Consider the following 142579-nt stretch of genomic DNA (forward strand, 5'->3'; position numbering starts at 1 on the left):
ATTTTATACCACCCTATGAGATATAATGCCTGATACACATTAAGCACTTAATAAATACTAATTGACTGAGATATGTTACTACAACCTGTATTTTACAGATGAAAAAGCTGGGTCAGAGAGAAGAAGTGACTTGACCAGAGTTACACAAACCAGGTTTTCCTGATTTCAAATCCAACACTATTCCCTAGGTCACCAAGCTATCAGATTTACATTTTCAATGGAAAAGTTAAATGATATTCAAGTCCTAACTCCAAACATAGAATTCTTCTCAGTATAACATATAATTCCCAGAGTGAGGGGTGGAAGGTGGAAATCTCTGTCAAGTGATAAGGGGGCCCTTGGGAAAGGCAATACTCAAAGGCAGTTACGTTGGGGAGATCAGAAGGCTCCAGGGGACTCAGAGGTTGGTGCTGTAGTTCACTCTTGGACCTCCTTCCTTTTTTTCTTGCCTTTAGTCTCATTCCCACCTTAGGGACCTCCCCAGGAGGATCGCTTACCTCTCAAATCTGAGGCTGTCCAGGAAGAAATCAGTTCACTGACTACGCTCTTGCAATTGTCCACGTTCATTAAACCCAAGGCACCTTCAGAGACAAGAATTGGTTTTGACTGGGGGTGGGGAATAAAGGAAAATGGCCATACCTCAGGAGAGACCCTTACCCTTGCCCTTCCTACCCTCAAGTGCTCCATACCCCAAATTTCCAGGACAAAAATGAGCCTCAAAAGATAGAACAGCTTCATGTTGGGGCCGATAACTGAAAGGATGACTTGTACTCCCTCATTTGAAGCCTCTGTCTGTTAGCTGGTGTTTGCCATACCCACAAGGTTGCCAGGCTGCATTGCCTGGGAGCTGGGGGTGGGCAGGACTCCTAGCGAGTCCCTGATCTGAGTCACCACCCTCCCCTGCCTCACCCTGCTCCACCCCTGCTTTAGGTTCAGAAAAATCCCTGGGTATAATCACCTGTCCTTCGTTCCCTAGTTTGTGAACTTCATTCTCTTCTCACCTCCTGGGGCTCAGAAGGACAGGTATGAGTGTCTCCATGTCATAGATGTAAAGACTAAGACTCAGGTAAGGAAGATAACCATCTCCTCAGTAAAAGTGTTGGGATGAGATTATCACTTGGAGGTCCCACTGGTCCCTCAAACTCAACCTGTTCTTCCTTCTCACTTCACTTTCTGTCTATTGAATCATCATTCCCCTTCCTTCACTTCTCTGTCCCTTTAGAGAACATGACCAAGAGGAACCCAGTTAAAATTAACAAGGTCAAAGGATATAACTTAAGCCCTGGTATTGAAAATATCTCTCTACAGGACAAGGATACTTAACCTGGGTCCCCTGAACAAAGAGTCCATGAATAAATTTGAAGGGGTTCATGAACTTGAATGGGAAAAATTATATCTTTATTTTTACTAGCTTATAAATGAAATTTATATTTCCTTCAATTATTTTTTAAAAGCATGAGACAGTTTGTTACTCTTTTATTTATTTATTTTTTTGGTTACAAATTCTCTTCCTCCCATACTCCCTTTCATAATAATAAGCAGACAAGAAAAGCAAAAGTTATTACAAATACAAAAACAAAAACATTTCTGCGTGGGCCATGTCCCATCTCCCTTCCTTCCTCCCCAAAGAAAGAGGAAAAAATGCTTCAATCTGTATTCTCAGTCCATCAGTTCTCTCTGGAGGTGGATATCATGTTTCATTATGAGTCCTTTCTAGCTATGTTAGGTCATTGTGTTGTCCATTACTACATATTTTCACAATTGATAATCTTTTCAATGTTGTTATTACTATTTAGATTGTTCCCTTGGTTCTGCTCACTTTACATTCATCAATCAGTTCATACAAATCTTCCCAAGTTTGTAGTAAACCATCTTGTTTCTTACAGTACAAGTATATATATCATCACATATATTTGTGTGTATGTGCATGTACATCATAACTTGTTCAGTTATTCTTCAATTTATGGACTCAGTTTCTGATTTTTTGGCACCGCAGAATTGCTATAAATATTTTTTAATATATGAGTCCTTTTCCTTTTTCTTTAATCTCCTTGGAGGCCAGACTTGGTAGTGGAATTGCTGCGTCAAAGGACATGTAGAGTTCAATAGCCTTTTGGGAAGAATCCAAAGTATCTCCAGAGTGGTTGGACTAGTTAATAATGACACTAACAGTGTACTTATTTTCCCACATTGCTTTCAGCATGTAACATTTTCCATTTTTGTTATCTTAGTCAATCTAATGGCCATGAGGTGGTATCTCAAAGTTTTAAAATTTATTTTTCTCTAATTATTAGTGATTTTGAACGTTTTTCCTATATGATTACTGATAGCTTTGAGATTTTCCTCTGAAAATTGCTTATTCATATCATTTGACCATTTATCATTTGGGGAATGGTTCTTATTCTTATAAATTTGACTCAGTTCCCTATAAATTCCTGACCTTTCACTCCTCTAGGTCATAGTTTCCTAAACTTTTCCCATTAGCAACCCCTTTTCACCCAAGAAATATTTATGGGATGCTAGGTATATAGATATATAAAATAATTATTCATTTACTGATTTAATTATAATTTACTGACTTACTGAAAATAAATAAAAATTTTGTGACTCTCACATTCAGTTATGAGACTCCATATGGGGTCGCATACCACAGTTCAAGAAACTGGGTTTTAGATAAATTTTGTTATTCTTTTTTCTAGGTCAATAAAACAATTCTCTGACAGCTTTGTATGGCACTGAATAAGTGAATTAATTTAGGTAATATTGTCATTTTTAAAATATTGTCTTGGTCTATTCATGAGCGATTAATATTTGTCCAATTATTTAGAAGTCTTTGTGTGAAGAATGATTTGCAATTGTGTTCAAATATCTTGACTCCCAAGTTGGAGCCAGAGTTAGACGCATTTAGGGTTAGAATCAAAGCTAGTTGGGATAGCAATTTTAAATGTAATATCTCTTTTTATCTCTTCCTACTGAGATTTTGCATATATAGAAATATGGAAAATTTGTGTGGGTTTACTTCACATCCTGTAACTGTGCTAAAGTTGTTAAATGTTTCAACTAGTTTTTTAGTTGATGCTCTAAAGTAAACCATCATATCTGCAAAAAGTGATAGTTTTGTTTCTTTGTTGCCTGTTGCTTATTCCAGCAATTTATTTTTTTAATCACTATAGCTAATATTTCTAGCACGATATTGAATAAAAGTGATAATAATGGTCATCTTGCATACCTCTCATCTTTTTATTGGAAAAGCTTATCCCCATTACAATAATGCTCTTTCTTTATCTTAGCCACCACTTTACATTTTGGAATCAGCTTGGTGATGCAGTAGATAAAGCGACAGGTGTAGAATCAGGAAATCTTTAATTAAAATATGACCTCAGATACTTACTAGTTTTGTGACCCTGGACAAGTCACTTAATTCCATTTGCCTCAGTTTCCTCTTCTGTAAAATAAGCCAGAGAAGGAAATATGAGTCATGTTGGGAGAGAAAAATAAAAACAACATGGAAAAATCACTAGAAACAACAACAACAACAAAAAGATGATAATAGATTGTATTTAGTTTCCATAATTCTCTCTCTGGATGTGGATAGCATTTTCTTTCTTTTTTTGTGATTTATTCTTTTTGTTTCTAATAAATTTATTTTATATTTAATATACAGTGCTTTATGAATCATGCTGGGAAAGAAAAATTAGAGCAAAAGGGAAAAATCATGGAAGAGATTTTTAAAAATAGAAAAAAGAAGTGGATATAACATGTGTTGATTTACATTCAGTCTCAGTTCTTTTTCTGGATACAGATGGTATTTTTTTGTTCAAAGTCTATGGGAATTGCTTTGGATTGCTGGATCGCTTAATCGCTGAAGAAAAATCAAATCTGTCATAGTTAATCACACAATCTTGCTGTCACTGTGTACAGTGTATTCCTGGTTCTGCTTGTTTCACTTAGCGTTAGTTTGTATAAATCTTTCCAAGCCTTTCTAAAAAAGGTTTATTCATATTTTTTATAGAACTATAATATTTCATTACCTTCATATATCACAATTTGTTCAGCCATTCCCCAATTGACCTCCTGGATGTGGATGGCATTTTCCATCCGAAGTTTTCATTTACTTTTTCTAAGATAGTGTTGTAGAATATCAAATTGCTTGCCTTCTCAATGAGGGAGGAACAGAAGGAGAAAGGGGAAAAATCTGGAACTCAAAAAATTTTTTTAAATAATTATTATTTACCAGATATATGCATGGGTAATTTTACAACATTGACAATTGCCAAACCTTTTGTTCTAATTTTTCCCCTCCTTCCCCCCCCCCAGATGGCAGATTGACAAATACATGTTCAATATGTTAAAGTATAAGTTAAATACAATATATATATACATGTCCAAACAGTTATTTTGCTGTACAAAAAGAATCAGACTTTGAAACAGTGTACAATTAGCCTGTGAAGGAAATGAAAAATTCAGGCGGACAAAAATAGAGGGATTGGGAATTCTATGTAGTGGTTCATAGTCATCGCCCAGAGTTCTTTCACTGGGTGTAGCTGGTTCAGTTCATTACTGCTCTATTGGAACTGATTTGGTTCATCTCATTGTTGAAGATGGCCGTGTCCATCAAAATTGATCATCATATAGTATTGTTGTTGCCCTGCACAATGATCTCCTGGTCCTACTCATTTCACTCAGCATCAGTTCATGTAAGTCTCTCCAGGCCTTTCTGAAATCATCCTGCTGGTCATTTCTTACAGAACAATAATATTCCATAACATTCATACACCACAATTTATTCAGCCATTCTCCAATTGATGGGCATCCACTTAGTTTCCAGTTTCTGGCCACTACAAAGAGGGCTGCCACACTATTTTCTTATACTTAACCTCCTTTATATCCTCTCCATTCTCAAGAATCTATTTTACTACAATATTTCTGGGAGTTTTCATTTGGGAATTTCTTTCAGAAAATAATTAGTGAATTCTTTTGATTTATATTTTGTCTTTGGATTCTAAGACATATGGGGAGTTTTCCTTTATAGTTCCTTGAAATATGGTGTCAAAGCATTTTTTTTGGTGGTGGTTGTTCATAGTTTTCAGGCAGTCCAGTGATTCTTAAATTATGTCTCCTTGATCAATTTTCTAGATCAATTGTTTTTCCTATGAGATATTTCAAAATTTCTTTTTTTTCCCAATCTTTTGACTTAGTTTCATGATATCTTTTTCTTTTTTGGTGTGTGTGTGTGTGTGTGTGCAAAGCTCTTAGTATTATCTCATTTTATTCTCAAAATACCTAGGAGGTAAATATTAGTTTTGTTCCTGTTCTAATTGGATTACTATTGTCCTTCATTCTTTTTAAAAATAGCTTTTAATTTACAAAACATATGCATGGGTGCATGAGTAATTTTTCTGTTCCAACTTTTCCCTTCCTTCCCCCCCATCCCCTCCCCTAGATGGCAGGCAGTCCAATACATGTTAAATATGTTTTATTATTTTTTAATGTCTCATTGAGTCATTAATTTCCATTTGAATAATTTTAATTTTTATGTAGTTATTTTATTTAGTAATATTTTACACCTCTTTTGCAATTCTATTAATTCTCCCTTCACAACTTTCTTGCATAATTCATTCCTTTTCCCATTTTTAAAAACAGTTTTTATTTGTTTTTTTTTTTCCTTATTTTGAAATCTCTTTAACTCTTCTGAGAATTCTTGTCAAGCTTCTATCCAATCTGCATTTTTCTTTGAGGCTTTGCTTCTAGGTGTTTTCAAATAATTTTTTTCTGTGTTTGTGTCTTCCTTCTCTCTCTCTTTCTTGATTGCTTTCTTTCTCTTTCTCTCATTCTCTTTCCTTCTTCCTTTCTTTCTCTCTTTCTCCCTCTCTGTCCCTCCATCTCTCTCTTCCTCCCTCTTCCCTCCCTCCTTCTCTCCTTCCCTCTTCCCACTCTCTCCTTCCCTCTTCCCCCTCTCTCTCTCTCTCTTTCTTTCTTTCTTTCTTTCTTTCTTTCTTTCTTTCTTTCTTTCTTTCTTTCTTTCTTTCTTTCTTTCTTTCTTTCTTTCTTTCTTCCTTCCTTCCTTCCTTCCTTCCTTCCTTCCTTCCTTCCTTCCTTCCTTTCTTTCTTCCTTCCTTCCTTCCTTCCTTCCTTCCTTTCTTTCTTCCTTCCTTCCTTCCTTCCTTCCTTCCTTCCTTCCTTCCTTCCTTCCTTCCTTCCTTCCTTCCTTCCTTCCTTCCTTCCTTCCTTCCTTCCTTCCTTCCTTCCTTCCTTCCTTCCTTCCTTCTTTTCTTTCTTTCTTTCCTTCCCTAGGCCTGTACCTAGGCCTTTATTGTCAGATTCTTTTTTTTTTTTTAGCTAATTTTCCCAGTCTACTTGATTTTGAACTTCATGTCAGTATTGGGATCTGCTCACTTATAAGAGAAATGTCTGACTAGCTTTTGCCTTTTTATGATTCTACTGTTTTGAAAGACCAGTCTGGGGGCGTGAAGTTTTCAGTGCTTCCAAAGTGGTGCAATGTGGAAAGATGTTTGTTCACTGTTCTTCTGGTTTGAGCTCTTCAAATTTCTGCACCAGATTTGGATCTCTTGGCTTGTATGTGTTTTAAGTTTCTGTAAACTGCTGCTGGAATCTTTGACTTTTAGTTTGCTGGGAGATTTTGCAAGTTTAGTGATTGAACTGTTTTACTCCCTTTTGGTGTTGGTTGTTTGCCTTTGCTATTACATTATATATTTATATGAAGGGCTAAAGGTTAGAACTTTGTTTTTGAACTCAGTCACACATTTAAAGTTCTGAATTGTGTTCCTTCTCTTGTACACAGCAAGGACCTCTCTTATTCAAAACTGTAACCACTCCTCTCCACCCTGAAATTGGGTAATGGATGACAGAAGGGCCAGATGGTACTTATTTGTGTTCTTAGCACTAGTTTAGGCATTCCTTGGGATCTCTTTCTGGCCCAGTGCTTCTAGCCTTGGTATTTGATCTTAGACCTCTTATCATCCTTAGGTGCTAGAATGTTACTACTGCTGCCATTGTACTGAGATCCTGGCCAGTCCCTATCCCAGTGTCCACAGATCTCTCTATCTTTCCTGTCCAATCCATGCCCAATGCTCATCTTTTGGTCTTCCTGATTTCTACACTCTGTCCCCTAGTCCTGCCTCCCTGCCAGCTGCTTGTTAAATGACTGTGTTGGATTAAATTGGTTCAGATCTGTTTTGCATCATAGTTCCCTTTGGCAGCCTGGTCAAGTCTAATACTATTGTGCTTTGTTGAGTCCATTCAAATGGAAGAAATGATGGATTAAAATTAGTGGAAATAAAGATATATATATATATATACATATATATATATACATTTCTTCTACGCAAGGGCCCCCTGAAATCTTCCCAACCCCTGAAGCGGACAGATTCTGAAGTTTAATGAAAGAATGTAACTGAATTTGGGGGGATGGAGGTGCAGTATTTGGGGTGGGAAGGAGGGAAGGAATTCCTGAGCTCAGATATTTTCCCACCAGGGGGCGCAGCTGCCCTACTCAGCTTAGGGCTGTACCTAGAAAAAGGCTAGGGAAGGGGCTGGAGTTGGGCTTAAGGGATTGGACCTTTGAGGTTACAGGAGTTCTGGTGCAGGGCACAGGAGACTTGCAGTTAGCTCTGGAAGCTCTCATTTGGCCAGAGGCTACCCTGACAGCCCGTGTGTGTGTGTGTGTGTGTGTGTGTGTGTGTGTGTGTGTGCTCATATTGCACCCCACCCCACCCCTGCAGACCCTCCAGCCCTCTGAGTTGGCCAACAGTCCCCTTCCCTTGCTCCCTACTCCCTGGGAAAGGGCATATTCCTCCCAGCCTCCAGTTAACCGTGTGATAATAACAGCAGTCAGCCTTTATGGGGCATTTCAAAGTTTGCAAAACACTTTACAGATGTTATTTTATTTTCACAATCCTGGGAGGCGAATGTTTTTAAGATTTTCATTTTAGAGACGAGGAAACTGAGTCAGGCAGTGGTCATACAGCTAGTAAGTGACTAAGGCTAGATGTGGACTCCATAATCTAATACTCTGCTCAATGTGACAAGCAAATGCCTTGATGTGGGGGATGGAAACATCAGATCTTGATGCCATATGTGAGCCAGAAGAGACCCTAGTCCATTTAGTGTAATCTCGTTATTTTACAAAGGAAAAAAAAAGTTAAACTTTTCCCTCTCAATTGTTCTTTCCCTTCCATTTCCCCTCCCCCAATTAGAAAAAGAAAACGGAAATTCTTTTTTAACAAATATGCACAGTCAAGCAAAACAAATCTCCTAAATTGGCCACTACTAAAAATCTGAATCATTTACAAAAATGAAAAGTGAGGCCCAGGGAAGTGAAGGCATGTGGGTAGTCAGATGTTCTAGAACAGGAGTTCCTACCATGGGGTCTATGGATGGATTTCAGGGAATCCTAGACCTTGGAGGGGGAAAATATTACACCTTAGGTTTTTACTAATATGTAACTGAATTTGGGATCTCTTTCAATTATTTCAAAACATGATTCTCAAAAGACTTCATCAGACTGCCAAGAGGAACCTTGATGCAAAAAGGGGTTAAGGAAGTTTCTCTGTAGAAGCTATTTCTTATGTCCAAACTTCCCTGTGGTTTTGAATTCCTTCCTTCCTTTCTCTTTCTTTTTTTCTTCTTCCGTCCTTCCTTTCCTTTTCTTTTTCTTTTTACCTTCTTTCCTTCTTCCTTCCTTTTTCTTTCTTTCTCCCTCTCATTCTTTTTCTTTCCTTCTTTTCTTTCTCTCTCTTTTTTTTCTTCCCTCCCTCTTTCTTTTACCCTCTCTCATTCTTTCTTTCTCTCTCTCTTTTTCCCTCTCTCCCTGTATTTCTTTCTTCTCTTCCTTCCTTCCTTTCTTCTTTCTTTCTTTCTTCTTCTTTCTTCTTTCTTTCTTTCTTTCTTTCTTTCTTTCTTTCTTTCTCTTCTTTCTTTCTTTCTTTCTTTCTTCCTTCCTTCCTTCCTTCCTTCCTTCCTTCCTTCCTTCCTTTCTTTCTTTTCTTTCTTTCTTCTTTCTTTCTTTCTTTCTTTCTTTCTTTCTTTCTTTCTTTCTTTCTTTCTTTCTTTCTTTCTTTCTTTCTTCTTTCTTCCTTCCTTCCTTCCTTCCTTCCTTCCTTCCTTCCTTTCTTTCTTTCTTTCTTTTTCTTTCTTTCCTTTCTTTCTTTCTTTCTTTCTTTCTTTCTTTCTTTCTTTCTTTCTTTCTTTCTTTCTTTCTTCCTTCCTTCCTTCCTTCCCTTCCTTCCTTCCTTCCTTTCTTTCTTTCTTCTTTCTTTCTTTCTTTCTTTCTTTCTTTCTTCTTTCTTTCTTTCTTTCTTTCTTTCTTTCTTTCTTTCTTTCTTTCTTCCTTCCTTCCTTCCTTCCTTCCTTCCTTCCTTTCTTTTTCTTTCTTTCTTTCTTTCTTTCTTTCTTTCTTTCTTTCTTTCTTTCTTTCTTTCTTTCTTTCTTTCTTTCTTTCTTTCTTTCTTTCTTTCTTTCTTTCTTTCTTTCTTTCTTTCTTTCTTTCTTCTTTCCTTTCTTTCTCCTCCATGTCTTCTGATCTCTTTCTCCCTCTTCCTCCCACCCTCCTTTTCTTTCCTTTCTCTCTTTCCCTCCGTCCCCCTCCCCTTTTTTCTTTTCTTCTCCCCTCCCACCCTTTTCCTGGCATTGTGGGAAGAACTATGGGCTTGAGTGAGAGTTAGGAAACTTTATTCTATGTGTGATCCTTCGTTCCCTCCCCTCTCTGAACCTCAGTTTCCTACTCTATACAATGAAGGTAGTGGAGTAACTCTAATCCCTAGGGTCCCTTGTGGTTTACATATCTCAATCTGGTGAACACTGATATACGGTCTTGTGTGCTACAAAGACAAAAACAAAAGTTCCTGTACCTCAGATGATAGGCTACAGATGGTAGGCTATTAAGTACAGAGCAAGATAGGGAAGTTATAGCAAAGACAAGGAACCAGGGGAAATGTCTAAGAATATCTGAGACAGGACAGAATACTTCCAGCCGGGGTGAAGCAGAAACCTCAGGGAGCAATTGGTCTGCAAGTATTTCTTAGGCATGTACTCTGGGTACCAGGCTGGTACTGGGCATGAACACAGAGAAGAACCCAGTACTCTCTCGCTAGAAGATTTCCCTGTGATGAGGGAAGTCAGCTTGAGTCCTATGTAACAGCCTTGAGGGAAGAGAGATTTTGACAGGAGATGAGGAGGGGAGTACATGGCGTGAAGGGCAGCAAGGCCGATATTCTATGTTCTATGTAATGAGATCTGACTCTGACAGGGTGCTCTATGTTTTAAATTCGGGCTTTCAAGTAAATCTCACCAGCCCAATCACTGTTCCAAACACCCATCCACACCCCCAGGAGCCTCTCCCACACATGCCCTGTTCCCCAGAAAGCTCAGGAAAGAGAAGGGATGCCAAAGAGCATTAGAGTGGTCTAGGGAGGGGACAATGGTGCGTGCGTATGGGGGGGTCACCACGCTGCCCCCCAAGGCTAAGTCTCCCGATCCTTGCCTCCGGCTGGAGGCGGGGGCTCCAGTTACAGCCCCCCTCTTCTCCACCCTCCCCACACTTCCCTGCCTCATTGGCTGACTGTGGGAGGGGCGCGGCCTGGGCTGCGGCCAGATGTTGGAAGCGGCAGTAGGGAGGGAGAAGAGAGCCGGCCGTCCTCCCAACTCCACTCCAGCGATCCCTGCCCAAGCCCCAGACCGCCAGTAGCAGCGGCTGCCGGAGTGGAGAGGGCCTGGGGGGGAGGTGCTGGCCCCACTTGGGGCCCTTCTCCCTCGTCGGGAATGCGGAGCTCCCGGCTGGACAGTTTCCTGGGGCAGTTCCGTCTGGAGTTGGTGAGCTTTCTGCCCTGAGTCTTGGAGAGGGGACGCAGTGGGGAAACTGTGGGGGGACCCTAGAGGGTTTAGGGAGGAGCTGACGCCTTTCCGCCAGGCATTGAGGTGGGCTCTTAGTGTGTATGGGGGAGTTCTGGGGAGGCAGAGGCCTGCCTACTAAGAAAAGAACCTAGAATGGTCTCTGGGGCACCCCGAGGACCTGAAGTTCTCATTGTCCCCCTCCCAAAGCACGCCCCCAGCACAAGGCAGGAAGTAGCTGTCCCCACCCCCACTCCTCAGCCAACCCACCCCTCCATAGCTGGATTCAAGGAGGGTAGTACCTTGGACTTGGCATCTCCATAGTCGGGAGTGTTTAAGGATGGGGACTTTTGCAGACACGATTGTGGAGGCCCCATGTTAGGTCTGTGCTTGCCCACACGTGTGGGGCTGGGGGAGGGGCACCCCAGCTGGCTGGAGCTGCCCTGGCAGATGGCTGGGGTTGGGTTTCGGACGGTTGGGGAACTTTGGGGGCTGTCCCGGGCATCAGGTAACAACATCCTGGCCAGACGTGCCTGGCAGAGGGCCTCCCTCCCCCTACCTCCTACATCCAGGAAAGAAAAGCAAAGCTTCGGAGCAAAGGGAGAAACTGAGGCAGCCACCTAAGCTCACCGGCACCCCTGGTAGCCAGAAAGAACTTACACTTCCAGAAGCTCGATCTCAACAGCTGGGCTTTTTGTAGCTGAGTGGGGGTGGGGGGAGCGAGCAGGGCTCTCTGCTGCCTGTTGTGGGCCTGCGGCTAAAAGGGGAGGGGGCCTCGGGTAGCTTCAGTGTGACAAGGAGAGGAGAGGAGACTTTCTAATGCGCGGGGGCCACTTCCCCCTCACTCTTGAGCCGCGATAGAGCCAGAATCGGACTGGGGGCTGAGACTGTAACCTTCACCCTTGAGCCGTGAGAGAGCTAGGCTTGGGATGGGAGCTGAGACGGTGGGTCCCCCTCCCCCGGCCGGGGTACGGGCGGCCTCGCCCCCACCTCCCCGCCCCCCTTCCTAGTTCCTTTCCTGCTCCCCGGCTCACTCGGCCCATCCCGACCCATCCTAGCCCGACTTCTCCACACCCGCTCTCCGCCACCCCCGGGCCGCCCGCAGCGGGTGCTGACTTGCCTGCTGGGGAACATGCTGCAGCCTGCCAGCCTGAAGAAAGCAGGGAGCCAGAAGATTGGGGGGCCAGGCACGTGGCAGCTGCCGCCGGCCGGGCAGGGTTGCGCGTGCCAGGGGGCCAGGCAGGTTTTTGGTAGTTGTCCCACCTGTTTCTGGTATGCACTGTATCAGGATATGTGCTCCCCCATAATGGAAATAATAGGGCAGTGCCCCAAATTAGACATAGCATTTGGGGATCAGCTCCCACTCTCTAGAACATTTTTCCCACCAGCAGGAAGATGCTCTTGTCCCTGCAAATCTGGACTCCTTCTGGGCTAATGGAAAAGTGGGGGTCCGGGAGTGTACCGGCATAAGGCACGAGCACAGTCTGTAGAGGCAGAAGTTCTTGTCTCTCGCCTCCTATTTAGCAGCTGTGGGACCTTAGGCAAGTCATTTTACTTCCATTTTCTCATCCGCAAAATGAGGGTGCTTGAAAGAATAGAAATGTTACTAAACTTGATTCTGGTCCCGACTCTGCTATTTAATTCGGTGTTTGGGCTAGCCATTTCCCTGCTCAGTGCCTCAGTTTCCCTAGTTTTAATAGCGGGATGGAACACCGGCTCTCACGACCGCCGGTACTACTCCCTGAGTGCCTGCCGTAAGCGCCCGCGGGCGCAACCCCCCCCCCCCAGTCAGTTCCCCCTCTCTAAAACAGGAATGGTAATACGCTCGGCTTTGACCTCTGCCTTCTCCTCTCCCTCAGCTGTGCGGGAGGGAAGAGTCAAGCTCCCCCCGGATGCAGGCTCCCTCCCAGCCAACCCCGCCGGAGCCAGCCGGCGGCCCCCGGCCCTGCCTCCCCCCGCGAGCGTCGGACGCCTCGGAAGCGGACTCGGCCTGCTGCCTGGAAGAGGACGACGAGGAAGGAGCTGCGCTGTCTCCCTGTGAACGCACCCTGGACTGGGACTCCGGCTACTCGGAGGTGTCGGGGAGCACCTGGCGGGACGAGGACCGGCCGGTGCTCCGGAGGGTGGGGCGCCTTCGGGGCCGGGCCAGCCCCCCGGCCGGACGCCGGCCCCGCCCCAAATCTACTTCGGACGTCTGTCTGGAGCAGTGGCGGGGGCTGGATGCGGAGGACTGGACCGCATCTCTGCTGTCGCGGAGCCGCAGCCGCCAGCCCCTGGTGCTAGGGGATAACTGCTTCGCAGACCTGGTGGAGAACTGGATGGAGCTGCCGGAGGCGGCGGGGGAAGGGTGCCCGCCGGGGCCCCCCCGCTGGTTGGGGAGGCCCCACCACTTCTTGCTCAACCTCTCGGACCAGCTCAGGCGCCGACTCGGTGGGGGTGGGGGCGGGGGCCGGAGCCGGGGCTCTTCGGGAGCTGGGGCGGCCCCCCAGCGGAGCAGTCCGGCAGCCAGGGCCGCCAAGCGCCTGTCCTGCCCCCCTGCACCCGGGTGCCCCCTCCCCTCGCCGGACCTCGCCACAGACTTTACTCACTTTGCGGCTCTCATGAGGAGCCGCAGTCGCCAGCCCATCATTTGCAATGATGTCATTGGCTACATCTGACACCTCTTCTCTCCACCCCCATCCCCAACACGGACAATAAAGGGTTTTCTATTAGACCCCGATTTCGCCCTTCCTTGGCTGGGAGCAGAAAGGGGGTGGGGGAGGAGCCCTGCCCCAAAGGCGGCCCGGCAGGGTCTCCCGCAGGCGCCACGGGGACGCCCCCTCCCCCTCTAGCCGCCAGCAATGCTCTCCCGGTACCGGCTAAGACCCAGAGGGATACGGGGTTTGCCCAGCGTCACCCAGCTAGGATCTGGGGGAGCAAGGATTCAGACCCGACTCCGAAAAGGCCACATTGCACGCTTGGGTCTGCAGACTGTTCCCGGGGTGCAGGAGCAACCAGAAGGCGGTGGGTTCCCCACAAATTTGTCTTGGTCAATTATCTTCCCTTCCTGGGTCTCAGTTTCCTCCTCTGAGGATTGAACCGGTTGACTTCTAACGTCTCTCTCTAGCTCAAAATGGGTGGGCAATGATGCAGTAGGGTCCCCGTGTCTCCAACGGAGTGGGGGAAAGTGGGAGGAGGAAAGGAAAAGAGGGGTTCAGCAGAGCGGCCCCTTCCCTGGGCTATCAGAGAGTCTGATTGGCTGGCAACATTTCAAGCGATTTTTTTCCTCCCGGTTTCCAATTGGCCACCATCACTTGGACCCAGTTAAGGCTTCATCAACAGTTTTATTAATGATTTGGCGGGCCCGAGCACAGGCTGTAATGCACCGGGGGGAAGGTAGTGTCCTCCTCCTCGTCCTCACAGCTGACCTCAAACACCAGCTCCTTTTGGCCCGCCTTCGGCTCCTGGCCAGTCACCTTCCGCACCAATTCTGTCACCCTGGGGGAGGACGGGTGGGCATCTAGCGTCTGGGGCTCAGACTCGGGCAGAGAGAAACAGAGAGGAGAAGAAAGAGAGCCAGAGTTGGGGGCCCGAGCAGGGGGGCGGTGAGAAACAGGAGCGGCTCAAGACAGGAAACATCTGAAACTATTTTAGGAGAGAGCTGAAGGCAGAGAGGCAGGAAACGGCCATTCTCTGGGAGGAACAGCTCTGAGCAGCAAGGAGGGTGGGGATCTGGCCCTGTCCCCAGAACCCGATCCAGGACCTGCAGGATGGAGTGGGCAGCTGGGGTGGGGGATGCTGGCTTCTCCCTGGACACGGGCAGGACCCCAATTCTGGCCTTCCCTAGCTCCCCTCCCTCTCCTCTCCCCTCCTCCCACTTTCTGCAGTTCCATTTGGCAGCTCCATTTGGTTGCAGGAAACTGCCAGGGAAGTGTGAGGGGCCCCTTTGGTGGGGACAGGGAGGGAAGGAAAGGTCATGGTGATGGGTCAGCTAGTGATGGGACCCCGAGGAGGTTTGTTGCTGTAACACTAGCTTTCTCATGAGAGGCCTGGCTCTCAAATCTGGCTATGCTGGCTAGTATTGGGATGACAAGAAGCCTCTGGTCCTCAGTTTCTCATCTGGAAAATGACAGGGTTCTACCAGATGCTCCCTGAGGTTGTTTCCACTTTAAATTCTGTAACATGCATACTCTTGCTAAATGACCTAAACCTGATCTTTCTATGCTCCCTTCCCCGCCTCAGTTTCTTGGGACTAATTTCCCCTAGGTAGAAGAGATGTGGCCAGGCCCCAGAAAGTCCTAGAAGCCAAAAGCTAAGGCACCCAGTGTCTCCTTCAGCATCCCCTGGGTTCTGCCCAGAGCCTCCCTGCAGGCTCTTACTCAGCCTCCTCCCAGAGTCCCCCCTCCCCACAAAATCAAATCACACAGACTTGGGCCTCTCCTTGAAGGATCCCCTTACAGGCTGGAAGAACTGACCCATTTCAGCTGTGCTCCTGAGTAAGCTTTTCCCTGGGTCAGTCACCACAGCTGCTCATTCATCTTATCCCCTTTCTTCCTTCTCCTCCCAAAGGGTAGCCTTCAAGTGGGAGGAACTCTGGGCTAAGAGCAACCTCCAAGCTTGGATCTAGCTGAGGCCCAGAGAAAATCGAGGCAGGGGGAGGGAAAAAGCATTTCTATAAGGTCTGCTATGTGCTAAGCACATAAACACTAAGCTTTATATATATATATATATATATATATATATATATATATATATGTGTGTGTGTGTGTGTGTGTGTGTGTGTGTGTGTGTGTATATATATACTATATATATATATATATATATATATATATATATATATATATATATATATATATATATATATATATATATATATATCTATCATTTGAACCTCTCTCTTGTTATTCCCATTTTATAGTTATCAAACTGAGATAGAGGTAAAGTGGCTTGCCTGGAATCATACAGCTAGAATGTATCTGAGGCTGGATTTGAACTCAAACCTTCCTGACTCCCAGACTCACTGGGAAAGGGATATTGGGATTTAAAAGGCTCCTGGAGCAGATGGGAAGCTGATGCTTTATGCAGGAGAACAGAGGGATGGGCAGAAGAGAAAGGAGAGGACAGAGAACTCCCTCTCCTCCATTCTGGACCTTACCTGAGCTGGAGGTTTTGCTGAGCCTCTGGCCAGCGCCTCGAGTACAGACAATGAGGAGAGTCCAGCAGTAACAACATGGTCACTGGAAGGCCGTGATTTTCCTGGGAATCACAGAGAACACAGGCCCCGCTGAGCTCTATTCTAACCCTATACACGTGGAGAAATCCATTGGAAGGGGCTGGAAGTTGTAGAGGCCACTGGTATGACAGGGGGGAAAGATGTGAGAAAACTCTTCTGGGGGGATCTACTTTATGGGTCCTTTCCTGGGAGGGGAGAGAAGGAAGAAGCGAGGGCCATCAGGGTCTGGGCCCAGGGGCATTGAAGGAATGGTTCAGTCTGCTTGGGGTAGGGAGGCATCTAAACTTGGACCAGGGCAGATTGGAAGTATGGAGGTCTGAGCCTCTAGAAATAGGGTCCAATCTTCTAAAGAGGATGGTTCTGGGTCGACTAAGAAAGGGAGTGGAAGTTTTCTGGGGAACATCCAATTCCCCTTTGAGAGAGGGATAGAGAAAGAAGTCCATTGCTAAGAGCTAGTGGAGAAACAAGGGCTATATGACATCTGACGACTATTCGGGGCTACGCTCACCTGGAGATAGGTGAGCAGGCCCTTCAGGGTCATCTCTGGCTGACCGGGGGCAGGAGCAGGCACTGTCAGTCGTTCCCAGCTCGTCCACTTCATGTCGCGATACTGTTGGGTGAGCCGAGATGTGGATGTCAGCAGAGGGTATGCACCGAGGCTTCCAGTGAGCTGCAACCCCCTGCAACTCCTTCCTCCTGGGGTGCCAAAGTAGCCACCAGGTGGAAGAGCCAGGCCCCAGCCTCCCACTTTGGAAGGGATAGAGCTGGACTAGGGGATCTTCCCTAACAGATTCCTTGCTTCTTTGATTTCCTAATTAGTAAGAGTCGGCTCAGAGAATCTTGAGGTTTTTTTTGGCAGCAAAGAGTGGAAAGCAGGAAGTGGGAAAGGAATGGAAGCAGGAGGAAGTAGCCTTGGTCCCCTCCGCCCCCATGTCCCCATGCTGGACCTCACTGGAGCTGGAAGTTTTGCTGCCTCAAAATCAGCATGTCACATTAAGTTCATCTTTCCCCTATGCCCGCTGCTCTGACTCTTCCCTTTCTCTCTGGGACACCACAGTTCACCCAGTTTCCCATCTTGGCGTTATCTTTGACCTTCCACACCCTCACTTCCAAGTTCCCATCAGTCACCGTGTCTTATTGATTCCGGTTCAGCAACAGCTCTCACCACTATGCTTCTGCCTCAGCTGTTTCCCATGCCTAGAATGCACTTCCTCCTTACTCCTGCTTCTTAGAATACCCAATTTCCTTTAAAAACTCCACTGAAGTAGCACCTTTTCCATGAAGCCTTTGCTGCCCCTGCCTTCCCCACAAATTATGTTGATTTTTGTACATATTGGCTGTCTGAGTGAATGTCAACCCTTTGAGGAGAGGGACTGGCCTTGAGAACCAGTGCCTGGCACACAGAAGATGCTTAATAAATGCTGCTGGTTTGAACATTTTTTGAATTCTGCATTTCACACACGTACCTTCCTTATTACTGCCTTGGATTACTGCAAGAACTCCATTACCGACTACCTGCTACCAGTATCTTCTTCCACCAGCCCCTCCTTCCTTCTGCCGCCAGAATAATATTATTAATTGTAGATCTACTTATATCACTCTTCTGCTCATAAACCTTTAGTGGCTCCCTAGTACTTTTGAATGAAGTTGTTTCCCTAGTCGTTCACAATTTAGCTTCTCACAAAACCCACCCCAAAGAGACTTTTACTCACTCCCCAAACGCCTTGGGGATCCTTCTGTGCCCTCCTCCCTCCCCTATCAGCTTGGTGGGTTCCTATTTGTCTTTTAAAGACCCACAAAAAGCCTCCCCATGCAGGAAGCCTTCCCTCCTTAGCCAGGCCAACATGGCCGTCAGGCCCCCTGTAGCTCTTAGTTGTATATTCTAATTATCTGTGCCTTGTTTTTTGGCAAAATAAGAGGAGGAAGGGTCAACGGAATGATATGGAAGGTCTTCACACTTCAGCTCCTTCCACCTAAATGTATTCCCTCCCAGCCCAAAGAGTAGAGAAAGGGAAGGGCAGGAAATCTAGGGACAAATGGTGGGAGAAAGGGGGGGAAGGGTGGAGAGAAGCAGAAAGAGGCTGAGGGTCCAGGCAAAGGGGTCATTGAGCAGAGGCTGGCTTGGTCAGCACTCCTTGCTCCTCCCTCTCCCTCCCCCCCAGTGGGGCCCGTCACAGGACACGGCTCTGGGGGCCATTTCCACAGGAAAAGGGGCCGCTCCGTCATGAAGGCTTGGGATGGGGTGGGGGTCAGGGGAGCTTCCTGAGGAAGTAGGGGGAGGGGCAGCAGCTGCAAGGCTTAGATAAGGAGCCTCAGGCCTCAAGTCCATGGTCTTGCAGCCAGCTCAGGCTCAGAACTGCTAAGGCCGAGCTCCCCAGGCTGCCTGATGGGAGAGGAGTTTCCTAGGACAGCAAGCGGGCCGTTCAGTGACATCCCTGAGGATCAGGATGGGTGGGAGGGGGCCGCGCTTGGCCGCTCACTGGCTGTGTAACTTGGGGCTAGTTCCTCTCTCTGAGCCTCGGTTTCCTTCTCTGTAAGGTGAGACAGCCAGTGAGCTGCCCTGAGTTCGGAGAGTGTTCCCTATAAGGTTCCTTGGGTCTCAGGTTTCACATTTGTGTGAGCCCAAGAAAGAGATCCTAGAATTTAGATTGGGAGGGGGCCCTGGAGACCACCTGAGTCCAACACTCTCATTTTATGAGCGAGTAAACGGAAGCCCGGAGAGACAGAATAATCTCACCATTCAGCTTCAGAAGAGCCAGGATTTAAAGGGAGGTCTTGTGGTTTGTGGGGAGGAGCCCAGCGACATGGGGAGGGATAGAGGAAAGGGACTGTGAGGGGTGACTGTCCTGGGGCTCCTATCCTGGTTCATCAGAAACGCTAGTGTCCCCAAAGAATGACCAGCTCTGGGCCCGAGGCTGGGCCTGATCCAGGGACAATGGAGGCCCTGTGTGTGGGGGCAGGGAGGGGGCCCCAGGTTGCTCCTGCTAACCCTTGCCCCGGGCTTGGTACAAAGGCCCTCTGTGATGGGCCAGCAGGAGTGAGGGGACATGAAGGAGGGAAGACCCCAGGCCTAGACAACCCTCAGTCCCTGGCTGGGGGAGGGGAGGGAGACAGGCCCTTCTAGGATTGTAGCCCGCTCTCATTCTCCTTTTCCTGTCTTTCCCATTCCTTCCTGCTTCCTCAGACCCTGTTTTTCATTAGCTTTGTCTAATGAGCTAATAATCACTTCCAGATCCAGGAGCAATTGGGTTCCCTCTGCCCATCCCCAGCACACACATAAGCTCACACTGAGACATGCAAACAAGGGCACGAATGCCATCCCCAGGACATACGTGCATCCGAGTCCCCAGGAAGAGGATGGGCACTCCCACGGGGGCTCCCTTGGGGCAGGGCCAGCCGAACGCTCCCGTGGCTCGGAACTCTGCTCGCTTATAGGCCTTGGGCCCGGCCATGGAATCAGGAGAACTGAGTCCTGCCCTTCCCCAGCCTCCAGAGCACAACCGCTGGAATCGGGGCCTTGTCCGGCCTATCTCACTCTCAGCCCCTCGATGGGGCGGACGTGGCTCTGACTGAACACAGGCAAATCTCAGGCTCCTCTGTAGCCCCTCATCAGGGCTCCCTAGTGGAGGAGGGCTGGGGAGGGGGCTGACTGCCGGATGTCTGGCTACACTAATGAGTTAAAGCTGCGACCCCATCGGGTCTGACGGCTGCTTCCTGTGTCTGACAGTTCCCAGCCTGCTGCCCCCATCCCCCAGCCTCAGCCCTTGTTCCCCACTCTGGCTCCCCTCCCCTCCCCCCCAGCCTGGCCCCCCTTTCCCCAATCCCCTGGCTCCCAAACAGTCCCCCTTCTCTCCCTCTCACCCTCCCAGCCTGGTTCTGTCCTACCCCCACCTTCCAGCTCCTAACCTCCCTTACATATTAGCCCAATGAATCAGACTGGGAGCCTGAGAGAGAAAGGGGGAGAGCTAAAGAGGGACTGGCCTCCACTCTTGGACACTCACCCCCAGCACTCAAGTTTGGGGGAAGTTCAGAGTGTATCAACAGAATGCCTCGTCAGCCAGGGAAGGGAGCTGGGGATTGACTTGGGAAAGCTTGCACGGCTGCACTCTCAGGGAGCTGGCTGTGGGGCCCCAATCCTTCCCAGAGGCCTGGTGGACCAGATCCGGAGTTAGAGAGAGGTGGCTTGGGGGGGGGCTAAGCATGTAGATGCTTGGTTAGAGACGGGGGCAGGAATAGAGACCCTGGCATGAAGGACTAGTTAGGGACAGACGGGCACCAGAATCCTGTCAGAGAGGCTTCCTGGCAGGCTGAAAGGACAGATGAACTTTATCTAGAATTCACACAAGCTAAACCCAAATTGGGATGGTGTGTGTGTGTGTGTGTACATCTAGAGATAAAGAGAGAGGAAGGGATTGGCAACCCTCCTTCCCAGAACAGCCATGCAAAAGTTAGCTCTCTTTAGGCACGTTAAGAAACTTGTGAGTCACCCACAGGCTAGAGGACTTAAGAGCTGGAAGGAACCTCAAAGACCTAGTCTAAATCTCCTCACTTTACAGGAGAGGAAACTAAGGCCCATTAAAGGGAAGGAACAGCTGGGATTTGAACCCAGACCCTCTGATTCCCAAGCCAGTAGCACCAGCCACCTCAGTGAGTGCCCCATTTGGACCTTTGTGCTGGTATTGCTGGAAGTGCTCACACCTTTGGAAAGAAATGACTGTGGAAAAGCCCAGCAGCCCCCTGAAGTGTGCTGTAGGAGCTGAGGGCAGTGAGCCTGGGGATCAGAGCCGGGGCACCCGGAGATCAGAGCTGGGGCACTGGGGACCTTGTGCAGGCTGAGAGCCCCAGCTATAAGGCGAGGGGTCAGCTCAGCTGCTCCTGGCCAGATGGGTGCCTTCCTACCATCAAGGAAGAACTGAAGAAGGAAGCTCTGGGCCAAAGGCAAAGGTTCCTCGGGGTCAGCTTGGAGAATGAGCTGACTCATGGGAAGCTGAGAATGGAGGACAGGAGGGAGGAGGGACGGAGAGGAAGAATGGAGACAAGGTAAAAGGCAGGGACAGCAGAAGGGGCTGGGAGAGTGACCGGGGTGGGAGACATCCATGAAGAAGAAAGACCTAGTGAAGGCTAACGAGTCAGGTACAGCAGAGAATGACCCACTGGAATAGAGGAAGGGGGCAGGGACGGGGACAAGGTCTGAGTCAAGATGAGGGGACCAGATGAAGGACAGAGAGAGAGAGAGAGACAGCAGCAGGAGGAGAAAGGAAGAATGGTGACCACAGGGAGAAGCTGAGGGGTTGCTGGTAGCATGAGGGCAGAGGATGAATCTTCACCTGTTGGACGCACGGATTCTTGGGGATCCAGCGAAAGAGATGAGGTGTAGCGAGCTGCAGGGAGCTATGGCGGTAGGAGCTCTGATGCCCCATCACCATTTTATACAGCTCCAAGCCAACCAGCCCAGCCACAGCGGCCGTTGTCGTGGCTATGGCTGGGATGATCTTCCCCACGATCTTCTTACTCTGGGGAGGGATGGACACGGAGAAGGGATCAGCAGTATTAGAGGGGAAGACACTTTGGGGATGATGGCCCCTCCAGAGAAAAGGAGAGCATACATGTGTTCAGGGGCCTCCCTCTCAGCCCTTCTCTACAGGGTGGAAAGTGGACCATCCTGAGTCTGGCTGGATCTGGGCAGTTTAACTTCCACATTTCATTTCTGTGCAGAGACTCTGTGGAGTGGGGAGTGTTGTCCCCCAACACCTTAAATCCCGAGTGGGCATTAGAAGGCATCTGGTCTCTCAACACTCTCACTCTTACAGCAGAAACCAATAAGACCCGGAGAGGGAAGAGACTTGGGCTGGTGAGTGTAGAAGCAGAATTAGAAACTGGTTCTTCTGAACCAAACCCAGCGTACTTTCTCAAGGGAATGTGAAGGGCTGGGGAGGGAAGAGAGACAGAGACAGAGACAGACAGAGACAGAGGAGAGACAAGGACAAAAGGAGAAAGAGAGACAGTCATAAATACAAAGACAGAGAGAAAAACAAAGAGACACACACAGAGACAGACAGACAGACAGAGAGAGAGAGAGGAGAGAAAAGGACAAAGAGGGAGAAAGGGAGACAGTCAGAAAAATAAACACACAGAGAAAAACAATGAGAGAGACAGAGACAGACAGACAGAGAATGAGGGAGAAAGAGAAGGGGAGTGTCCAACCTTGTTTCGGTCAGCTGGGGGGATTCCATAGTTGTTGGCGCGAAGGTTGGATGCAGCCACAATGAAATCCATGTGGAAGTTACTGTCATCGTCCTATGGAGAGTCAATCCAAACCGGAGGAGACCGGTGGGTTCTGGAGCTCTAAGCTGGGTCTAATGACCCCAGGCCAGAGATGCTTAGTATACACACTGAAGGCCTGTCTCTTACCTTCTCAAATAGCTGCGGCTCCAAGGGAGGTCCTCGCCATCTCTCCAGAGCGGAGCGTAGTTCTTGGAGATGGGTGGGATCTACAATTGAAGGAAGAAAATGAAAAAAATATTCTATGGCTGAGCACCTAAACCCAGGTTTCTCTAGTCAGCTACTTTAAAAAAAATTAAATTACATATTATTTACGATGATTAAAAAAAAAGAAACAATAATAAATATCAACACAAACAATCAAAATGGTTGATAGAATTTACTTGTAAAAAAAATAAATTTTACAGGTTTCTTCTCCAATTATTAAACATTCTTTTTTTTATTTCTCCCTTCTTCCTAGAGGAAAACAAAAACACAAAACTCCTGTAACAATAGGCCCAGCCAAACAAATGCCCATATTGGCCATGTCCAAAAACTGCCTGTGTCTCTCTCTGCTGTGAGGTAACCTTTAAAAGAAACAAATGCTAGAGAGAGAGACAGAGACACAGAGAGACAGAGAGAGAGAGACAGAGAGAGAGACAGGGAGACAGAGACACAGAGAGAGACAGAGACACAGAGAGAGACAGAGAGACAGAGAGAGAGACAGAGACAGAGAGACAGAGAGAGAGAGAGACAGAGAGAGAGAGAGAGAGAGAGAGACAGAGACAGAGAGAGAGAGAGAGAGAGAGAGAGAGAGAGAGAGAGAGAGAGAGAGAATGGGAGAGTTTAAAAAAGAGGGGAGGGCTGAACTTGGAGCCAGGAGGTCCAAGTTCCCAAGTTCAAATCCTGACAATGTTTCCTAGCCACGTGATAATAGGGGAGCCACTTTTCCCTTACCTGTAATATACAGGTGTCCAAGGGCAGCTAGGTGGTGCAGTGGATAGAGCACCAACCCTGAAGTCGGAGGACCCAAGTTCAAGTCCGACCTTAGACACTTAGCTGTATGACCTTGGGCAAGTGATTAACCCCAATTACCTCAGCAAAATATAAATACCCGTGGAATAACGTTATCACCTGGCCCCTTAGGAGTCGGTGTAGGAACTTCTGTACACTTTGTCAAAGTGCTCTAGAAAGTGTATTTTATTTTTAAAATTATCACCAAGATGCAGTGGAAAAGTCCTGAACTGGGAATCTAAAGTCCTCCTGCTCCTGTCACCAACTACCAAGATACTTAACCAAATCACTTGCACTCTGTAGCTCACTTTCCTTTACTGTACATGAGGAGATTTGCCAAGATGACCACTGAGGTGGGATGTGCTGCTATCCTAGAGTTAATGATGGAAACCTTAGTTATTTCCATGTAAGGAGAGGAGTTATCTTCTGTAAACTTTGGGCTCGATCACCTATTAGGCTGAATCATTCTGATTTAATTTTGAAGGTGGTGAGAATCCTGTTGTGAGCCATGTGGATTGTGAGATTTGCTATTATTGTTTATTTTTCCTGACAGTGTTAGCTCAGAGGAAGCTCTAAAAGCTTCCTCCTTTCAGAGGAAAATAAGCTCACTTTCTTCTTTTGTAAAATTAAATGGTCAGGACATCTTCCTGAGTTCAAATCTGGCTTCCGATGCTTCCTGACTGTGTGATCCTAGACAAGTCACTCAACCCTGTCTGCCTCATTTTTCTAATCTGTAAAATGAGCTGTAGAAGGAAAATGGAGAGAGCTCCAGCACCTCTGCCAAGAAAAACCCCAACGGGGTCACCAAGAGTCGGACTAACTGAAGTGACTGAACAACAACAAAATCACAAGGTCTCTTTCAGCTTTAAATTCTATGATCCTCCCATAAGGGTGAAGCCCTAACCTCCCCGCTCCCCCAGTACAGTAGAGAGAACTTCGCACTGATTGAAAGTGGGTTTACAGTTGTAGAATAAGCCAATGAATTTGGTCCAGAAGCAACAAATGGACTAATTAATCTCAATTCCTTTAGGCATGTTCTGGGACAAGAGCTAACATTCTTGAGAGAGAACACAGAGAGTTGGAATGGGTCAAACTAATCCCAGGAAACTGTTTTGAAAGAGAATAATTTAGAAAGTTGAAAGGGTTACTTAATCTAGGGATTGAGCAGACATTATTCCCCTTAATAATGACTTCATTTTTACGTGTAATTTTATCTGATTTTAGCTTTTTAAAAATCTTTTTGTGTTTTCCTTTGTAAATGAATCATAGATAAGATCTTTCTTATGGCCTAAAGTATATAGATTTCCATATCTTGAAACAAGAGTCATCTTGATACTGCCTTTGTTCCTGGAAAAAATCTTCATCCGCTCCCACCCCAGCACAGCTCACTTCCCCATCTACCCCTTCCCTGGCCGGCCGCCCTACAGATCTCTTCCTGTTATAGAATGTAAATCGCCCCTGAGAGCAGGGATGTCTTGATTTCATTCTCAGATGGGCACTGCCTGGCAGATGCCCAGTGACTGCGGGTTGTTTGACGTTTGTCTGAGGGACGAGCCAGAGGGCCGGATCCTCATGCCTTCCCTCTCCGTCCTAGCTGGCCCGCTCCACGAAGCAGAGCCATGTCTTCCCTGTTGGACTTGGGGCCCCCAGGGCAGACGGAGCGAGCACAGAGCCTTACCCCAATTTGTGGAGGCCTGATTCAGCTCCTGGTCATTGGCGAAGACGGGGCCGTGGGCCTGGCGCTGAAAGGCCGGTGCGGGCAGATCCTGGAGAACCACACGGACTTCGTCCCGGTCTTGGGAGCCCGGCAGTTTATGGGTCTTGGCGTACAGGTTGGCAGCCGCCAGGACATAATCCAGGTGGGCGTCCTACGGCGGGAGCCTGGGTGAGTGGGGCCTAGTCACAAGTGTCTGCTGGATGTAGGCGAGCGCGTCTCTGCGCGGACGGCTCGGAGTGCGCACGTGTGCCTGACGGACAGGCCGAGGGGCCTGCGTGCCCACCCCCATGCACGCCGGCCCACTGCTTCCCCGGCCCTCTTTGTCTGGGGCGCACCAAGTGGCTTCCGTCCGTCCTTCCCCTTGTTAGAACGCAGGCTCTCTGGGGGCAGGGACTGGGTTTCTACTTTCTGTGTCTCCTCGGCATTAAGTTAAGTGTGCACAGTGAGCGGTTGGTCAGGACGTGCTGATTGAAACACACGTGGCCTGGGCATTTGTCTGTTGGTCCCATGTCTCTGTGCAGACCCTGCATACCATTCCTAGGGGCCCCTCCCGTGTCGGTGCCATGGCCTTGACTCTGGACAGGCTGGGCAGAGGTATGAGACCCCGGCCACATGGGGGGCAGGCAGGGGCTCTGAGGGCAGAAGGATGTTCTTCCCTGGCTCCCCAGCCCTGCTTACTCTGCTGATGTCAAACTCCAGAGGCTGGGGACAGAGCTTAGTTCCAGACCAGAAGGAGACCCCTTCCTTATTCACCTGGGGAGGAAGGGCAGGTTGGGTCTCCATGAGGAATATGCTCCTCCGGCACTGTTACAGAGTCCTCCCTGCCTCCCCACCCCCGGTTCCCTGCTCCCCTACCTTGTCAGGGGGAAAGTATTGAAGAAGGTGGGTTATACTGTCATGGAAGCAATGTTGCCACCGAGCCCGGGCCCAGGCCACACAGTCCCGCCAACACTGCGGCGGGGCGAGGAAGGAAGTGCTTGCCGTCTTCAGATGGTCGAGGGCTTGTGGCTCCTCCATCCCCTCTAGGAAGCCTGGCTCCCTGGGAAGAGGGGCTCTCAGTGCAGGGCCCCAGGGCCCCCGGACAGAGCCAGACCTCCTGCAGCTTTCCCATGGGACCTCTGCTCTGAGCTGCGCCTGCCTGCCGCCTTTTCTTCAGGTCCTGGCTCTTCCAAGGGACATTCTGGTCCCTCTTCCCCTTATCCTGGGCCCGAGGGCTGTGGGGCTCCCGGGCCCATCCCCCACCCACCAGAGAACCAGGCCCCGAGGTAGCCAATGCTCGGGGCACCACTGCTGCTGAAGACCCCACCCCGCCTTCCACCTCTGAGGCCTTACTGTAGGTAGCGGTTAATGGTCTCTGCTGGCAATCTGAACAGCCCTTCAAACTCATTTCGGGCCCACTGTGCCAAGGGAAAAAGTGGAACAAAGTGGCGGCTGGAGCAGCCCGGAGGAGGGAGATAGCTTGGACTCTGTCCACCCTCTCTGCCCCGGGAGGGAGCCCTGAGGCTCAGACCCTCTGGTGCAACCCTCCCCATTTCAGCTGATGAAAGTGAGACCCAGGGAGGCTAAATGTACAGTCACAGAGGCACTGAATGGCAAAACAGGGACTCAGACTCCAAGCATCCCCCTCTTTCTGTCTCCCTGCCCCTCCCTCCTAGAGCTGCCCTCCTGTCCAGTTCTAGGGGCTCACTCAGTCACCTGCAGAGTGTGCTCAATGGTGCTGGGGAAGTTGCGCAGGGTGCAGAGAGGGTACGCGGTCTCCGGGGCATCTTCAGCAGTCACGCGGTATGGCTCGGTCAGGAAGGGCACAAAGATGGAGGCACTGCCTTGGGTGCCTTGGGTGCCTGACTCTAGCATTGGCTTCAGATAGCGGACGCAGCGTTTGGACACGTAGTTGCCTAGGGGTCAGAGAGCTGGAGAGTGAGAAGGCTGCCGGGGATGGCACCAGGGCTTGGCAACTGGGGACCAAGGCTGCTGGGCGGGAAAGTCTAGTACCAAAGGTCTCTGCTCATAGGGCAGCCATAAAGTGCTGGGCCCAGAGCCAGGAAGACCTGAATCCGGCTGCGGGACCCTGGGCAAACCACTGAACTCTGTTTTCCTCGGTTTCTTCAATGTAATGTCAATGTAACTGGGGATAGCACCGGCACTTAGCAGCAAGGCCTTTATTTTCACTAATCTTTAACAAAGTTAGCATTTCTTGCAATCATTTAAAAATGAGATTCTGAGAAAGGTTCCATGGGTTCTAAGTGGCCTACAGGGTCCATGACACAGAAGATCCTACTCTACTTGGCTCTGGGTTTGATACTGAAACCAGTGAGGAAGACGTACGGGCTTGAAAGCTGTCCACAGCAGAAGCCACGCCATCGAGGCTGGAGAAGAAGTCATCCCCATAGATGTGCTCGGTGTCAGGGCCCAGTTCGCTTGTGTGTGCGGTCACTGAGAGAGCCGGGTTCATTCTCCTAACAGCTAGAGCTGCTGCTTCTGACTTCGACTTCTGGAAAAAAGTGGGTCGGGACTGGGACAGGGAGCCCAGAGTTCTGGCTCTTGGCCTAACTGGGGCTGGGAACCAGGGGATGCAAAGTTGAGGAGTCTGAGGGAAAGGGAATAGAGATAGCCCCTTTGGGGCTGAGGAAATCAGGGTGAAGATCTTTGAGCCTCCCTTAAGAATTTCTGGCCAAAGAGGAATTAGAGAACATTATGAAATGCAAAATAGATAATTTTGATTACATTAAATTGAAAAAGTTTTGCACAACAAAACTAATGCAGTCAAGATTAGAAGCAGAAAGCTGAGAAAAAAATTTTTTTTACAGCCCGTGTTTCTGATAAAGGCCTGTTTTCTCAAATATTTAGAGAACTGAGTTCAGATTTATATGAATTCAAGTCATTCCTCAATTGATAATATCATAGTCATATCCTTTGATGATTGGAGAATGGCTGAATAAGTTATGGTATATAAATATTATGGAATATTCTTGTTCTGTAAGAAATGACCAGCAGGATGATTTCAGAAAGGCCTGGGGAGATTTACATGAACTGATGCTGAGTGAAATGAGCAGGACCAGGAGATCTTTGTACATGGTAACAAGAAGATTATACAATGATCAATTCTGATGGACTTGTCTCTTTTCAACAAGGAAATTCAAGGCAATTACAATAGTTTTGGATGGAAAATGTCATCCATAGGGGTAGCTAGATGGCACAGTGGATAGAACACTAGGCCTGGAGTTGGGAGGACTTGGTTCAAATCTGGCCTGAGACACTTAGCACTTCCTAGCTGGTGTGACTCTGGGTCACACACTTAAGCTCAAATGCCTTGTCAAAAAACAAACGAAAAGAGAAGAAAAATAAATAAATAAAAGAAAATGCCATCTGCATCCCGAGGGAGAACCATAGAGACTGAATATGGATCAAAGCATAGTATTTTCCCCTTTTGTTTGCTTGGTTTTTTCTTGCTCGTGGTTTTTTATCTTTTGTTCTGATTTTTTTTTTGTGCAATATGGAAATATGTTTAAAAGAATTTCACATATTTAACATGTCAGATTACTTACTGTCTTGGAGATGGGGGAGGTAATGAAGGGGAGGAGAAAAATTTGCCACATAGAGTCATACAAAAACGAATGCTGAAAAATATCTTTACATGTATTTGGAAAATAAAATATACTGAAAATTTTAAAAAAAGAAAAGAAAGAAAAAGAATCCCTTTCCCTCAAGAAAGTAGGACCTTGTGGGCCAAGTCCCCTAACTCACATGTAGGTCGTGTGACCGGAAGAGGAACTGTCTGTTGAGGTTGGAGAGCTCCACTGTGTCCATGTCAGTGACCGTGATACCCCCGCCCTCTCCCGCTCCCAATCCCAGCATTGCAAAGATCTTGAGGAGCTCACAGCCAATGGCTCCTGCCCCCACCTAGCCAGGAGAAAACATGGGATTAATTTCCCCAACTGACTATTTCATTCATAGGTAAGTTACCTATTCATTCTCTGAACTAAAAGGAGGCTCTTGCACTAAATCAGGGCTTCTTAAACTTTCTACTTGAGACCCCTTTTTGCCTGGGAAATTTGTACATGACCCTGAGCATATAAATATATAAAACAGGCATACAAATCAAGCATTTACTGATAACAAATCATAATTTCTCATTCTGTCAAGTGACCTCTATGGGGTTGTGACCCATAGTCTCAGAATGTTTGGACTAAATGACCTCCTTTGCTCCTCTAAAGTCCTGTGACTGACTCTTCACCCACCTCCGCTCTCCATGCTTCCCTGACCTCCTCATTTCCTCGACTCCACCCCGAAAGGCTTCCTATGTCCTGTTCCTTCCTCCAGTGACCTTAGAGGTAGATAAGAGTCTTCCTGGAGTTTGCTGGGCTTAGGACCCCTGATTTCTACTTCCCAACACTCTCAGGGGGGGGACTGGCCTCTGAGAGCCTGGAGACCTGCTGTCCCTGAGCCCTTCCTGCTCACCAGGAAGTAGCGCTGCTTGCCCAACTTCTTCTGGAAATCATCCCCAAACACAGCAATCTGTCCGTCATAACGGCAGTCTCTCTGAAGGAAAATGGGGATTGGGTATAGGGGGAAAATACAGGGAGGTGGATGACAAACAAAATAAGACCTCTGCTACTGTTCACTGTAGTGTAGTGGGAAAAACACTGACATGGCAGCCAGCAGTCCCAGCCTCATGTACTCCACTACTCATCTGTGAAATGGGGAGAGCAGTTGAACTATCTACTCACCTAACAAGGCTGTTGTATGGGAAGTGTTTTATAGAAATGCCAACTGTATACACTTAGCACATAGAACACAGTGCTTCATGATTCATAAAGGCCATTATAATGGTTTTCCTAAATTGTGAGTGAATTCTATCCCTCCGCCCTAGGAGATCTGGGATTCCTTGGGATTTTTTCTGTTCTGCCCTCCCCTCCTCTGAGGTCTAACATGAGTATGTGTATAGGGTGTTTTACTCTCCACATCCCCTGCCCTAATCCGGGGAATACTCACTGGGGCGCATCCCTCTGGAGTCAGGAAGAGCTTTCCATCTTCTGGCAGACATTCAAGAGCATCAAAGTACAGCCACTGGTTCAGGGGCTGGAACTTTCCTGAGGCTGCCTGGGAAACCCCACATTAATAGCTATTCCCTTTTTTCCTTCCACCCTTATTCCTTCCTTCTACTGCTCCATAAAATCAACTCTTTTCCCCGCTTTTCCTTTCTAATAGCCCCTGATCCTTGAAATGATTCTCCTCCCAGGGTGGTGGAATGGGGGGAAAAGCACTGGCTTGGACCCAAGAGAGATCTGGGTATGAATCATGGTGCCTTAGTCATGTGATCATGGGTAAGTCGTCACCTCTCTGAACTTTGGTTTCCTCATCTGTGTCAGAGGAAGGATTCTAAGAATGCCCTTAGTTTTCTCCTGGGGTAATCATGAAGAAAGGACTTTAAAAACTAGGCAGCTAGGCGGCCTAGTACAAAGAAAGCCAGACTGGAAGTCAAGAAAACCTGAGTTCAAATCCTGCCTCAGACACTAATGTGACATTGGGAAAATCATTTAAATTCTCTGTGCCTCAGTTTCCATATCTGTAAAATAAGAGGGTTCAACTTGGTGGCCTTTAAGATTCCTTCCAACTCTTAAGTCTATGATTCTATGTATGACTTTACACAAGCAGTATAAAAAGGAGATCCCAACCTAGTGCTCACAACCTCACTCCCTAGCCTATCTCATCCCGCTCCCCACCCATAAGAGGGCATCGGGCATGTGGCTGCATTCGGAAACCTGTGCCCCAATCCCAGATTTGCCACTACTTGTGTGGGTTTGGGAAAACCCCTTCTGGTGCTCTGGATCTCAATTTCCTTCTCTGTATAATGTGGGAATTGGACAAAATGGTCTCTAAAATCCTTTAGAAGTGGTCTCTAAGAAAAATAGAAATAGAAAAGATCCTCTAGAAATAGCCTCTAAGATCCCCTAGAAATGGTCTCTAAAATCCCCTAGAAATAGTCTCTAAGAACCCCTAGCAATGGTCTCCAACATGCCCTAGCTATGGTCTCTAAGATGCCCTAGCTTTGGTCTCTAAGATGCCCTAGCTTTGGTCTCTAAGATGCCCTAGCTTTGGTCTCTAAGATGCCCTAGCGATGGTCTCCAACATGCCCTAGCTATGGTCTCTAAGATGCCCTAGCGATGGTCTCTGGGATGTTCTGGGATGCTATCAGGACCGAACTCAAGGATGTTAAAGAGCATGGAATCTGGGACTCGGCCCCCCTCTGGTGGCCCCTTCTGGGACTGCGAGCCTTTGTCAGCGCCTTGTCCTGGGCTGGTCCAGGCTCTCACCTTCAGCATCTCGTGGGCTGCCATCCCGCCCAGGAGCGAGTTGATGGGGCTCAGGTCCCCAGTGCTGGTCATAGCAAACTCCCTCACCAGCGTCTCATCGAGGGGCTTATTTGACTTCCTGCCATCATCTCCCTGAAAGGGTTCTAGGCCCCGGGCCAGGACCACCAGCTTATCTGCATCCTCCTGCGCAGGAGGAATAGGTGATGAGAATACTCTTTCCCCAAGTTCCACCCAGCCCAGCTCTCCCTTCTCACCAAGGTTCTGAGGGGCCAGAGCAACTCACCAGGTGCCAGGGCCTGGGGAGGCGGCCCGTCTGAGCCTGGTACTTGTGCAGCGCTTGGAAGGCCCGATGCAAGCAGCGGGACCGCTGTGGCTCCTGCTCGCCAGCTGCCACGATCCTGGGATGTTCCAGTGACGAGGACAAAGCTTCCTAGAGATGGGCCGGGGACATCTCACCTTTCTCTAGACCTCACTCCCCTGCTCCCCTCCTCCGCTCAGGATGCTAACCCCCTGCCTAAGAGCTCAGGTCCCAGAGTTTGGAATCAGAGCATGGGGTTCAAGTTTGGGTTCAAGTTCAGGCTCCACTTACTACCTGCATGAAGTTCACCCAGGTCCTGCCTGACTTCTGTGAGAGAGGAAGGGTCTGCCCCTGACCCGTGCCCACATATACCTGCCAGGCCCCTGGGCACCTGCCGGAAGAAGCCCCAGGCCCATCCTCGCCCCCAGAAACCCACTCCTTTACAAGGACTACTCACATAGGAGTAAATCTGGGGTTTCCTGACTTCCGTGATGACTCCACTTTGCAGGTAAGGCGAAAAGGCCGTGGTGTCCCCGATCTCTAAGGTCCATTTGTCTGCCAAGTTTTTCACCCCCGGTCAGCAGGATGCTTGGACCCCCCCCCTCTAGGAGCCCTGCCTGGAATTATCCGGCCTTATCTCCGATGGCTGGGAGTACAGGCCTCTACAGGACAGGAAGGAGATGAGCCTGCAGGGAGGGGGCACATCTCATTCATGAATCCAAGGAGCTCTCTGAGGGCAAGGATAATAAGCTCCCCCTTTGGGTTAGGGCTCCCGGAAGATCGGGCCCTGTGACTCGGCCTTCCTCTCTCTCTATCCCCATCCCTACCTCTGGGACTTTCTCACACTCACCTCGAACCCGGATGGGCCGGGGATCGCAGTCATTGAGCTCGGTCATGCCCTCAATGCCAGAGAAGGTCACCCAGGCCCCATGCTGGAAATCATGGCCAGCCTCCTCAAGCACAGTGAGGATCCCCGGAGAGCCCTAGACGGAGCAGGACTCAAGTTGCCGCCATGCCCGCCCTCTGCCTGGGGGCCTGCGACCGCTCCTTATCCCGGGCCACAGCAGGGCAGACTGGCTGGTCAGCACCCACCTGGGAGATGTGGCGGATGTGGCGGATGGTGTTCCCTGGGGGTTCGGCTTCACTAGGACTGTAGACGGTGAATTTCTCCCCAAAGTCACAGAAAAGTTGCCTGGAAAAGAAGCAAGGGGAGCCTCGGGCCGCTGAGGCGGCTCCTGGTTGTGGGTCCATTGCCCATAGAGTTAAATTCAGTTAAGGAATTCGAAAGATTTATTAAGTCTCTAATCTGGGTGCAAAGCACGGTGCCCAAGGTCAGGGAAATGCAGGATTTAGGTCCAGGACCTCTGCAAGAAGCTCACTGTCACATAAACCACCTCATGGGGAGTGGATCAGAGGGGCAGACAAAACGTGGTGAGAAGCCTGAGCCGGAGGTAATTCACAGTGGAATCAAGCAAAGCCGCAGGGAGCTGGCATTTGATGCAGGGTAAAGGTTATCCTGGGCAGTACAGGTTTGGGGTTTGGAGCAGGAAAGAAAAGGGGACTTGACCTTTGACATTACTCACCCCACCAGGCCCCGAGTGCTGGCCACCAGGAAGCGCACCCCATGCTCGTGACAAAGGCTTCCCACCCGCAGCTGCTCTTCCAGCGTGGAGTCCGTCAGCACCACCACCTGGGGGTCTTGGGGGCTCAGCACGCAGCCTGAGCCGAAGGGTCCTTCACACGCACCCCAGGCTACCTTCAGGCTGACTGTGCCCTCCCCTTCCCCACTGACACTCCAGGAGCTGGACAGGAATCCCCTCCCACAGGCAGGAGGGATGGAAGGAGAGGGAGCCCCGAGAACCATGGACGGCCTGTGGGGGAGGAATCTGCTGGGGAGACCTAAGGAAGGAGCCTAGGCAGGGCGTGAGGGGGCCGGTTTGGAGGATGAGGTGGGCCGGGGGTACCTGGAATCCCCGCAGCACAGCCTCAGTGAGGGGTCCGTCATGGGTAGTGATGTGCACGTCGCTGTTGAGCTGGGCTAGGGGGGCCAGGGATGCTTCTGCCCTTTTTCGCCCTATGTCCTTCTCAGACAGGAAGAACTGGGGGAGGGGAGAAAGTGACATGGGGCAGCGGTGGCAAGAGAGGGGAAGGCTCTTTCCTTGCAGCTCTGACCCCAGCCCCAGCCGTGCTCTTCAGCTGCCACCGCCCCCTCCCTCCTGGGTCCCTTTGGACCAGACCCTTCCTCACTTGGGAAGCAAGATCCGCCCAGCAGGTCGGCCTGGGATCGTGCAGGGTGAGGCTGCCCACGCCGGCCAGGACCAGGTTCTTGGCAATCTCGGCGCCCAGTCCCTTCATGCCAGAAACCAGCATGGAAGACCCCCGTAGTCTCCTCATGGCATCTCTGCCCAGGACGTACCTTGAGGGGTGGAGAGTCGTGATCAGCCCCAGCTCCCTTTCTGAAAATTGGCTTTCTTACCAACCTGTGCAAGCCCCCCCCTCCCCCCTTTGTACTTACAGCTGTCGGGAATACAATTGTTCGTTGACATCCAAGTAAGCCTTGAGATGACTCATTCTCTCAGGTGGACCCCCACTGGGTCGGATTCCCAGCCAGCCACTCAATTGGACAGAAAACACTCGACACTAGACAGACCCTCAGCTAATCCCCCCAATCAGTGGGCCTGAGCTCCCAGTGATGAAAGCCTCCTTTACTTCCTTCCCTAGGCCTGTCCCGTATCCAATTCAGGTAGCTCCGTCGTCCTCCATCCCAGGACTCTCTTAGAAATAAAAAGGCAAATAGAAAACCAAAACAGAGCTCAGCTGTTCTGTTTCCTCCGCCCCTTTTCTGTTCTAGGAAAACGAAAATGAAAATGTGACTGTGCATGTCTGGCCACTGGGGCGCGTACAGGTTGATAAGGAAAGTAAGACATTAACTGAGTGCCAGAGGGAAACAGTAGGGAAGGAATACCCAGCCTTCCTCAGCCTGGCAGTATGCCAGCTGACATCACTCCTCCTCATATATTCTTCCCATTCAAGTCACACTGGTTGTGAGTTAACGTTTTCCCAACTCGGCTTTCTCTCACCTTTGGGAAGTCCCAGGGCAGAAATTCCTCCCCCCCACCTGACAGAATCCCTTCATTTCAAGGTCCAGCCTTTCTTTGGCACTTCCATAGCCTCCTTCAGGTTCCCTGGCTGTTCCTGCTACTTCATGCTTCTCAAATTATCACATAGCTGTTTAACAGTTTCCATGTGGTTCCCCTACCCAAGTGCACTCTTGTGCTTGCAGAAACTGGTTTTCCTCTTCTTTGTATTATCAGCATGTAGCACACCATTGAACCAGAGTGTCAGACACAAAGACAAGGATCCCTGCAGATCACATCCTACTTAGGAAAGCACAAATTAACACTCTTTGTGTAGTACTGTATTTTTATTTATTTTGTTAATTATTTCTCAATTGCATTTTAATCTGGCAATTTCTTTGACATCTCTGCAGTAAATATTTAAATTGGATAAATTGGACTGAGGATGGGAATCTGACCCAGGCTAGGGACCTGGATTCTCTTTTAAAATTTTTTATTAAAACTTTTTATTTTATATATATATATATATATATATATATACATATATATATATATATATATATATATATATATATATATATATATATATATATATATATATATATCTAGAGAGAGAGAGAGAGAGAGAGACTTTTCAACATTCACCCTTGCAAAATCTTGTATTCTATTTTTTGTTTCCCTCCTTTCCCCCATCCTCTTTCCAAATGGCAAATTATCCAATATATGTTAAAGATGTGCAATTTTTCTGTACATATTTCTACAATTATGCTGCACAAAAGAAATCAGATCAAAAAGGCGGGGAAATGAGAAAGAAAACAAAAAGCAAACAAATAACAAAAAGGTGAAAATGTGATGTTGTGGTCCACATTTAGTCCCCATATTCTTCTCTCTGGGTGTAGATGGCTCTTCCATCACAAGACGGGCCTGAATCACCTCACTGTTGCAAAGATCCGCGTCCATCAGAATCGATCATCATATAATCTTCTTCTTGTCGTATACAATGATCTTCTGCTTCTACTCACTTCACTCAGCATCAGTTCATGGAAGTCTTTCCAGGCCTTTCTGCAATTATCTTACATGTCTTACACAACAATACCATTCCATAACATCCACGTACCATAACTTATTCAGCCATTCTCCAGCTGATGAGCATCCACTCAGCTTCTTGCCACTACAAAAAGGGCTGCCCCAAACATTTTTGTACACGTGGGTCCTTTTTCCTTTTTTATATCTTTGGGATATAGGCCCAGGAGACACTGCTGGATCAAAGGGTGTGCACAATTTGATAAATCTTTGGGTATAGTTCCGATTTTTAAAAATACATATTGTAAAAATTTTGTTAAATATTTTCCAATTATACATAGCACTTTATGTACGTTTTTAACATTTTGCATTCCAAATTCTCTTCCTCAAGAAGACAATTTGATATCATGCATGTGCAGTTATGCAAACATATTGCCATTTTAGCTACATTGTGAAAGAAAACACACACAAAAGTAAGGTTTAAAAAGTATGATTTAACCCCCATTCGGAGAAGTGAACGCTTGTTGGTAAAGGTGAGATCTGAGTGTAATTATTACTGGGTAGCTGAGGTAGAGTCATTGAGTGGGTCAGATTTAAGGAGACTAAAGAATTTAGGGGGGAGCATCAATATGATCCCTTCATATAGACAGGGGTTGGGGAAGAGAAAGTGTGGGTGCGTATGCGGGTGTATGTGTAACAGAATTAGCAATGGTGACATCTCTTCAAGAACTACGGATGAAAAATAACCAGGGTTCTGCATGAGATCCATGAACAGGACTCCAGAGCAGGTGATATGAGTCAAACCTTGAGACACATATTTTTGTCATACTACTGTTTAATTCAAAGCTTCTTAAAACTATGGATTGGCAACTCCCAAATGGAGTTATATAACATAAGGGTCATAAAATTATGATCATCAGTAAATGTTTGATCTATATATTTATTTTATATACCTATATACCCAGAATTGCATAAAAATTTCTCCACTGAAAAGGGACCATGAGTGGAAAAAACTTAAGCAGCCCTGGTTTAAACGCTTCCCTTCCCATGAATGTTCCATATATTTGTGTGAAGGAGTGAATCAGGTCCTTAGGTTTTGTATTAACCATGTCTTCAAGTCACCAGAGCATAGTAGTAGCTGCTCTCTGGGGATCTAACCTGCCAATTCAAGCAAGGTGGGAAATGCTATCATAATCATCTTCTTATCTCCTTTTCCCAAAAATCTAATTTACTTTTGTCCTGTGCAGTTTTCATTTTGATTTCTTGAAATACAGCTCTGAAAAACAGGCTGGGGAAAAAAAAAAGACCCATTGTTTTTAGTCACTTAACTATGCCTTTAAACTTAAATCATTTGGCCTTTCTTTGGATGGCCAATAGGCCTAGTCCAAGCCTGTAAGGCTCATTGTTCACAGATAGATGGCTTAGAACAAGTATAAATAGCAATCATTTTTATTTGGATCAGAGAAGATAAGGACATAGCTAGAGGGGATAGCAGGGTTGAGGGCATCCTTTCTTAGAATCGGAGGTATTTTAAAATGGCCACAAATAAAGGAGGTACTAGTCAGGGGAGATTGTGTGAAAGGCAGAAGTGGAGGAGTTTGCTTGCAGAAAATAAAGTGGTTTGGAGATGAGGGACATTCAGCAAACTCACTGGAGGCCCAGAGATGGGCTGTTTCAGGGGAGGGATGCAGAGGGGTTTGGGGAAACGCTCTCCACAGAGGTCTCCAAACTCAGAGAACCCAGAGAAAGCCATTTACCACTCCGGTGAGTTACCTTTCCCCAACTGGTTGTGGGAACAGCGGCTCCGGCGTGGGGATGAGGGAGGGGGAATGAGATGCAGCCTACTCTAGGCTACTGAGCACAGGGACAGTGGTGTTGGGAAGCACCAGCCACCCAGGCTTTGGATGGAGTGCTGGGTCACAGATTTGGAGTTGAAAGGAACTAGATCATTCAGGCCATTTTAGAGAGAAGAAAGCCCAAGAGAGTTGCTCAGACAGGACATAGCATAACTAGAATTTGAATCTAAGGCTAGTAACTGCAAATAATGTTCTTGCAACAGTTCAACCCTTCCTTGCTTGTTTTACAGATGAAAAACATGGAGTCTTGGGGGAAAAGTCAAGCCAGGATATGAACTTGGCTCCACTATGGCAGGCCCCTGGGCAGGGACCATTGGGGCCAGAACAGTGATGACCTGGAGAATGGGAATGTCCCTTCCTACTTCTGAATGCTTTATGAGCTTCACTAGACCCCAGGTATGCCCGGAATACTGATGCAATAGGACTCTCTACTCCCCAGATCTTTGTGGGGGGCCTGGGTCAGAAAACCTTGGTTCTGGTCTCCCACTCCCCACCCTTAATTCACCTGGAGGATTACTCTCTAGACCACCATCCTCCACCTTTATCTCATCTGGAGATCATTCCCTAACCCTGGGCTACAAAGGACTAAATAAAATCAAACTCTCAATTCCCTACTACTTTCCTAATCAGGATCTTATCCAGTTGAGAACCTCTGTGTCACATTTTTTTTTTTTTTTTTTTTTTGCCAACCTTAACTTAGAGACTGGGACTGCAAACTTTCTTTGGCAAAACCTGCCACACAGGCTTGGGGACCCCCAAACGCTGTTTGAGTGTCTCATCCCTCAACAGTACCATGCTCCCCTTTATCCTATCCTCCTAGTTCTGGGCCCCAGGCTGATGGAACAAGCTAAGGAGTTTCTTAGTGTTTAGAGTGAAACTAAAACCACCCTCTGGGTTAGTGGGCAGGTCCAGAGGCCCATGGCTTTATCTTCATTCAGACTTGAATGTTCTCCTCTCAAAGCTGTCTCTCCCTCCAGGAAGGAAGCCTCTTTTTTCACTCCATCCCCACCTCTTAGATCCTAATGGGTGACACAAGAGAGACCAAAGAAACTAAAGGTGAGTGACCCCCAAACCATAGTAGAATACCCTCTTTTCCTGGGGTCTCCTCCTTCACCTAATTTATGTTCCCTGGTCTGGAGCCTAGATACCTTTATCTTCAGGCAACAAAAGAGCTGGTCACACCTACACATTGGTGAAACTTTATTTTACAGGATCCTCATAAGACCACTGGTCTGCCCAGGATGCTCTACTGCAGCCCAGCTCCACAGCAGCCCACCACCTTCAGGAAAGCAGGCAGTCCTTGCTTGGCTCTCCAGGCTGAGGACATGAGGAGTCATGAGGGCAGAGCCTATCAGGAGCTCGGGGCTGGGCAGAGGGACATGAAGGCCCCATAGGGCTGTACAAAGAGCAGGGTAGGGCTCAGAGTTCTGGGCTCCCTTCTGGTTCCAAGGAGGAAAAGCTGCACTATAATCAGGGAATATTTGGGTGCAGGGGGTGGGAGTGTGAGGGAAGAGAATCAAAGCCCTGAGCCCTGGAGAGCGCCCCCCTCCCCCAATCTAAGCTACCGGGGATGCTAAAGGGAAGGCTGAAGTTCGAAGGCCCAAAGAGGCATCAGAGGTCTGGCCAGACTGGCTGCACATGCTGCCACAGGCAGGAGTTATCCCCAGGGACCATGAGCAGCACAAGATGCCCCACAGTGGCTCTCAGGAAGGGCAGAGACTGAATTGTGTTGGGGGGTTTCCCCCCTGTGGGTTAGGGGCTTGCAGAAGCTGCTCCCATATCCCAAGCCAACAGGCAGTCCGTCTCTCAGAAGTCTGGAGAGAAAGAAGAATACCCAGTAGTCTTTTCTTGTGCACTCTGGTCCTGATGCAATCTTCGGGTTATCTCAGGAAAGTATCCAACCTTGTCTGGGCAGAGGGAACTGCTTTTCTTGACACGGCCTTGTGCCTAGGCTTTGGCTTTACAGGAAGTGGACGGATGATAGAGGGGTCAGTCTGGAGAAGCTGTCGTCAAGGAGAAAGTCCTGGTGTCTGGAGACCGCAGGGATGGGGTGACAACAGAGGACACACCCTACATCCACCCCCACACCAGAACAATGCTGCTGAGCCAGAGAAGGACTGATGGCACTCCTCCTTCCTCTCAGCAGAGCACAACCACAAAATCGAGATTCCTGGTTACAACCCCGTTAAATAAATAAGGGAGGACACTTAAAGAGGAAATGATTGCTGTAAAAACTAAAGGCAACAGGCACAACTCTTACAAAGCCCCAAGGCCCAGCCCTAAAGAAGCCAGGACATGGTCCAGCTCATGACTGCCTCTCAGGCCTGGGGGCATCCTCTGGGGCCCTGGGGCTCTGGCTGAGATCAGTGACTGGGAGGCCATCAGATGGTCCCTACAACTTTCCCCAAGACACCTCGGCTGCCCTGTTCCCTACAGCAAACTCAGGTCAGAGAAGAAAGGATACAGGTTGAATATACTTGCTTCGTCCTCCGAGGCCATCAAAACCTGTTCTTACCTATGACAATACAATAAACATATATGAAGTGCCTGTCATATGCAGAATGCTGTGATAAGTCCTGAGAGAAATAAAAAGCTTTGATAAAAGATATGATCCCTGTCTGATGCCTTATTATCATCACAGTGAACATTTACATAACACTTTTAAAATTTGCAAAACACCTTGATACATATTTCATTTGATCCTCAAAACAACCCTGGGAAATAGGATCTATTATTATCTCCTTTTAGAGATATGGAAACTGAGGCTTACAGACACAAGTATGATGGAAGTAGGATTAAATACAGGTCTTTCCTATTTTCAAGTCTAGCATTTCACTCATTCACAGCAGGAAAGACAGGTTCTGTGGGTGAAGAAACCCAGCTGCAGAGCTGCCAGCCCCAGAGTCAATCAGCCAGCCTGGCCCTGGCATCTGTTCTTGACACAGCAGGCTGACTCTCCAGGGAAGCCCACAGGGCTAAAGGAGGTGGGTAGAAGGAGGTTCAAGGCCCAGAGACTCACTACAATAGTAAGGTCAGGGTACTTACAGTTCCACTATTCCTGCCCGGGTCCCTGAGGCTGCCCAGAGGTCTCTTCTTGCCCAGGACAGCATTCCGAATGAATGAGGGAAAGTTTCCCACGAGCTCATCATCTTGGTCTCCAGTCCATTGCTGATCCCCAAGAGAAAGAGCACTCACCTGAAGGGGAAAATCCAGGTCATCATGAACACCTAAGACACATCTATGCACATCCCCAGAATACCAGGGCATTTGGGAGGAAGAATCTTATGGACCTAGAAAACTAGAGCAGGAACAGCCCTGAGGCATTGGTAGTACAACCATCTTGTTTAAACCTGAAGCCCATATATCCCAAAGAGATCTTAAAGGAGGGAAAGGGACCCATATGTGTGAAAATGTTTGTGGTAGCCCTTTGTGTAGTGGCCAGAAACTGGAAACTGAGTGGATGCCCATCAATTGGAGAATGGCTGAATAAATTATGGTATATGAATGTAATGAAATATTATTGTTCTATAAGAAATGATCAGTAGAATGGCCTGGAGGGACTTACATGAACTGATGCTGAGTAAAATGAGCAGGACCAGGAGATCATTATACACGGCAACAACTAAGACTATCCAATGATCGATTCTGATGGACATGGCTCTCTTCAACAATGAGATAATTTAGGCTCGTTTCAATGATCTTGTGAAGAGAGCCATCTCCACCCAGAGAGAGGATTGTGGGAACTGAGTGTGGACCACAACATAGCATTTTCACTCTTTTTGTTGTTTGCTTGCATTTTATTTTCTTTCTCATTTTTTTTTCTGGTTTGATTTGATTTTTCTTGTGTAGCAAGATAATTGTATAAATATGTATGTATATATTGAATTTAACATATATTTCTACCAGATTTTAACATATATTACCATTTAGGGGAGGGGATAGGGGAAAGGGGGGGGAAACTGGAACACAAGGTTTTGGAAGGATTAGTGTTGAAGAATTATCTATGAATAGGTTTTGAAAAACAAAAAGCTTTAATAAAGAAAAAAAAAGATAAGAGAAAAAACAAAAACAAAAGTAAAGCCCAGTGGGAGGTTGATGACTTGTCCAAAGTCACCCAACTGGTTTTTAGGAAAATTTGCACTGGAACACAGGTTTCTTCCCAAAGTTCTTTCTACCACACCGGCCTATGAATAAAGAGAATCCCAGAAGTAGACCATCAGTATCCTACACTGATTTAGGCTGGTAGCCCATTTTTTAGGGCTAAAAAGGCAAGGAGCAAGAAAGCAGCAAAGCTTTTAACAGCTATTGGGGGATGGAAATATGCATGTGGATCTAAGGGGTCCTTGAGAACAGAGAATGTTAGAGCTTGAAGCAAACCTTAATCCACACCTTTAATTTTAGACTTTTGGTGCCAGCCAAGTGTTCTGTTACACCATGCTGTGGTAGTAAGAATCATGACCAGCACTGGCAGGCTGTCAGATGTGTCCTTTTGAACTTGCCCAGAAATGTCTCTTAACACCAGGAAAGAACAGAGTGTGGTAGGCTGCTGGAAAAGGACTTACTTTAACTCTTCATATACAGATATTATTGGATCCTATTATTTGGCCTAAAATGGCCCCACTTCCTTCACCAATATATACAAATTGTGTGATCCTAGGCATCATCCTTTGGGAAATGTGGCTGGCTTCCTCATTTATAAAATCCTCACAGTGGCTCCTCCATAGGATTATTGTACTTTGTGTATGTTAAAACACTATATAATGAGGATTAATTCTGATGGATGTGACTCTCTTCAACAATGAGATGGTTCAAGCCAGTTCCAATGGCCTTGTGATGGAGAGAGACATCTATATTCAGAGAGAGAACTATGGGAACTAAGTGTGGATCACAACAGAGTATTTTCACTTTTTTTGTTGTTGTTTGCTTGCATTGTTTTCTTATTTTTTTCCTTTTTAATCAGATTTTTTTTGTGTGTGCAGCATATTTGTGGAAATATGTACAGAAGAATTACACATTTAACACATATGGGGTTACTTGCTTTCTAGGAGAGGGGTGGGGAGGAGGGAAAAAATTTACAGCACAAGATTTTGTAAGAGTGAATGGTGAAAATTATTCATGTACATATTTTAAAAATAAGTTAAAAAAAAAAAAAGGGAAAAAAAATCACCCCACTATTTAATAATGTCTCCATTCTAGGAAAATGAGGAAAACAAGTTCTTGGGATCATGAGAGTAGGGACACATTTTTGAAAATAAAATTTTGCAGATGATTTTTCTATGCCAGTCATGTCCTATATATCTTTACATCTCCCAACCTGGAAGAGATGGAAACTCTAGGCTCAGTTAAACAAAAGTGCCAGGTGCATAGTAAGCACTTAACTAAAAATTTTCTGGTTGGCTGAATGGTTGGTCCATTATGTTTGGCTTTACCCATGCTGTGTAGAAATAACCTGGTTCCTTCTGTATGCTTCCTACTGGAAAAAGCCCAGTGGTACAAGAGCAGTATTTCTTTCCTCACTATGGCAGTTCCCGGCATTTCCCAGACGGTGACACCTTGCTCTCACATGGAACAGCGACCTAACCCACAGAACCCAGACACTCTAGCTTTAGAGCTGAGAGAAGCATTGATGTGAAGAGTCCAAAGCTGGCCAGTTGAGTTCTACGGAAGAGCAAGTGGAGAGATGTCTTACCTTCATGGGGTCTCTGCTGTTTTTTCTGGAGAAACTAGGAGTCAGAGAGCTGCAAGAGAATCCAAAAAGAGTTAGGTAAGAAGGGGAAAGGGAGAGAGACTGACTTGAGAGCTGCCTGCCAGAGGATGGAGCTATCCTTCTAGACCCAGAAAGCCGGGTCTCCACCAAGCAGTCTCCTCCCCAAATCATTCTGACAAGACGGGGAGAGGCTGCCTCCTGCATCCCTTTGTGATAACACCTTTTGGGAGCAGTCCTGTAAGCTTTTCAACATAGCAGTTATGCCCAGAATCCTCCACCAGGGGGCACTCTCTTTACAGGTTTGCCATAGTTCTGGGTCATAGCTTCATTCATTGCTCCTCTTGACATCCACAAAGGATCCAGCTGGTCTCTGTATGCTGCTAGCAAAAAAAAAAAAAAAAAAAAAAAGTTGGGAGGGGATGGGAAGGGAGAGGGAAAGCCACAGTTTTTTAAAGATAGCAAATAAAAGGCTTTCTCTGAGTCCATTCAAATTCAAACAATTGTTCTCAATATGGAGACCTTATCTGTGGTGGTGTTTGCTATTTATAAAGGTCATAGAAGTTCTAGCCAGAAGGGACCTGAGATCAGTTTGAGATCTTCCCCTCTCATTTTATAGAGCAGAACACTGTGTCTCTACTTGTTCTTCTGTTCCCTTCAGATATCCAGACTGTGACACTTTGGGCCAGTTGTCTCACAAGGACATTTATAGGACCCATCTATTAGATTATATGTAGTCTAATACTATGTAATAATATCACTTTATCAGCTCCTTTCCCCTATGCCTGGAACACGCACCTTCCACATTAGTGATGTTGAAATGTCTCCTTTGAGGCTCAATTAGGATAAGCCTGTCTCAATATTTCTTTGAACAACAACTAAAACTGACTTCTTTTCTCAAATATTCCTAAAACCCTTTGTCAGGTCTCTATTAGCTTGATTACAAGATTACCTAATCTTGTATCAAATTTCATTTGTGCACAACCTAGCACATTAGATTATTAATTTCTCGAGGGTAAAGACCCTGATTGCTTAGCTTTGTTTCTGCTGTATATAACAGTATTCAAACATTTGTGAACTGAGATCACTAACTCTCTTAAGACCTAAATGGTACCTACCTCAAGTTTTTCTATGGCTGTCTTAAGAAGTTAAGACATGGAATCCGTTTACTGCTCCCCTCTCCATCCCTTTCTATCACTATTGATGACAGACATCAAAAGCCTAAAATAGGAACGAATTATCACCTACCTCTAAATCTTGATCCTTCATTTCACTTCTCCATTTAATACCCTAAGCAAGTGTTTGGCAATTTGGGGAATTGCTTAAATCTCCGAATTGACCTTTTTCTACTCTGGCCAGATTTCTTCAAGCAGCACAAGATTCCCTCAGATCCTAGATGATGCTAATTTTACTAGACTAAGAATCTATTCTGCTTAACTGCTTCACTGCAGCTGCTATCCACAGATGAATTCACTTCCTTGTTAGCCCTCAAGTTTATCTGTTCTTTGGATCCTCTCGCTTTATAACAGACACCTACTTCACTTCCTGACCCAAAGCCATTTCCGACCTCCAATCTACCCTCCATACTGCAGATTAATTTTCCTAAACATTGTTTTGATTATGTCACTCCTTGTTAAAAAATGTTCAGTGATTCCTGATTACCTATGAAAGTCTAAATTCCTTCAATCCAGAACCTAAGACCCACTGCAATTTACCTTCCCAACCTCATCTCACTTTCTCATTCTTTCTGAAGCCAAAAGTCTACTTCTCCATTCATCAAAAGGATCTATTCTTTCCTGCCCCATTGCCTTTGCTAATACTTTCCTGCAAATACCTATTGCCATCCGTCCAAGATCCAACTCAACTGCCATTGCTATCATGAAGTTTCTCTGACCTTCTAGATAGAAGCAATCTCTTTCCCCTCAACTTCCAGTTCTTAAACATATAATTTAAATACAAGGAAGGATGTTATATCTCAATGCTTACCAGCTACGTAAATGAAAGAACTATGTCTAATCCAGTATCTTAACTTCAATAGTACCTTATGAATCATTCATAGGTTTGGAAAGAGTCTTAGAGGTCACCTAGTGCAATCTCTACCTTGCATTGCTAATTAGGCAGCAAATGTTTGTTGAGTGAGCACTGCACAGTTTGGATTCATTCCCTCCAAGTATCCCCCAAACAGTTAGCATCTGTTTTTAGGTCTAGAATAGGCAATTAATAGTACAACAACATGTCAGGGATCTCATCAGGGTACTTAGCTCTGAACTACTTTTCTTGCAACCCCCCAAGTATCTTCTCTGAATTTCAAAGCTGTTTTCTCTTTAGCTTTTACCCCAGTTTGTTTTTGAAGGTTTTCTTTTTGATAAAACTCTCCATCTTTTTCTAATCAGTACTTTCTTTCTGACTTAAGGAACACTCTTCAGTCAATTAGCCTTTCTGAGGTACATCAATGGAATAGACAGAGTGCTGGGCTTAGCAGTCAAAGGACTTAAGTTGGAATCCTGCTTCAAGCACTTTGTGGTGATGTGCTAGTGCAAATCACTAGAACTTTCTCAGCCTCAGCTTCCTCATCTGTAAAATATGGATACTTATAGCACTTACTTCATAAAGTTGTGAGAATCAAATGTGATAATACATGTAAAGTGCATTGCAAAACTTACTGAGGCTAAACAAATGCCAGATATCATTATCATTCTGAAGATTCTGATCTCTTACCAGGTAGCTATCAGCGATCTTTTCTTGATATCAAGCTTCACTTCTCTGGGATGTTTGACTATTAAGGCTTTCCATTCATCTTGACTGCAATAGCAATTGAAGACCGGCCCTCCAGAGAGCTTCTTTCCTCACTTCTCAGCTGGCTGTACAACCTCCACCAAATTCTTCCCACCCCCTTTTTAATTTTCTTTTGTGGGATGTCTTCTCTTATTAGATTATAAGCAACTTGAGGGCAGGAATTATCTTTTTTTCCCTGCATTTGTATCCCCAGTGCTTGGTACATAGTATGTTTAATGTTTATTGACTATTGACTGTTTTGACTTCAAGAGTACAATATTTAGCCCAAACAAGGGCACTTTCTGCCCTTGACTACCTAGCTAAAAGTCAGAGTTTTGGAGCTAAGTTATTTTGGACTATGGGGACCTTGAAGTAAGGCCTGAGTCAGTTTCCCTCTCACCAGATCTGTTCTGTCACAAGCTCTAACCACCTGTTTGTCTGCATCATCACTCACTATTCTAATGACTGGTTTAGACTGTATCCTTGCTGTTCTCATCTTGAGATTTTGTCTTGAAAACTTACTTCAGTGTTGCTCAATATTATTTTATTAGTTTTTGATATGAAACTAATCTGTTCTGTGAGTAAATGTAAAAATATGAAGAAAGAAAGATGAAAGAGAACAGGAGAATCCCAAAAATGCCTTTAAAACATGCTGTGACTTCCATAAGATCTCAGTTTATAGCTAAACCCTGTTTCCCTACTCTCTGGTCCTGCATGTCTAGACAGTCCACAGCCTCTTTGTTAAAGGGCTGAACACTTGATGAAGATTGTGTGTGCACCTCGTATGTTCTTTTGTCTAGGCCTCTGATTTTAATGGTGCAGGGAACTCCCCTTAAGATTGGGACCTTCTCTACTAGTATGGAATAGCAGCTGCTCTGTATTGCTACACACAGACACACACTCACAGACACACACACAGACACACACACACACACACAATCCTATAACATCCCACTTTTTGCTTCTCTTAGTGTTAATTTCTCCCACATTCTCTCATCATATTTCGTCTCTGAAGAGATTTGCTTTTTTTCTTTGCACCTTTGTAGCTAAGAGACTACACAAGAAAAGTACTGGAAAAACCTGAGTTATTCCAGCAGTTCTGATTTGTATATACCCAAGATGCCTTCCACAGATATCCCTAACATTTTCCCAGTTATCCCTGAGTTCATGGCAACAGCAACTCCCAACATTTAGACCTTTGGTGGTTTTCAATCGTCAGAATATTTGAACTGTCATATGAAAAGTCTATATCCTTTCTTTAGAAAGGCAAATACAAACGCAAATAGAGAAATGCAGGCACAAGGAAGATAGCTTCGGGTCCTAAAGAAGCCAGCAGAATAAGAAAGTAGGATGCTAGAAACTTCCAGAGCAAATACATTCAGAGCATACATCTCCAATATACACATATTTACCTATTTAACAAATTATTTACATGTACTACTGTAGTAATAATCATGCATGTTATACAACTTGCATTAAAAAGTTTTAAAGGGATAAAAATGAAATAATATTTGATCACAAAGTTTATTGAGAAGGGAAGTGACACGACTGAATCTATGCTTTAGAAAAATCCCTCTGGGAGCTGTGTGCAAGATGATTTGGAGAGGGGAGAGACTTGAATGAAGGTAGATCAAAGAGGATATATTGCAAAAGTTCAGGTAAAAGGAAGTAAGGCACTCTTAGCTGTGGGAGCAGACAGAAGAAATAGATACAGAAAAGGTTTTAAAAACAGAAACAAGATTTGACAATCCATTAGATATGTGGTGTGACAGAGAATGAATATCTGATGATTGAAACTAAGATTATGAACCTGAGTGACTGGAAAGATGATGGTGACCTTAATAATAACAGGGAAATTTGGCAACAAGATTTCACCTGGTACCCTGCAAATTGGCAAAAGTGACAAAAAATGGCAGCAGTCAACGTTGGAGGGGTTGTGGAAGGATAGGTGCACATATATGTTGTCGGGGAAGTGTTGGATAGTACACCCATTTTTGGAAAGCAATTTGGAACTATGCAAATGAAGTGGCCAAAGCTGAACTTATACCCCAAGGAAGCCATCAGTAAGAAAAAAGTCCCCATATACTCCAAAATATTTATAAGCAGCACTCTTATAATAGCTAAGAGTTGCAAAACAAAGAAAATGCCTGTCAATTGGGGAATGGATAAATAAATTGTGGTAGTGATGTAATGAAATACTCTAAGAAATGATATGTATTAAGTCCAGAGAAGCAAGGAAAGATTTATACGTATTGATGCAGAGTGAAGTAAATAGAGCTAACAAAACATACAGTAACTAAAACAATGTAAAGAACAATTGCACCCCAAAAAGACAAAGGTAAATTACTAAATGAGCCTCAAATAAAGACAACTAAGAAACACTGCATATGGCTTTGGACTCTTTCAACATATTGAACAATTGTGCTGACTTTTTATTCCCCTTCCTAAAAAAATTACTATTTGTGATATGGGATGATTCTCTGGGATGGGGAAGCTATATACATGAGATACTATGGTGATAGAAGAAAAAGAAAATATCAATAAGAACTTATTTTTAAAAAAAGTTTGGAACTATTTTTTGGAACTATCTGGAACTTTGGAAGAGAAATGAGTTTGGAAAGATAGTGAAATTGAACTACGGAATATCAAGAGTTCAAATATAACCTCAGGTATGTCTTTGCTCTGTGATTCTGGACAAGTCACTTCACCTCTGTCTGCCTCAATTTCCTCAAAGGTAACTGCCTCACAGAGTTGTTGTGCAGATCAAATGAGAGTATCTGTAGTGTTTTTTCTCCCTTCCCTTAACAAGATGGGAAGCAGATTCTGCTCGATCCCTCCAGCCAAAATGAAAATGGAAAATATAGAGCTTTAATATACTGGTCATTGCCTGGCAGGGCAGACTCTGCTCCCAGAAGGGTGCTTCAGTATCTATTATGAGGAACCAACATCTGGCTTAGAAGATTATAGTTGGGAGCTTTGCCCAGCAGAGGGAGAGCTGAGTGGGGTACTGTGAAGAGATAAAGTAGGTGTGGTAAGCCTTACAAATGAGTTATCAAGGGGTAGAAGGGGATATAATCCATATCTCCCTTGGGGTTAAGCCACAGTCAGTACATCATCCTCCCTAACTTTAGAGTGTTGTCCAGAGGAATTAATCTCCTAAACTTAGCTCTCTCTGTTTCTTTTTATATCCTTCCCCTTATTTCTGTAAAAAGGAGATTTTGGAGCTGATGACAAAGGAAAATGACTACAAGTAGTAATGGCTTACCCACTTCCCCTGTCACCAACATTAAATTCTTTACAGACCAAGCAGATCTTTAGTGGGCTTCCCCAGGTGCAAAGGGCTGGCTGGGATCACGGGCCAGGGCAAAGACCATTCACCTTGACTGTTCCAGGCAGAGCTTCTTAGCTGGGACAAGCTTGGAGCTGTGGGGTTGGGCTGGAGGTGTGTCCACATCAAAAGAGGCATTCAGATCAATGTCCTCACCATGGGCTGGTTGGCGCAACTTAAGGTTCAGCATTTCCACAGGTGCTGGGCTGGGAAGAGAAAGAAGAATCATTCACTACAAAAGGCATATAACATTTGTGAGAAAAAGGAAATATCTGATCACTTCAACTCATTGTATGCTGGTTTTGTTGTATTTTTATTTTTTTAAATACCTGACATAAAATGATCCATGAGTACTCTGAAGGATTTATAATGAAAAATACTATCTATAGCCAGAGAAAGAACTTAATTGTTTCTGAATACAGATTGAAACATTCTTTTTTTTTTTTTTAAACTTTATTTTTCTTTGAGGGTGGGGGGAAAGATCTATGTTTTCTTTCATGATTTGACTTTTATGGAAATGTTTTGCATGAGTTCACATATGCTTTCTTAATTGGGATGGAGGTGGAGAGGAAGGAAGGGAGAGAATCTGGAACTCAAAAGTTTTAAAAACAAATGTAAAATAAAAAACTACATGTAACTGGGGAAAATAAAAATATTAAATTTTTAAAAAATTATATATATATACATATCTATATATATCTATATATCTATATCTATATCTATCTATCTATCTATCTATCTATCTATCTATCTATATCTATCTATCTATCTATATATATATCTATATATATATATATATATATAGATAGATAGATAGATATAGATATATCTATATATATATATATATATATATATCAATATGCACCTGAAAGGGATATCATCAATCACTAGAATACTAGAATGAACTTGAGAAATTAGTTAACAATCCAAACAGCAAAAACTAAATGGATGATAAATGTATATTTCTCAGATTTTGACCTACAGACAAATTAATTCACCATGCTACTCTTCCATTAATACATACATATTGAATAGTTTGTTATAAATAGACAGTAAGCTAGGCCCAGAGCTGAATTGCAAGAGAAATGGGCTAGACTGGACGTGGCAAATGTGCAATGCTTTCAATAATTCTTAGCTGCTCCCTACCTCAAAAGCTCAACTTTTCAATAGTATTCTACTTGTATTCTTCTTGAATAGCTATAAATCATAGATCATGATGTCAGAAGAATAAGGGCAATGGAAAAACACATAGCAGGTGTAAGTTAGTCATTGATAATTTGAGCATGGCAAGTGGTGAAAAAGATATCATCAAAGGGCTGCATGACCAGAAGGGCCCACAAGCTGGGAAAATAGCAAAGGATAACAAATGGACAACTTGGATATCAGATTCCTAAGCGCTGCTTGAAAAGCCCCAAGATATTAAAAGAACCAGAGGAAGGCCTCTGGCATGCTGAATAAATCTTCTATGGAGGATATCTAGAAAGACAAGGTCAAGCAACACACAGGATCAGAAGGTTTGGGTGGGTTATGATCTCTGTCAGTGCAAAGAGTGCTCACATCAATGAGATCATAAACCCATTGAAGTATCACATATTTCAAAGTGCTGAAATATCTGAAAGGGTGATTTCAAGGTCTATCCTCATTTCTTCCTGAATTATAGCCCATGGGGCTAAGAGGAAGCAACAGAAAAGCCACATATAAAACTAAAAGCCTATCTCAAATACCAACATTTCTCTTCTGAGGTCCTCCCGTTTTCTAAATCATTCTTGGGGCACCACTATCCACACAAAGAGTTCCTGGCACTTGATGCAACAGTACAGGTAGGTCCTGTAGACAACAGGATAAGTGGCAACATTTCCAAGATATGGCTGCCTAGGGAAACCTACTTTGAAATGGCCAGCTTCTATCCCTCTCCCTGAGGGTCCTTCACAGTATTCCACATTTCCTTTTTTTGAAGCTTCCGATACACAGACACTAAAGCAGAGAACCGTGTTTGATGAGATGTGTGAAGCATCATGAAGACAGATCTGGGAATTCATAGGTTTAATCATTGGAGCGAGAGAAGTAGAGGTGGCAGCCTAAGAGATTTTAAGATGGAAGGAGAATGGGGGAACACATGGTATACACAGCTTGGAAATAGTGAAATCTGACCCATTTTAACTTGAAAAGAATTTTCTTTTCTTCTAGCCACTTATTGAGCAACTTCATTTTTAGCCAAATATGCCTGCCTACCTTTTCTATGCTTGTGTTACAAGGAGCAGGCAAACATCAAATCAATTATGAAAAATAATATATTAGAATATATTTGATAAATTACAATAAAGTAATATATATGAATATGTGTGTACATATACGCATGGACAGGCAGACAGAGGACCTAGAGTCCTAAGACTTAAAATCCTGGCCCTGCCTACCACCTTAGGACCGTGGACAAATAACTTTCCCTGCAAGCCTCAGTGTCCCCATCTGTAAAATGAGAGGAAGAACTAGGTGGTTTTTAAAGTGCCTCTTAGTTCTAATCCTATGATCCAGTGAGATCCTCCTTCTCCCTTAAGTGACAGGCTCAACAGATAAAACTTACTAACCAAAAAAATAAGCCCCTGTGGTGAATATGCTTCTATTCTAACAGAATCATGGTCAGTTCACTGCTTTTGCAGGGAATGCACTTTGTGGAGGTGTATGTTTGGGTATCTGTTGGAAAATGTCTGTTTTGTCAAAAACAAAAGGAATCTATATGCTGTGACCATGCAGAGGTCTACTGAAGAGACTAACAAGTATGCATGGCTCTGGTTAGGAGAATGAACCCATGTCCCCCAAAATCCACATGGTGGCTCTTGTATTTACCAGTCCCAGAAGCTTGGGCAAATCACTTCTTTAAGTTCAGTTTCCTCCTCTATAAAGTCAGGGACAATAACATTTAAGACTACCTGCCACACATGGACGTTATGAATAAGATGCCACAGAAACTTTAAAGCATTATAGAAACATGATTTCTCACTATACGATTTTTGTGGTGTTGGGTTTGGGTTTTGGGGGGTGGGAGGGGAAACACAGTTGACATAACATTGCAACAACAGATGGAGACTCCTACACCAACTAGTCACAGATTGTCACCTCTGAATTTTTACAAACAGAGATGGGGTTTCAGGTTCAGCTTGAGCTTTTTTGATATTATGTCTCTGTTTCTGACACCATTTTAGGTCTGAAAAGTAATTTTCTATTACCTTCTCTTAAATCTGACCCCTCATTTTTATCCTTTAGTTTGTTAAAATTCAGAAAGTACATAGGTAACTCATTGTTAAAGCAGAGTTCTACTAGCAGATCACCCTCCCTCGAATATTCCCCTTTAATTCAGCAAACATTTATTAATACACTAAGTGTATATATTTGACTTAGGGAGTGGAGAGAAAGAAAACAAATGCCAGATAAGTAAACACAAAACATATAACAAAAAAATACAAATGAAGGATTTAGGGGTTCAGAGGAGGAAGGGAAAATAAAGCTTTTCATTCATGTAGTAGGAGATGGTAGCTGAGCTCTGTTCTGGAGGAAGCTAAGGTTCTAAGGGGAAGAAGTGACCACTGAAGGCATTTCAGGGATGAAAGGCAGAATGTACAAAGGCAGTAAGAATCCTGTGTATAGGGAACGGCTAGCTATCCAATCTGACTAGAACTAAGTATGTCAATGGGAATATTAGGAACTGAAATGGAAAAGGTAGGTGGGAGCCAGATCATGGAGTACTTTAAATGCCAAACTAAGATGTTTATATTTTGTTCTAGAAGTAATAAGGGAATCACTGAAGATTTTTAAATTTCTTTGGGTCATTCAAAATGGTACTACCAGCATCTTCTCTACCTTGGTGATGTAGTCAATAGACCACACATTCAATTGTTTGCTCTTTGGCATAAGCTGGAAATCCAGATACAAAGTGCTCATATCCCAGACCCTTCCTGGGTCCCAACTGCACCTTAGAGATGGGGAGACCAAGGTCTAAAAGGTTCAATGACCCACCCAGAATCACTGGTTAAGTCCCCGAGGCAGGATTTGAAGCTGGGTCTTTCTAACTCCCCCACGTCCAGCTCTCTAGGCATAGTGTGCCAGGCTTCGGCCTTCCAGCACCAAACAAACCCAAGTGCTTATTTAAAACTATTTGTCAGGTTAGGTGGCCACATCCTCACCCCACCCCCATCCTCCCATCTCTGTGTAGCTCATGTCTGCACGCTCTCATTCTCATCTGTCTACTTCAATTCCTTTTTTTCTGGCTCCTGTGATTTTTTTAAGTTCCTCTGTATTCAAAACCACTTTTCCTCAGTCTTTTCCTCTCCTTCAAATCTCTCCCCAATTATGGCCTATAGTCTCACACTGGCTCAATATAAGGGACAGAGAAGGAAGCAAAGGATAAAACAAGAAAACAGTTTTGAAGACTGTTCTGTCTCATTAGAGAAAGTGAGTCATCTTCATGGATTTCTAACATCTTGCTTTCTCTGGCAAATTTATTTGGTTAAACAGCCCTGTCAGGAACAGCATGTCCTATGCGCTATACAGGGCTTACTTGGCTCACTGTAAGTTTAAGGAGGTCTAATGTTAGGGGGACATGACATATATTCATTTTTCAAGGCTGCTGTTTTCCAGTCAGAAGGGAGGCCTTGATTAGAGAATCTGACTGTGATAGAGAAAATAAAGTCTCTGCTATCAGTTCAAACAGGAAAAAGAGACTTCAAAAAAAACTATGCTACTTTTATTAATAACCCAGTAGAAGCAAATGAATTCATAATGATCTGCCACTTTCATAAGTCTGGCAATTTCTAAGAGGGACCTTTTGGTCAGGGTTTATCATAAGCCTCCTAAACAAAGAAAGGGAGCCAACATGGCTCACTGGGTAGCTTATGCAACTGTCAAATCAGAAAACTGAATACTAATGAAGACATGAGTCTCCATGCTTCATGATGGTAGAGACTATATTTCATTTAAACTTTGTATTTTTCCCAGGATTTAGCACAATGCTGTATATTTATTAAGTGCTTAATAAATAAAATTATTTAATTCCTCAGTTATCATTTGGAAAAGCTACATGGTAGGCAACAATTAGTTAAGTATGAGAGAGAATTAGAGACCATTTCAGGTACTGAAAATCAAGGAGAAAAAATAAGGGTGGATGTTCTTGAGTCAAAAAAATAATAATAATTTTTTTTAAAAAAACAGTTCATAGCATCACAGAATATAAAAACTGAAAGGACCTTAGAGAAAAATCTAATGCAGCACTTTGATTTTGTAGGAAGATCCAGGGTAGAAGAATTTTAGAAAGCCAATAAAATTCAGAAGTATAAAGAAGTAAAAAAAAAAAAAAAAACTTGAAGTACCCTTCTAATCTCTTAAGCACTCATCTAGCCTCTACTTACAGACTTCCAGTGACAAAGAATAACTTCTTTTTGTTTTCATTAGACTTTTGGATAGCTCTAACCATTAGGAAGTTTTCTCCCTTCCCCACCTTTTTTTGCAAGGTATTCAGGGTTAAGTGACTTGCCCAGGATTACATAGTTAATAAGAGTCTAATGTCTGAGAACACATTTGAACTCAGGTCCTCTTGACTCTAGAGTCAGAGCTGCATTCGTTATGCTACCTAGATGCCCCAGGACGTTTTCTTAAATGTAGTCAAAATCTTATTTTCTTCAGCTTCCATCCAGAAGACCTTGTTTTGTCCTTTGTGGCCAATCAGAACAAGCCCCATTCCTCTAACCCATGACAGCCCTTCAAATACTTGATAATATCGACTATATTTCCTCCTTTCTGGACTAACCATTCTCATTCCCTTCAATATACATTATGCCCTCTTCATATGTCATGGTCTACCAACCCCTTTGTGTCCTAGTCATTCTGCTGTGGATGCACTTCACTATTCAATATGAAACCAGGCTGTCTGGTCATTTGAGACTAGAATTAGGCTGAGGTTTCAACCTGGACCCACTTAGCTATCAGAATCTGAGACATATAATCCCACTTTGATGGAGCACCAGTGTTATCCCCACACTCAAAAGAAGACTGATAGAGAGGATAATGTGTGGCATGACACTGCCATATAAGGCGGCTAAAATGAGGAGAGAGGCCCAGTTGGCTAAAGAGAGAATTGCATCTGGCAATGTAGCACAAACGAGAATGGAAACTAGGAAAGGCTGCTGAGTAGAAACACAAATGTTTTTTATGGAAATATGAGCAGGAAAGGAAAGGTAGGAAATATGATGCAACTTTAAAATGACAAAGGGAAAGTGAAGGACATGATTTAAATATAGTAGAAAAAAAGAAAATTAGAAAGGAGGGGAATATACAATAGAAGCTTATACAAAGGCAAAAAAATGGGAAGGCTATTTTTTTTAAATTTTTTTTTTCTTTCCCTGAGGCTGGGGTTAAGTGACTTGCCTAGGGTCACACAACTAGGAAGTGCTAAGTGTCTAAGACCAAATTTGAACTCGGGTCCTCCTGAATTCAGGGCTGGTGCTCTATCCACTGCGCCACCTAGTTGCACCCTTTTTTTTAATCTTAAAAAAAAAAATAGCACACACAAAAATTCTAAAGAGAAATGGAGCCAAATGAAAGATTGTGAAATTAGTGGAAAAGATATGGCAAAAGGTTAAACAGATATGGTGCCTGATAGATCTTTCTACTTCTATTTTTCCCCCTGAGGCAATGGGCTTAAGTGACTTGCCCAGGGTCACACAGCTAAGAAGTGTCAAGGTCAGTTAAGCTCAAATTTGAACTCAAGTCCTCCTGACTTCAGGGCTGGTGCTCTATCCACTGAGTCACTTAGCTGCTTCTTCTATTCCTATTTTCTACAGCTTTTCTAATCTGTTCTTTGAATTATCCCGCCATGCTAATATTACCTATTTGCAAATCTCATATTTTAACCTTTCAATTCAGAAAGTCTTCAGTGGCTCCCTATTACCTACGTAAAGTCCAAATTTTGTCAATTAAACCCAATCCATCTCACATGTTCTATATTCTAGCCAAACTGCACTCTAGAACACAACCTAATCACTCCCACTTCCATGCCTTCTTTTATTCCCAATGCCAGAAACTGCCTCCCCCTCTTCACTTGTAGAATTCTTACCATCTTGAAAAGACCAACTTAAATGCTACCACCTACTCAAAGCTTTCAATGATTCTCTCATCTATGATTCTGATTCTCCCCCAGACTTCACATGGCACTTTAGTTTGTACCTTCTTAATGAAATTATCATGCAATATTTATGTTCGAACCTTCTTTCCAAATGATGGCAGCCAAGAACCAGGTATTATCTAAACTTCACCACTTTTAATGCAGAACCCCTTTTGGAAACTTATTTGGAAAATGGGGAGGGCCACTGAAATATGAAAGCCTAAAGTACGTCTAGATTTAAAGAAAAAAATAAGGTTGAAGCTACAAGTCTGTAAACAGGAAAAATCAAAATAGAGGAAAGCAGAGAATAATAATCAAGACTGTTTTGTAAAAAAAGTATCTTGTCCATCAATTTGGTAAATCTGATACACTGAGGGGAAACAAGAGGAATCACATAACTTGGTTTTTAGCAAAATCTATGCCACGTATATTAATACTAGCTCCATAATAGGTGCTTTGTATTTGAAATACCTTATTTGGCCAAGGACAGCTTCCTCCCACCTAAGGTGTGATCTGATGCATTCTTGTTGGGAGGTTATAAGATTTATAAGCCTATATGGCAGGTCCCACCAAAGTGGAAAATATGGGTGATGTATCTGTCATCCAAGATCCAACCTAGCTAAGTGTGGAGAGGCTCTTCAACAAATGGTGGAACATCAGGTAATGAATTTGTTAACTATAAAAACTTCCAAAAATATCTACTAAGACATGGAGGAAATACAACCATACAATTTAGGTTGATGGAAAGAAAATCAACAGTTTGTGAGACTATGGATATTTAAGTATGCAATAAATAATCATCCTAATAACAGCCTTTAATAGCACATATTATGTGCCAGGCTCTATGGTAAGCACTTAATATTATATCATCTGAGCTTCATGACAATCCTAAATAATAAGTGTTATTATTATTCCTATTTTCAGTTGAGAAAATAGTTAGATGACTTGTACAAGACCACACAGCTAGCACATGTCTGACTCCTGATTTAAACTCTGGTTATCAACAAACTGAGGAATATGCAGTTAAAGTCCACAATTATTTGCTGAATACTAAACTGGGTTTAGTTTGTAGCTTTCTAATGCAGAAGGGATATCAAGGATTATTCTCAGACAGCAGAAAGAGAGTCACTGGAGTTTACCAAGTTGGAGTTGGGAGTGATGACTGTGACAAGATTCAATCTGTACTTTCAGAAATCACTTAAGAGGTTGAATAGAAGATGGATGGAGAGGGAGACTTAAGCCTGGAGGACTCAGTGGCAGATACTGTAACAGTCCAGGCATGAGGGGAGGAGGGCCTGTACCAAAGGAGAGACAGGAATGTATTCAAGAGATGTTAAAGGTGAAAGCGACAGGCCTTGGCAACCACGTAGATATGGGGCTGAGGGTGTGGCGGCCAGGACGGCTCGTTGGCTGTGAGCCTGAGGTTCACAGGGGGATGGTGATGTCCACCACAATAATGGGCAGGATGCAGGAGAGAGAGAATCTAAGAGAAAGATAAGTTTTATTTTGAACAGGTTGAGTTTAAGATGTAAGACTGGAGATCAGCAGAGAGGTTGGGGCAGGATAGGCAGACTTGAGAATCATCAGCATGGAGATGGACAGTAAATACAAAGAAGCTGCTGAGATCACCAAGTGAAGTAGCACAGATGAAAAGAAGAGCCTGAGGCACACTATGAGCAGAGGGAGGGATCTCCTATGAGCAGCAAGGTGGCAAAATGGAGAGAAAGCTGGATCTGAAGTCAGGAAGTCTGGAGTTCAAATCTTCCCAGACACTTGCTAGCTGTGTGACCCCAGACAAGTGACTCAACTAAACTCACCTGTAAAAGGGGACAATAGTAGCCCCTACACAGAGTTGCTGTGAGGACCAAATGAATTATTGTAAATAGCATAGTGCCTGGTTGTATGTGTGCACGCGTGTATGTGTATATGTATGCATGTTTGTATGTATATGTACATATATGTGTTTGTATATATGTATATATAATGTAAATGTTCTCTATTATTGTCCAATAAAGGTCACTGTGGACTAGTCAGATAGGTGAAGAATCAGGAGAATCCCAAAAAACTAGAGAGAAAAGAACATTTAGAAGAGGGTGTTCAACAATGTTAAAAGGCTGCAGAGAGGCTGAGGAGAATGAGGATTGAGAAAAGGCCGATAGATTTAGCAATTGAGAGGATCACTGAGGTAAGAATTAAGAGGTCAGAAGCCAGATTGTAAGGGCTTAAGGAGAGATTGAGAAGAGATAGTCTTTTCAAGTTTAGCCACAAAGGTCAGAAGAGATACAGGATGTCAGTTAGTGGAGATGAAAGAACAGCTGAGGGTTTTGAGGATGGCTGGGCATGTTTGTGGGTGGCAGGAAAACCAGAAAGACAGAGATTGCAGATTAGTGGGGATGACACGGGGCAATGTTGGGATTGCTGGGTGAGGACTGGGGTTGTCTGGATGGTGACAAGGTGAGAATTCAGGTTTTCTGGACAATTACAAGGTGAGAACTCAGGTTGACTTGATAGAGGGGGCAAGCTCATTGGCTGGGGTGGTTCTTCCCAGAAGCCCTTGCATTATCCCACGCCCATTCTCTGGGAGGATAAAAAGAGACAGCACTGGGCGCAGAGAGCAGATCGGCATGGAGAAGGATAAGAGCTGGAGGAGATTCAGAGCCAGGATTCAAGAAGACTCTGAATTGCATCAGGCTTGACGGGGCTCTCTGCAGGAAGGGAAGTCACTTCTTTGGACAAGAGTTAACAGCAACTGCCTGGAGACAACGGTTCGTTACAGGAAGAAGAATCTGTCTGAGAGATTTGAGTAGACACAGCAGATCTCTTCCCAGAGAGCGATCCAGCAGCTTCTAGAGACGACAGCTCGTTATAGGGCAATTTGCTGGAAGAGATGGGGATGAAATGGGAATGGGATTACTTGCGCAGGTAGAGAGGTATATGTGCATGTATAAGATTACCAGCTTGGAGAAGTTGAAAGAATAAAGAAATTGTAATTAGAAGCCCTAGGTTTTCTAATCTGGGCTTGGCTGCCATGCCATTTTTCTCCTTTCTGGAAATATGTCCTCTACTATAAAATGAAGGTCTTAAATTAAATAATACACTTAACTCTTCGACTATCACCTCCTGGAGGACAAGAGCTACAGCTTTGTACAACATTTAGTATACCACTGCAAGCAAATTGAGTGCTCCATTAACAGTCTGTAAGAATGCCAATGAACACGATAACTAGCTCTTCACAAGCTAGTTGTAGATAATCTCCAAAAACAGAGAAAGAAAAGACTGTAAAGTATTTAAAGAGAAAGCAGAGAAGAGATGAGGAGGTTCAGGGAGCAACAAAACAATGAAATAGCTTAGGAACTAAAGTGATGAAATGAGTAAATTCTTTAAAACAACAATAAGATTTACAGTTTCACATATAATCCTCTTTCTGTACTTTGAATCTGAAACATTCGTGCTTATTGTTTGTCAAATTCAGAACAAAAAAAAAGCCAAAACAAAACAAGATTTGAGTGATGCTCACTACCACCACTTCCTGTCTTCCTTCACCAGAAGCTTAAAAAGTCAGGAATAATTTGGAAGCAAGGAAGATTGTAAAGTTAAGAGGCCTCAGGATAGCTGAAACGCATAAACCAAGAACCTGTAATCCATGTGGAATGGCTGGTTAAAAAGGGCACATTAAGCTTCTTGCCTTTACTGCAGAGGTGGAAGAAGAGGATGCAGAATGTAATACATACTCATACATACTCTTGCTGTGTCTGTCAGTTTTGCTGACCCTTTTGGGTTTGGTTTTGTTGTAATTTTTCTTACAAAGATTCACTAGGTTGAAGAGGGGGGCAGAGATATATCTGCTTTCCCTGGATAACCTGGGAATCCAGTGTTCTTTTCACTATACCAAGGGCTTATCCACATTAACGATAGAATGGATTTATCCATCAAATCATTAAGGCCTAACTAATGTGGGCATCTTACCATTTTCTCTACCACCATGCATGTGCTGTAGCTCTTCATAACCCCCAAACCTTCTATTTCTAGCTCTTGGAACAACAATAAAAACAATACTATCGTTGTTCCTGGAAAGGGCCTGATGATTTACTGCCAGTAACTGCTAGGTCAATCTTTGGAGACACTGCCAAGACAGTAAAGCTTAGGAATCAACATTCCAATTTGTTCTTTGGGTACTTCAGTAGCTGAGATGTTCCCAAAATTGGCACTTTTATCAGATGGGGAAAAAAAAATCATCATTGTAACAATGTAGAATATATGTACTGTATGCACCAATTAGAACATAAACTCCTTAAGTATAGGGATTTCTTTCTTTGCCTAGCACTAAGTAAGTGATTACTAAATTCTTGGTGATTTATTGAAATGAAGTAAACACAAAAGTAAAATAAAATACCCTACTAAAGATTCATTGAAAACAAGTAGTGAGACCAAAACCTGCTTTTTACTTCTGGTCAAATCTATAATCTTGAGTAGTTTACTTGTTGATCCAGGTTATTCGTTTCCTGATTTGCTTTTCATTTCTGATAAATTTCTAAAACAGGTCACTAGTTTTTCTAAGGCAAGACTCCTAAAAGTCAAATCTGCATCTAATAATGTAGGATGAGCAATACTCCCTCTCTAGAGAATCTGTTAATGTTTTCCCCAGATGTCTCCCCCATCCCCCAAAAGGGCTAATCAAACCTCTCTAAGACAAGCCGACTGAGGGTCTCACTGGTGTGGGACGGCAGGTTCAGGGTCCCCTGTAGGATCGTCAGTTTCTTCTTTAAGCTCTTGGGAAAGAGAAAAATGCCTAAGTGTAAATAAGAAGACTAATGAATAAAATTCTAAGTTTAGAGACTGATAAAGAGAAGAGAACAGAAGGAAACAAGAAGCAAAGACAGCTTCAGGCAGGGCCTGCCATATATGGAAGCGTTCCCCTTACATGGCCAGGCTGATACAAGGATGCCTTGGTGCACAGCAAGACCAGAATCTAGTCCTGGGGCCCTAAGACTCAGCTTCAGGGAAACAGACTTTGGCAGTAATTCTGCACAAATTATTTTCTGTTCATCCACTTCAATTCACTGAGAGGTGACAGTAAAAAACCAAACGACAATATTTTATGTTCACAGGACAGGGAGGAATTGTTGGTCACACAAATAAAAGCAAAAGTCTTCTTCACGTAACAATGTGCCATTGGCCCCTCAAAGTCAATAAAAACTAAAACCAATGGTTCAGATAACAAAGACCACAACATTTAGCAATGAATTGACAGGAGGATACATGGGGGAATAAAGGCCACGATATACCTCCCACTTCCCAAACCTGCCCTTGAGGAACACTCAGGCAGCCAAAAATGAATGTTTCTGGGATTCCATGTTGAAAGTGTCAAGTATCAGCTTATTGAAAAAAGCTGAATTGAGTATAGGGGTCCATATCAGGAAGTGAAAAACAGAGGTCACACTGTTACTTCTTCTAAATGAGCCTAAACTCTAGGGCCCTTCAAATTGGACCATCATCTCACCGTGATTTCCTTGTCTGCATTCTGTAAATCCTTCTGGGTTGATTTCAACTCCTCCTTGACATTGTTAAGCTCAGAGAGTGCCTTTTGTAACTATGGAAGAAGAAAGGGATGAGACTGAAAAAGTTCCAAAGAATTGTACCAACTCACACCTTCCTCTGGGACAACCATCAGTCGATCAGAGCAGGATTCCTCCAGCTAAGAGACCCCTCTTTGTCTAGACAGTGCAGCAATTTTTCCCCACTATCTGACCAAACACAGAGGACTACTCTTCCCACATAACCCAGAGGGAGTGCCTCCAGCAACTAATTCAATTTCTTGAGGCAAGTAATGAAGTCACTTCTTATAAACTCCAAAATCTGAAAACAGCAGGCACAAATACTTGGCAAATAACACCTACAGGGATTGCTAGGTCATTTCCTTGGAGCCACATCAAGACAGACGGGACTTGGTAACTGACATTCAAATCTCTGAAACACAGTCCAGGTACTCCAAGCCCAGCTAAAATATCCTCAAGCTAGACTGGGACATGGAAAGGGCGAAGAGAGGTCACAGTAGACTGGTTATTTATAAAATATGGGGAAACACATCCTTGTTACTGCAAAGGCTATATACATTTTCAGAGCCTTAACAAACTTAGAAAGGGATCCTGACTGAAAGTTTCTAGATTCTTTCTCTTGCATTTTGGAGAGATCAGATCAAGTGCTGGCAAGAAAAACATCAAAAGCATCCGTATAGCAGTCCTTTCAGCCACAGACTTGACTTAAAAAGTGACCAGTGGATCTTCAGAAAACCAAATAAGAAAGCTTGATGACTTGTCTCATACTGGAAATGGAGTCTTATGGTGTTTAGAGCAATGCTGTTAGGGACATGATTGATCACCACACTCAAGGTTAGAGCCCTCTATTCTTGGAAGGGGGAGAGAGGCTGATATGATGCTCTATGGGCTAGGTTTGGAATCCCAGAACCAGGCTCAAATCCTGGCTCTACTATATTTATGGGAAATGGGACAAGTTATGCCAATTTTCAGGTCTTCTTTCCTCATCTGTAAAATGAGGCAATGATGGAGAAGAGAATTTCTAAGATCCCTTTCAAGTTCAAACTTAGGCATCCATCAACAAGCATACATTAAGCACCCACTATGTGCCAGGTACTAGGTATACAAATAAAAGAACAAAAATACCCCTATTCTCAAGAATCTCACATTCTAATTTTTTTTGGGGGGGAGGGGGCAAGCATACACCTGGGATTTGAACAATGTGGCCTGCCCAACAGAATTGTGCTCTCTGCAGTAGAGTTGGAACACTTGGCAGTTTAGCTCAAGAAAGGACATCAGTCTAGTATTTTATCCTGCCAGGTGATCTCAGAATCTTCCTAAGATAATCAAATGGAAGCGTTTCAGTTTCCTGGCATGGTGCTGATATACTGTCCAGGTTTCAGACACATGACAATGAAGTCAGTGTAACAGCTCTCTAGACTTTCAGTTTGGTCAGTCTAATATCTCCCCTCTCACACACTTTCCTTTGGAGCTTCTCACACACTGAGTTAGGCTCTAGCAATGTGTGTGTCAATATCATTATCAATGTGGACATCCCTGGAAAGTTTACTGCCAAGATAAAAGAACTTATCTACAGCATTCAAAACTTCATTTACTGTAACTTTTGGTTTCACATATGGATGGTATGATGTGGCTGATGGAGTCCTTGTGTTTTTTTTATTTAATTGTTAGGCTGAAATTAGCACAAGCAGAAGAGAATTGATCCACACTTTGTTGCATCTCAGCTTTGGAGGCTACATTGAGTACACAATCATTTACAAACAAAAATTCATGTACCAACACTTCCTCCACTTAGTTTTGGCTTGCAGCCTTTTCAAATGTATGCTTGCCAAAAAAAAAAAAAAAAAAAAAAAAAAAAAAAAAAATTAAAAAAATAAAAATTTTATGGAGGACTCACACAGGTTAAGTGCTCACAAGATGGCCAGAAAAAGCGATACCAGGACACTCTCAGAGTCCTTCAAGAACTTTAGAATTGATTGAATGACATGGCGTCACTGGCACAGGTGCCCTCATCAGGGAAGGTGCAAGTGCTCTATGAGCAAAGCAGAACTGAATTAGCCCAGAAAAAACACGAGAAGCACAAAGTTTAGAGTCCACTCCAAATGTTCATATGGATTATTTGTGTCCCACCTGAGGCAGGGCATTCAGAGTTCATATTGGTCTGATCAAACACAGCCAGACACACTGTAACTGGATTCTAACATAGTGATGTCATTTTGGTCCTCTTCGAGAATGAAAAACAACAGCAAACCAACATGCTAATAGGAGAGACAAGTGCATCCATGAGACGCACAGACTACATTTAGAGAGAATGTTGTTGCTCAGTCATTTCAGTCATGTCTGACTCTTCATGAGCCCATTTTAGGTTTTCTTGGTAGAGATACTGGAGTAGTTGGCCATTTCCTTCTCCAGCTATTTTACAGATGAAGAAACTGAGACAAACAGGGAAGTGACTTGCCCAGGGTTGCCCAGACTTTTAAAAGTATCGAAGGCCAGATTTGAACTCAGCACAATGAGTTTCCTTGATTCCAAGTCCAGGGCTTTATATACTGTGCTACCTAATTGTCTATATAGACTCAATTAGGGAGGAAAAAAGGACCATTTTACTGTGGGCTATGTGATCCTGGTGAAAGGAACTGCTAATATTTAGGGGGGGGGGGGAGGGCCCTCAGTGCCAGCTGTGTTAACAGGAAAGTACAGGCAGCCTCAAACACCTGCCTCGCTGGGCTTCATGGCCCACACTGAAGACTAGGCTCTTCCCTGTCTGTCTCCTTCCTCTCACAGCTGTGCTCCTCACCCTTTTCCTTGTTCCCCTCCCCCCACCACATTACCTTATTATTTGAAGAAAGCAAATCCTTCCTTAGCTTATCTGCCAGCTCACCTGAGGCCTTCCGAGCCTCTTTGAGATTTTCATATTCTCTGCAAAGGCATCACACAGAAACTTTAGGATGTTTGAACATGAAGTTCCCTTAGCATCAGAGGGCATTCATTTATCCTACCTGTTCATTAATATTTATTAGTATTGAGCCCAAAGTGTTATGGAGCAGACAGAGAAGTATTAGTGATGGTTGAGAGAAGAGCCATGGGAGAGCAGTGAGGACCTCTGAGCACATTACTTAAACCCAGCTCTCAGTTATCCTCTCTGCAAAGAGCCCACTGTTTGTTACTCATCCTGCCTATTTCAAAGCTACGAGTGACACACATGACAGGCATGAAACAGAGGGCCCAGCAGTTCTGAGGGGAAGCTCCGGCTCTATCTTTCCTGCTCTGCTGTGTCTGGGTAACCCTCCACCCTCACAGGCCCAGAAGTTTGCTTGAGGTCTTCATCCTAACAAAGGACAACAGAAGGTTAAGGGTTGGAATTTTAGGCAGAAACATCTACCTCCAGGGTGAGAAAAAAAGCCCCGGTTTGAGGTGTGTGTGTGGGACTTGTTAGACAGATAAAAGGGCCTCTGGCACTCAGAGCCTTCCCCAGCCAGCATCTCTTTCAAAGTACAAGCAGCAGAGAAGGGAGCACTACAGCCAATAGTGTTCTTCCATCTACAGGGTAGCATGCTGGGATTAATCTGTTTCTTTCAGGGAAAGACCCTCTCCTCTTACAGGCAAATGATGATGCTTCAGGAAAGCCAAGTGCATTTTGAAACACCTACTTCTTCAGTGATACACAGTACACAGCCAGTTGTTCCATGGCTGACTGGCCCACTCCCATGTCTTGGATCATCTGTTCCACCTCTGGGCGCTGGCTCTGGAGCAGGATCTCGAGCCTGGAAAAAAAAATCCAAGCACATGGCTTGTAAAATCTAAAGGATCCAGGGCAGAAACATCCTAGCAGCTCTATTTCCCTTCACTGCTGTTGCTATAGCAATATATCAGGGCTGCTGGGTGAGGAGAAAGGGAAGTGTCTGCAGATAGCATCACTAATGGATACCTACAGAAGGGCTGAGGAAAGCAGCTCTACTCTGATTTCACAAGGATGCTGCTAAGTAAGAAGGGTCAATATTGAAAGGCAACACCTCAGAGAGGGTATTTCTGAAGAACAGTGATACTAGGGAAACACATTTAGGACCTCATTAAGCTGATAAATAAAGAGCAGAACAAACCAATGAAGGAATAAGCAAGACCATTCTTTATAATCACTCATTTATTCTCACTATTTATACCCTCAGTGAAGGACCTCTTCTTCTCTCCCTATTTTTCCTAAATAGAGTGTCTTTCTGAAACATTGGTTTCATTTGCCGCTATACCCAGACTTGACCCCAAGGTTGGCCAGTTTAATAATTAATTTATAACCACCATCCAAGTCCTCAATCATTAGTCTTTCTACTATTTTGTAGTTATTAATCTTAAATGCTCATTCTTTCTCTCCCATGTATCTTCCATCTTTACCTCTCCCATTTGCCTACAAGTAGGCTCAAATTTTGCCAATTCTAAAAAAGATAACATTCCCTTGAATCTTCCATATTCAGCTACTATCCCAACTTTCTTCCCTTTGCTGGCTACTTTTTTCAATACCATTTACTCTCACTGCCCTGCCATCTAGCCTCCATTTTCACTACTTGACTAAAATTCTTCTCAAAAGTTCACTAATAATTTCCCAAATACAAACACTATATATCCATAGATATATATTTTTTTAAGTCTATGAAGTCTATTGAAAAAAACTAGCCACTTCTCTCCACTTTTACTCTTGGGCTTCACACTTCATACTGTTCTGGTTTTCCTCCGATAGTGGCTTTTCAGATATTTTTCACTTGGCCTCCTTTATTGGATCCCCTTTCAAATGTCTAAAGGTTTTTTTCTAGATCCTCCTCTTTTGAAGCTACACTGTCTCCCACTGCAATTTCATTTATTCCCATAGTTTAAGTTAGCACTTCTAATGAAGACGATCTCAAATCTCCATCCCCAACTTCGTCCTCTCTTTCAAGTTTCAGGCTCGCATCTCCAACTATTTAAAAGGATAATGATATGCCAATAGCACCTCAAACTCAAATGTCCAAAACTAACTTTATTCTTCCTAAATTCATTACTCCTACCTTCTAGCTATATCTCCCAGTGATATCACCATTTAGCCATGGCTCTAATGCTGAAAATCTTGGTTTTTCTTTGGTACTTTTGTCTCTGCCACATTTCATATCAATCTAATAAGTTCTATTACAGAAATTATTAATCTTTTTTGTCTACCCAACCAATCTGGCAGTCTTGTTAAAAAATAAAATAAAAGTTCATGGAGATTTCTGGGTTATGTGAGCACCCAGGTGGCAGACAATTTCTTCAATTCCTATGACCTCTCAAACCTCTCCAAAACAGAAATTATGTGCCAAATATAATGCAATTTCAGCTATTTCCATGGTCTAGGACCAGAATCCAAGAGAAGGCTAAATACAAAAATAAAACCTAGGAACTGATACTCACTGACTCTGAGCTCCCCTCAACACCCCTCTGCTATCACCCATGAGAAAGGACAATAGCAGTCTCTAGAATACAACACAGGGTTGCATTAAAAGCCACCCCTGCATTCTGGGCCTCCCTCCCTCTTTCACAGAGATCTTGGCTCAGGTTGTAAAAGTTTGCTCAGGGTTGGATAGCCAGCTTGACTACTATCCTTTAGAAGAAAAAAAATGCCATTACTACAAAGTTCTGAACTGTTGTGCTAGGGAGTAAGACAGTTCAACCAAGGCAGAAGACCCTGCATATAGGGAGTGGTATAGGACTTCACCAAGCCTGAGGGAAAAGCACAGTATCCAGCTGGGGTTAGTTATGATTACCCATAAGTCAGATGGGGCATAGATCTAGGTTGTTGAACTCTGAATTGCTCAGTCAGAAGACTGAGACACTTTTGAGATCCAGCCCCTAAGGAAACCACTATCAGAGAGGAAGTCAGGAAGTGGGTGATAAGAAAAAGAAGGGAGGGAGTAGAGACAGACTGAAAATGTCAAAAATTTTAGGAAGAAATCTCAAAAACCTTGACCATAAACAGATAACTTAACAGAAAAAACAGGAACAGAAGGAAAGATGGCTTGTAGGTCTAGTAAACAAGTTCAGGCATCTATGAATAAATACTGCAAAATAAAGGAATGATCCAACACTTGATAAGACAGAGGAGGACACTGTGGAATCTGAGAACATGGAACCACAATATGCAGTTCCTGAATAGTTTAAAAATAAATGAGAATCATGAGAGCAGAATTTATGCACAATGAAAAACATTCTGAATCTGCAATGATAAACCTCACGCAAAAAAAACAACAAAAACACACACACACACACACACACACACACACACACACACACACACACACACACACAGCAAAACCAAAACAATAAAAGAAAATATATTCACTCTTCAAGCAAAATATATGGATCTCCAAGGCAGGCTACATAGATAAGCTAAAAATCACCGGTTCTCCCAGAATGAACATTACAGGACAAAAATACCTAAACACCACAATGAAGGAAATAATAGAAAAGTCTAGAACTTCTGAACACAGAAAAATGAAATCCCAACTGAAAGAATTCACAATTTGCCTCCAGAAAAAAATAACCAAAAAACAAAATCAAGCGGCAAATTTCAAGACACAATAATGGTTAATAATGAAATTCAGAAACAAGTTCTGCAAGCTATCAGTAGAAAGACCTTCAAATACAAAGAAAAGGACATTTGAATAACATAAGACTTCAGCACCCACTAGAATAAGGAGAAGGGAATGGAATAATGTTGTTCCTACGACCATGGGAGATGAAGGTGAACTATCATACAAATCTGAGCTTAAATGTATAGAACAAAAGAGGACATTTAACAATAAAGAAGAATTTGAAACAATTTTAGAAAGAAAAACAGAACTGAAGACATTATTTTCTTCTTCAATACATCCAAAACAACAAAAATGCAGGAGTGAATAAATGCAGACAGCAACAAAGACCCATAAAAGACACCTTTCTAAAGATAGACTAGGAAACAGGGGTGAAGGTAGAAATCTGGTGGAGGTTATGGTGAAGAGGTAGATAAGAAACAACATTATGATTAGAACCTAGGAAAATTTTGTCTGCAGGTGAATGCTTTTGTGGGACTACATTACACTATGGAAAGGTACATGGGAAAAAGAGAAGAGAGGGACAGACAGCATTGAGTGATACCCTAGAATCAAATCAAAGGCTGGCAATGACAGGAAGGTGTTTTCTTTAGCTTCAGAAAGAGAAGAATCTATAGGGGAATGGATAAGGAGTAGAAAAGGGTTGAGGGAGAGACAATGGGATGGGCTGAAAAGGAGGGGGAAATTGGCTTTACTCTGGAGATGGGAGGGTTCCAGTGATAAACGCTGCATTGGAAATGAAATAAAATGAGGATCTTACACTGGATCAGGCCTTGGCTATTTGATACCTGAAAAGTTTACTTGCCCTGGGAGGGATAGGGAATGAGATGGAACCCTTGAGGAGGTGTGGGGTGACAAATGATACCTAGAGGAATGGGAGAATATGGCAAAGAGAAATTTCCAGGCAAATATAGGAAAACTAAAAAAAGTCAATGAGAGAGAAAAACTAGTAAGGTAGAAAGGGATCATGTGAGAAGGGCCTTATCATGGGGCAGTGTGTTTCCTATGACATCTGTGATAATTGGTATTACTCTGAGAGTGGGGCACATCCATTACCTCCTCACTATTTCCACAGCAACCACTCTAATTCAGGCCCACAATACAATGGATCTAGATTTTAAGATTAACCAAAGGGGTCTTTGTTTTCCCATTTTCTTCCTCTCTCCCAATTCTTCTTTCATCTTGCTAAGACTAGTTATCCTTGACATGTCACTCTTTGGCTTCCTGCCACCCAAGCAAAATTTAAACTTTTTGATGTGGCACTTAAGGCTAACACATGAAACCCAAACTTTTCCAGCCACATCTTTTATTATTCCCCTTTACATGTTTTCAGCTTGTTTTTCCAAGTAGACCACTTATTTTCCTCCCTGGGTGACACTGTTCTTTAGTCTTATATCAATTCATACGCCTAGAATGGTTCTTTCTCCTCACCCATTCTTAATGTGCTGCTAAGAAGCCTTTCCTCATTGCCATCTCTTGTCCCCAACCTCATAATATATTTAAGTCTATCTGAAGTACTTAACATTCATTATTTAATATCATAATTATATGTGCATAGGTCATATTCCCCTATCACTCTAAGCTCCAGAAATGCATTGAATGAATCTCATCTAAACTTTGTGTCTCACCAGCTGTTAGCATAGTGCTCAGGACATGATGAATACTTAGTCAATTTTCTTATGCTGGAAGATCTCACTGGCCTTGAAAGTCAAGAGTTCCCTGCATTAAAGTGCTTAATTCTCACAACTAGGTAGGATTATTCTTCTCCTGTTTTCCCCTTCTCAGAGCTATGAAAAACAGAACCAAACCCAAACATGTGAATCAGCTCCCTTGTCATTCTTTGAGAGCTATGACAGAAGGAAAAGCTTTTGTAGAAAACATTTCCTAGCCCTCTTCCTCATAGATAGCAAAAGAGTTGGAAAGGGAAAGCTATGCACTGTCACAGCCTTTCTTTCTTAAAGGGCACTGGTGATATTGGCTTAGTTCTTGGGTCCCAAGCTCACCGTTCCATGGTCTTCATTTTGTTCCTTAGCCGGCAGGTCTCCTCTTTCATATTCTTGATCTGATTCTGCTGCTGCTCCAAGTACGTAATCTGTTTCTGGGAAGAAAAACAAATTGTTGCGTCAGTGGATTCCTAAGGATTTCCACTCACAGGATGGGTCACAGACCTGAGAAAACAACTTGGGCATGCTACTCAATATGAGGAATGCACCTAGCAGCCGACCATTTCAAGATCCACTTTGGCTGTATTAGACTTGCTGAATGACAATGGGTCATTACTACTTTTCCTGGTATCTGTTTTTTCTACCTGAAGAGAAACCGTCATCTTCCTGTCTCTAGGGTATTTTAGAGATAAGATACAAATTATAAACCAAACATGGATTATTATAACTTACAGATTGCAGAGACCTGTTTGCAACCAATCATTGATAAGAAATCAATCATTAAGCATTTAAGTTCCTACTATGTATTAACTCTGTGCAAGGTGCTGGGAGTACAAGGACATAAAATGAAACAATTCTCCAAGGAACTTAATACAACATGTATAAGTGTTATAAAAGATAAATACAAGGTGATTTTTTTTTTTGGAGGGAATTGTTCTAGCAGGTGGGGGAATCAGGAAAAACTTCATGAAGATGATACTTAAGTTTTGAAGAAAACAAGTGAAAGAAAAAAGGATCAATAAAGTGCTAAAAAAAAATACACAAAAGACAGTAAGAAAAATTCAAATGGGAAGACAGACAAGAAGGGCAGTTTTGTAATTATCATCTTTAATTTAGTGTTCATTTAAAAAATCCAATCTATATGTAATTCAAGTACAGGTTCACATATAATCCCTTTTTGTCCTTTGTACAAAGAATGTAATTTGTCATAATAAAAAAGAAATAAAAAAATAAAAGCATCTAAGAGGTTAGAGAAATGACAGTAACATAGGAGACCCAGAATCTGAGGAATTATATTACACATCTATTTAATTTAAAAGGGCTTAGTGAGTTCTTCAATTTCAAAGAGAATTTCTATACTTTCTTGTCTTCTACAATGTTAGCAAACAAGCAGCAATTAGCAAATGTCTCATGAAATGATAATGTTTCTTATTACCTTTGGATACATAATGAAACTAATTCCATCAAATCTTTTACTTGCCTCTCTGTGGAAAACCTGTAGTCAACTCTTTCATTCAAATAGAACTTCCTTTGTCCTTGTTTCATTTTATTTTATTTTTTTGCAAGAATGCCAATGCTGATATAATTTGTTTCTTCTAGTATTATATCTACTATGTCACTGGGCAAAGATTTCATATTTATAGAATATCAAGACAACAAAAGTTAATGTTTTTAAATCATTTAAACCTCTGTGATATCCCCCAATCCCTTTTCTTCCACTACAAAAATAGAACGAGGCTACACTGTCCTGCTTAGGGACCATCAAGGTCAAAGAATTAATACTTGAGTGGACAGTCACTGGTGATGAGTTTTCAGTACTTCAGTTTCAGAAAGTAGATATTATTTGGTGCCAGAACGTTATTCAAAGCCTTTTAAGCACTAGAGTTTATACTTTTCCCTAGTATAGCTCTTGAGAATGCAGGGTCACCTCCACACCAAGATGAAGTATTAGATTATAACTTTGTACAGAAAGAAAATGATGATGAAAAAGTAGCATCAGTCATCCACCATTCATTTGTGCTTACCATTTTAAAGCAAATTTGGTTTGGCTCTTGCTCAGCCAGGTAGCTCTGTATTTATCCCCCCTCATATCAATGTTTGGTTCCCACTGTACTATACTGTGAGAGTTAGTCCTAAGAAGTTTCTAGAAATGTAATCGACAAATTATTCCCTTTCAAGATACTCACTTTTCCCCACACTCATTCCCCATCCTCCACACTAATCTAGATGCCTGATTAAGCTCTTACATGTTCCTTCCCTTCTTCACCCAGCTCCTTAAAACAAAACTGAAGAAACAACGAAAACTCTGCAGTCTGACCTCCTGCAGAACGACAGCTGCCTTTCAAACAGCATATCACATGGGGTTGCTGCTTCCTTTGCAGCTAGAATACCAAGCTCCAGTTCAGATCAATCGCCTCATTCCCCCTTAGGGAGGGCAGGGGGGCTGAGGAGGGAAAGAGGCCAACAGGCCCATGCTGATACAATATTCATTTGGGTTTGGGGGCCATTTGCTTTGATCTTCCCGGTCAGTTGAGCACATTCAACTTCAAAGTCCCCTGCTCTTCCCCGGGATGCTGTTTGATCTGGCTCCAGAGAGCAGCTTGGTGGAAGGCTGAAGCACTAATGGGAGGCTTCCTGAGGCCTGTCTCATCAGCTGCCTTCTTGAAGCTGGCCTAGGCCTATCTCAGGCATAAAGGGCTCAGCTCACCCTAGTCTGTTAGTTCTTGTCTTACAAGTGCCTATGGCTGGAAGGACCTTAGAAAGCTTTTTCTGAGCTGTTTTGCACTTTTCAAAGTCAATATATAAACTTGGCTGCCACAGCTGCCTTAATGGGCCCTTATAAATCCCCAAAGGGCTAAAGTTTGGCTGCACTTTCAGTCATTTTAGAATTTGGCTTATCTATATAACAAAGTAGATTATTCAAAGCATTCCTCATATTCTCTTCCTAAAGTCTCAGAACAAGAATTCTTAACTTTTTGTGTCATTGCCCCCCCATCTCCCTCCAGCCCCCCTTGGGCAGCCCAGTGAAGCCTATGGGCCCCCTTCTCAGAATAAGATTTTTAAATGCATAAAATAAAATGTTCAGTATTGTAAAGGAACCCAATTACACTGAATTCCAGCTATCAAAAAAAAATTAAGTTCATATTTAAATAATATCTGCCCCAGAGGGACTAATATGAGGCAGGAATTTATCTTCAATTTACACAAGGGGAAACCAAAGCAGAGATTGTAGAGAACCTCAAGAACAGGGAATTTTTAGTCAGTCTCATGGTTCTTACCACCAGAAAGTATTTGTCAGTGACATAGAGAATTACTCCCTGTAGAGGAAAGAGAGCTATAAATCTGAAGCACAGAGATGCCCAAAGGACTTACCTTGAAGGTTGAACACAGCATTTCTGACTCGCCCAGGGCTTTCTGCAGTGATTCTATGGTGATATTGCGCACATCTAGAATTTCTCTTAAAGAGTCAACGATGGACTGGCAATCCTTCTTCTCTTTTACTAGAAAGAGACACTCAAATCAGCACAACATAGTTCCCTAATCCTAATGTCTTGTACTCTTCTGCCAACTGCAAGATGAAGTGTGAGAGAGAGAGAAGAGTGTGTGTGAATGTGTGTATATGTGAATGTGTGTAAGGTATATAGAAATGGGGCAGTGGGGGTACAAACTAAAAAACCAGGAAGTGTTTGCATACTGATTTTCCTAAGATTCTTATTTGCTCCAAAGAGGCTAGGAGCACTAGCTTCTACTCCATAAGCTATTTCAAATGAGAAGAAATGCAGTTCTCCCTGCTAAGTACCATTAGCCACATAAGAAACTAGGGGAAGATTCCAAATCCTTCCTAAACTAATAAACAAATCAGTTCTTCTCCCTCTTCAAGCTTCTTTCTTTTCAGCATGATCCAGACCAGGGTCTTTGGAACACAGAAGGAATGACAAAACTCATTCTGTTTTTTTGGTGACTCAACCTCTGTAAATAAGCTGTTCCCAGAACCCAACTTCCAAAACTCCCAGAACTTTGTTTCAGGTCCCAGAGTTTCTCCCTTTTCACAGCCATACTGACCAACATAACCAGCAGAGACACATTCACTTTCATATTCTGAGCTAAAAGGAATAGGTGGCAGAAAGTCAGTGGCTGCAAAGTTGTACAGGCTCACTAGAATAGTCTCAGTGATGTCTTCTGTTCCTATCTTAAGAATACACTAAGCCACATGAGGAGAGGTCCAGCTAATAATCAATTCTTAGAGAAAGGCTTATTTAGGATGTCCCTCCATTTCCAAGTAGACTGTGTATTTCTTTGGGAAATTTCTCACATATCTGGAGGGAATGAGCATATCTTTCTATAACTCACCTTTCAAGGACAGCTGGGCTCTAGTCTTATCCAGTTCATTCTGCAAGGAAACAAACACAGGTCTAGGGCATTACAAATACTCTCCATACTATTTCTAATTGTTTTAGTGCTGTCTGAATTTAAGAGGGTTTCCTATTAATAAACACAAAAGTAAAGATACTGAGGACATAAGGGATGTAACTAAGTCTCCATTGATGATACAAGGATGCATTCTAGTACCAGTCTCCAGAATACTATTCCCATACAAAAATTTATTTTAATAACTAAAAAAAATTCATTAGTGCAGATACTCCCTTTACTGATGCAGGCTACATATAGAACTTCTATGTTTTAGTAGACCATCTTCATTATTTGCTAGGCTTAAAAAAACTCATCTTGTGGCAAACCTGTCAAGCCATCTCAAAAGAACTGGCTAGGCTGGTGCTTAGATAAGAATTCACTGGGAGGCTCTTGCAGTGTGACAAGTTTTGTTAAAGCTTGTGTTCTAGCAAATCTAGGGTTATCTCCACATCATAAGCAGGTATTAGAGGGAGCTGTAATAGAAGATGCTGAAACTAAGGCTCAGACTATATATATTCTAAAAAAAGAGACAACTAGCTAGCTTTACATCCTGTTTTAAGTCCATTTGGAATCCCATAACCTCAAGATAGATTAAGAACCTGCTTTCTGAGATCTACTGAGAACTTCCTTATTAGCGTTAGGCCTCCAAATACTTACTGGTCAGACAAGGGTGAGTCTGGATATTTGAGGAATGAAGAATAACTCTGTAACAGTTAACCAGGGGAAAATACCAGCCAAATCAATCAAACAAAAACCCAAGGTCCCTCTAATTTCTTTCATACTTTGTTACAAGCTTTACTAAGAACTTATTTAAAATCATTCTTTTAGTCCCACAAGACCCTGCCCTCCTTCCCTATTCTCAATTCATATTTTTTGAGCAGGAAGGTATTGGAAGATGTCATTGTTGCCATCATTACAGAGGCTATACCATTTAAAAACGGAGCTGTTGCCATGACAATGGAAATGATGGTAATGGCTGAGCACACTGGTTTGAAGCAGAAGAGGGTACAAGAGTCCCATTATTTGAACTCCAGCTAACTCAAGGCTCAAAGGAAGCAAATGTGTCACTAAGCTACCAGCAGGAAAGTAGAACAATTCAATGCTGAGCAAAATTAACCCTTAAAACCCAGCAATTACTTTGTCAGTTCTAACACATCTTTATTTATGGAGCCCTATGATTCTAGCCACATCATGTCCATAATGTTAACAAAAAGAATCCAAATGGAGCTTCTCAGCTTTGTGAGTCAGCTGTGGAAGACTACACAATACTCCAAAGCCAAAGGCCAAGTCACTGGGAACTTTAAGAGTAAAGGAGCTCAATTATTTCTACTGTATATTCTATACTCAATTTCCCTAGTTACAAAATGAGGCTGGCACAATTAAATCGTTTCATAAGCAATTTGAAAGAACATCCAAGAAAGGCTTTAAGAAATCTACAAGTACAAAGGCTTACAAATATAGCAATGTGGCTTTCGCTACTAAACACCACTGCAGTATTAAGTGTCCAGGGAATGGGGACATTACATTAGTGTTTTTCAAGCTAAGAACTGTGCAGGAATTTCATGAGGACTGCAGATAACAGCAATTTGACTCTAAATCCAGTGCTCTTTCCATTATGTCACATTGGCTCACATAAAAACAATAAGAATGAGCTTAGGAGCAAACTGAGGAGCAAATGGGGATCCTGGGTTCAAATTCCAAGTTGGCCACTTACTTTTTGATGGCCTCATTTTCCTTATTTATAAATGGACTTGCCTGAAGGGCCTTCACAGTTTTAAACGCCATTTCACCTTGTTCCTGCATCTGTCTCCCTAACCATATCATTACTTTATAACTCTCCTTTGCTTCAATCTCCTGTGGCAAGAGCCCAGATATTACTGAGCTCTCTTTTCTAACAACATAGAAATCCTGACCTTTATGAGTAGGCACAAAATGCCATAGGGGTTCTATTGAATAATAAAGTTGAAAAATATTTCTCCTGCATAATGGCCCTGCATACCTTAAATTAAAACAAACATTAACTGCTTATTTAATAAACATTAAACATAAGCATTTCAATATATAAAAATTAGGGGGAAAAAAGATTGCATATAAAACTATGAATCTTTATTTGTTTCTGCATACCTTTAAGGTCTCTGCATCCAAGCCTGCTTCCTCTTCCTGAGCAAGGTCAAAGAAAAGCTTATTGATAATGGATTTTTTGCCAACCTAGATGAGAAAATAGAATAGGGAAAACAGACTCATTATCAGTATCCAGACCAAGAAGCAGGTATTAAGGGGAAAAAGAAGCGATGTAGCATCTGACTGCTGCCTGCTTGATATGAAGTAAATCGCTTTCTTTTTCCACACTCAGAACACTTAGGATTATGTCAGAAATGGCACTTGGCTCTTCTTCTAAAGGAAAGAATTCTAGCTAAAATGGATAGCTTCAGAGTGTCCCCTGCTCTCAACAAACCCAGGTGGTCACAATTTTGTGTTCTTTAAAGTTATGACACTATTTAATTGAATGACCACTTCCACTGATAAAAATCCCACTATTCCATGGTAACTCAATGAAAACAAAGCAGCCAAAGGCCTTGGACCTTATAGAAATCAGGAAAAATATGGACACCAGTTTTCACATGGTATTACTTGACATAGTGGGAAAATAAACTGACTTCTCACTGATTCTGACACACAGAATCACAAAATTTTGATAGTTAGAAGGAGCTTTAGCAGCTATCTAGTTTGATCCATAACCAAAAGGAATCTTCACTATAACAAACCCAAGTGGTCATCCAGCATCTGCTTGAAGTCCCTCATGGTACCATCTTGTTGAAACTTTACACTGAATGAAGATGCCCAAATGAAGCTGCTATGTGGTTATAGACATAGAGACATATAGAAATGGCCATGGACAAGTTTTTTATTCCCCCAAGAGCTCTTCTCATTCAATCACTTCAACAAAGAAAGGCAATCTTTCACCAAGCCACAACCTACCATCACCATTACCCCTAGAAATAATAGTTTACCTGGATCCGACATTGTGGACATGTACGACTTGGAGCACTGTCAAACCACTTAAAGAGGCTGAAAAAGAAAGAAAGGGCAAAATGGACATTTTTAGGTATTGCTAAGCAAAAAGTTCATAAGCCTGAACTAACTGCTTCAGGAAGTTTGTGTAATACAAATCAATTTATTGAGTATAAAAGCCTATATTGAGAGGATTCAAGATATGATAGGCAGATAAATCCCTATTTCTAAACCAAAAGAGCCTTTAGGTATCACTTAAGTTATAAAGCCTCTACCTTTATGAATGAGAAAAAAAAAACCCCGTGTGGTTATGTGATTTACTTAAAGACACTGATACAGTAGTAGTACAGAGTACAGCTAGATGTAGTCTTAATTCCAGATCTGGGGCTTTTCTCTTATACTCTCACTATACTATGATTTTCTGCCCATGTAATACTTACAGTTTAACAGGAATGATAAAATAAGATTGCAAATAACTCCTCAATTTGTATATTTTAAACTTGCAAAGTATTGTTCTCACAAGTCTGCAAGGTACTACTGTTGGTGTAGTTGTGAACTGATTCAACCAGTCTAGAGGGCAATTTTAAACTATGCCCAAAGAGCTATAAAACTGTGTATATCCCCAAATAGACCATTAAAAATTAATTGGAAAATAATCTAATCCTAAAGACTATGTGGGTTAAAAACAAATCATAAAAACCAATCGATAATTCAGAGAATGACAATGGAAACAACATATCAAAATTTAGGGGAAGAAGCCAAGTAGTATTTAGGGAAAAATTTATTTCTCTAAATTCTTACATGAACAAAGTGGAAAAAGAACAGATCAATGAATTAGGCATGCAACTAAAAAAACTTTAAAAAGAACAAATTTTTAAAAACCCCCACCTGAACACCAAATTGGAAATCCTGAAAATCAATGGTGAAATTAATAAGATTCAAAATAAAAATCACTATCAAGTTAAAAAGTAAATCTAGGAGCTGGTTTTATGAAAAAAAAAAAAACAAACAAACAAAAAAAAAAAACCAACAAGACAGATAAATCATTGATTAAGGAAGGAAGGAAGGAAGGAAGGAAGGAAGGAAGGAAGGAAGGAAGGAAGGAAGGAAGGAAGGAAGGAAGGAAGGAAGGAAGAGAGAAAAGAAAAGAAAAGGAAAGAAAAGAAAACCAAATATCCGGTATCCAAAATGAAAAGGGTGAAACCACCACCAATGAAGAAGAAATGAAAGCAAACACTAGGAAATATTTTGCCCAATTATATGCCAATAAATCTTACAATCTGAGTGAAATGGATGAATATTTCTGAAAATATAAATTACCTAGATTAACAGATCAGAAAATAGAATGCCTAAATAACTTAGAAAAAGAAATCGAACAAGACATTAATGGAAAAAATTCTGAGGGTGAGATGGAATCACAAGTGAATTCTACCAAACATTTAAAGAACAATTAATTTCAATACTATATAAGTTATTTGGAAAAATAGATGAAAGAGTTCTATCAAACTCCTTTTATGACATAAAGATGATGCCAATAAGTAAAACAGTAAAAGCTAAAACAGAAATAGTAAGTTATAGACCAATTTCTCTAATAAATACTGATGTGAAAAATTTGAAATATATACTAGCAAGACAATTCCAGCAATTTATCACAAGGTTCACATGCTATGTCCAGGTGGGATTTATCCCAAGAATGCAGGATTGGTTTAATATTAGGAAAATCATCAATATAATTGACCATATCAATTGCAAAGCCAACCAAAATCTTATGATTATTTCAACAGATACAGATCTTTAGCTGAGTAATACTACTAAATACTACTAAATTTATATCCCAAAGAAATTTAAAAAACAAAACAAAACAAGGAAAAGGGCCTATGTGTGCAAAAATATTTGTATCAGTTCTTTTTGTGTGGGCAAAGAATTGGAAATTGAGGGGATGCCCATCAATTGGGGAATAGCTGAACAAGTTGTGGTATATGATTGTGATGGAATACTATTGTGCTGTTCAGGAAAATCTGGGAAGACTTACACGAACTGATGCAAAGTGAAACGAACACAACCAGAAAACTGTACAGTAGTAGCAATGCTATACAATGATAAACTGAATGATTTAGCAATTCCCAACAGTCCTAAAAATCCAAGATGATTCTGAATGACCTATAATAAAAAATGGAATCTGAATACAGATTGAATCATACTGGTTGTTGTTTTATTATGTTCTTGGGTTTTGGGGAAAATTGATTTTTTAAAAAGTCTGCAAGTTAGCTAAAGCAAATTATCACCCTCATTTTACAAACTAAGGCTCTGGAAAGTTATATGAACTTGCCCATGATCACACAAATAACAAGTTTTTGAGAAAGAATCAAAACTTTCTTTGACCAAGTCCAGTGTTCAAGCTACTATACTATATTTATGTAATATAATTATAAAAAGCCACTATATTAATTAGAATATAATAGACACACAGGAGAAAAAGTGTTACAAAAGAACTAAGAGGGATTGGTTCTGGTTTGAGGGAGGGTGATAATAATCAGGAAAGGTTTCATGAAGAGATGATACTTACGGTAAGCCTTGAAAAATGGAAAGAATTTCAACAAATAAAGATTTACTCATCCACAAAAAAAAAGAAAAAAAAAGTCATCTTTCTAGGTATTGCCAATTCCTCTTCTTAATCCTTAATCCCTTCCTCTCTTCTTCCCTCTGGCAGTATACTCCCTTCATCAGGGAATCTCTTTTCATTTTCAAACTCTTCATATCCAATAATTTTTCCTTCAAATATGCCAAGATCTCCCCCATCCTTAAAAAACCTCCACTTGACCTTCAAACGATAATCATATACCTCAACTTCCATTGTCTTTACTTTTCTTACCTCCTACTCACTTGCTAAAGTAGTTAGATGGCACAAAGGTTGGATGGCAGAGGCTGGAAATGAGAAAGATGAGTTCAAATACTTCAAGTACAAATGCCTCAGGTACTTACTAGTTTCTGTGATCCAGAACAAGTCATTTAATCTCTGCCACAGTTTTCTCATCAATAAAATAGAGATAATAATAATAGTAGTATCTACCTTCTAGGGTTGCTGTGAGGATAAAATAATTTTTAAAATACTTTGCAAGCCTTAAAGCACTATATAAATGTTAGTAGTCATACTGTTGTTATTATTTTCAACCTCTTATAATTTGCCTTCTATCCCTACCACCTAGTAGAAAGTGATCTCTGCTAGGTCATGAATGAATTCTTTTTTGCTAAATTTAAATCCCCTTTCTCAGTCCTCATTTTTCACCTCTGATTCCTCTGATGCTACTAACCAACCCCTCCTTTTGGATATTTTTTTCTGAGTTGTCATGATACTTCTATTATGATTCTTTTTCTCAGTCTCTTTTTATGCATCATACTCTATATGGTGTTCATGAATGCAGGAGTATTCCAACTCAATCTCTGGCTTAGACTTTCTCTTCTTCTGTCTTTAGATAATCTCATCAACTCCCAATGATTTAACTATAATTTCCATGCAGATGACTCCCAGATATACAGATCCAGCCCTCATTTTTCTCCTAAGCTTCAGACTCACATCTCCAACTACTTGCTTGTCATGCCCATCTGAATGGCTCATAGGTATTTAAAAAATTCAACATGTCAAAACAGAATTCATTATCTTGTTCCCTAAGCCCATTTTCCTCCTAAATTCCCTATTTTTACAGAAGGTACTATCATTTCTCCAACCAATGAGGTTCACAATGTAAAGTCATGTTAAACTCTTCAATCTCATCTCCCTACATCTAATCAAATGCAAATTATATCTTGATACTATTATCTCCTCCATATAACTCTCAATTTAGCTATATATGTCAATCTCTATCTGTTGCCTCATGTCTACTTTTAGCAAAAGTAACCTAGTTCAGTCCATCTTGTGTCCATCATTTTGCTCAGACAGCTCATAATAATAATAATAATAATAATCTTATTTTGTCTCTCTATATCGAATCTTTTCTCTTTAATTCATCCTCAACCAGCTGTTTCCAACATGTCTAATCATGTTATTCCTTCAGCATAACATCATCGGATTTAGAAATATCAAAACATGAGACTTCAGTGGTTCCCCACAGTCTTTATATTAAAATACAAACTCCTTTACTTAGCATTTAAAGTCCTTCACATGCTGACTTTTGCCAACTTTCTAGGCTATGTTAGCACAGTCCTCACCCTCCCATATTCCAGTCAAAGTAATCTTGCTGGAGACATTCAATCTCCTGCCTCTGCCCCTCTGCACAAGCTGATCTCTTTATCTGGAATACTCTGCCTCCTGGAACTCCTGGGTCCCTTCAAAGCTCAATAAAAATGGTGCTTCTTTCAAGAGACTTTTCCTGAAACCCCGGTACAATGCAGCTCCTTGTGGATAGGGAATGCCTGAGATAGAGGTTGAAAAACTTTTTCACTTTTGCATTAGTGTGCTTAATGCCAACAGTGCACAATGCCTGCCACATAGAAGGTATTTAATAAATGCTTATTAATTGGATGAATTGTGCTTTGAGCCTGTTACAATGCAATATTCAAAGCACAGAGAACAATGTGAGCCAAGTCACAGCAGAAAAATGTACTTGAGGAATGATGAGTGTTCTGGTTTAACTGCATCACTATTGAGCAGGATTAGAATCAAGTTTAAGAGATTTAAGTTGGGATCCAATTATGGAATACCAAGCTAAGGAGTAAGATTTCACTTAGAAGACAATAAGGAGCAATCAAACCACCTGCTACAAAGCCAACCGCAAATTCTAGCTCTGTTTTAAGCCTACAACACTGTACTGCAACTATGTTAGAACCCACAGTGTTACACTAACCCCTTGGAAAAAAGCCCGGTCTGTACTCAAAGATAAAAACTTGAATCAGTTTGGAACATGGAGACAAGATATACCTGGATTTTGAGTTAAGCTTTACCAGTTTTTCCACTTCTTTTAGTCTCCCTAGTTTCTACAATCTGAGAAATGGGGAGAACTATACTTGTCATCTCCCTCCCATCAAAAAAGTTTCAAGGACGAATGAGGTAGTGTCTGCTCCAAACACTTTGCAGTTCAGAAGGAAGATGTGAAAAACACTAAAGTTGTCATTCTCACTTCATATTAAGCAGCTGGAAAGTACAAAGAAATGATTTGGCTGAAAAAATGGATGTTTTAATTTCATAGCCTTATTCTTCAGTCCAATTTCTCTTTGTGCCCCAGGACTATAATGTTTTAGTATAAGTCTGTACACACTGTATGCTCAATACAAGTTACATATAAAGGTTTCCACAAGCTACCCATAATCACATAGAAAGAAATAATCTTTGGCTAACCAGAAATCTCAATTCTTCTACCATCACCATTCTCTTCCAAATTGCAATTGGTTCTGGTCAATAATATGTAAGCCTCTGTTACTTAGTTTAACATGTATATTATGGTATGGAGAAAAGAGCACAGGATTCGGAGTTAGAAGGCCCTAGGTTCAAATCACAATGCTGATGTTTACTGTTATGTAATCACAAACAAACCACTTAATCTTTATAGAAATCAGTCTCCTCACTTGCAAAACACATTATATTTACATTCTCTACCTCACAGGGGCATTGTGGAAAAACTTTGTAAACTGTAAAGTGCTGAATAAAGTATTTGTATATTATAATTTTACATTAATTTTAATTTGGGTGAAGAATGCAATTGTGCTTCAGTTGAGAATTTGTTTTAGCTTATCTTATACACAACTTATATAATGTAATCAATGAGAGCTAATAAATTATGAAGAGTCTATACAGCAGGTAGCCATGACTGAGACAAGCTAGGTTCCTCTTGAAAGGATCTGTTCAACGGAAAGGCTTGAAATAGGCAAAATGATAATTAGTATTTGTATTTCTTTGTTCTTCATAGTTAACCACTAAGAAATGTCCTGAAAACAAGGCTCTTCATGTGTACAAAATGATGGACTCCACCTCTATCTAGAGATTGAGAACATACAATTAGCCAGTTACTGTTGCCTTAAGTGAGCCTGTATTCTATTACTGTCACTTCTCAAAAATCAATAGCTTTCCTTTGGGTTATGCTTTCTTGGAAGTTTTTTTTTTGCCCACCAGGTCTGATGTTGTCCCAGATCAGTATGCCTCATGATGACTGCCTAAGAATCTTGCTGCCTAATTAAAACAACTCTGAGGTACCGCTACACACCTCTCAGATTGGCTAAAATGAAAGGAAAAGATAATGATGAATGTTGGAGGGGATGTGGGAAAACTGGGACATTAATACATTGCTGATGGAACTGTGAATTGATCCAACTATTCTGGAGAGTAATTTGGAACTAAGTTCAAGGGCTATCAAACTAAACATATCCTTTGATGCAGCAGTGTCTCTTACTGTATCCCAAAAAGATCATAAAAAAGGAGATGTACAAAAATGTTTGTAACAGCTCTTTTTGTAGTGGCAAGGAACTGGAAACTGAGTGGAAGCCTATTAGTTGGGGAATGGGGAAATAAATTAGGTCATATAAATATAATAGAATCAATTAGCAGGATGATTTCAGAAAGGCCTGGAGAGACCTTCATGAAGTAATGCTAAATGAAGTGAGCAGAACCAAGAAAACATTGTACACAGCAACAAGATTATGTAATGATTAACTGTGATGGACTTAGCTCTTTTCAACAATGAGGTGATTCAAGCCAATTCCAATAGACAGGGGATGGAGAGAACCATCTGCAACCAGAGAGAGGACTGAGGAGACTAAATGTGGATCACAATCTAGTATTTCACCTATTTTGTTGTTGGTTGCTTTTTTCCTTTTCATTTCCCCCCCTTTTTGATCTGATTTTTCTTGTACTGCAAGATAAATGAGGAAATATATACAGAAAAATCACACACGTTTAACCTATTTATATTACTTGCTGTCGAGGGGAAAGGGAGAAGGGAGGGAGAAAAATTTGAAAACACACAAGGTTTTGCAAGGGCGAATATTGAAAACTTATCTCTGCATGTATTTTGAAAATAAAAAGCAATTTTTGTCAAAAAAGTGAGTTCTTCAGAAAATCATTCCCAGGATAATACACCATGATCAAGTAGGATTTATACCAGGAATTCAGAGCTGGTTCAATATTAGGAAAACTATTAGTATAATTGACATATTAATAACCAAATCAACAAAAACCATATGATCATCTCAATAGATGCAGAAAAAGCATTTGTTAAAATCCAACATCTATTCCTATTAAAAACAGTTGAAAATATAGGAATAAATGGACTTTTCCTTAAAATAATCAGTAGCATCTATTTAAAACCATCAGTAAGCATCATATGTAATGGGGATAAATTGGAATCATTCCCAATAAGATTAGGAGTGAAACAAGGTTGCCCACTATCACCATTACTATTCAATATTGTATTAGAAATGCTAGCTTTGGCAATAAGAGTTGAGAAAGAAATTAAAGGAATTAGAATAGGTAATGAGGAAACCAAACTATCACTCTTTGATGATAATATGATGATAAACTTACAGAACCCCAGAGATTCTACTAAAAAGCTATTAGAAATAATCCACACCTTTAGCAAAGTTGCAAGATACAAAATAAACCCACATAAATCATCAGCATTCTTATATATCACTAACAAAATCCAACAGTTAGAGCTACAAAGAGAAATTCCATTTAAAGTAACTACTAATAGTATAAAATATTTAGGAATCTATCTGCCAAGGGAGAATCAAAAACTATATGAGCAAAACTACAAAAAATTTTCCACAGAAATAAAGTCAGATCTAATCAATTGGAAAAATATTAAATGCTCTTGGATTGGTCAAGCAAATATAATAAAGATGACAATACTACCTAAACTAATCTATTTATTTAGTGCTATACCAATCAGACTCCCAAAAAACTATTTTAATGACCTAGAAAAATAACAACAAAGTTCATATGAAAAAAAAAAAAGGTCAAGAATTTCAAGGGAATTAATGGGAAAAAAAAAAAAAAATCAAATTAAGGTGGCCTAGCTGTACCAGATCTAAAATTATATTATAAAGCAGTGGTTACCAAAACCATTTGGTATTGGCTAAGAAATAGACGAGTTGGTCAGTGGAATAGGTTAGGTTCAAAGGAAAAAGCAGCCAATAACTTCAGTAATCTAGTGTTTGACAAACCCAAAGACCCCAGCTTTTGGGATAAGAACTCACTGTTTAACAAAAATTGCTGGGAAAATTGAAAATTAGTATGTCAGAAACTAGGCACTGACCCATACTTAACACCATATACCAAGATCAGGTCAAAATGGGTTCATGACCTAGGCATAAAGAATGAGAGTATAAATAAATTAGAAGAACATAGGATAGTTTACCTCTCAGACCTGTGGAAAAGGAAGGAATTTATGCCAAAGAAGAACTAGAGATCATTATTGATCGCAAAATAAAAAACTTTGATCATATCAAATTGAAAATTTTTTGTACAAACAAAACTAATGCAGACAAGATTAGAAGAGAAGTAATAAACTGGGAAAACATTTTTACAGTTAAAAGTTCTGATAACCTCATTTCCAAAATATATAGAGAATTGTCTCTAATTTATAAGAAATCAAGCCATTCTCCAATTGATAAATGGTCAAAGGATTCAATGTTCTTGGATAGGCCGAGTGAATATAATAAAGATGACAATACTCCCCAAACTAATCTATTTATTTAGTGCTATACCAATCAGACTCCCAAGAAACTATTTTAATGACCTAGAAAAAATAACAACAAAATTCATATGGAAGAATAAAAGGTCGAGAATTGCAAGGGAACTAATGAAAAAAAAGTTAGAGGAAGGTGGTCTAAGTGTACCTGATTTAAAGCTATATTATAAAGCAACAGTCACCAAAACCATTTGGTATTGGCTAAGAAATAGACTAGTTGATCAGTGGCATAGGTTAGGTTCACAGGACAAGATAGTGAATAAAAATAGCAATCTAATCTTTGACAAACCCAAAGATCCCAAATTTTGGGATAAGAATTAATTATTTGACAAAAACTGCTGGGAAAACTGGAAATTAGTATGGCAGAAACTAGGCATGGACCCACATTTAACACCACATACTAAGATTAGATCAAAATGGGTCCAAGATTTAGGCATAAAGAACGAAATCATAAATAAATTGGAGGAACAAGGGATGGTTTACCTCTCAGACTTGTGGAGGAGGAAGGAGTTTGTGTCCAAGGGAGAACTAGAGACCATTATTGATCACAAAATAGAACATTTTGATTACACGAAATTAAAAAGTTTCTGCACAAACAAAACTAAAGCAAACAAGATTAGAAGGGAAGTAACAAATTGGGAAAAAATTTTTACAGTTAAAGGTTCTGATAAAGGCCTCATCTCCAAAATATACAGAGAATTGACTTTAATTTATAAGAAATCAAGCCATTCTCCAATTGATAAATGGTCAAAGGATATGAACAGACAATTTTCAGATGATGAAATTAAAACTATTTCCACTCATATGAAAGAGTGTTCCAAATCACTATTGATCAGAGAAATGCAAATTAAGACAACTCTGAGGTATCATTACACACCTGTCAGATTGGCTAAGATGACAGGAACAAATAACGATGAATGTTGGAGGGGCTGTGGGAAAACTGGGACACTGATGCATTGTTGGTGGAGTTGTGAAAGAATCCAACCATTCTGGAGAGCAATCTGGAATTATGCCCAAAAAGTTATCAAAATGTGCATACCCTTTGACCCAGCCATACTACTACTGGGCTTATACCCCAAGGAACTACTAGAGAAGGGAAAGGGTCCTGTATGTGCCAAAATGTTTGTGGCAGCCCTTTTCATAGTGGCTAGAAGCTGGAAGATGAATGGATGTCCATCAATTGGAGAATGGTTGGGTAAACTGTGGTATATGAATGTTATGGAATATTATTGTTCTATAAGAAATGACCAACAGGAGAAATATAGAGAGGCTTGGAGAGACTTACATCAACTGATGCTGAGTGAAACGAGCAGAACCAGAAGATTATTATACACTTCAACAATGATACTGTACGAGGATGTATGCTGATGGAAGTGGATTTCTTCAACATAGAGAAGAGCTAATCCAATTCCAATTGATTAATGATGGAAAGAACCAGCTACATCCAGAAAAGGAACACTGGGAAATGAATGTAAACTGTTATTTTTACCTTCTGAATCCAATTCTTCCTGTGCAACAAAAAATTCGGTTCTACACACATATATTGTATCTAAATTATACCGTAATATATTTAACATATATAAGACTGCTTGCCATCTGGGGGAGGGGTTTGGGGGAGGAAGGGAAAAAATCTGAATAGAAGTAAGTGCAAGGGATAATGTTGTAAAAAATTACCCATGCATATGTACTGTCAAAAAATGTTATAATTATAAAATAAAATAAAAAATTAAAAAAAAAAAAAAAAAAAAAAAAAAAAGATAAATGGTCAAAGGATATAAGCAGACAATTCTCAGATGAAGAAATTGAAACTATTTCTAGCCATATGAAAAGATGCTCCAAGTCATTAATCAGAGAAATGCAAATTAAGACAACTCTGAGATACCACTACATACCTATCAGATTGGCTAAAATGACAGGGAAAGATAATGCAGAATGTTGGCGGGGATGTGGGAAAATTGGGACACTGATACATTGTTGGTGGAATTGTGAATACACCAGCCATTCTGGAGAGTGATTTGGAACTATGTTCAAAGAGTTATCAAAATGTGCATATCCTTTGACCCAGCAGTGTTACTACTGGGCTTATATCCCAAAGAGATTTTAAAGAAGGGAAAGAAACCTGTATGTGCAAGAATGTTTGTGGCAGCTCTCTTTGTAGTAGCCAGAAACTGGAAACTGAGTGGATGCCCATCAATTGGAGAATGCCTGAATAAATTATGGTATATGAATGTTATGGAATATTATTGTTCTGTTAAAAATGACCAGCAGGATGATTTCAGAAAGGCCTGGAGAGACTTACATGAACTGATGCTGAGTGAAATGAGCAGAACCAGAAGATCATTATACACTTCAACAACAATACTGTATGATTATCGATTCTGATGGACGTGGCCCTCTTCAACAATGAGATGAACCAAATCAGTTCCAATAGAGCAGAAATGAACTGAACAAGCTCACCCAGAGAAAAGGACTCTGGGAGTTGATTATGAACCACTACATAGAATTCCCAATCCTTCTATTTTTGTCTGCCTACATTTCTGATTTCCTTCACAGGCTAATGGTACACTGTTTCAAGTCCGATTCTTTTTGTATAGCAAAATAATTATGGACAAGTATAGATGTATTATATTTAACTTATACTTTAACATATTTAACATGTATTGTGTCAACCTGCCATCTGGGGGAAGGGGGAAGGGGAAGCAGGGGAAAAGTTGGAACAAAAGGTTTTGTAATTGTCAATGCTGAAAAATTACCTATGCATAAAATCTTTGTAAAAAATAATTAAATAAATTAAAAAAAAAAAACAGTGGGGGGAAAAAAGTGAGTTCTTATTCTAGAAATTGGAGTTTGGGGGCTTATCAAATATTAGATTATTGTAGGTCTTAATTATTAGTAGTGTCATATGTATTTAATCTATTTCACTGATCCACCACTCTATTTCTTAGCCAGTACTAAATGGTTTTGATTATTGCTGCTTTATACTATAGTTTTAGGCTTGGAATTGATAAGCCACCATCCTTTGTAATTTTTTTCATTAATTCTCTTGAGATTCGTGACCTTTTGTTCTTTTAGATGAATTTTATTATTAATTTTTTTTAGTTTTATTTGATTGGTATGGCAATGAACAAGTAGACCAATTTAGGCAGAATTGACACCTTTATTACATTAGCTAGGCTTAGCCACGAGCAATTGATATTTTTCCAACTGTTTAGTTCTGATTTTATTTGAGAAGTGCTTTGAAATTGTGTTCATATAGTTCTTGGGTTTATCTTGGCAGGTCGACCCCCAAGTATTTTACTTTGTCTACAATAATTTTAAATGGAATTTCTCTTTCTAATTCTTGCTTATGGGCTTTGCAGTAATATACAGAAATGCTGATGATTTGTGTGAGTTTATTTTATATCCTGAAATTTTGTTAAAGGTGTGAATTGTTTTCAGTAAGTTTTGGATGATTTTCTAGGATTCCCTCCCTCTCTGTCTCTCCCTTTTTTGGGGGGTTGGGGGGGAAGGCTGTGAGGCAATTCCGGTTAAGTGACTTGCCCAGGGTCATACAGCCAGGAAGTTAAGTGTCTGAAACCAGATTTAAACTCAGGGCCTCCTGACTTCAGGGCTCTAGGTTCAAATCCCAATGCTGATGTTTACTGCTAAGTAAATCACAGACAAGACACTTCATCTTTTTTTTTTTTTTTTTAAGGCTGGGGTTAAGTGACTTGCCCAGGGTCGAACAGCTAGGAAGTGTCTGAGACCACATTTGAACTAGGGTCCTCCTGTCCCAATAGACTTTGGACAGAAAATGCCATCTGCATCCAGAAAAACACTGAAGGCAAATCAACACATTTTTCTCTTTCTCTCATGGTTTTTCCCTTTTGCTCTGATTTTTCTCTCCCAATATGATTCATGGGAATTAAAAACCTACTAAAATAAAAAAAAGTAAAAGCTATTACCAAATTAAAAAAAAAAAAGAATCTTGCTGCCTGAACATAGCCAATATTAAAATGTTTTTGCATGACCTCACATGTATAATAGATATCAAATTGCTTGCCTTTTCGAGGAGGGGGAAGGAATGAAAGGGGAGAAAAATTTGGAATTAAAAAAATTTTTAAATATACTCAACAAAATAAAAACATATTGAAAGAAATGTGAAAAATGCAAACCAAAAAAAAAAAAAAGAAAAGAAAAAGAATCTTGCTGCTGCTCACTAAACAAACTACGTGCATTGCTTCTGAGCAACAGGTCCTCCGGCTTGGTTAATAAGTGCGCCGCTATCTGATGTTCAGTGTAGCCTAAGTCTGTTTTCTGCCTGATCCTTTCAACGAAGTCTATTCTAACTAACCAATAACACAAAGTCAACAACGGAATTCCTTTTTCAGAACATTCTAAAACTTTCTGTGTACGTCCATGTGTGTGTATATACACACGGACGTTTATTTCTCCCTGGTCTTAAAGCCACATTGTAATGAAGGAAATGCAATTGAAGGCGGGTGTGTTCTCAACACAAAACCACACATACAAAGGAGTTCCAGGCCGGCTCTCTTCCGAGGCCCCAGCAGCAAGAGTTTGACAGCAGAGCCAGGGGCCAGCGCCTTCCGCAGCCCAGCCCGGCTCCCTGGAGAGCGTCCAGCCCCAAATCCTCACGCGGCAGCAAAGGGCACCGCTCTAGAGCAGCGGTCCTCAGACTTTTTAAATAGGGGCCAGCTCACTGTCCCTCAGACTGTGGGAGGGCCAGACTATAGTAAACACAAAAGCTCACACTCTGCCTCCGCCCCTCAGCCCATAGGCCATAACCCCCGATAGTTTGAGATCCCCTGCAAGTTTAAAGTACTCCCCGAAGCCGGCCCAGCTGCGCCTGCGCGGTCCGAACTACCCCCTCCCCTCCCCCCAGGGGCCTCCCATTCACGAAAATAAGACGTCCAGATTCGGAATTACTACGGGGGTTTGCCGGGAGGCTGCAGCTGATAGCTGGGCGTTCCCGAGCACTCGGTTTCCGTAGGCTCAGGGTCCCCGCACGAAAACTAAAAAGTTGGGCGGGGCGACCTCAAGACCCAGCCCCCACCTCCGTCCCGCCCGCACTCACCACGCCAGGTGGAAGGTGTGCCCGCACTGGATGGCGGCCACATCTCGGGAGTGGTCAAAGAAGTCCGAGCAGATGGTGCAGATCGCGCGGATCGGCATCCCGGGCGCCCGTCGGGGGACAGAACTAGACCAGAACCACAGGCGACCGAAGTTTCTAGTCTCTCTCTTCAAATTTGGCTCCGGTCAGAGTCGCTTCCGGAAGCGAGGAGGAAGTGACGCAGGAGCGAGGCGCGATATCCGAACGAGTGCAGCTGGAGGTCCGCGAGCGAGGGGAAGGGAAGGGGGCTGGCCTAGCCGGCCGAAGCGGGTGGGGGCGTGACCCCTGACCTCCCGCTGCCTTTTTTTTTTTTTTTTTTTTTTTTGACGCGGGGCCGTTATTCCCCTTGGAGTGGGGATTCTTGTCCTGACTCTCTCTCCCAGACAAGTCCTCCCTCCCTGGGCCTCAGTTTCCCCCTTTGTGGAAGGAAAGAGATGATCTCCAAGTGGTCCTAAATTCTCGGGGGCAAAAGGGCCTGGGCTGGAACACCGCTTCTGCTGCCTTTGGGCCATGCACCGTTGGACCGAGACCTCAGTTTTCCCATCTCTGCAATGGTCGGGTGCTTATGTTCTTCCTAGTTCTTCCCTCCCCTTTCTGCTTCCCCTGAACCCGAAGGGCTTCTGTATCTCGAATCCCAGCCTTGCCCTAGCTGATGGCCCGGCAGGCAAAGTTTCTAGAATTTGTTTAAAAAAAAAACACAAACAAAACCAAACCAAGTTTCCCCCATTACACTGTGAGCTCTTAGAGAGCAGGAATTGTTTTTTGCCTTTCTTTGCACTTGTTACTCTGTCGTTTCAACTGACTCCTACCCCGTGTGGTGCTGGAGGACCAGGCCCAAGTGTGAAGGGGCGGGTCAGTTCTCCCAGACCCCGCCCCCCCTGGCGCGCCTGAGGGAGCTGCCCGTCAGCCTTTCCCCCAAGATGCTGCTTGTGAATGAGAATGAAATAAACGGGAGGGAAGAGGAGAGCTCAGAGTCGCTTCTCGGGTCCTCGCCCCGGGATCTCCTGTGCTGCTCAGAGCCCCAGCGGCCACTGTCCGGTGGCTCCGGAACGTCGGGCATTTGCTTCCCGCAGACCGGGCCGGGCAGGCGGCGAGTGTGTGGAGCTGGGCCCAGCGCTCTCTCCAGAGTGCTGCAGCTCCCTCACCGTCCTGCTGTGGAGGGCGGTGGCCCCTTGGTATTCCTTGTTTGATCTCCAACTTCCTTTGGGACTTGGACTTTGATGTGGTCAAACTAGTTTGGGCTATCTGAGCTGGGGGTTTTACAGCCCCCATTCTAATCTGCTCAGACAGACCAAATGTCACAGCAGGGGAAGAGACTTCTCTCTACCCAAAACATAACAAGAGAATCCTTATCTTATTACATCACTCTCAGGCTGAATGATTGTGCTCTGGTATAAAAGAGAGAACTCGGGGATCTTCTCTTTGCAAAAATGGGCCTTGTACCATGCAGCCATTTTGCCCACCGGCTCTCCGGTGTTCCCATTCTAATCAATAAAGACTATGTTTCCATACAGCATTAAGTAGCAAATCCCTTTGCTGCTGAACCCGCCATTGGTTACTTTGGGGAAGGAAGGAGAGAGAGAAAAGGAACTGACCCATCTCTGTTTAGACCACAGTTTACTCATCATTGCTTCTATTTACTTTGTATCACTCGCCCAGTCCGGGAAGCGTCTGAGGTTTGGAGCTCAGGAACACGAGCCTTCCTGACTCCTGCCCAGGCTCAGATTATCTGCTTCACCTTCTGGCCGGCTGCCTGACGCAGAGTAGTTACTTAGTAGGTGACTGATTAAGTTCGGGCCCCCTGCCCTGCCCCCAGGAAAGACTTCTCTGTCTCCTTACCGTCCCAGGCTGTCCTTCACACCGCTCTGCCTCAGCCTCTGTTAGGGGCATCCAGACTGAATCAAGCCCCAAGGGCAGATGCGGGCCATATACCCCCCCAAATCTACCTTTATGTTTCTTCCGCTTATTCAGTGTCTCTGAAAACCAACTACTTGAATCAAGCCACAGAACTAGATATTGAAGGCCGGAGCCTGGGCAACCTCACACCCGTTGGAACCGAGTTCTCTCCTAGAGGTAGAGGCAGTGCCCAGAGAAAGGCTCTTTGATTCCATCTGCAATAGCTATGAATCCCAGCTGGTGGGAATATCGCCCCCTTCCTTCTGCAAGCAGGTGAGGAACAGATACAGCTAGGCCGCCTGTCTCTACTGACCCAAGCCATCAAGATAGTATGTGCTAGGGCTGGGTATGTGTGGCAACACAGGAAGAAAAGGGGAGGTGAGAAAAATTGGCTTCTGGGAAAAGCTGGTCCCGCAAAGAACAAACTTGTTATTTATAAAGACTAATCAATGTTCGATTAAATTGGTAAACTGAGGATAAAAGACTAACTTTAGTTATTCTGTCATTCCCTAAGAATCAGGTGCTTCTGCAAAAACTAGGCTTTTTATGAGCCTTGAACCCCTAGAAAATCTTACATTAATGACTCTCGGGAGTCATTAAAGAATTAAAAATAAGAATTAAATTAATTAAAGAATAAAAAATAGAAGAAGAATAATTAAGAATTAAAGAATTAAAATAGAATTAAAGAATAATTAAATTAATATTAAGAATTAAAGAAATTAAAGAATAAAAATAAAATAATATCACCTATACTTAGAATGGTACCTGGTCTATAGTAAATGCTTAATAAATGCTTTTGACCCAGAGAGGAACCAGGATATCAAAAATCTGAGCCCCCCTAAGCCTTAACCTTTGATCTCATCTTCCCATCTGTCAAATGGCACAACAAGCCCAGCTCTCCATACCATCATTTCTTATACTAAGTTGGCTCTCTAATGCCAACTTGGGTTTGGGAAAGGAGAAAGGAGGATTGTTCAAATACTAATTTTGGTGCCGATCAGTGTCCATATCACAGACCCACCAAATTCCCATAATTTCAGGGCAATGAAGTTACGAGGGAACCCAGGCCATTGCTGATGCCTTCCTTCCCAGAACTAGTGGGTACAGTGAGATGAGCTTACCCCACTGTCTGCCAGGGTACCCCAGTGTTTAGTTTTCTCTCTTCCCAAGGCTGAAACGGAGCCCGGGGCCAGGCCCCAGGTGGGGGCGGCGCAGTGGGACAGAGTGAGGCGGGTGGGCAGGAGGCTTTGGCAAGGTGACATTTATTTGCCAAGTACAGCAAGACGCACAGTCTAGCCCTGCTGGCCTCTGAGCGCCACATCAAACCCACGGGCATGCAGGGGGAGCTGGGGCACAACCATTGCAGAAACCCTCAGGCAGGGGCAAGAAGCCTTGAGCCTGGGGTAGGGACATAGGGGCAGGGGGATGGCATGGCTGCCCCTGCCCTTAGCAGCAGGTTCTTACAAGGGGTTCCCACCATGTTCCTTCCCTTGATCCTTAACTCCCTCATATGAGGGGCCAATGGAACTCAGCCCACATTCTCACCTATCAGAAAAAGAAACTTGGGATTCCTTCAGGACCCCTGCAAGGTTAGCAAGGTGTTGTGTTCTAGACCTCCCTCCAGGCCCTAGTGGGGGACGGGACGGGACTGAAGAACACTGAGTTTTTCTACCTCCATGTTATTGGTGAAATGGGTGATAGAGAAATCAATTCATGATGAGGCAGATCCCCAAAATATACAAACAATAGGAAATTGATATAGTGAGGGTACTACTGGGTTTGGGTAATGGGTTGACAGCCTGAGAGGAAAGAAGAGGGCTGGGCTAGAACAAGTAGGACTTTGAAACCAACTGATCTTCAGCCCCTGTTCCCACACAGGGTTGACCATAATACAGAGACCCTATCATCTGATCCCTCCTTCTTTCCCCCCTTCAACCTTTCTGCTCATTCCCATAAGGACTCAGGTCTCAGCTGAAGCCATCCCTAGTGCTCCTCTACCCTTGAGAGCTGTCTCTCTCTCCCTTGGCCCACTGAGGCATTTTTTTAGGACTGCTTCAAACTACCAGGAGTTTGGGAGGGTAAGAGTAAGAAGCAAGGATGAGGTCCCCAGCAAAGACTTCCAAGAAGGTCGGGCTGGATTGCATTCAGGACAGCTTCTCTCTGCATCTGTATACACTTTGCTGTAAAAAATGTGTAAAACACATTTTTTAAATCACACCCACTCTTTTTCTCCTTTCTGAGGTCATGAAGTGTATTAGGGAGGGTTATTCTCCTGGAGCTCTATGCTCAAGCCTTCTGTCATCTTCTGCCCCTAACCTTTCTGTCCGTGTGCAAAGGGGGAGTCAGAAATGCACCAGAGAGGCTGAGGGGGTCACCTTGATCCCTCACCCCACGACCTCACCACATGACCAGCTCTCAGGGGAAGTGGACAGGACTTCCACACCTGGGAGTGGACAGGACCTGTGGGGCTTAGGGGAATCATAAGGGAAGAGGGGCAGTGTCCCTAGAGCAGTGTCCAGCAAGGAACAGAAATGGGGAAGCCAGTAAAAGACAAAAAAAAAGCCACAAAAAGTCCATGCAGGGGCCGGGGCCAGCCAGGGCCTCCCCCACCCACTCGCACATACAGAGGAAGAGACAGCTCTCTTGTAGCCCCTAGGGATCCACCCCACAGGGGAGGGGGTCAGGCCATACCCCCTAGCCACAGGCTGCCGCATGGCTTGGCTAGCCCATGGCCCTTCCAAGAAACAGGGGTTGTCATGCCAGTGACTCTATGTACAGTGAGACCCTCCCCCATGCCCACCCTCCCTTTCACCCTCCCCCCACCCATTCCCCTGTCCGGCTCAGCCGGTCTCCTCGCTCCTGGCCTCCGGGGCGGAGCTGGCAGCCTCTTCTCCTTTACACGTGGACGGAGCCTGTACCGACTGGGCTCCCGAAGCTGTGCTGTCTGGTTGGGCCGGGGCCAGCTCGGGGGGCACAGCTGCCTTGGAAGCAGACGTGTTGCTGCTTTTGGGGGCTGGTGTGGTGTGCTCTTCCGTAGCAGGGGTGGCTCTCCCTCCACTTGCCGGCGTGGCGCTTCCATCCGTGGCCGGGGTGGCGCTCCTGTCAGTGGCCGGGGTGACGCTGCCATCGGTGGCCGGGGTGACGCTGCCGTCGGTGGCTGGGGTGACGCTGCCGTCGGTGGCTGGGGTGGCGCTCCTGTCAGTGGCCGGGGTGACGCTTCCATCAGTGGCTGATGCATCACCGCTTTTAGCGGCAGGCGCGGCGGCACTCTCTGTGGCCGGAGCAGAAGCAGAAGCAGCACCGCTTGGGGCCGCGGCTGTGGCCCCCCCACCTGCCACTGGGTTGGCAGTGTCCGTGGCTGGTGCTGCCTGGGCAGCGGCTGCATTGGATTGCTCTGGAGCCCGCAGCCGTTTCATGAGCGTGGTGACGCGGACAGCTTTCTGGAAGGAGGAGAAAAGCCCAAGTGGAGAGAAAATATGGCAAACACACCTGAAGGTGACACCTGAAATAATTTTCCAAGCACTACTGACCCCAGGGCCTCTGCTGGGCCCTCTGTACCCACTTCTGGACTAGCAAAGGCAGGTGGGTGATTCAGAGGATCAGTCCTTGAGGAAGAGAGAAACTCATGGGGAAAAGGGTCAGAAATACTGAGGCAGGGGAGAGGCAGAAGGGGCCCCCCCGCCAATACCTTCCACTTGGCCCTGGCAAAATTCTTCTCAATCTGGGCGCAAACTCCATCCTTGATGTTTTTATCTGAAGCAGCATTTCCTGAAATCCTAGAAGAGGGTAAAGGAGCAAACCCCCAGATTCCTTTAATGCCAAGCCTCTTCTCCATATAGAACTCAGGCCCTAAACTGGGCCTAAGCCCACCCCCTGTTTCCTGAGCTGTCAGTTCCTGGTTGGGATAAATCTCTGCTGAGGATTTAGAAGCATAAGATTTTAGATGTGGAAGATGTCTTAACTCCTCATTTTTAGAGAAAACATCCTTGAAAGCAAAATGTTCTGATGGGTTGGAGCTACAGTTAGACGGATAATTAGTTAAGGGATTATAGCATGTTATATCACGTCACATCATGTCACATTATATAATAGCAGCACAGAACCAACTTGTCTTTAGGAAGCTTCCTAAGTGAAACAGAGAATGTTATAAATATTATAAAATAAGAACATTCCATCAAATACAGGTGGCTAACCCCAGATACAGGTGGAGTGTCCCTAGAGATAGGATGCAATTCTCTTGAGGGGCCGTGATGCTGTTACTCTCATTCCAGCACAAAGAGGAATCCTAATGGCTGTATGTACACACACACACACACACACACACGCACACACACACACACACACACACACACACACACACACACTTTTATATACACTTATATACACATATACTTTTATATATACACTTTTATGCTCTAGAGAGCATGGAAAGAAGAAATAGTAAAAAGATCCGATGCAAGGGAAGGGAACCCAGACACGGCAGTAGTAGCAAGAGGATATCGAAGGACAAGTAATTAGGGGTTGGGTAGAACAGATCTCTAAACTCAGGGAACCAAGTTCGGTCAGAGACAAGGAGGGATGAGCACACTACTGGTCTTCTATTGGCATTCAGGAGTCAGGGAAGTTTTAACAGAATATAAAGTCAACCTGAAGTTAAGAGGAAATCCAGGAGGCTCCTTCCCTCTAATTAGGGAGCAATCCCAGACCCACCAATCTCTTCATTAGAACCTGCTCCCAAAACATAGGGTTTAGAAGTGACTCTACACTGCCCTCTTCACAGTGTATCCCATAGTAAATATCTTCTCCCCAGAGCTAGTCTATAGTCCCACTAATGCTGACCTTCATCCTCTCCAGTGCCTTGCTCCGTTCTGGGCCAAGGCTAGGCCTAATGTTCTGGTGCTGGTGGGGTACAACCTCCAGGATGTACCATGCTCTGTGGTTTATTTCAGGCTCTGGGGAGTCCCCGTCATCCAAGGCCCACTCATGCACTACTCTTCCACAGTCCTGTGGGACACGAACCCCATAGCCCGTTCCCTGACTTGGCCATAACTAAGGTCAGGAGACCTACTCACCATTCATGGGAGATAGCCTCTTCAGCAGTGATTCTCTGGTCCTGCTCCACTTCCATCAATCGGGTCACCAAATCTTTGGCTGTAGAGACCCAATGTGGAGAGGAAGGTTTGTGTCCCAGTTGAGAAATGGGAGTGGGAAAGGAGGAACTGGGTATGATAATCCATTAGAGAGGAAGAGAGGGACCCTGGAGATTGTCCAGGATAGAGTGAGCCTGAGTCCTTACAGTGAGAGGCAACCTGGGAGGTTCCAAAGGTAAAAGGTAGGGGGTAAAGCACTGTGGGGGAAGATGGGACAAAAAATGGACCAGAGAGAAGGAGGCCCAGGGACTTTGGGTCTACATGGCTTCTCACCTGCCTGTGAGATGTCATCCCAGTATGGTGAGTCAAACTCGTAGTCTCCAGCAAGGATCTTGCGAAACAAGTTTTTGTCATGGTTTTCATATTCATCTTCTTCCACCTCCTCATAAAAGGGGGGGTTTCCTGACAGCCTACAGTCCAGAGTGAGGAGAGGAATCCCTAAGTATAGCCTACCAGAAGGCCACATCTCTTTCCTTCCCTCTTCCCTTCACCCCCCTCTTCTCTTGCTCTTCCTACTCACAGAATGTACATGATGACTCCAATTGCCCAGCAATCCACAGGCCGTCCATACCTCTGTCGGCCGACTACCTCAGGAGCTGCAACCATGGAGTCCGTCAGTGTCACACCCCCAATTAACCCCATTGGGGTTTCCCCTGCCCACGAGGTTCTGCTGATCCTCTCTCTATCCACTCCTTGCTATCCACTCTTGGGAGAAATGTCCCAAAGCCTATCTAGATATGTATGAGGCAGGAGTCTTTCTGAGGGTAAAGAGGGTAGTGATGGAGACTCATCTTTATGGGGCAGTTAAGCAGCTCTTGGGCTTGTTTCCTCCTCTTCTTCCTATTCCCTCTTCTCTATTTTCCCTACCCCCATCCCAAAATTCCCATTCCTTGCCCAGGTATTCTGGAGTCCCGCAGGGTTCCTTGATGAGTCCATTCTCTAGCTTGGCCAAGTGGAAGTCACTGATGACAATCTTGGAATTCTTCAGCCGGTTGTAGTATACCAGATTCTCCAACTACCACCAGGTCACATAAGTGGGAAAAGATCCTGTGAGATCCTCTTGGGAAATAGCCCTCAAAGACCCAGCCCTTCCTGCACCACGGAAACACCATGCTCTGCCAGAGACACTTGTATCCCACCCCAGTTATAGCTCCTTTCCTCCCTAACATGAAGTTAACAGAATTTGAGTTAGAAGGCACCCTACAGATTATCTAGTTCCCTCCTCCCATCATCATTTTACAAAGTTGGAAACTGAGGTTCCAAGAGGGTAGGATAGGGAAAGTCACAAAAAGGACAGATGCAAATTGAGGTGCTCAGATTTCAAATCTAGGGATCTTTCAAATCTGGAACCTTTGTTCTAGGGCCTTCAAATCCTTACCACCCAGCCCCCAACCCCCCTTCCTATTAGAATCATCTCCCAATTATCTGTGTAAATGGAGAAGAACCTCCATTATGAGGTATAGCTAATCTAAACTAATGGATCATTCCCAAACATATTTCACTAATTTTTCTGCATATCATTTTTTTTACTTGTTATCTAAAGGCACATCAGTAATTTACTTTACTGATTACTTTAATGCAAGTTAAATGATGTAAATTTATGTCCCCCAAGTACCCATTGCCTGATAGCAGGGATAAGTGTAAGGGAGAGTCAGCCAGAGATTACAAATTTACCTGGATATTTCATAAAGATGTTTGAACCCTGAATAAGTGAGAGCTTTCCCTTCCCAGGACAAAGCCTCAAGCCACTAATCCCCTCTAGTCCTTTCTCCACCCCAGGCCAAGGCTACACCTTGAGATTTCGATGCACAATCTTCAGGGAGTGCAGGTAGGCCACGGCCTCCAGGACTTGCCGCACCACGTTGCTTGTGTCTCGCTCCGAGTAGTATCCCTGGTCCAAAATCCAGTCAAAAACTTCCCTCCCTGTGGCCCTGTAGATCAAAGAAACTTGAGCCCTTTCCCCACATGTGTTTCCTGAGACATTTAACTTGGACATGGTAGGCCAGGAGACTGGGATGGCCTAAAGACTCTGGGAGGACACTGTGTTATTTCTAGAAGAGTTATTTTAATGCCACAGCCAGAATGTCTTCACCAACTAGGCTGCTCCCAGTTTGACCCAAGACTCTGTGGATCTTAATGAGCTTGAAGGCAGGAGGCTGGCTAACCTGGAGAAGTTCCCACATGTGCTGGAGCCTAGAGAGAGCCTGAGAGAGGGGCACAGATGCCAGAAAAGAGAGCCTGCCAACCATTCTCCAGGGGAAAGGCAGGCTCTTGGAACTCCTCTTGGGGAGTTGGCAGAGAATAAGTGGTAAAGAATTCAGAAGGACCAGGTTTTCTCTAGGCCATTGCCAACCTAGGGACATCTTGTTACTTTGTCTGCCAGGGAGCTCTCATATCACTAAAACTCAGACTTTGGGCAGGAGGTGGGGGAAGGACATTAGCAGTAGAAGGAGGGAGCAGAGGAAGATTTCAGGGTAAGCCAAAGGTGGGTAGATGATTGGCGACCCCAGAATCCACCTCCTCCCCTACTCACAGCTCCAAGAAAATGAAGTATTCTTTGCGGGTCACAAACACGTCCACCAGCTGCAGGATGTTGGGGTGCTTCACCCTAAGGCCAGAGGTGGGAATGGGGAACCACAGAACCTCAGATTTGGAAAGGGCCTCCAAGGCCCAATCCATGCATAGACATAAGATTCTTCTACCATAGGAAGGAGGTGGGGGATATTTGGAAAGTCCCTGAACTGTTTTGCTGCAATTAATTTGGGGATTGGGATGCTAGCTGGGAAGGGAAACTTTGTTCTGAAGGGAAACTAGAAGAACCGAAGGGAGAATGAAAGGCAGGCAAGGGAGTAGAGACTGAAGTCCAAACCAGATGCTGGGGATGGTGACTAGCCATCCACAGCAAATCAAGGAGCCAAAGAGCGACTTGAAGACTCTCTGGAGTGAGGGAAAAGCTCATTCCTGATGCACACTTCTCCCCTATTTTCTCCAATCCTTTCCTTTTCCATTACTTCATCTTTACCCTGTCTCACTCACAACTTCTTTTCCTCTTTTATTCACCCCCATGCACCCATCCCTACCCACACCTGTTGGGCTTCAGTCCCAGGGCTAGGGTCAGAAGCCATCTTCTAACACTTACATTTTCAGGATGATGATCTCATTCTTGGCTGCTTTGCGCACCTTCCGCCCATCTCGCTTTAGGAACTTCTTACAGGTATGCAGCTTCCCTGTCGCCTTATCCTTGGCTCGAAAAATCTCGCAGAACTCCTCCCTGCAGCCCAGTGCCCTGTTTAGCTTGAGTACATTCCCCCTTTGCTTCCTTCCCCCAGGAGCATATGATCAAATGATTTTAGAATTGGAAGTATCTTGGAGATCTAGCCAACCCGCGAGGAAAAAAGATCTTGGAGAGATGGAGTATTTGGCCCAAGTTCATACAAATGGGCAAGAATTAAAACTCAGATCCTTTGATTTCAAATCCACTTTCACTCTCTATCTCTCTGTCTCTTTATGTGTCTCTTTTTGTTTCTGTCTCTGTCACTCTGTCTGTCTCTCTACCCTACAAGATGATTTCCCTCTTCTCTCCTTTCTCCCTTTCCCTATTGGTGCCCTAGGTGAGATATCTCACCTTCCTCCGGGGCCCAGTACTCACGTTTTGATGACCTGCCCCAAGTCATATCTGTCTGTCACCTCAGATGGCTGATTATAGTCCTTCTTTTCTCCCAGAGTCACACAGCCAAACGGCATTGCCAGGCCCGGTCTGCAGGAAGGACAAAAGCATAGTTAATCTTGGGGTCTCACTTCCCATAGTGCACCTTCCCTTAAGCTCTTGCACGGATCCCTCAGATGCCAGTTGATAGTTGTCCAGGGAAAACTGAGCTGCTTCCTAACCCCAAGACTCCACTTGCTTCTTTCCCATCAGATCTCTGGGTTAATTTGCTCCATAGCAATAATAATAATAATAATAAATAATAATAATAATAATAATAATATTAACTATAAACTCCATTTCCTTGACATTTTAAGATTTGCAAAGCTCTCTCCTCAAAAAACAGCTATATAAAGTAAGTCATATAAATAAGGACCCTAATTCTCTAAAAAGTCAAGAAGAAAGCCAGCATTACAGAGCTTATACCCAGGATTTGAATCCAGAACTCCTGAATCCAAGGCCATTTTTGATTCTAGCATGCTTTTTCTCTGAGCAACATGCTAATTCTGAGAAAAGTGTATTCTCTCTGCCAGGTTGAGGCTAGGCAGAGCCCAGAATAGGAGTTCGGTATCTCCCAAATCAGAAGTCTGACTTAAATGTATTTTTGACTCAGAGACTGGTTTGAGTATATTGCCTCCTTCCCAGCACCCTGCCTACAGCTTAACCTGGGCTCATTCCTCTCTGCCCCTGATCACACTGCCCACCCAGGCCCATGGCAGCTGAGCCCCCAGTGCCATCCAGAAACCTGTCCCTGAATTCAGCAAAATTTTTCATCTACATTTACAAAGGAAATTGGGGTTTGGTTCTTTTCTACTAGAAAGGATTTGCTGCACAGGGCCTTGAATTTGCAGGATTTGTTTCTGTCTGGATTTAGATCACAGACTTTAGGGCTCGAAGGAACCTTAGATCATCTAGTCCAATGCCCTCATTTACAAGTGAGGAAAAAGATCCCCAGAGAGGCTGCTGGGGGGTACAGAGCCAACATTCAAACTCAGTCCTCTGATGTCAGAGCTGCTTCTACTATGACACTCCCAGGCTTTTTAAAAAGAGTGTTTAAAATAGGATTTGATTTACATAAATTTTATTTATATGCAACTTTTTCAGGAACAAATCTATTGAATAAGACAAGGTCACCTTTTAAAACAGCTTTTGTGCATGGCTCTGTGCAAGGTGCCGTAAGGTACATCAGGCCCATCCTCAGCTTACGCTCAAGGCTACCTCCATAATCAGTCCTCTCTAAAATCTGTATTTCTCTTCAGCTTCTGTACACAACATGCTTTTGATAAATATTTGAATTGTTGCATGGGATATAAATACACAATACATTTTTTTATCTGACCTACAATTTCATTGACAGAGAGAACCTGAAGTGAAGACTTTCATTTTCCAATGCAGAGAGGAATTTTTTTCTGAAACTTAAGAGTCTTAAAATTGCCAGGGCTACTGAGAGGTCAAATGACTTGCTCAGGGTCTCATGTTATATATGTATAAGAGTTAGGATTGGAACTCAGGTCTTTCTGACCCCAAGGCCAGCTCATTATCCATGTCACTTGACTGCCTCTGACATACAACATATTTCCAATAAATGACTGAGTTCATCTGATTTGATAATACTTTATCATATGCTATGTTGTATTAATTTATTTGTTTACATGTTTTACTTGCCCATTAAACTGTATGCTCTAAGATGTGTCTCTACCTACCTTAAGAACATACGTAGTCAATATTTAATGAAGAGTATGTTGAATGAATGAACAAATGAATTTACACATGTAAATAGACAAGAAAGCTAGAATTATATATATGCATTTTAAATTTTTAATAGTATTTTATTTTTCCAAATATATACAAAGATAGTTTTTAGCATTTACTTTTGCAAAATATCATGTTCCCAATTTTTTCTCCTTCTCTGTCCTCCCCAAGATAGCAAGCAATTTGTTATAGGCTAAACATGTACAATTCTAGTTTGGGTGGAATGTCCCCTAATGGACAGGCCCACAAACTATATCCTGGAACTCAAGTTCCTGTTGCTTCCTTCCTCTAGCACAACTGTAAAAGGGCTGATGATGGAGAGGATCTGTGTCCAATGGAGCACAGGTTTTATGGCTCTCTGGGCAGTTTCCTCAGTACAACTGGGACAGTTATTACCTCTACAATAGTGAGGGGTCATCAGAAGTAGGTAGGGAGCAGGGAGCCAGGGACATAGATGTCACTGTCTATTCTCCCTCCCCATTGTCTGTTCTCCTTCCCCACTCTTATGTCTGACTTGCCTTTTGTGAGGATATCTCAATCTATGGTATGAACTTCTGAGGCAAGCAATTATCCATTACTAAAGGGATACAATTTTAGTATCTTTTCCCAAAGGAAAAGAAAAAAGCAAAGTCCTGAGCCTCTACATACCCCTATCTCCAACTGGATCTGAAGGGAACTAAGAAAAAATATCTTAGCTCCTTTGGGCCATCAGACAATAGACTTAAACTTTTCTATTTGCGATCCTTTTTTGCCCAAGAAATTTTTACATGACTCCAGGTAAATATACAAAGCAAACATTTACTGATAACAAATCATAATTTCATGACCTTGACATTCAGTTAAAAAGTTGGGAAGTAGAGAATGGCATTTTAGAGACTCTCCCCCTATTGTGTCAGAGGGCCCATGTCTTTCTGCTTCAGTACAGACCATTTTTCATGTCTGAAATGTACTCCTTCAAAATGCAGCTTATATATCCCCTTCTTCATGAGGCCTTTTTAAAAAAATTTTATTTAGAATTTTTTTTCCACAGTATATATGCATGAGTAATGTTTTTTTAAATAATATTATCCCTTGTATTCATTTTTCCAAATTATCCCCCCCTTCCTCTACTCCCTCCCCCCGATGACAGGCAATCCCATACATTTTACATGTGTTACAATATAACCCAGATACAATATATGTGTGTAAATACCATTTTCTTGTTGCACATTAAGTATTAGATTCCGAAGGTACATGTAACCTGGGTAGATAGACAGTAGTGCTAACAATTTACATTCACTTCCCAGTGTTCCTTCTCTGGGTGTAGTTGTTTCTGTCCATCATTGATCAGCTGGAAGTGAGTTGGATCTTCTTTATGTTGAAGATTTCCACTTCCATCAGAATACATCCTCATACAGTATTGTTGTTGAAGTGTATAGTGATCTTCTGGTTCTGTTCATTTCACTCAGCATCAGTTGATGTAAGTCTCTCCAAGCCTCATGAGGCCTTTTTTGATATTCCCATTCATTCCTTCCCATATGGCCTTGTATTTAATGTCTACTTATTTGTCATTATTCTCTTTATATTTATTCGGTATATATTTATATATTGTATTTATGTTTATATATGTATATATATTTATATATGTGTGCAAACACACATATAAACACATGTATAACACATGTGTATGTGTATATACAACATAAATATTGTACTTATCACCTCCATTGAAATATAAGTTCCTTATGTTCAAAGGGCTATAGAAATGTTGCAGCATTGTCATTACTGGGTCTGCATCCCAAAGAGATCATAAAAACATGTGCAAAAATGTTTGTAACAATTCTTTTTGTAGTGACAAGGAATTGGAAATTGAGTGGATGTCCATCAATTCTAGGATTGGCTGAATAAGTTATGATATGTGAATGTAAGGGAATATTATTATTCTATAAAAAACAATCAGCTGGATGACTTCAGAAAAGCCTGGAAAGACTTACATGAACTGAGGCTGAGTAAAGTGAGCAAAACCAGAACTCTGTACACTGTAACGACAAGATTAAGTGATAACCAACTGTGATAGACTTAGTTCTTCTTAGCAATGCAGTGATCTAAGATAATTCCAATAGACTTTGGTTGAAAAATGCTTTTCATGTCCAGAGAGAGAAGTATGGAAGGTTGAAGAATACTATTTTTACCTCTTTTGTTCATTTGTTTGTTTGCTTTTTCTTTCTCATGGGTTTTTCCCTTTTTGTCTGATTTTTTTTGTACAATATGATAAATACGGAAATATGTTTAAAATGACTGCACGTGTATAACCTATATCAGATTGCTTGTTGTTTTGGGGAGAGGGGAGATAAAAGAGGGAGGGAGAAAAATTCTGGAACGTACAATTTTACAAAAATGAATGTTGAAAACTATCTTTACAGGTATCTGGAAAAATAAAATGCTACTGAGAAAAAAATAATATTAAGGACAATAAAACAAAAAATGTTTACTGAGCCCTCATATATATAATTAAGTAGGTGGGTCATTTTGTGTGTGTATATACATATATAAATATATATGCATCTATATGAATATACCTATATGTAGACACACAGAGACACACCCTAGCTACAAAAATTAACTATCTGAAGAGTTTATTTTGGAGCCTACAAATATTTGAAAAAGGACCATTTTGGGTTGAAAAAAATTCTGTTCTAAAATATTAAATGTTCAATAAATCCTCAATGTTGTAACTAAAAGAAATTTAAGTTCCTTGAGAATAGAGATTGTTCCATTCATCAGAGGCAGCTGGGTGTTACAGTGGATAAAAGTGCCAGGACTGGAATTAGTACAGACCTGAATTCAAATCCAGTCTCAAACACTTATTAGCTGTGTGATCCTGGACCTCTGTCTGCTTCACTAAACTCTACTGTAAAATGAAGAAAAATAACATTACGGTGAAATATTTTTAAAAGTAATTAGTACCTGAAACATAGTCGGTACTTAATAAATGCATATTCCCTTTCATTCTTCAGGTCGAATGACTGATTGATTCTTAATCTCCAATGACACAGAGCATATTATATGGAGATATAAGCAAAAGCATTGAGCTAGGTTTTGGTTATTTATTAACCATCTCCCTCACTGATACTCTCAAGATTTTTCCTCTGATGCTGTCACATTTTACTTTGTAGATTTACTTATTTATGTCCATGTTTTCATCCTTTCTTTTATAGTATGAACTTTCAGAGGGCAAGGCCTGCTTCTTTTTCTATTTTCTTATTCCCAGTGTCTAGTACAAAACCTTGCACACTTAATTGTACAAATCACTGCATCCGCATGAGCCCGTTTCCACATTTTAAAAATGGAAATAATAATGTCTACCTTGCATGGAGCTGTTGAGAAGATGAAATAAAGACAATGAATAAAAAAGAGCTTTTTGAAGGTCTTTGGAAGCTTTAGCATGGAATAGATTGAACAGTGTCTGAGGACTTCAATCAGTAGGACCATTATATAGGAAAGTGTTCAGCAAATAAAAAACAGCAAATTCTAAGCACCCTTAGGATGCCAACAATATAATGGCTTTCTCAAGGGCCCAGGAAAGAAGGCATGATTTCAGATAGCGTTCAATTATGAATTCTCAGTAAGGAACAACATTCAAAACCAGAAAATCATCTTGCCATTGTGAAACTCAGATAGTTCAGATCTCAAGGCACCTACCAGGCCAGAGAAATCCCTATGGATAAAGATCTGTGGTGAAAATTCAGAGTCCAAAATCTCAAAGTTAAAAGAGATATATGGGGAAGATATTGGGGAATTGAGGAAGTGTTTCTGGTCCTGATCTCTATCTGGCCATTGGACCCAGATGGCTCTGGAGGGGAAAGTGAATCCAATTCACTCGAATGTCACAATATCACCTCCCTGTCATGGTCCTTTCTTTTAAAAAGACAAATAATAACCTCTGGCTCATGGGCAGGTTTGACAAGATACACTCTATTCCCTCCTCTTCTCCCCATACTTCTTCCCACTCCCAATATTCTACCTTGGGACATCATTTCTAATTATTTTTATTTATCATCCTTGGAATGATACTATGAACAAGGCATTGTGTTAGATAGTTTGGGGACACACATATGCACCATAAATAAATAAATACATACAAACTAGATAACTAGGCAGACAGATAATTAGGCAGATAAATCAGAATGTACCTTCACTTGAGAAACATACATTTTACAATGAGCCCTAAAATATAAGTGATGTAAACAAATAGTAAGATAATTCAAAAGAGGTAAAGAGAGCTCAAGGAAGATTTGATGGGAGGAGGGGGCTTCCATTTGAGCTGAGTCTTAAAACAGGAATAAGATTTGGATGGAAGGGACAGAGCCATGGGTAGAACATTGGATTTGGATGGAAAAAGACTCGAGTTTAAATCTTTCTTCAGTTGCCTTACTATGTGACCCTGAATAAGTCGTATAATTGCTCTATATGTCAGTCTCCTCATCTATACAATAGGGATAATAATAGCTTCTATCTCCTAGGGCTGTTGTAAGGCTCAAGAGAGAGAACACATAGAAGACATTCTGCAAGCCTACAGTGATCTATAAATGCTATTATTACTATTAACATGAGCATTGGCATGGAATTGAGATTAGGAATTTATTTTTACACTTAATCAAAGCCTGTCATATCACCATTCCTCTTTGTTCTGTCCTCTGAGACCAAGCAACATAAAACTAAACCCCTCTTCCAAATGAAGGCCCTTCAGATGCTCGAAGCCAGCTTTCATATCCCTTAAATTTTCTCTTCCACAAGCCAAACAGCCCTTCCTCCATTTCCTTCCATGAATCCTCATAGGACATAATCTGGATATAATCTCCTGGTCGTTCTCCTCCAGCTGGGTTCTAAGGTCATCAAGTCCTATCCAATCATAGTGAAGAGTCTGCCTCAGAGTCAGAAAACACAGGTTTAAGGTCTGACCTCTAGCACATAATTCGCACTGGGAAAGTCACAGAAGCTTTCAGTGCTCCCCCAAAACTTTCCAAAACCACAGGGATAGGAGAGTTGCTAATTTACATTGGTAGAGGGAGGGTTTCCTTTCTGAGAGTTCCTGATACCAGTGAAATCCAAGATCTGCCCTTCCCCCTGAAATGGCAATTTACATACATCTAAGGGTTTTAGATAGCATGCTATCTATTTTTACCAATTATGGTTGATCAAATGTGATATTTGTGATTTTATTGCTGCAGAAATAGGGTATCTAGTCCTTTGTTAGTCATTTAAGTCCAGATGATGACACAAGATTCATAGTCTCATGAGAGGGCACAGTGGTGGGTGGCTAAGGTCTGGAGCCTCTGGCCATGGCTTTAAACAACATTTATGGAACTTAGTAATTAGATGACTGTGATCAAGTCCCTTAAAGTCTCTGTTTCCTCCTTCATAAAATCCATTCAAGATCCCTGCTATATAGCTCTCAGGGTTCTTTTGAGAAAAGCACTTGAGAAGCTTGAATAAGCTGCACAAATGGGAGTCTTCCCTGCTCTCCTTAAAACCCCTGGCTCAGCTGCTTGCCTTCTTCCATATGGTGGCAACTGGGGATCATCCATCCTTTAGTGGCTTATCTACAGGGACTCACAATTTTTTGGAACTGCCACAGACTTTGCCTGAAATAGGGCCATAAAGAGGTTGAGGGTACTTTGGGGTCCAGAGTTCTAGAATTGGTTCTAGAAAAAAACCCTAACCTCTCTTCTTTGTAGAGCTGTAGGACTCCAAGATCAGATTCACTTAATGCATTAGCTAATTTTGTTGAATAGCTCTTATTTCTCTTTCTCTTTAGTTCCTTCTTAATGCATCAATTGAAAGGGGAGGTCAGAAGAATGTGTTTGAAAGGGAAAGTGATTTTTTAAAAGATATCAATAATTTTTTAATTAAAAAATATAAATAGTCAAGAACAAAAGGAAATGGAAGCAGGAGGGGAGATTTCAAGCCGAACCTTGGTTTTCCCAGGAGATGACATGTCCAGAGTTCCTTTTTCCAGTCCTACATGTTCCTTGGGGCATCAAAGTGGATAATCAGGAGGCTCATCTCTCTGAGTTCGAATCTGGCCAAAGACACTTACTGTTTATATGATCCTGGACAAAGTACTTAACCCTCAAGTTTCCTCATCTATAAAATGAATTGTAGAAAGAAATGGCAAACCGCTCAGGGATTTTTGCCAAGAAAACCCCAAATGGGGTCACAAAGAGTTGAACAAAACTGAAATGACTAAATAATAACAACATGCTCCTTGGCAGGAGATTGGGGAAGTGTAAATTCACTGTGCCTTCTCTCTCTCTGGACAGCCCTTCCACAGGCAGGGGCAGATTAATGCCTAAGGGCACTTGTTAGAAGGCAGTCTTTGCTGGGTTACAGTGGCCAAAACAATTCATCACTTGTTGGACAGCCCTGTGGTGATAAGCGTAGCTAGGCAAGTCCTCGAACAACAGATGTATAATGCCATCACCCAAGCCTTCCTGGCAGCCTCTTCTGCTTGTTAGCTCTATCCATCTGGAAGGCCAGCAGAGCCTTCCAGAGCCAAAGGCTTTTCTCCACACCATAAGGCAGCAGAGGAAGACTTTAGCAAAAGCACGGCAATAAAACAAGGTTAAACCCATCTCATCATCCCATTCCATTCAACTATTATTGACTGAACACCTACTTTGTGTGAAGCCACAGTCAGACAAATAAAAGATCTGGAGAATAGCCACTCTTTTAGGAACATTCTTGTCTGAGTTTTTTTTTTTTTTTTTTTTTTTTTTTTACTTCACTCACCTTTCCAGATATTTTATACATCATTTTCTTTCACAATCGTTGGTCTAGTCAAACCAACTTTCTTGAAGTTCCTCATATACAGCATTCCAAATCCTGCTTTTCCAGAGTACTGGCTCTTCTTCTTGCCTGAAATGCTCTTCTTCCTCATTTCTGCTTCTGCTTTCTTTATTATTCAGCTAAGACACCATATTTTGGAATAGCTTTTCCTTTCCTAACCTCTGCAGCTGCTAGGGTCTCACTCTATAATTACCTTGTGTTATTTCACATGCACACACACACACATATCTCCATCTACTGAAGGTAAGCTCTGTAAGGGCTACTTCATTTCTGTCTTTGCATCTTTAGTTAGCACTTAGCATAGTGCAAATAGTAGGTTCTTAATAAATGTTTATTGATCGGTTTCTCTCTACTAGCACAGTTGAGAATTGACCATAATCGGATTTTGCAGCATTCAAGGCAGTAAGTAGGAGCTTTCTTGAATGCAGGCCCTCTGCCCCATCCTATCGGGATTCCAGGATCCCACTGGCACTGGTGTCATGAGGTCTCAGAAGCTCTATTTTCAACTGTGAGGGTGGTGGGATGGAGGACAGAGACAATGATAGCCCTGGACTTCAATGGATTCTATTATTTTCCTCTGTTTCTCCTGTTCCCATGTTCCCTCCACCCAGAAGGGCACCTCTTTTAGGGCCATCAGGATCTTGCTATTCCTTCTTACTAGAATGATCTTCCTCTAACCTCTACCTAGTAAAATCTGCATTTCCTTCCAACTTAAATACGACTTCTTTTTTTTTTTTTTTTTTTTTTTTTTTTTTTTTACAACCAGAACAGAGTTCTCCATCCTCTCCAGGGATCCATGAACTTGTTAAAAATATAATTACTTTTTATATAATGGGTTTCCTTTGTAATCCTGTGTATTTTATTCTATGCATTAAAAATCATTATTCTGGCTGGGGGTGATAAGCTCATGTGTAATTGCTGATGTTGGGGCTATGGATCACTTGGGCTGAGGAGATCTGAGCTGTAAATGGGATGTCTGCTCTAAATTTGGTCCCAAAATGATGAGCCCCCTGTGATAGGGAACTACTATCCTAGTAGATTGGAAACAAAGCAGATCTAAGCTTCATATCCATCAACAGCAGAACTGGGCCTGTGAGAGGCTGCTTCACCCCCAGTCTTGAAACAATAGAAGGTTATTGTTCAACCATTTCAGTCATGGCTGATTCTTTGGGACCCCATTTTGGAGTTTTCTTGACAAAGGTGCTGGGGTGCTTTGTCATTTCCTTCTCTTAGTGCATTTTACAAATGAGGAAACTGAGGAAAATGGTTACGTGACAGCTAGTGAGTATCTGAGATCAATAGGGAGATCCTGTCTTTAAAAAAGCAATCCCCACAATCTTTTAAGAAAGATTCTTTAGGTTTTGCCAGCCTATCAAAGGAAATCCATGGCAAAGAAGAGGATAAGAACTCTGCTGTAAGTTCTCCTCTGCCTCTCTATTTCTTTAATGGCAGCGATTACATTCTGCCTTGTAGTAGTTTATGTTTATCTTATTCCTATTAGGTAGGAAGCTCCTGGAAGGGAAAGAGGGACCAAGCTTGACTCAGTTCTGTTTCCCCTGTATACAAGCACTCAAACGAACCCATGGGGATAGGAGAATGGCAGGCAGGGAAGGAGCCTGCTGGGACGGTGGTGTAACGGAAAGAATTCTGACTTGGGGTTCAAATTCTAATTTTATTTCCCATTGTATAACCCTGGATTCCTTCTCTTGTGGCCTCAAGTTTTCTCATCTGCAGAATGAGGTGGGGAGGTTGGATCAGACAATCTTTAAGGTGCCATATAGCTCTAAATATTCTTGTTCTATGATATTCCAGATGGTAAGTCGAGTGTCTATGATTTTGTTAGCTTGCCTATTTCTTCAATGTGGAAATGTTTTTTAACCAACACAAACCAGGAGATAAGTCTTAGGAAGGTGATTTAGGCTCAGAAAGATTAAGTGATTTTGCTCATACTAAGTGTCAGAGGCAGAATCTGAAGCCAGATCTTCCTGACCCCCCCCCCCAGCACCTTATCTGCTAGGCTGAAACTTCTCCGAAGAGTGAGATATCCACAAGAAACTTGATCTTTATGATTATAAAGAAATTCATATTCTGCCTATGACACCCTCTGATGTAAATGGATCACTGCAGTTAAGAGAAGGTTCTGAATACAGAATCTCTTCCTCTTCTTTGTCTTTCTTAAAGCCCATCTTGATGACCCCAGGTAATAAATCTCCATCTGCTACAATAAGATGGAGGCTTTCCCCTGAAGCAGTCCTAAGGAGGCTCTGCTAGCCCTGCTCCCTTGGGACAAATGTACAGAAGGTCATCTGCTACTCCCTGCATTCAGGGGGACAGGGCCTAGCTCGCCCTCAGCCGGAGGTCTTTGCTTCATTGAAGCTCTTTTGCTCCCCAGGAAAGAATCCACATTTAACAGAAAGGGCCCTCCCTACGGCAAACCTATTTCCTTCATTCTAACTAAATCCCTCCTGCTGCAGCCTGGCCAGTCTCAGACACTGGAACAAAACAGCGAGCCAGACAACAGGGAGCGTTTTGGTTCTTCCCAGGGTAACAATAAGGCCCTCTTCATGCCCCCTCCCCCTCCCCACTCTTCGCCCACTCTTACCATCTGCTCCCCAACTGCATTGATGCCTTGTTGAGATACTGAGCACTCACTGAACTTCCCTCCCTCCCTCCCTCAACTGCCTCCCAGCCTATTCTCACCTCTGGAACCTGGTCCCGGGTCTCCCCTCGACCTCACTGCCCCCTCCAATTCCCTTTTTCCCAGAACTCAAGAGGTTAAACTCCTGCTGGCCAGAGAAAATCCATATCCATCACAAAATCTGGTGAACTTGCTCTCATCACAGTCGGGGAGGGGGGTGCGCCCAGAACTCCAGGCCACCATCAGCAGCCTTCAAATTGCCTCCAATCTGAAGAAGTTAGGGGCTGCTTCTAGCCCTCTCTCTAAACTAAAGGGTGAGATACAGGTCCCTGTATTAACCCTTAGATTTCTCTGTTACTACTGCGTGAGCTGAATATCAACACGAGGAAGACATGTATATAATCTAATCACATATATTCCATACAGGTACACAGGCATACTTTGACATGCCGGGCTCAGTTATCTCACTGTGAACCACAGAACTCTCCTGAGACCAGATCTCTCGCTACATCTCCCACTATAAAGGGATATGACATCAATAAAAGGAATATCTGTACAACAAATAGATTCATATTCTACCCAGGTATACAAGTGCCCTTTTACATACCAGGCCTCAGTTTCTCCACTGTAAAAACCAGAGAGAGGAAGTGAAGATGAAAGGACAAGGAGGAACCAGTCTGCCACTGATCCTTGCTCCTGTTTCCCTGGGATACATCCTGCCTGTTGCTGAAGGTTGTTTTCCATATTTTAATGGTGTATTTTAATGGTGTGCTACTGCCCTGAGGGTTTGTTTTGTTTAAAAAAAAAGAAACTGAAAAATAGAATAAATGAGAAGCTGGAAGGGGAGGAGAAGAGAGGATTTAACCTAAGACTATCTCCTCCCCCAATCCTCACCATTCCTTCATAGATGATCTCCAAGCCCTAACTCATTTCAATTTATCTTAATTTGAGGTTCTGACTGTATTCAAATCACATAATCTTTCTGAGGCTCAGTGTCTTCATCCGTAAAATGAAAGAGCTACAAGAACTCTAAATCCTAGACCCTCTCAAAAGACCTCCCCCCTTCAGGGAACTTCTTTACTTTAACTTGAAATAATCTGAGTCTATTCTTCCTTCCCTAAGATGTACTCCCTGCCCAATGCCCACTGGCCTTCCCTTCATGTGGTCTCTGAGTGTAGTGGTAGTAGGGAGGAATGAACCACCTCTAACCCAGCCTTAAATGTTGTTAAGGTCAAGTGCGTGAGCCTGACCAATCCCTCTCGAGTTCTGAATTATTTAAGAAGGATGCTGAGGCTCAGGGGATGTGGGAATAACTCATTGTCCAGGACGCCCAAGGATGCTTCTCTGAATCAGAGTGGTCCTGGAGTTGAGGAGAGTGAATCACCTGCTACTGAGCTCTAGGGAATCTCTAGCCAGGGAGGGGACTTGAGCCTCTAGATCCCCAGCTGTGGCCTGGCTGACTCTGGGAGGGCTTGTCTCTGTGGGTCAGTCTTTTTCTGCCCCGATACCGGTTCCAAATGTTCTTATTGTTATTGAGGGCAAGTCTTTCTGGGACTGAGTTTCTTCCATCTTAAAAGGTGTAGGGGTCAAATTGGATGATCTCTAAGATAGCTTTCCTTCCTAAATCCTAAAATCTCTTTGGTCACAGACTGGCAAAAGGTCCTTTTCTTTCTTCTTATTCCCCCCCTAAAAAAGCCTCCCTTATTCTTGCTTACTTTGGGGCTGCCTGGAGGTCAGTGCCTGCATGAGCTGGCAGTATCTAGACACAGCCAACTGCCTCCCCCTCCCATTGGGTCACAGGGAGGGAGGCAGAGAGGGAAAGAAGGAAGAAGGGAGGGCCCCCTGCTCTCTTCTCACTGTGGTTGCTGTTACCGACACCTCCTGATTTAGTGGCAGCTGTGAATATCATCTCTGCCTGTGGCCTCCCCCATCTACCCTGAAAAACCTCTAGGGACCCAGGAACCCCTAGCCTGTCTCCTCAGGGAAGTGACCCAGCCATATTGTTCTAGAGCCTTCATATAATAGGAACTGTTCCTTTCTCCTCCTCCTTCTTTCTTCAGCCAACATGGGGCCTCCCTTGCCTCCAGGAGGGGAAAACTGGCTTGATTTGACACCTCCTTGTCTCCCCCTGAGCACCACAGTCTGGGGCAGTGAAAGTCAGTGGGATCTGTTCAGCTTTTTCTCCAGCTGATTATAGTAATTAGGGTTTAGCATCCAAGGTTCAGGCTCTTACAGCTTCCTTCCAAGGGAAGGGGAAATGGGTAAAGCAAGACTCCTGCCATCAAGAAATTATGATGTAATAGTGTCAAAAGACCCAGGATCCAGTACCTGCTCTGCAATTTACTACGCGTGTGACTTTGGAAAAACCACTCAACCTCTCTGGGCCTCCATTGCCTCTTCTGTAAATTTAAATGGTTGTATTTGATGATGTCTAAGGTTTCTTTCAGTTCTGAGTTTTATGGTCTGATTCTCATTTGTTTTGGTTGATCCAACTCTTCCCATAATTGTGACTCCATCCTCCCCACCTTTCAATTTCCCCAGATGCTCCGGACTGAATTTTTTGGGTTTTGTTTGGTGGTGGTGGGGATCAGATTTCATATCCTCTCCCTCCAGTAGCTATAAAGCTGCCCCCTATAAGGATGGAAAAAAGCTGAATCTAAATCCTTCATGGTACTAAGATTTGACCCTTGCTCCCTCAGCCACCTATAAGCAGTTTCCTCCCCCAAGGAAGTTAGGGAGCTCCTCCCCCCACCCTGTCACTTTCCACCACATATACTTTTCAATCAGTAGTGGTGGGGGAAATCTTCTGGAAGGCAGCGAAGAGAAAGGGGATGAACATCCATCAGGAAACATGAGCAGGTGTTTCTATGGCAATGGAAGTTTTAAAAGAAGGGGAGGGGGTGGGGAGAAAGGGAATTAATGGGCCTGACAGCCAGCCCCCTCTTGTCATTAGGTAGGGTATCTAACTCTATTACTTCTGGGTGAGGTTTCTTTCTCACACCACAGCCCAACCATCCTTGGAGGGGGCTAAGAGGTGAGAAAGGAGGAAAGAGGAAAAGGGGGAAGGGGGGAGGAGAGAGGTAGAACCAGAGGTTAGATAATATTCCTTTCTAACTCTTAGTTTCTGTTATTCTTAGGCTGAGAGGTGGGAGAATAGAGAAAGGCAGACATTGAAAGTAAAAGAGAAACAAAGGAGAGAGGTAGAAAAAGATGGAGAGACTTGGAACAGGTGTATGAAAGCAAGTGAAAGACAAAGTGAATAAAATCAAAGAACTTTGTTGGGGGTAAGAAAAAGAAGATCCTCAGCAGTGCTGGTGATACAGAATGAGAAAACGCAATAGAGGGAGAAGAGAGAGGGTGGCCAAAAGAACTGGAGAGAGGAAGCATGAGAACTGCAGACTCAATGGTAGAGAAGAGGAGGGAGAAGAGAGAGAGGGAAAAGCAGTGAATTTTTTTTTTTGGTAGGAAGGTCATCAAAGCTATGATCTTAGAGTACTTTAGGGAACCCCTAAAGTGTGTGGCAGTTCCAGCCCTTGAAGATAGAAAAGAACAAGAAGTTGTTACTGGTGCCTTCCCATTTCTCTCTAGTACTGGTTGCTACCCCTCCTCGTGCCCCCAAATTTGAAAGAGGAGTAGAGATGAAGGTATGGAGGGAAAAGTACTGGATTTTCATTCCCTGGAGCGAGGAGTAAGGTCCCAACCAAACCTCTCAACCAGGCCAGGCACATCAGGAAGCAGGAAGAACAGACAGTTGCTTTGAATCATTCTAACCCCTCTGTACCACAACGTTACCCAGAGGATGGAAAAGGAGCACCTCGGGTCTTAACACTTCGTCAGGGCCATGAATTGGAAAAACAGGGGGGCAGGTCAGTCACATTTCACCTAGGAAATACTGTAGCACTAGCCTCAGCACCAACTCTAGTCCCACTCCCTCTCCTGCCTGCCATCACAGGCATTCAGGAGGAAAAATAGCTAGAATTTCTCCTTAGCTTCAACATGTCGGAAGAATTGGAGAAAGAAATAGAAAAGCTCTGAGAGTCTAGATCTGAGCCAGCCCAGACTAGAACCCCCATCTTCTATGCTCCATACCCAATCTGCCTTGAACACTTTTCCTAGAATCCTCCAAGCCTCCTCTTCTCCCTATCCCCCAAAGCAAGAACTATGGAGCAGGCAGTGTGGCTGAAGAGCTGGGAGTGGGGAAAAATAGAGCTTAAGGTCCCTACCACTGCTTTAGTCTCCATCTCTGACTAGCAGAGGTCTGTTAGGAGGTACAACTAAAGAAGGAAAAAAACGCTTGAGTATAATAGTGTCAGCTGCATACTCTCATTTCTTCCCCTCTACCTTAGGACTCACAGTAGTGGGGGGGGGAGGAAGAAAAATTGGGGCTCCAGGGAGGAGACAGATGGAAGACAGACCTAAGGACAATGCAGGCGGGTAGTGTCACCAAGAGGCAAGACGGCCACTTGTAAAACAGTGATCTCTCTGAAGCAGCCTGTTACACACAATGAGGACAGGGAGGTTCTCTCTCTTCCATCTCTCAGCCCCTCCTGCCCATCCCCCAGACAGCACCCCCCTGTTGAACATCCAGACTGGTGAGTGAAATTAATTTCATAGAGGGAGAGATCAGAGCCCCAGGATCTAATTTCCAGTATGAGATTATGTTTCAGGAAACAATGCCCCTCAGCCCTGACTGCTAGGAGAGCCAGAGCCGTGTTCTGATCCTCCCAATGATCCTTTTCCGCCTGTGATTATTGTCGGGGGATCATGCAATCCCTGTAGAACTGGGGAGCAGGAAGGTGTCTCAGGCTGTCACTGGAAGGCCCCACCCCATCCAGGCCTCCTCAGGTTTTGGTTGAGAATGGGGCTCTCAGAGGAGTTGGGACCCACAGAGAAGCTCAGGCCTCCGTCTTTCCTCCGGCCTCTGCTCCTCACTGCTACTTCTTGGAAGAGAATGAATATGAATACCACCCCCCTGGCCCAGCGTCTGGGCACTGCCCACTGTTACCAGGCTGGGGTTGGAGGGGACCCGAGGGATACAGAAAGGAAGCTTTCCTTTGGGAGGGAGGGCTTCCAATCCTTTGGAGGGGAGTTTGTTCAGGAAGCAGGGGGACACAATTTTTTGGGCAGCCCAACTGTGGGGACGAAGGTAATACAGGACAATGGATTGTCAGGGGTTCTAGGGATTGGGAGGGGGAACGTTTCTAGAACAGAGGTTCCCCAGGACAGAAAGTGGGAGACCCGAGGGAGGGGCTTAATCGGAAGTTCAGAGCCCGGCATCTTGCCAAAGGCAGAATACTGCCTCCCCTCTCCCATCTCCCCTTCCCCACCCATACATACACACAATGTTCGCTTTCCAAATAACAAGCTGAGGACCCCAAGAACCTGAGGACTCTTCTGCCAGAGAGGCCAGTTACTTCTCCTTCCCCCCACCCTCAGCCTCCATTCTAAGAAAACTGCCTCATAGATGGAGCTCCTACATGCACATACGTGCACAGTGCACAGATTAATGAGCCCTAAACCCCCTCCCCCGTCAGAAACATGTGCCCGTTAGCCCCTCCCCCATCTCGCTCGTGCACATGTGTCTGCACCCACGCCCCTCTCCCCCCATCACCGACCAGAACACATGGACACCCGCACTCACGGGCACCTGGCCTACACGTGAGCGCCCCAGCCCCGACCGAGCCCTTTGGCGGTGACTGGGGCATTCCTGCCTCACAGGTCCGGGCAGAGGAGCGGACGAGGATCCTCTGCCCGGATTCCAAAATGGGTTAACTCCTTCTCTCCCAGCCCCCACCCAAATCCACTCTTCCAGCCCCCTGGGCGTTTTGTCACCAATAAAGAACTCCCGGTTGTTATGGAAATTAGTGCCTGGTCGGAGCATAAAGGGAGATTGGGGGATCCCTCCGGGGATACAGGAAGGGGTGGGGGGGATGGAACTTAGGGAGCCGAGCCAGGGGAAGGGAAAGAGACAAAATAGACCCTCCCGGGACCCCGGAGCGCCCTGCACACAGTGGGTGCTACTCCACAAACGCTGATTTAATTACATTTTCATTTGGGTCAGCCTACAGCGGATTTGGCTCCCAGCTGAGCTGCCTTTCTGCACCCAAGGCTTGTACGTCCAGAGACAAGGGTGTAAGTAGGGGCCATGGGGTGATGGGGACATGAAGGAGGACATACAGTTCGGGGAGCTGCTCCGGAGAACTTTTGTTCCCAGACCCTTTCTGGACCGGAGCACCCCTCCCCCCATTCCGCGGGGAGCCCGCGTGCTCAGGCTGCTCAGTTAGGCTAGGACAACCAGCCTTCTCTGACCCCCTCCCCAGACTCCCCCCTTAGGGCCTCGGGAAGCCGCAGAACAAGCCCACTTCCCCCCCACCCTTGCCCCAGCGCACACACACACACACACACACACACACACACACACACACACCACTCCGGCTGCTGCTCCCCAAACCTCCAACCTCCACGAATTTAGCCCCCTACCCACCCAGCCCAAAGGTCTCCATGGCTCCCTCAGGGCCAAGCCGCGGGTGTCCGAGCCCGCCGCTGATCTCGGGGACCCACCTGCAGCGCCTGTCCCGTCACGAGGAGGAAGCTGCTGGCTCGAGGCTCCGGAGGCTCCGCGGATTCCAGGGACGCCGCAGTTGGCGGCAGGACAGAGTCCGCTCGGGGCGGGGGAGATGCGGCGCCGAGTCCAGCCGCTCCCCAGCTCCGCGAGCCTCCAGCATCGCCCGCCGCTCCCCAGCGCAAAATTCGCACCGGGGGCCGGGGGCGGGTCGGAGGGGGTGGAGCTTTATCCTATTCGGGCCCGCCCCCGTGGGGGAGGAGCCAGGAGTCTGGGTGCGGGGTGGGGATGGGGGTAGGGAGTGAGGAGGAAACAAAATGCACTGGTGACTCACCCTGGGTGCCTAGCCCCCTCTTCGACCCTAGTATTCCGGAGAGGGTCTGGCAATATCTGCGTCCTAGACCAGGAAAGGACCCCTTCCCCAACTTCTGATTCACCGCAGCCCCCAGTCCCTCCTTCACTCGGTATGCAGGGAAGAATTATAAAACCTGCCGCGGAGCAGGAAGCCTTGAAGGCGGAGCCTTCACGTACCCATTTTACAGAAGAGGAAACTAGGGCCAGGGCAATTCAGCAGGCCAGGACGCTCTCCTTAGGGGCCCTTCCCCATTTCTCAGTCCCCAATCAGTGACTGAGACACGGAACTTGTCTGACCTGGAGGAGGCGGGGATCAGGCGGGATTTGGGAATTTGGGATGAGGAGAGGAAGCCCTGAGCAGAGACAACGAGAAAACACGCATGTAACTATGTCAGTGTCGCGCTGACGCACACCATCGTGTGTGGGGATGCACGCGTGTCTCTGGCCGGGCGTTTGCGTGCATGTCTGAGCATGGGAATGTTGTGTCCACGCGGACGTGTTCATGCGCTGTGCACGCATTCATATGCGAGGATGTGAGGCTGACATTTAGGGGCTCCGTTTGGAGAGCCGGTCACACAAAAGATCCCCCCTTTCGTCCCCACAGGCGGCAGTTGGGGAGGAATGAGATGAGAGCCAGCGTTGTGGAAACCGGGTAAAAAGATGCCTCGAGAACCGCCTTAAGGACTTTTACGCCCTGACAGAGCAGCATCCCGAAAGGATGCGGAATTGAACCGTATCCAGGCAACCTCCAGCCTCTGCCCTCGGTTCAGCACTTGGACAGCTCCGGAGGCGCCACTTTTCCCAGCTCCCAGTGTTTTTTCTCAGGTCCCTCGCCTTTGGCCCGTTGAGGGTTGGTATAGCACTGAATTTCCGAGTTTGAAACAATTACTTTTAAACGAAGTGGAACACAGTATGTCCCCAAAGTCTTAAGTTTTAAGCTTTGTTTTAAATAGATGTAGTCTCTAACAGGTTAAAACTTTAAGACTTTTGGGACAACTTATATTTCTATGGAGTAATCAACAAGATATAGGTCCCAAATCTGTATTATTCAAATAATCCACATAAAGATCATTGAGAACTGATTTCACTCTTATTATCACTAAGAAAATTATATTAGTTTTTAATGTGCTGACCCTGGCAACCATGGATGACCCCCCCCCCCCCAGCACCACTGACTTCACTTAGCATCAGTTCATGGAAGCCTTTCCACATTATTCTGTAATCTCTTGCTCATGATTTCTTATAGAACAAGGCCCTATATTCTAAGAGATATTTAAAAATATCTCAGTTGTTCTCCCCCAATTGCTTTCTATATATTTTGTATTTACTCGAATGTTTATATTTTGTCCTTCCCTTTTAATTGAATGTTAAGCTCCTTGAGATCAAGGACTGTTTTGTTTTTGCCTTTGTATCTGCAGCTGCTTCCACTGTTCCAAGTAAATAAAGGTTTATTGAATTGTTTACAACAATCCTGTAAGGCAGGTAGCATGAGTATTATTTCTTTTTTACAGATGAGTAAAATGAGGCTCTAAGAGGATTTACTTATGGTCACACAGCCAATTAAGTATCTGAGAAGATATTTGAATGTAGGTCTCCCTAGTCCAAGTCCAGCTTTCTGGCTACTGTCATATTGCATCTAATACCAGCAGTGGGAGATTTGTATGAATGTGATTAGAATTGGCCATTTTCATGCTGAATATACACAGACTGTATTCTTTGGTAAATATCATTGATTTCTTGTGTTTAACTTGACACATTCTCTTCCAAATATCATTGATTTCTTGTGTTTAACTTGACACATTCTCTTCCAATCACCCTGTTCTTGTCCATTGGAAAGACATAGGGAAAAAAGCCAGGATTTGGGGACTCAGACTTAATTGTAGAGGTTGTCCTGATTTAATTCCCTACGGGACAATAAGGGATGTTTTCAGGAGTACAGATGGACGTAAGTACGTGGTAATAATCTGCACACAGTAGGCACTCAGTAAATAAGGTTTACTCTTGACCATGATGATATATCTATGTGCAATCATGCCTGTGATGACATGTGTGTGTACATGTGCCTGATTCTCTCTAACTCCCTGGGCATCCAGTTGAATATACGCTTTTGTGTTTGCATGACTGCACACACATAAATCCCCAGGACTGTACTCTCTCCATTTCTGGGACACAGACATCCAAATCATAAGTGAGGAATAATCTCCAGGGACCTTCGGTTCATTTCAGTTTGTGCAGGGGAAGAGAAAGGACAACAAATGTCTGATATGCTCATAGGAACATCTGATAAAAGTATCAGGATTGGGTCAGCAAAAACCAAGTGAAAAAAACCTGTTTTAGGCCCTCTGAAAGTTGGGGGAGGAGAGCAGGTGACCCATGGAGGATTCGACCAATCAAGACTTAAGGGAACTAAGATATCTCATGTTTGGAAACCCTTTGCTAAATTGGACAGAGAGAGGAAAAAAGGACTTAGGGGATGAAGATGCAAGTTGATGTTGCCATAACTACCATCCAAGCAGCCTTGAACTAAAGGGATTTGAAAACAAGGACCTCTCCAGAATTTAAGCAGGGATTTCTGCTAAGAATGTTACAGGAAGGAATGGTTGAAATATATAAGACTGCTTGCCATCTGGGGGAGGGGGTTGGGGGAGGAAGGGAAAAAATCTGAATAGAAGTAAGTGCAAGGGATAATGTTGTAAAAAATTACCCATGCATATGTACTGTCAAAAAAATGTTATAATTATAAAAATAAAATAAAAAAAAAATCATAAAAAAAAATAAAAAAAAAAAAAAAAAAAAAAAGGAAGGAATGGTTGAAGTTACACTTTGGTTCTATTCTTAGCTTTTTCGGTTTGGGCACCCATCTCTCCAGAGCTGGATTCTTTCCTGTCAAGTAAGAGGATAGAACTCTGCTCCCTCCCTCTAGAGTCTGATAAAAGTCCTGAGTCTGACTCTTGGCTCTGAGTCTGTGGGACTTTGAGCAAATCAACTTTCATGTCCTGAGGCTCAGTTTCTTTACCTCTAAACAAGAGATTGGACTAAATGATCTTTCCAGTTCCTTCCAATTCTAAACAATTCAAAGACCCATCCTTCATTATCTGACTTTAGGAAAACATCATCCTCAGTTCCCAATAATCCTCTAAAGGTATTTATCAAGAAGCCTCTTTAATCCAAAAGAGAATGGCTTTCTTCCCTTCTCCAAGCTGTGATCCTTCAGACTAGGGGTTCAGGGCTTTTAGCCCTGGATGCTCACTTCCTGGGGCAAAAACCTTAAGGTCTCCCAGTTCACTGAAGATCCTGAATTTGATCATTCTTACCTTCATCCAACAAGTATTTATTGACTATCTATTACAAACCAGGTAATTAATATTGTCCCCTCCATCTCTATTTCCTAATTTGCAGTTAGACTAGATCCTATTTTCCATATTAAAATTGAAAAGTTTATCTGAAATGGGCCTTTCTGCAGCTTGTTTCTAAGTCAGAGTTCATGCATTCTCCCTGCCCCCTTTATTTTCTCCTCTTAATAATATAGTGTTCTAATTGCTTCCCTCCCTAATAAAACTCTTGAGAAAAGGCTTTACTACTTAGTTATATATACCTTAATGAATCAATAAATCAACAGGCACATTCATTAAATAAGCACTTACTATGCACCAGGCACCATGTTAAGTCCTGGAGCTATTCCCATCTTCCAGATCAGTTTAACAATTCCACTATAATGTGCACAATTACTAGATGTGTGGACAACCTGTAAATAAATACAAGGTACACACAAAGATGGGAGTTGGAGAGGAACAGTGTATGAGAAATGGTAATATGGCTAACTTGGAGTTTGCATGGAGGGCAATTATAATAAAGTAATGTGCTTCTTGATTTCATAGAACAGTAGAATATCAGATATGGAAAAGAAATAAAAGATTATAGAGCCAAACCTCTAAATTTGACACCCTAAAGAGAGTGAACAATGGATTTACCCAGGATTATGCAATGATTTAAGTCCAGACTAGAATAAGCCTCTTGACTTCCAGAGGACTAGCTTCTAGATGTACAAGGCAGGCAGACACCCAGAGCACAGCACAAAAGAGAATACGCACGTGGCGAAGAGCACTTTTAAATGTGACTTTTAATAAAAGCATATTATTTTTAATGCCTGAAAATTCCTCTCTCCAGGGCTCATATTTATTTTGTGCTAGGTACAGTGGTGTGTTAATTGTGCAGGCTCAAAGCGTCTGTTGGTGGCAGATTGGGGGGAGGACAATAATGCAGGGGGGTACCATTTTCAAACCTTGTCCAAATTTACAGATTCATTGTCCCAGGTCTGTCCGATTAGCTAGAGGCCAGGGGAATTTGCATAATCAGCTCAATTTCTGCTTGTCTTCTACTAAAGAGATTTCATGCCCTGCCAGCAATGAGAAGAGAGTAGATGTCCTTCTCCTTCCCAGGGGTCCTCCAAACTGAGGGGTAGGATGTCTAGTAGGGACACCTACTGCCAATTTGGGAGCTGATTGTGAGGGGTATCTGTCTCTAATCCTAGGAAAGAGTTGCAAACATGACCCTATGCCTGAAATTATAGTTAGGCAAATGACCCACTCACAAAAGAATCTTTGAAATCTCCCATTGCCTGGCCTGGGATTTTTGGAGCATAAAATAGAAACACCTCTGTTTTTGCTCTCAGTCACCTCAATCTTTGATATGTGCTATCTGCCCCTTCACTCAGTTATTTACTCCTCCATTCACAAGATCATTGATTCAGAATTGCAAGAGATAGTAGAAGTCTTTGAATCTGGCATTACAGATGAGAGAATGGAAGTGCAGGTTAAGTGACTTTTCTCGGGATCACATAGATAGAAAGTGTTCCAAGTCCAGTGCCCACACTCAATTCCCCCAGTATTTGCTCTCACTCTGACATTTACCCCAATTTACTTTTTTATGTCCCTTGTTTTATTTCCCCCTGCATTCCGATATTTACCCGATTCTGTATTACCCAGTTTATACTCTTACTTACATTCATGTTCTAGCATTTACTCATACTTCATACTCTTTGCTCACATTCAAATATTTTGCTCTGGGGCATTTTAAAATCTAACTTTAGGACATTTACTGCCTTTTTTCTCATATTTGACCCCATTCCCCAATATTTGACATGATTACCCTGCATTTAAACCTCTGCTCCCCAATTCCTTAGTATTTGTCCTAATTTTATTTGTTCATATTTTCTGGTTCTTTCCCTTGGTATTTATTTGCCTCCATCCCTGATTTTCCATTTCCTTCTCCCCCACAACGGGAGAACGTCCCAGAGATACGCTGCCCATAGGAAGAGCTACATTCAGACCATCCTTTCTCCTTCCCCGTCTCCCTCACCATGCCCCATGTTGCCCTCTTATCCCTGATGGGTATCCCTTAATGAGGAGCATCTTTTCTTAGTTATAGCCTCTTGATCAACGGAGTGTTCCATGATCTGAAGTGGAAGTCCTCCAGGAAAAAAGGGCCAGAGCCTAGGGCCTCGTCCTCTGTCCGACTGGGTGGATTCTCTGGCTCTGGAGAGGTAAAAGGCTCAGGGACCACCTCCGCTCTCTCCCCCACCCCCAACCACAATCTTGAATGCCATCCTCTCCCTCTGTCCCCACCCCCCAGCTATGAGTCATTTGGCATGCTGTGTGGGTTATTACTTTGTGTTTGAAATCTCCATGGCAACCAGCTGGCAATCAAGGGTAATTGTGCTGGTCGCCTGGGCAACAAGGGCAAATCCCAGAGAAGAAGCAACTCCATGGGCCCTGAAGGTCCCGGACAGCTGTCCTTTAGAGGGGAAGAAGACAGATTTACATGGCTTTGTGGTCCCAGATCGGGAACCGTAGGGGAAGCTCAGCCTGCCTAGGAGTGTGGGGGAAGGAGGAAGGCACTCCGTTTGTTGGTGGGAGCCCGTTTTTTCCTCATATCTGGTGGGATGGAAGGATTCTTGGCTCTGGGGGGATAGGACGGAGTAGAATGGGAAGACTGTGCACACAATAGGGAAAGGAGGAGGAGACGCTGTGCTCAGCATGGTTGTGGCAAGGCCATGGTCTTGTCTCTTGAAGCCCCCCCCCATCCTGCCCCAGCCAGAATCCTATGACCCCAACAGACACCACAGACCCAGAGTCCTCTCTGACTCCCAGAGTGACTTTATGCTCCCATGACCATCACAGGTGGTACTTATAGATGGCCCACGGGCCCTCTTCCTGGTATTCCCCGCGGCTCAACCACAGAGTCTGGAAGGAATCGAGGGAAGCCATGATGGAGCCTCCGAGCCACGCAGCAATGGCTCGGTGAGGCAAGGATAAGACTGTGGCTGTGGGCCCCAGATCCCGCTGGACCCTCTCCGAGAAGCCGTTCAGCAGAGTGGTCCCGCCTTCCAGGACCACGTTGGCCAAGAGTCGCTCCTGCAAGTGCGGCTCCAGTTGGCTGATGCTGATCTGGGCCAGCTGGGGTAGACTGGGCTGATCGAGGCCCAGGATGTCAGGCTTAAACAGGATCTCGGGGCAGCGGAACCGCTCAGCCCCAAGGGAGAGGACGTGCTTGTCCGGGAGGACAAAGTCAAGCCGATACTTGCCCTCTACCTGGCAGAGTTCAGAGACCATGTCCAGGGTCACGTAGCAGCAGGTCTCCTTCATGTGGGTCAGCACGTCGGCCTTGGGGGGTGGCTGCCCGCCGGCCAGAAGCAGCTGGGAGAGGTATTCAGAGAGGTCTTTCCCGGCCACGTCCAGCCGGGAGATGTTCAGCCGCTCCAGCTCGCCCGTGATGATGGGAGCCACGTAGGAAGTGCCGTGCCCGCTGCCCATGACCAGGCCCGTGGTGCGGCCGTACGCGTAGAGGGTGAGTAGCGCCTGATGGACTGTTTGCATGGCGGGCACCCCAAAGCATTCAAACAGGAGCTCAACTACCTTCTCACGGTTGGTACAGGGAGAGACGGGTGAATCGGCCACCAGCACAGCCAGCTCCTCCGGATCCACACACAGTTTGCTGTAGAAGATGTGGTTCCAGAGGACTTCCAGGGCGTCCCAGTCAGAAACCACGCCGCGAATCAGCGTGGAGCAGGCCGCCTCCGTGTCCTCGGTGATGTAGTAAGGGGTGCTGTCGCCCTGGGGGCTCCGGTGGATCCCCACCCGGGTGGGCACTACGGCGCGGGTACGATCCTCCCCAGCCAGACCACACTTGCTGAAGCCTGTCCCTGTGTCTATCACCACGGCCGCCAGGCTCTTGTAGAGGTCCGTCGGGTGGCAGGAGGTCATTTGGGAAGGGGGCCGCTCCTGGAAGTCAGCGTTCGAGACCAGCTCATAACAGGGTCCTCGGAATAACCCAAAGGGGTTGATCACTGTACGGTTTTCACTTGGCTCAGTGAGGGAGTATTTGGTATAATTGGAACCTTTGTCCACCATGGCCATGGGCAACGTCTTATAAATGACACTAGGGCAGGAGGGGCAGATGGATGAGGTCCTGTCGGAGGACTTTCTGTAGCTGGCGCAGCTGGCTGTGTCCTGGGAAGCCTTGGCGTTCGAGTTCTGGCTGGCCATCCCCTGACTCGCGCTGTCCTTTCCAGCACAGGTGTGGATGTCCGGTGAGAGGGACATCCTCAAGACAGAGTTACCTTTGTTTTGTATCGAGGGTTGGGCAGAGCCCATGCTGCTGGTCACTGAAGCTGTAGCTAGTTCCTTGTGGAAGAGGGAAGCATACTGGAGGGACTCAGCATTGTTTTTCCTGGGGACTTCAGCTGTATTAGAAACACCTCCTACCATACTGCCCCTGTAGGAATGGACAGTGCGCCCTTCCCCTCTGGTTGAGCCGTAGGAGGCTGGTTCCTCAGACTGGCTTCTGAGTGTAGCCCCCTTTCTGTGCTCCATAGTCACTGCCCTCCTAGAGGTGTCTGATGAGGAATGAGTTTGTGGGGCCCAGAAGGAGGATGTAGGGTTACCTTTGCCTGATGTTGCCCGGGGCCGGAAGGTTTCCTTCTGGTAAGTTAGAATATTTTGCCCAACAAAGTAGGATGGCTCCAGGGGTATAGGACTGCTAAGCAGTCCGATTTTTGTGGGCACAGGGATGACAGACTTGCCCCTCTCTTCCAGGTTTGCATTGCTGTTTCTTGTCACTGACTTGCCTGTGATTGTGATTTGCCTGTCTGTGACCTTAGATGTTGGAGAGGGACTAGGGCTGGTGGCCCAGGGTTGGACTTTGCTAGGAAGTTGAATCTGTTGGGGATCAATGGTCAGGGTGGTTGGAGAGCGGGGGCAGACCACATTATCTGGGACAAAAATGGGACGTGTTCCTAGAGTAAGACTTCTGAGGGCCTTCTTGCAATGAGCCTCCCCATGAAATTTAGGTCCCTCACACACAACTCCAAATTCAGCCTGATGAGTGCAAATGTCTACTATCATGCTCTCCTTGTTTGGCTGGTAAGAGCCCAGAGTATGGGGGACCTGAAACTTAGGGGGCTGCCTAGAGCAGAGCTCTTGGCCATCTATGCTGCACGCAGCCATTGCCTAATTAGACACTTTTTTAAAATCTCTGATGTAGATGATTTGGTTCTCGGGATTGGAGACTTATATGAATTCTTCATTAGTAGATATCATGCAAAGGTCTATGTCTTTGTTGTCCAGCCCAGTGGTGGGAATGATGGCAAAATAATTTTGGGGTTCAGATTTTGGGAGTTAGTGGAACTTGGATTTTTGAGGTTAGATTTCTTGTTAATTTTTGTCTCTACTAGAGAAAAACTTGTAGTTGGGACCAGAATGTATGGTAATCACTCTCCTCAGAGTGGTCTGGGGGATCTTTAGGGATAGGAATCCCCTACTTTGGACTCTGTCATGGGCAATGTCATGCACATCACTGATGACACTGTCATAGGCATTACCATGGATACTAATGACATTGCTGTGGGTACCATGGGCACCATCATGAGCAACATAGGTATTGTCACATTCGCCATCAAAATGGCAGCACCTTCTGATGCTGCCTGTCAGTCAGATCTGTTATTTTTATTGCTCTTTAACCAGTGGAAGAAAATTCGGTTTGTCCCAAGAATGATAATGCTTAAAAACCATAGGTTCCCAATCTGCATACTGGTCCCAGTTCTCACTCCTAGTTTGCCACCAGGAGTCAGAGGAGAAGTCTTTGATTTTCTGTATAGACTCCAGAATGGGCCCTGCAGACCTACAACTACAAGGGTCAGTGCCTGGAGCTGTGGCCATCTCAGCTGGGTATTGGAAGCTACTCTCCAGTTGACTGGGAATTTAAGGAGCAGGACATGCATCCTGGTGATGGGAAAGGCTTTCTTGATAGATTCCAAAACTCTTACAGGCTTCCCTATCTTACTTAAAAAAATATTTTGGGGTTTTTCCCCCAACTACATTTGCAATGGATATGACTCTTTGATCTACTGAAATCCCAGTGGCAAGACTCCCAAAACATCTTTCTCCCTTTCTCTTCTCCAACTTCCAAACCCCACCAAGAAAAATATGATAATGGTCTTTATTCTTATTATATTTTAAGATTTACTTTCTTCAGCAATTATCCTGTGAGAGAGGATATGAAAGCAAAGAGGAAAATGAAATGACTTTCTCATACACAAGCCTAAGAGCTGATTCTGAGCCCAAATACCAGTGAAGTGTGGCCAAGAGAATATGTTGAATAAGGGTCCTTTCACTAGCTGCTTACTGGGTGAGGGAGGGGCGCATGTAAATGATATTGTGAATTGTGGTTCTCTCCTTCATGACTTAAATCACTCAAGGAGATGGTGATACTAATATGGATCCTAAAAGAGAAAATCTGCTGTAGGAGAGGCAGATCTCCCCCCACCCTGTTCATTTCCCTCTATCTGCTATCTGACTTTGACCTAGATTCTTTTTTACCCCATAAAACTTAGTTATAACCTTTACTTTCTAAAAGACTGTTCTTCCTCTTTTCTAAAGAACAAACCAAGGTATGAGCCTTTGGTCTCAAGTATCTGGGGGCCTGACTTCCAACCCCTGGGGCCCATTTCTGGAGATTAAGGCCTTGGTTTATCCCTTGATGAATCTTTTCAAAGCTCCTTAAAAGAATGTACTATCTTTTGCCTCTTTTTGTGTACAGTGCCTGATTCATAGTAAGCACTTAGTAAGTGTTAATTGATTGATTGGTGTTCTCTCCAATATCAATCATAATTTCTATTTTCAGAGTTTGAAGAGATCTTAGTGAGCATCTAAAGCAACTCTTATTTTAGAAAGGTGGACACACATTAGAAATGGGAAGGGACTTTCCTAAAGATGCACAACTAGGGTCAGAGCTTATGACCAGAGTTCCTGACTTCTATCTATTCCCACGATTTTTCCAGGACTATGCCATTTTTGCCTCTAGCCCCATTGGAATCTAATTTCATCTAGTCCCCTCCAAAGATTGACCCCAAAATGCTAAAGTCACTCAAGGACTCATTAGTCTGAGATGCCAAAAAGAAGTCAAGATGGTTTAAGATCTTATGATCCTTTGCTGTGAATGATTTTGCTATTCTCTCTCATACAATGATCCAAGACTATTCTGAAGGATTTATGAGAAAAATGCTATCCATCTACAAAGAAAGAACTAATTGTGTGTGAATACAGATTGAAGCATACTTTTTTACTTTATGTTTCTTGAGGGTTTTTTTGGAGGGGGCAGAGATCTGGTTTTTTTCACAACATGACTTTTATGGAAATGTTTTGCATAACTTCACATGTGCCTTCTCAATGAAGGCTGGGGTGTGGAGGAAGGGAGAGAATCTGGAACTCCAAGTTTTAAAAGTTTTACATAAAACTGGGGAAAATAAAAATATTAAATTTTTTAAAAATAAATTATTAAAGACTTGCTTCTAAGCCCCTAAGCCCCAGCTGATATTGGCTCCCCATACCAGAGATAATTAAATGGTACTCTGGATCTGGTACTAACACAAGATTTAACTTGTTCTTTGATGGGGGTAAAGACTTCTTCTAAATGCCAGCGTTCTTTCCAAAGTGCTCCACTTCCTCATGTAATATGCAGACCCATAAATATTTGCTGAATTGAAGAACAGGAAAACAGAATTCTGATTTTCTCCACTGGCTTCTTCCCAAAGAGATCACCCTTCCACAAGGTTAACTTTTGGATAATGTGTAAACTTTGTCCTAAGCTGAAAAAGAGCTGTTTGCTGATTTAGGACTATCTTATGCACTTGTGCATATTATCTTGGGCTTGGTCTTCAAATGCAATTGGAGATATAGGAGAACAGAGACATTACCTGCATATTCAGGCTGAGTTCTTTGGAGAAACATAGGCATATCAAACGAACCAAGTGAACAGAAGAAGGAGGAAGGGAACAAGTATTGAGTGCCTACTATGTGCTAGGCACTGCCCTAAGTGCCCTATTATATAAAGTGTCTCATGTGATCTTCGCCACCTTGAGAGGTAGATGCTATTGTCCCCATTTTACAGTTGAAGAAATAGAGGTGGACAGAAGTTAATGACTTACTCAGGGTCACACAGCTAATAAGGGCCTGAGTCTGAATTTGAAGTCAGATTGGTCTTGGCTCCAGATCCATTATTCTATCCTGGACCAAGTTTTTGTACCAAGAACTAAAACAGAGAAGCAAAGGATTGGAGCCATGATGTAGAGCAGCCAACCTGGGCTTTGTGAGTTATGAGTACTATATATGGAAAGGCAAATCAACACTCTTATTGGCCCTGGGTCCTTTTGGGGGTGGTGGGAGAGGACACCTACCTAGCCAGACTTATAAGTCTAGAAGGTTGCAAATGTCCCTGAGAGCCAAGGAATCATTGAAAAGGACATTTAGGGACCAGGGAGTGGAGTTGTCATAACTATTTGTGGGCTTGGGTGCAAATGCTTTGTTGTTTATTTTTGTCATTTTAACCCAAACCCATTACATATTTGGTGTTTTGTTAGCCTGAATGCTTTCGGGAGGTCTGAGAGAAGCCAATGGATTGGATAGCCTTACCTCTTCTTGGAGCAATGTTAATTGATCAAAAACACAATCTGGAGAAGTAGGCTATTTACCCCTCAAAATCAGGGGTATGATAATTGAAGGAGTATGCACTTTTAAGAGTCTACTAAAATGAGTACCAGCCCTGAAGGAGAACTTGAGTTCAAATCTGGTCTCAGATTTAACACTTCCTATCTCTGTGATCCTGGGCAAGTCACTTGCCTCAGAAAAAAAGAGAAAAAAATCTAATAAAATGATGCACTTGGCTCTTTTCAACAATGAGGTGATTCAGGGCAATTCCAATAGACTTGTGATGGAGAGAGGCATCTGTACCCAGAGAGAAAGCTGTGAGACTTGAGTGTGGATCACAATATAGTATTTTCACCTTTTTTGTTGTTACTTGCCCTTTTTGATCTGATTTTTCTTGTGCAGCATGATAAATGTAGAAATATGTTTAGAAGAATTGTATATGTTTAACTTATATTGGACCACTTGCCGTCTAAGGGAGAAAGGTGAGGAGGGAGAACAGTTTGGAACAAAAGCTTTTGCAAGGATGAATGTTGAAAACTATTTTTGTACATATTTTGAAAAATAAAGCTATTTAAAAAGATTTACAGAATAAATCACAAATATCAATAACTTATCTATTAGAAATACTTCAATGAAGATATCATTGATGACTAAAAAAAGAGCCGACTAAAGTGTTCAATGATTCCAGCTGTCTGGGGAGAGTACAGAAAATGAGAGAGCCAGATAATATGATAGTGATGGGTCCAGTCTCATACTTTATAGTAAAATGGATGGACCATTATAGAGGTGAGCAGGAGAAAGGAGGGAATAAAGTATGAGGAGGAAAGTTATATTCTTGAGAATGTTGGTGGCAGACTTAACTGACACTACTGCACTACATCCTCAAATAAGTATCCTCTACTCTTAAGATGGGGCAGCTAGGAGATGCAGGGAACAGAGAGCATCAGGCTGGGAATCAGGAATCTCTTTCAAACATCTACTAGCTACATGAACCTGGGCAAGTCACTTAACCCTCTTTGACTCAGTTTCCTCATCTATGAAATGGCAAACCACTTCAGTATCTTTGCCAAGAAAACCTCAAATGGAGTCATGAAAAGTCAGGCATGATTGAAATAATTGAACAATAACAACAAAAGCTCACCTTGAGATGGGGCAAGAGAGCCAGTATAATCAGTTTACAAACCAGAGGCAGGTCAAGAACCATATGGGATCACATCATACCAAGCTTTCAAAAGCAAATGTTCCAGATGCCAAGAGGAGAATTTTTTATATATATATATATATTTTTTTTTTTTAAATTTAATAGCTTTTTATTTTTTTAAATACATGTATAGTTTTCAACATTCACCTTTGCATAACCTTGTATTCTAAATTTTTCTCTCTCCCTTCCTTTTACTCCTTTTCATAGACAGCAAGCAATACAATATAGGTTGTGCAATTCTTTTAAACATATTTCCATATTTTTCATGCTGCACAAGAAAAATCAGATCAAAAGATGAAAGAAAAAAGGAGGAAAAACCTAGCAAACAACAAAATAAAAATCCTATGCTTTGATCCACCTTCAGTCTTCATTGTTCTCTCTCTGGATGTGAATGGCTCTTTCCATCATCAGTCTACTGGAATTGTCTTAAATTACCTTATTGTTGAAAAGAGCCAAATCTATCACAGTTGATCCTCACATAATCTTCTTGTTGTATACAATGTTCTCTTAGTTCTACTCACTTTACTTAGTATAAGTTCATGCAAATATTTACAGGCTTTTCTGAAATCAACCTCATCATTTTTTATAGAACAATAAGATACAATTACATTTATATACCATAATTTATTCAGCCATTCCCCAATTAATAGGTAAGCGCTCAATTTCCACTTCCTTGCTACCACACGTGGGTTCTTTTCCCTAATTTATAATCCTAGAGCTACATTTTTACAAAATCTTGTGTCTCCATGACAATTGATGCAACATCATGACTCTATATCTATACTGATGGACCCAATATCTGCCATTCTCATAAGTTCATCAAATAGATTATTTATTCCAACAGAATTCATATGTATATGTATGAAATCTTTGATTGGTATGTATATTGGAATGCATAGGGTTCATCATTCTAGGAATGATGGGTTCTAACATGTAAAAGTATAATTATAACTATACAGTTGAAAGCATGACTAAAACTCCTCCACTGGTCCTGACTCCAAAATGAAAAATTTTTATTTGTATTATTCTATTTTCTCCAGGACCCAGATCATTCAGTCATATCTATAGTCACTATCTAGGAATCATTAGGAAAATAATTTCATCTGCTCCCATCCCTCATGGCACTTATTCACTAGCCATATAGCCCACAGATTAGTTTACTGGGAGCACTTGCTAGGATCCCAATATCTTAGGCTGTCCCCTATTATTGGATTAATGGCCATCAAAGTCCAGGGGTATATACCTTTCTCAGAATGGTCAGAACCATCAGTAAACCAGGAAAAACAGTATTCCCCAAGACTTAAGTCCTTGTAGGTAGGGATCAGCTGGGTCAGTAGAATAGGCAGAGTGCTGAGGTTGGAACAGAAAGTCAGTCTCTGGCAATCTGCTCATGAAGGGCAACTAACACCTAAGGGGTCCATGTGATCATGATTTTGGATGTACCAAGATTTAATATTTAATTCTATTTAAAATTTAATTTCTATTTAATAATGGAAGCTCCCTGTACCACACCAATCTTGGTAGAGGGACCATCTTGCAAGATCAACTCCTTGTGGGAAATTGGGTGAAGGATAATTGTATCCTGCATCATCAGAGCAACTAGGGCACAACAATGGACAAATAACTATTTTTTTCAAAAGTAGGAAGTGGCCACTTATAACTGCAAAATCTTAAAAGTCACTTAATTTATCCACCTCTTGATAGCTACTGAAGGCTTCCCTTACCCGAGTCTTTATAGAACCCTCAAGGACAATAGTCCTGTGTGATGATCATAGGGACCCTGGGAGGGAAAGAGACTTCTGGATAGCTCACATTAGTTTTCCCAAAGTTATATAAGCTGTTCCAGGTCTCATTCCAAAGAGGCAGGTGTAGGAGTGACTAGTTAAATGGAAACTATCAAAATACCCTAGGGAAGAAAGTGAAGCCAAAACTTAAGGGGTTGAAGCCTCAGGGAGAAAAGGAAGCCAAATCAATGAACCCCTCAAAAAAGGTTTTCCCCATTCCTTTTAAAGGAAACCAGAGAAGCTTACATAAAATAGGTGCTCTGGCTCCCATGGGTTCAGCAATCTTCTCAACTTAAATATCTTGCCTTTTTTTCTCAGACTCTCTCACTGAGCTCCTGTCCTGGATTTCTAGCCTACTGGACATCTCCATTTGGATGTATCACCTGCCTTTCAAACTCAAAACATTAAAACAGAACTCATTATCTTTCCCTCTAAAACCACCTCTCCTACTTCCCCTACATCTGTCAAAGGTACTATTAGCATTCTTTCATTTATCCGAATTCTCAACTTAGAAGTCATTTTCAATCTTCACTCCCTCTTTACCTGCCATATTCAATTGGTTACCAATTCTCATCATTTCCACCTATTTAACATCTCTCCCATCTGACCCTTTTTTCACATCATAAATACCCTAGAATCTTCTTTCCCCTTTGCCTGGATAACTGAAATAATCTCCCAATAGTTTCTTTAAAAAACTTGTTTCTCCATCCTTTCCATCCTTTCTACATATGAATGCTAATCTGATATCTATAAAACTCAAATCTGACCTCCCTAATTCAAGAAGCTTCAATGGCTCCCTATTCTTCTTATGATAAAATACAAACTTGGGGCAGAGACTCTCTCATTTTTGTGTGTATGTGTGTGTGTATTTATAGAGTTTAGTCTTGCATATAATAAGCAATAAATATTTTTTATTGATAGAGAAGGAATTTGAGGGCCTTTTTCATAAGGAGGAAGCGGACAGGGCCCTAAGCATACTGCTTCTTACTTCCTAGCCCCTACTCCTTCCCCAAGGTCTACCTACCATGAATTATTCTCAAGACCCCCTCCCTTTCTCCCACTAGTGGGTTCCTCCTGAACCTTCCACTTGGTATAAGATCCCAAGCTGGCCTGCCTTCATTTCCCTCCTAGTCCTATTTTCAATTTCCTTTGAATTTCAGAACCAGGCCTCGGCCATAACTGACTCTCCCCAGACCACCTCTTTTTAAGCATCCTTTTGTGTGCTGTCTTCTCTAACTAGAATGTGAGCTTCTTGAAGGCAGGCTTTGTATCTCTAGTGTTTAGCACATTGTCTGGCACTCTAATGCTTCTTTCTTTCCTAAGGATCTTCAGTTACTGATTAAGGGAATGGGAGAGGGAGGGTCCCTTTTATATTCTGATATTGACTCTGATAGTTCTCAATTGTATGACCACCAAGGAAATTGTATAAACTTTAGTCTTCTCATTCTCACAGAGGCCTAAAATTTTTATTGCTTCTTCCCAGAGCTGTTGTGAAGAGAGTGCTATAAATGTCAAACTATAAAAGAAATAGGTGGTGCTACATCTACATGGGGCAGTGGGTACTGTGAGAGATAGAAAATCCTATCCAAAAATGACTTTTCAGAGACCTCTCGAAGTAAAAAGCAGAAAAGTTGTTTATTTAACAAATTCTCATGAGAACGAGCAATTCCACCGTGAGGAGGGAAAGAAAGAAAGCTCACGGTAGAAGGGCTAAAGAACTAGGAGAAGATATACAGTTTTTATAGGTTTAATTGCAAAAGGATTATCTCATGAGTTTAGGGAACATTAAGAGATAGGTGCCCCCCCTTCCCCACCAGCTAATTGAATGTCATCATATATCTCAAAAACTAAACAATTAGTAGCCTAAATATTGATAGCCTGGGCAGACATAAATGTCATAAAAAAATCTAAGCAATTAGTAGACTAAACATTGAACATACCTATGCAGGTCACAGGGACCTAGAGAAGATAGAATACAGAAAAGGGATTTAACATTGCTGTAAGTTCTTCACCATATCCTTACTTCATACTTGCTCCACACAGTACTGACTTGGAGTCAGAGATCCAGATTTCAAATATCAATTTTTACTCCACATACAAGCCACTTAACCTTTCTGAGCCTCATTTTCCCCATTTGTAACATGAGGGTTTGAACTAGAGGCTCTTTAAAGCCCATTCCAGCTTTAAACCCCCTAGTCTTTTCCTTCTTTTTCCAGGGCCCTTCTCTTCTCCCTGGACTCAGTATTTCTATCTTGGAAACAGAGTGGTTGTTGTTTCTATTTTTTTTTTTTTTTGTTTCCCAAAGCCAAGTCCTGTTGGTCTCCAAAGTGGTATTTACATGAAGGCTAAAAATAGCAACTCTTCATCCCAACGTCCAGGGTGTACTGCTAAGGGAATCAGGGGAGTAAGACCAGTAGCAGAAGAGATGCTGAATTTGCATCTCCATAATTGGAGCAATTTAGCTAATCCCTGATTCAGCCTCCTCTCCTCTCTTCCTCTTTAGCCTGGTCCTTCCTGTCTCTCTAGCTTCTTGCTGTATTTTTTCTTTAAGTAAAAAACTGGGACAGTTCAGGACTCTGTGTTGTATCTGTTTAAAGGCCTAGCGCAGAGAAACAAAGATAGGATTAGATGCCTACTTCTTCCTTACCCAGCCAACCCTATCTGCCACCTGTCTGCTTGAGTTGTGCCCAGCCATCTCCCTGTTCATCCTTTTCCCTTTGTTTTGCAAGTCCATCTCCCAGACAACACCTTGTTTTCCAGGGTCCTCATCACCAACTTACTTCATTGCCTTATCCCTATCTATTTGATCCCTGTCTCTAGTTCCCCTGTCCATCAGCCCCTTACTGCCTGCTATATTCTTATCTACCAGTCCCATGTGCTACCTGGCTAGCAGTTCCCTGACCACTGGTTCCTTTCCCAAAAGACCGACCTCTGTCAGACTCACCAGACCTCATTCTGCCAGTTTTTTGTGCCTATAAAATTTCTCCTTGCCAGTCTTCTTACCCATCCTTGGCTATGGTCCCTTACTCACCAGCTTCTCTATCTTCAGGGTATCTTTCTAACTAGCCCCCACATCTGGGCTCACAAGCAATAGAACACAAAATGGTAAGACCAATGGTCTAGGATTAGGTCATCACTGGGAGCTTGCTACCCAATTTTCTAGTTTATATTTCCCAGATGTATAGTGATCTATACATTTTAGGGCTAAAAGGAAATGAATTTTCCACTAGAATAAGCTTCCCCTTAGCCACCTCCCTCAGTCTATAATGTCTTTGTGTCTGATCTCCAAAGAAGGACCTGGGACTGTGTGTCTGTCCCTGGGCAGAAACTTTGTGAACAGATTTCAGCAACCTCATCAGCATATGAAAAAAGCATCTTTTAAGCATAAGAGAAAGTCATACATCTACAGACATGGAAAGTTGGAGGGACTGACACAGATTGAGTTAACTCCTGCCTAATGGAGTCCAGTTCATTCCTACTCTCCCTATCTGTATTACCAAAGTGGTAGCCCTGAAAGCAGAGCTTGGAAAACAGTGCCTGTGTGTCTAGCCAAAATTAGATCCCTTTGAATATAGTCCGCCGTAAGCACTGGTTTTAGATTCAGACAACCTGGAATCAGATTAAGATAACTTTTAACATTAGGGAAGGAGTAAAATATGATCTCCATTTTACAGAAAAAGAACTGGAGAAGTGAAGTGATTGCCAGTGGTCTCATAATAACAAGTATTGAAGCAAAAATTTGACTTCAGATTTCCTGACCCCATGTCTAACCTACAAGGGTCTTTATAAAGAATTATCAATGCATCATTTCTTAAGAAGCGTGAGTATCACCAAATATTCACCCAAAGCACTGGCTTTTGTGAGCCTTTGTCTTACCCTTCCCTTTCTATTATTCAATTTGATACACATTAAGTGCCTACCATGTGTTAGACATTGCACTAATAACTGAGGATACAAAAAGAGGCAAAAGACAGAACTTGCCCTCAAGGAGCTTACAATTTAATTGGATGAGACAACATACAAATAAACATATACAAAGCAAGCTGTATACAGGATAAATAAAAGGGGGAAAGCACTGGAATTGAGAGGTTCAGGAAGTCTTCCTGTGGAAGATATTTCAATCCTATTGGGGTGGATGTTGAAGGAGAGCCTAAAAGTCATGACCTGGGACATTAAAAAAGCACCAAAGTCTGGGCCAGACTTTCAAAATAAGTGAGAGTGGATTAAAAGCTGTATCTAAAGTCAAGATCACCCGAATTTAAATCTAGCTTCAGACAGTTACTAGCTGGGTAACCCTGATTGGTTGGTATTTATACTTTATTCTCTAAGAGGACCATGACTTCAGGAAGGTGATGCCATGACTTGCAAGTGAATTGGATTTAATCGAGGGAGAACCATGGGAAGTCACCAACCTTACTCTTTCCTCCAGTGGCAAGATATCGGTCAGGATGACTGGAGATGGGCCTGGATGCAGTAGGAGACTTTGGTCTTTTTAAGCTAAGTTCTTTCCCAGATCTGAGTTTGAGTGGGGCTGTACCCATTCAGTGATTAAAGCTAAATAAAAAATGAGGCAAAGAATGGATTCTCTTATCTAGTAAAACAAAATCTATTTGGAAGGAAGTAGAAGACCCTCAAAGTTTCTAACCAAAACAGAAACAATTGCTCTTTTCATCAGTTCTATTGTTTGGCTTACCCTGAATAAGTCACTTAACTGCCTCCTTTTCCTTGACTTGTACAAGCACCTAACTCCTAGGATGGTTGAAAACCTTAAACTGTTATGTTATATTATCTAATACACTATCCCCTCCCTAACAAAGGCCTAGATCTTATTTCACTTGAGTTAGTTGGTTATTATAATGCATAATTGTTGTGTAGTGAGAGGTATATTGGGCTTAAGAGTCAGGAGACCTGCATTCAAATCCTGGCTCTGTAAATTACTTTTTGTATGATATTAGGCAATCCCTTCTCATCCCTGGACTTTAGCTGCCTTCTGTGTAAGAGGAGCAAGTTGGAGTAAACAAATTTTAAAGTCCCATTATCTTTGTATAAGCACAAAAAACACATGAATCTGTAAAATGGGTAGGATACTACATCCTATTAAGTGAAAAAGGACTTTGTAAACCGTGAGTAGCAGTTCAAAAATTACAAAAGCTTTCAGACTTTGAGGATATAAAGGGCAGGTAACAGTTAGGGATATGTGTCTACTTTCAGACTTTGAGTGGGTCATTCTAAATTTGTGAGGGGCAAAATGAAGGGTCATTTGTATATGAAAGGATCAGAATATTTGATTGAAGATTGACAGAGATGAAGGATTTGTCCATGATTAGAGAAAGCTTTGGTATGAGGATTTAAAAATGGGAGACCTGGTCCTGTGAGAGTTGAGGAAAAAATTCCAGCTATGGAGAAAGAACTCGCTGCTGAGAATTTGTTTTTCACTTTTTCCCTTGTGCCTCTTGAATGGTCTAACAAGGGGAGTGGATCTTTTCTCTTCTCTCTGAAACCATGATATTGCCAGATTTTGAAGCAGAAGTATATGGCTACATTCAGGAGAGAAAATCCAGTTGTGAAGTTCTGTTAAATGTAGGTGTATAGTGAGAATAACATAGGATAAGCAGCTCCATTTTGTGACTAAGTACTTGTTATGTAAGTTATTTTTTCTGTATCAAGATAAGCTGTATAGTTTGGCAGTGATATCTGTCCACCAAAATTGGCAAATAATTCCTTGTGGCATGTGCCCCTCCCAAATTTTATAAACCACAGATAAATACCTGCTAATGATGTTAATTTTTATTGAGGAGTTCCATTTGTCATAAGCTTAACTAAGAGTCACCAATCAGAACTTAGATGTAATTTGTTAATGCCCTTAGCTCAAATATAAAGATCCATAGGAGGCCTAAGACATCAACCTACTTCTGTGTCCTGATAAACCCCTATTTTCCCTGAACTTAGAAATGCGAGCATGAGAGCAGCTGTGATTGACAGAGCCTTGTCATATTTCCTCTGTCTAGGAAGATTTTTGGAACCTTGTCATAAGCACCAGTTTAAGAAATGCTTACTAGGACCTTTAGAAATCAAGTTAGTGGTTTGTCCCCACAGGAACAAAACCTGATCTGATGTTTGCATCATGGAAAAGTCGATACGGTTTCATTGCATGCATGGTTGACTGTGAGTCTTACTAATGTACTGTCTGCCCTAATAAGCATACCTAATGGTAAACTGGTTTTATGCAAGCACCATATATCACAAGTTGGCAAGAGGAGTCCAACGACTATAACTATAATCTCTCTCAGGAGTTGTCAGACCCCAGAGTCTGTGGGGTAGGATGGTATGGGTTCTGGTTATTTAAGAGAACATAGCTGGAGTCCTCGTCCAGAATTTTAGCTGAATCTGAAGCTAAAGATTGGCTGTGATCCAGCATTGATGCCATGCAGATATCTAGTGATTCACCCAGCATAGGGGTCATACCTTCTGCAAGGAGCAACTGGAAAATACCAAGAGAACACATGGGAACATTAGTGCTGTAAATTGCCTGGGCCACACAGGTTTCCAAAATGCACTTCACCATTTGTGGACTCCTTGGACATCCACTTTCTACACTAACACTGGGTATATTTGCAGGACATCACACCATGGGTTTATGGGGGAGGTATTTTGTTGCTATTTTCTATTAAAAATGGAAATAATATTTTATTAATTAAATTAATAATAAAAATAATGGAAAATCATCACTAATACTGTTAACTGTTATCTTATTCTTCTCCTGTTTTAAGTCATTCATAAAATGTCTTTGTCTTGAGCTGTGTCCTCTGACTGCAAAATGAAATGCATTGATGAGAGGTTGAGAGTTAAGAGAGCAGAATTAGGATATTGGAACCTGGGGTATTTTACCCCAGGAAACCCAATCTGTAAGTGGCTGGTTGGGGAGAGTGCCAAAACCGAAAGGCTATAATAAACATCTCTGCTTCTGTAAATAAATACACGTGTCTCGGCCTTTTGTTCGGTTCTTTATTGACATTTTGTTGGTTGAGTTCGTGTAGATGTCACACATGGCCAGCCTTTTGGCTCCACTCTTTGATCTTAGAGGGTTTGTGACTCCCAGAAGCTATAGCATGGGTAAAGATGATAAAACCA

General features: G+C 43.2%; 5 protein-coding genes and 2 long non-coding RNA genes across 10 annotated transcripts in view; 3 read left to right on the forward strand and 4 right to left on the reverse strand.

Moving 5' to 3' along the window:
* CDHR4 (cadherin related family member 4) overlaps window positions 1–822 on the reverse strand; it is a 35576-nt gene extending 34754 nt beyond the window's left edge. Inside the window, exons 1-2 of one of the 3 annotated variants that reach the window (XM_074283281.1) lie at window positions 690–822; window positions 498–581 (exon numbers count right to left, since the gene is read on the reverse strand). In XM_074283281.1, coding sequence (XP_074139382.1) covers window positions 498–581; window positions 690–738 — 133 coding nt within the window. In that variant the 5' untranslated portion in view covers window positions 739–822. Of the gene's footprint in view, window positions 1–497; window positions 607–672 lie in introns of all 3 variants that reach the window. The other 2 variants (XM_074283284.1, XM_074283282.1) reach the window with 2 other exon arrangements.
* A 9721-nt stretch (window positions 823–10543) lies between these two features.
* On the forward strand, window positions 10544–13561 carry INKA1 (inka box actin regulator 1). Its single transcript, XM_074283292.1, has 2 exons — window positions 10544–10830; window positions 12708–13561. The coding sequence occupies exons 1-2, from the start codon at window positions 10780–10782 to the stop codon at window positions 13503–13505; spliced, it is 849 nt and encodes a 282-aa protein (XP_074139393.1). The 5' UTR covers window positions 10544–10779; the 3' UTR covers window positions 13506–13561.
* Window positions 13562–14151: 590 nt separating this feature from the next.
* Window positions 14152–34512, reverse strand: UBA7 (ubiquitin like modifier activating enzyme 7). 2 transcript variants are annotated; one of them, XM_074283290.1, is made up of 24 exons: window positions 34180–34512; window positions 33912–34080; window positions 33629–33763; window positions 33248–33354; window positions 32757–32856; window positions 32515–32647; window positions 32122–32219; window positions 31650–31796; window positions 31367–31549; window positions 30045–30152; window positions 29511–29591; window positions 28797–28952; window positions 27378–27543; window positions 26748–26947; window positions 26385–26449; window positions 25908–26091; window positions 25731–25805; window positions 25014–25203; window positions 22472–22551; window positions 22265–22357; window positions 21388–21573; window positions 16569–16670; window positions 15983–16083; window positions 14152–14325 (listed from the first exon to the last, which is right to left on the reverse strand). In XM_074283290.1, exons 1-24 carry the CDS (start codon window positions 34233–34235, stop codon window positions 14175–14177), a joined length of 3066 nt encoding a protein of 1021 aa, XP_074139391.1. In that variant the 5' UTR covers window positions 34236–34512; the 3' UTR covers window positions 14152–14174. The 2 variants fall into 2 exon arrangements, with proteins under 2 accessions (XP_074139391.1, XP_074139392.1); XM_074283291.1 differs by lacking the exon at window positions 14152–14325 and having other exon boundaries at window positions 16061–16129.
* A 3366-nt stretch (window positions 34513–37878) lies between these two features.
* LOC141551550 (uncharacterized) lies at window positions 37879–38944 on the forward strand. Its single transcript, XR_012484896.1, has 3 exons — window positions 37879–38016; window positions 38598–38676; window positions 38832–38944. It is a non-coding gene; the product is annotated as an uncharacterized LOC141551550 (long non-coding RNA).
* On the reverse strand, window positions 38804–91768 carry TRAIP (TRAF interacting protein). The gene is made up of 15 exons (XM_074283294.1): window positions 91561–91768; window positions 77808–77865; window positions 76921–77004; window positions 74737–74776; window positions 73759–73886; window positions 70726–70820; window positions 65783–65896; window positions 64964–65051; window positions 62078–62167; window positions 61258–61346; window positions 49478–49633; window positions 43310–43358; window positions 40666–40815; window positions 40085–40135; window positions 38804–39614 (listed from the first exon to the last, which is right to left on the reverse strand). The coding sequence occupies exons 1-15, from the start codon at window positions 91656–91658 to the stop codon at window positions 39501–39503; spliced, it is 1404 nt and encodes a 467-aa protein (XP_074139395.1). The 5' UTR covers window positions 91659–91768; the 3' UTR covers window positions 38804–39500.
* A 2970-nt stretch (window positions 91769–94738) lies between these two features.
* On the reverse strand, window positions 94739–120644 carry CAMKV (CaM kinase like vesicle associated). The gene is made up of 11 exons (XM_074283293.1): window positions 120128–120644; window positions 102292–102399; window positions 101782–101913; window positions 101176–101250; window positions 100435–100573; window positions 99537–99657; window positions 99163–99238; window positions 98916–99052; window positions 98565–98643; window positions 97181–97268; window positions 94739–96932 (listed from the first exon to the last, which is right to left on the reverse strand). Exons 2-11 carry the CDS (start codon window positions 102384–102386, stop codon window positions 96333–96335), a joined length of 1542 nt encoding a protein of 513 aa, XP_074139394.1. The 5' UTR covers window positions 102387–102399; window positions 120128–120644; the 3' UTR covers window positions 94739–96332.
* A 16697-nt stretch (window positions 120645–137341) lies between these two features.
* The window catches only part of LOC141551552 (uncharacterized), a 51200-nt gene continuing 45962 nt past the window's right edge, over window positions 137342–142579 (forward strand). Inside the window, exons 1-2 of the long non-coding RNA XR_012484897.1 lie at window positions 137342–138553; window positions 139123–139268. This is a non-coding gene — a long non-coding RNA (uncharacterized LOC141551552). The remainder of the gene's footprint in view (window positions 138554–139122; window positions 139269–142579) is intronic.

The sequence above is a fragment of the Sminthopsis crassicaudata genome, chromosome 1 (genome assembly GCF_048593235.1).
Source record: "Sminthopsis crassicaudata isolate SCR6 chromosome 1, ASM4859323v1, whole genome shotgun sequence".
Taxonomy (NCBI): Eukaryota; Metazoa; Chordata; class Mammalia; order Dasyuromorphia; family Dasyuridae; genus Sminthopsis; species Sminthopsis crassicaudata.

Bases quoted from the DNA above. Each gene is read 5' to 3' on its own strand.
- CAMKV (XM_074283293.1), bottom strand. From the start codon at position 102,386: ATGCCGTTTGGCTGTGTGACTCTGGGAGAAAAGAAGGACTATAATCAG. The intron at 101,251-101,781 runs GTAAGTGTTAGA...CTCTGGCCTTAG, and splicing joins GAGATCATCATCCTGAAAAT to GGTGAAGCACCCCAACATCC. The intron at 99,658-100,434 runs GTGTAGCCTTGG...ACCTGGTGGTAG, and splicing joins TTGTGCATCGAAATCTCAAG to TTGGAGAATCTGGTATACTA.
- TRAIP (XM_074283294.1), bottom strand. From the start codon at position 91,658: ATGCCGATCCGCGCGATCTGCACCATCTGCTCGGACTTCTTTGACCAC. The intron at 77,005-77,807 runs GTAAACTATTAT...TTTCTCATCTAG, and splicing joins GTCCACAATGTCGGATCCAG to GTTGGCAAAAAATCCATTAT. The intron at 43,359-49,477 runs GTGAATGGTCTT...ATTCTCTTGCAG, and splicing joins CTCTGCCTGGAACAGTCAAG to CTCTCTGACTCCTAGTTTCT.
- UBA7 (XM_074283290.1), bottom strand. From the start codon at position 34,235: ATGAGTCATCTCAAGGCTTACTTGGATGTCAACGAACAATTGTATTCC. The intron at 33,764-33,911 runs GTGAGGAAGGGT...CCCCTCCCCCAG, and splicing joins GGGCGGATCTTGCTTCCCAA to TTCTTCCTGTCTGAGAAGGA. The intron at 25,806-25,907 runs GTAGGGGAGCAG...CTTCCTCCCCAG, and splicing joins AATACTTTCCCCCTGACAAG to GTGAATAAGGAAGGGGTCTC.
- INKA1 (XM_074283292.1), top strand. From the start codon at position 10,780: ATGCGGAGCTCCCGGCTGGACAGTTTCCTGGGGCAGTTCCGTCTGGAG. The intron at 10,831-12,707 runs GTGAGCTTTCTG...CCTCTCCCTCAG, and splicing joins GGCAGTTCCGTCTGGAGTTG to CTGTGCGGGAGGGAAGAGTC.